At 39.8% G+C, this 133,382-nt stretch overlaps 5 protein-coding genes across 9 annotated transcripts; 1 reads left to right on the top strand and 4 right to left on the bottom strand.

Moving 5' to 3' along the window:
- Nucleotides 1-10,208: 10,208 nt before the first annotated feature.
- On the bottom strand, nt 10,209-19,887 carry HDC (histidine decarboxylase). The gene is made up of 12 exons (XM_063169217.1): nt 19,792-19,887; nt 18,817-18,989; nt 17,706-17,819; nt 16,836-16,958; nt 15,884-16,018; nt 14,842-14,985; nt 14,526-14,592; nt 13,552-13,714; nt 13,357-13,447; nt 12,110-12,208; nt 11,327-11,428; nt 10,209-11,144 (listed from the first exon to the last, which is right to left on the bottom strand). The coding sequence occupies exons 1-12, from the start codon at nt 19,817-19,819 to the stop codon at nt 10,383-10,385; spliced, it is 2,001 nt and encodes a 666-aa protein (XP_063025287.1). The 5' UTR covers nt 19,820-19,887; the 3' UTR covers nt 10,209-10,382.
- Nucleotides 19,888-22,569: 2,682 nt separating this feature from the next.
- Nucleotides 22,570-41,615, bottom strand: GABPB1 (GA binding protein transcription factor subunit beta 1). 4 transcript variants are annotated; one of them, XM_063169776.1, is made up of 9 exons: nt 41,569-41,615; nt 35,764-35,871; nt 34,798-34,965; nt 34,137-34,331; nt 32,932-33,043; nt 32,433-32,546; nt 30,601-30,786; nt 29,184-29,299; nt 22,570-24,359 (listed from the first exon to the last, which is right to left on the bottom strand). In XM_063169776.1, the coding sequence occupies exons 2-9, from the start codon at nt 35,869-35,871 to the stop codon at nt 24,207-24,209; spliced, it is 1,152 nt and encodes a 383-aa protein (XP_063025846.1). In that variant the 5' UTR covers nt 41,569-41,615; the 3' UTR covers nt 22,570-24,206. The 4 variants fall into 4 exon arrangements, with proteins under 4 accessions (XP_063025846.1, XP_063025845.1, XP_063025847.1 ...); XM_063169775.1 differs by lacking the exon at nt 41,569-41,615 and adding an exon at nt 41,331-41,403; XM_063169777.1 differs by lacking the exon at nt 41,569-41,615 and adding an exon at nt 41,207-41,216.
- Nucleotides 41,616-45,155: 3,540 nt separating this feature from the next.
- USP8 (ubiquitin specific peptidase 8) lies at nt 45,156-67,432 on the top strand. 2 transcript variants are annotated; one of them, XM_063169772.1, is made up of 20 exons: nt 45,156-45,258; nt 49,761-49,931; nt 50,587-50,731; nt 51,241-51,326; nt 53,827-53,971; nt 54,590-54,647; nt 55,376-55,520; nt 55,780-55,942; nt 57,080-57,224; nt 57,409-57,602; nt 58,725-59,342; nt 60,563-60,652; nt 61,275-61,355; nt 61,721-61,983; nt 62,584-62,796; nt 63,237-63,447; nt 63,770-64,006; nt 64,501-64,643; nt 65,011-65,143; nt 65,356-67,432. In XM_063169772.1, the coding sequence occupies exons 2-20, from the start codon at nt 49,828-49,830 to the stop codon at nt 65,539-65,541; spliced, it is 3,360 nt and encodes a 1,119-aa protein (XP_063025842.1). In that variant the 5' UTR covers nt 45,156-45,258; nt 49,761-49,827; the 3' UTR covers nt 65,542-67,432. The 2 variants fall into 2 exon arrangements, with proteins under 2 accessions (XP_063025842.1, XP_063025843.1); XM_063169773.1 differs by lacking the exon at nt 60,563-60,652.
- Nucleotides 67,094-71,266, bottom strand: USP50 (ubiquitin specific peptidase 50). The gene is made up of 6 exons (XM_063170143.1): nt 71,079-71,266; nt 70,476-70,671; nt 69,661-69,858; nt 69,044-69,186; nt 67,834-67,966; nt 67,094-67,258 (listed from the first exon to the last, which is right to left on the bottom strand). Exons 1-6 carry the CDS (start codon nt 71,264-71,266, stop codon nt 67,094-67,096), a joined length of 1,023 nt encoding a protein of 340 aa, XP_063026213.1.
- Nucleotides 71,267-74,462: 3,196 nt separating this feature from the next.
- Nucleotides 74,463-125,391, bottom strand: TRPM7 (transient receptor potential cation channel subfamily M member 7). Its single transcript, XM_063169771.1, has 40 exons — nt 125,261-125,391; nt 106,557-106,636; nt 105,095-105,133; nt 104,445-104,641; nt 103,089-103,304; nt 102,432-102,556; nt 101,658-101,829; nt 100,671-100,845; nt 99,785-99,908; nt 99,174-99,246; nt 98,801-98,901; nt 97,825-97,959; nt 97,005-97,058; nt 96,292-96,432; nt 95,679-95,813; nt 94,793-95,073; nt 94,113-94,341; nt 92,727-92,882; nt 92,446-92,589; nt 91,739-91,867; nt 90,787-91,071; nt 89,595-89,769; nt 88,913-89,045; nt 87,923-88,107; nt 87,130-87,262; nt 85,938-86,653; nt 83,858-83,934; nt 82,968-83,027; nt 81,876-81,957; nt 81,433-81,503; nt 80,910-80,947; nt 79,921-79,946; nt 79,555-79,605; nt 79,401-79,466; nt 78,457-78,740; nt 78,062-78,144; nt 77,536-77,741; nt 76,504-76,555; nt 76,304-76,410; nt 74,463-76,003 (listed from the first exon to the last, which is right to left on the bottom strand). The coding sequence occupies exons 1-40, from the start codon at nt 125,261-125,263 to the stop codon at nt 75,873-75,875; spliced, it is 5,670 nt and encodes a 1,889-aa protein (XP_063025841.1). The 5' UTR covers nt 125,264-125,391; the 3' UTR covers nt 74,463-75,872.
- Between the last annotated feature and the right edge of the window lie 7,991 nt (nt 125,392-133,382).

The raw sequence follows: 133,382 nt of genomic DNA, 5'->3' as shown, positions 1-133,382 counted from the left end.
ATGGTAGGCAGCTCTTTATTCCTCTGCTTCTACAACAAGGACTTGATCTAGCAGTGTATATTTAAATAGAGACATAAATCAAGGAGCAAAACACCAGTAATGATTATTCAAATTTAGAGAAAGCCAAGTTCATTCATTCAAATATAAGATATTAATCTGAACATGTGGTTGTCTGAGCAGACAGGGAGCTTTTCATATCAAAAATCTTTTTATAAAGATCACATGGTTAGTTTTATTACACAAAATTGCTGGAATTATTGTAACACCTTGAAAGCTCACCTCGCTAACCAAAAGCTTGCCAATTATTTTTAAATTATGTGCTGATCTAACAAAGATACTTCCTTCCTCTGCAAGCCTCACCTTTGTATGGAATTTTAACTTGAAACAGAAGAAAAAGCTTCACATTTCTATTGCTGAGATTTGGCCTATGAATATTAATTGGCAAGTTGTGGTTTTTAAAGGGGCTCTCTGCATGCTTTTTAATAGTCTATCCATCATTTTTAAATGACATAAGGTGCCTTGAATGGCTTACGTAAAACCACCTCGTTCTGACAACTAAGTAATGCATTTAAAACAGAGTAGGTCCAGCTACTGAAAAGCAACATTCTGGCCCAACAGCATGAGAGAATAAGGTACAGAGTAGTAAAATTCAAGTTTAAAACTACAGAACTAGAAAAAGCAGCAGGAGACACAGCAGAGAGAAGTCACCCTTGGCAATGAAACCAGAGTTACTGCAGTTCAAAGTATAAACTCATCGATTTTTTAGGACAATGTCTTGTCTTACCCTCACCTACCTTATCTCTAACACATCTCTATTAGAGAAACAGAAGTCTCAATGGATTTTATTACTGCTTGGATATGAATTTCCATCTGCCCAGCAATTGAGGTCCTAAATTGTTATTTTGATTTGTAGTGTGGTACAGCAACACATGTGACTTGGGAGATATGATATTAAAGGTTAAGGAACAGCTTACCCTTTCTTACCAGGAAATATTAATTTCTGCTATATTACTGATTTTTAAAAAATTGCTAAATCTAGTGTCAGCTGGCTTAACATTTACATCTACTGAACAGTTTTTATGTTACTTACAGAAACTTAATCTGCTCAAAAATACAAACATAAGAGACTTCAGTTCCTTCCTTCTACTGCCTTGTCAAGGATATTGCTTGCTAAATTCCAACAGACTATCACCCCCAGGAAGAGAATTTGGCCAGCAAGTCTTATCTGTCAGCTATCAGAAACAACACAGAAGAGTCCAGTATGCTTCTTAGAAAGCAAGTTTCAAACTTCCTGAAGTTCAAAAGTCTGAACTGTTCCAAATGGAAAGAATAGATGCACCTCAAAACATTAAAATTACTTTCCCCCCTTCCTTTAAGCTTAAAATTCTTGTAAACTCTGAGCTCTAAAACCAGTAAAAATATTGTTGCACACAATTAAAACATTTTCTCTAATTTGAAATATCTCTAACTTGTGACTTTTTATAGAGCTAAACCAGTGTACTATTGTCAAGTACTTTAAAAGATATTTCTATTCTAATTTAATAATACAAATCTTGCTTTATCATTCTTTACACTCAAAAGATTAAATGTATCCAGCTAAACAAGCTACAGATATAAAATGGCAGGAAATTCTTTCTCCTTAATCCCAGCTTCACTAAACCCTATTTAACGTTTAAACTTCATAATAAAATCTACATAGCTTCTGCCTATTTATATTTTATAGTTATTGAAGGGTCCTGTAGTTTTTCACTAAATGCCAGTTCTGGATACTTCTTGGAAGATTTTCTGCTCCTCCTTGTCAGGACATCCTTCCTGTGTGACATACTAATGTCAAATTGTGCATCAGACTGGACACAACCTGCTACAATGCAGCTTTGAGTACAGAATGAAACACCCCTGTGAGCACAAGAGCTAAGATGAAACCGAGCTCCTATATTTTTGTACAATTCATATGGTAAATGCTAAATCAAAACCAAAACTATTTATTTCCTACATTCGCATTCACTGCAATCACAGATGAGAGTTTATAAGAAATCTCCATTATGTGGATATATTGGTATCTAGTAGCTCTGCCCATTTTTGCTAGGGCATTTAAGGGGTCTTTTTATCCCTATCCAGCTAGCTATTATCATGAAATTCATGGAAATCTAATACTATTGAGACCTATGACCCTTTCCCAAACGTGCCTGAAAGCAGCCAGCAGGTTCAAGTTGCAGGGAGGGAAGGAGAGAACAGACACATATAGATGCACATACAAACCCATGGCCATGTAACCTCCTGTTCTTGGAAGCAATGCCAAAACCTTCCTTGTCTCTGAGAAATCAAACCTCCTTTGGTGAAAGTAGATGACTTTAGTAGATGCTTTCTACAGAAAACTTAGGTAGCAATAGATCAAATTTTTGTAAGTCTGTTGGTGTGAGGCAATTCTTAGTGCATTTTTCTATTTTATGTAAGCAAACATTGTTCTTCCTACCTGTTAAAATTTCTTTAGAAATTAACTGCAAAATGCACTCAAAAACATATATAACACATTTCAACATATATAATTCAAAATAATATATCAATGTTAATATGCATTGCACTGAATTTCAAGCATGTCTGATAACTTAGGAAATAATTTAACTCCTTTTTTGGGATCCAAGTAGCTGGAATACTGAAAGGAAATAGAGGCATGCAGTTATGTAGCCCCACTCAAAGTAAGGCTCAGTAACTGAGCCAAGGAGACAGAACAGGTAGGAGAGGTGCATAAACATGAGGGGCAGGACATCAGCCAGTGAGGAGATAAAAGTTACAATGAAATAGAAAACACAAAGACAGAGCCATGGTGAGATAATTGTTAGACAAAATTTTTGGCTTAAAAGTAGTAAAAAACCAGTTTGGGACTTTGAGCAAATAAAATAGTCCTTGTTGACTGAATCCACCTGATTTCAGGAAGATAAGAGTTTCCACTGTCCTTCTGGCCAATCATAAACTATGTTACATCAAAGAAATGACTGACTTAATAATTAATTTCTTCTCCTCCCTGAGTTTGCAGAAATCTACATTCTGATTAGCTGCACTGTATGTGCATGCAAAGATGAGTTTCAGCATACATATAAATACCTGTTTTAATTTTGGATGTCATGTTTCTATTATAGAAAGGTGACAGAGCTGAATGAAGTTCTATGAAGGCAAAGAATTTGGTGGCCATAATGCCTGACATTTTACACTCTGTCATTTCCAGAGGCAATGCAGTGCTGACTACTGAAAAATGCTGGAGGTTCATGCAGCAAGAAGCACATCACTTGGTGGGATAGATTTCCTTCAGCCCAGCACTTCCATGCATACAGTAACACGATCTGCCAACGTTTTTTATGGTCAGTACTGTGACAATACTTTCTCTCAGGGCTGCCAAGTGAACTTCATGGCTCCAGGACATTTGAAATTTCTTTAATCTCTAATTTATGGTAGTGCAGTGCAGCCTGTTATACGTAAGCATTTAAAATTTGAAAACTGATTCACATCTTTCTTGAAGAATATTTATAGAAATTGTTCATATAGCTTTGCTGTGCCCCTGAAATAACAACTGCATTCAGTTTTCTGCTCACTCACACTAGTTAGAATTGCAGCCATATCATATTATACAAATTCTGGCTCCTTTAACCATTGTGTGAGTGGCAGCTGTAAGCAAGCTGCTCTCATAATTTGAAGGGGTTTGTTCATGTGAAAGAGGCTGAAGAACCCTTGCACTAAACCTGATGGCAGAGCTTGTCTATTCACTTTGCTGCTGCCCAGGCAATGAGGCTGTGAGAGCAAAGCCTCTTCCTCCTCCCCTCTTTCTAGGAAATCACAGCTCTTTGATAAGCACACCCTGTCATTTGATGCTGCTGTTGGCAGCAGCTGGGAACATTGCTCATACTGCACTGCCTTTGAAAAGTTTGCTGAGTATAATCTTGCCTTGATGGTAGGATAGCCACAAATTATGCATATATATTTGATTTGAGTGTCTCCTTCAGAGGATTTAATAAATTCATGGAGAGTTTTATGCTGAATCTGAGTCAAGCTTAAGTAAGTGATTAAAAAAAACCAACACTGGATTTGGACACGTGGATGTCAATTACTCATCCATCATAAAAGAAGAAAAAATGGCAAAGTCAAAATTTGGTGGAAATTAATGCTTTAAAATTCTCAGCTAAGCTTTCTGCTTAATCCTTACCCTTTCATGTCCCCATGGTCACTCCAGTTCTTGACAGGGAATTTCTCAGCAGCCAAGAGAGCAAAGAGCTTGCTGTGACTGGGGTGCCTGTACTAACCCAGCTGACTGAGCTCTGAGCTAACTCTGCTGCTGTAGGTCTGGAATGAGCTTCACTGTGTGTCTGTGAGGAACCAACAGAATTCAAAATCTGCTCATGGGATGGAAGCATTTTCTGAACTTCATGAAAGAGAATTGAGAAAGGCTCTTTTGCGAGGTTCTCTACAAGGAGAGGAGATAATTCCTGAGCTTTGACAGCTCCCTCCTCTGATCCTGGAGAGCACATCTGTTCTGATGAATCCAAACCATGTCTATCCAAGAAAGATGAGGATGGGCTCAGTGCCAAGAATTTAGTTACCATCCAGCACCAGGAATCTCTCACATGTCACTGCAGAATAGTAAAATTTTATTCCTAGAATTTCATAGCGGTTGCTTCTAACACCTCTGCAACAGAAAGATGAGTCTCACTGTGACTCAGCTTCACCTAGAATTTCTTTAGCCAGTCATAAAAGAGCAGAGAGCTGAATCTAAGCTCTCCACTCAATCTAAAGTAGTTGAAGAATTTTAGCTTCAATAGCCTAGAAACCACCACAGTATCAAAGATTCCATCCTCTGAGCAGTGGGCTAAATAACAGGTGATGATATGGAGTAGCTGAGATCCATAGTCAGTAAATGCATACACAGTAATAGCATTGCCATTTTGTGCTACCCTAGTCACACACCTCCCATCTCTCTGGAGTGTAGCAGATTACCTGTCTGTCTCCACTTTTAGCACACAAATCTGGACTGTCTATATGACTTTGTCTAATGAGTCATGACTTGTTTATTCCCAGCCATGTTACACCATTTTATGTCATTAACATAAAGGAACATAAAAGAGCTTGTAACAGAGTGCAGCACAGTAAAGGCATCCTGTAACATCTAAATTTCTAGATTTTAGGAGGAACCTGGGTAATCCACTAGACAAGGCTTCCTTGGAAATTCTGCTCACAGGAGTGGCTCACTCCTTTAGAAGGAGACTTTTTTGAGGTTGGTGATTGCAAAGTATTCCAGTGATGTCAAATCAGCTGCAACTGGACCAGCAAGTCAACTCCCCTGACTGACCTCCTAGAAATCCTGATGCATTACAGATTTGTGAGCATCATTCTCTGAAGTGGGGAAAGATATGGAAAAATACCAATAAACTGCTGATGTAAGCACAGTTTCAGTAGTGCCAGAGCATGTATGTACTGACCTTCATCTCCTGAACCTCTGCCAGGCACCAAGGGGGAAAATGGAATGGCTTGAACTCTGCTGTGAGTGCATTCATTGATTTATCCCTGCACAGACTGCAAACCTGCTTCTTACATTTACAAAAATTACTTTGGTTAATAGATACTTTACACTCCTTCCCAAGTGGGCAGGGAACAGAAAAAGAATTTGAGATGTAGACATGTAGGAAAGGGAGATTAAGCTTATTGTTTCCTTATTCCTTCCTTTGTATTAATCCTAGTATTGGTACTAATATGATTCCTCAATAAGCCAGTTCTACTCAGTGATTCAACTCACCCTAAAAATACAGGTTTTTACTGCCTTAGTGAGCTGAATCCATCACAAAACTGTCAGAAGGGCATCAGAGCTGGAGCAAGGGAGGCAGTGGAACTAGAAGGTCACATAAGGAGGACAGGGAAACAAAATGACCCCTTTTGGCAGCACCAATTAATTAGATCAGGTCAGCCTGTCTCATCTGATTGAAACCTTAGAGAAAAACTGTGGTAAATCTGCAAATAAACCTTTAGTAGAAACTGTAGTAGCTATTAATTTAAAAGGTGTCAGAAGGACATTTGAAACTGAAAAATGAAGCTTGAAGGCTTCAATTTAGCACTTCTGAAAAATACCCAGCTGGGATTTTCCATGGGAATGGTCAGGTGAAACAAACAAAGAAAGAACAAACCCAGCTGACCTGTTACACAGGTTCACTGAAGCCACCAGTCTGAATCCCATCTCTGCCATTCATCAGCAATTAGGAAAGTGTTGCTTTGTGCTGTGATTATTGTCCCTTGAGCTGGCTGGAATGGTGCGCCCTGATTTGAGCAGTGAAGGCTCCTATTACACCATAACAAAACAGAAAGAAGAGGCTCTCTGCACAGAAAATGCTGCAGCCTGGAGCATCCCATGTCAGCCAGCATGAGGAGTGCTGGGCTTTCCCATACTCTCTTTCTAAATACCTTTCTCTTAATTAACTGTACATTGAGCCTGAATCCAAATTTAACACAAACTTCCAGTTACTTGTTGCCCTCTGGTGACATCTCGTGGATCACAGCAAGATGTCTTTGCCTTTTGGCAAAACCTGCCAAAAGCCTTGAGCTGAAAACCTTTGTGAGAAACATGTAGCTGGAGAACAGTGGAAAATGTTTATGTCAAGGAATAGCTTAGAAAAACATTGCACATATTGTGCAAAAGCTGGTAAGCAAACCAAGTATTTATGTGTGAAGATTTACAAGTCTTAAAACTAATTAGCCCTGAATAATAAGGCAGATAATGGTCCTTCAAAATGTCACATTCACAATCAATAAACCCGAGGGTTTCAGCTCTCCAGGCTGGTGATTACAACTCCCTACTGAAGTCACAGAACTAATGCTACATCCCATCTTAGAAAGTCAGAGATGTTACTGAAGAAGAAAAGGTTACACACAAAAACTTCTTCAGAAAGCCCATTGAAGGACCATAGCACAAAACTGCTACACACACTGAGCAGGAAGCTGGAATTAGTTATGGAAGTTCAGCAATGCTTTGGGAATACTGTCTGTGACCCTAGCTAACAGGGCCTACTAATTTCTCCTATTTTTCCCAGGCAATTGCCATCACATATGAAGCTTCAAAAATGTTCTGTAGTGTTTACAGCTGTGCAGCAACTTCTAAAAAATTCCTGTGGCACCAGCTTGAAACAGAAGAAATGTAAAACCCCTCTAATTTATCAAAAATGCTAATGTCTAGTGATAGTCCAAATTTATCCTAGACATAAAGCAGTTGATTTTCTCAGGCTGGCTCCTGGGAGCAGTGTGGGAGCAGGGGAGGCAGCCCTGGCTGGGCCACCCAAATCCCCAGGTTCAGGTTCCAGCTGCAGGGAGCTCTGAGCAGCTCTGAAGCGCAGGGATCTGCTCCCTCCCACCCTGCTCACACACCCAGGGCTGGGGCTGCACCAGAGCTGGCCACAGCTCACCAACAGCAAAGGGAATTTATCCTGCAGGGGAAAGAAAATCTGCAGTGGAAAAGTTTCCTGGCAGATCAATGACCTGAATCTGCTCACCTTGTGCTGGAAGGTATCAGATTTGACATAAGAAGGCAGTAGAAGGCTGAACAAGAGAGAAGGAATTTGTCCCCTTAGTGGCATATAGCAAGATATAAAATGAAAAATAATTATTTTTTAAGAAAGGAAAAGCCATCCTTATCCACAGTAATGGCTGTTTAGAACCAAGAAGGACAGAGCTCTGGCCATTAGGTCCAGTCAGAAGGGTGAAATTCCTGCAGTTTGCTTCAAGATTGTCTGAGTAACTAAGGAAATAACTATGCTGAACTCAATAATACAGTTTTTTATGTCATTAAAGTAACTTATCTCTATGATAAAATATGGATTTCAAAGTTTATTGAAGGGTTATTTATCTCAGTGAAAGTTTATTGGGGGTTATTTACCTCTAGGTTGCCAGGTCATTAGATATTTGCATAGGCTACGCAGTGTGCCACAGGCATCATTAAACAACTTTTCTTGTTGTTTGCTAACTAAATAACAGGGAACATTTGTTACATTTTGCTGAAAATCTAACCATAAAGGAAAGGGGCAAACCCAACAAAAACCTTTCCTAATGAGGTCTGTAATCTCTCACTGCATACTAACATTAACTTTTTTCAAGGAAAACAAAGGAGCTTTTGGCTTGCATAGGGGAGCAATGGCAATCCATTAGCTGACATTCTGTTACACTGGATAGAGAAAACACTTACCTTATGTGAGCCCTTCAGCTTCTCACCAAAAAGGAGCAGTTCTCCAGAAACCTATGGACCTGTGGTTTGGGTAGTGTGAGTTTTGAGGGTTTTGTAACCAAAATATCCTAACCCAAGCCAGGTGATCCCAGGTCAAAGTGTTAATGTGAGTGGTTAAAGAGTGATGCACTTAAGCTATTGTTTGTATGGGGTAATTACTCATAAGTGCTTCATGGATGGTTTGGATCACTGCAATTATATCAGTTCCTCCTTCATTTCAAAAATATTTTTTGCATAAAATGAATGCCACAGCAGTAGAACTGCAGTTAGAATTTAGTAAGGAAAGAGGGATCAGTCAGTCTCTGTAGCACCTTATGATAACCATAAGCCAGGACAGAGCACCAGGTCCACAATCTCCTTGCAATTTATGCACATTATTTATCTTTGCTCAATGCTTCAGATTTCTTTCTTGAATCACTCCTTGAAACAGTGTTTTGCAATTCCAGCATTCCATGTTCATCTTTGACTTCTACCATCTACTGCATTGCCCTCTGCACTGTATTTCCTGAAAGCCATAGAGCCAACATACTTATTCTGCATAAATACACATTCTAGTCTGTTGCTGACAGAAAAGTCTTATCCTTTCAAGGAAGTACTCCAAGTTAAAAAGCCAATATATATTTTGAAAGATTCTTAGTGTCTAATAAAATACCATAAAATTACATAATAAAAGAAACAGGTGGAGGAAAGGACAGGAAGTGGGGAAAAAGCCTTTTCATAATTTTCTAAAATTCTATCACACTTTTGTTACTCACTAGCACATTAGATATGTTTATAAATTACAAGTGTCTGACTCAGGGCAGTACTTCCTATTGCTGAATATAAATTTAAACATCTAAGACTAGGCACAAAGGGACTGCCATCTTCACTGTGTGTTTATTGCTTTATTGTGTAAACAGAAAGATTTAATAGCACTATTAAAAGTGATATGGTTATTGATTTTTAGCAGAAATAATGTGTATAAGAGATTGTCTTAATGAAGCAAAAGTACTGCAACTCCACCTGAATCTTAGCTGATTTTGTATAAGGGCCTAGACACTAACCAGGCTCATTTTTTATATAACCTGGGAATAGTTGTTCTGGATCAGAGGGAAGATCCATCTGTCTGAGTGCACTGCCTTCAAGACAGGGTGACTGTAGGTGTCTGGAAACAGCTACAAGGAAAGCATTGAGCATCCAGCAGTGCTTTCCCAGAATAAATCAATCAACATGTTTCCTGGCTCAACTGTACTATTCCTAAATTTAAAGTTGTCCTTAATAGATTTTTCTCCCCCCCCCCAATTTTTTATATACACAAATCACTGGTCTCTTGTACCAAAATATTTGTTTGCTGTATAAAGACCCTTTATTATATGGCCCCATAGTTCTTCGTTATGAGAGAGAAGGAAATATCATTCCTCCTCTCTTTCCTCCTGCATTTGTGGCTTACAGACCTTAGGTAATGCTGAGAAAGGCCACAGGTGCTTTGCAAGGGCAACTGTTTTGTAACATGGTTGCACAAAGCCTCCCTCAGCTGATTAGAACAGGTGAACTGGAAGGGCTGCTGTGCTTAACTCTGGGGAATTTGCCCTGCTGCAGCAAAATCTCTTAGAGAGGTTATATCCTTCTTTTTGCACTGTTCAAAACTGATGTTGGCATTGACTGCACACACACACAGATCCTCACATCAGTCCAGAGAATGTAAATCAAGGTATCAACACCCCCTCCTACAAAAAAAAAAAAAAAAAAAAAAAAAAAGAAAAAGAAAAAGAAAAAGAAAAAGAAAAAGACACCACAAAACCAAAAACCAGAGATGCAAATGGAGACCTGGATTGTTTATCACCTCCTGGGGCCAGCATACTCTGTTAAAGTGGTTCCAGCCTACCAGCTGGAAACTGTCCATTACCAGCTCTGGTAAGGTAGAAATTGGCATTTTCTTTACCATAGTCTACAAAACAGAAGGTTTCATGTTATAGGCCTATAAGATTTATTTGATATTTTAATCTATAAATACATGAGGTTTTCACCAGTAAAAGCACAGGCATTTTCTCAGTGGTCATTGCCACAGCTTACATTTTGAGCAAAAGAACATGTAGTATTGCATGTGAATAAGCAAACTTTGGTTCTCTTTCTAAGGACCAAGCTCTCTTACTTGTTAAACAAGGGCCTGCAGAGGACAACAAGGCAGCTGAAGGCCACACTGAAAGCTACACTCTGGAAAACTTGGGACACTGTAGAATTTAATTAGTTTTTTGAAGGCACCTTTTTTGAACAACATCATGTCCTCAGGCAGCCTGGAAAGAACTCTGGCATTTGCACGAGGCTCCTTCTTGTCAGTGGCTGCTGCTTTGGGGTTACACTGCTCCAGATTACCAGTCACTGGCACACTGGTGCAGCTAAGGGAACGTGCTGTCTTTTTCTTGCCTTGAACAGATAAATAACTGAATAAAAAAGAGGTTAACTTATGTTTGGTAACATTTTGGACATCTTCTGGAAAACAGTCATCCAGAGAATCCTCTTGACCTTTCACCTGCTGACTAATCACACACTTACTGGGACTTACTGATAATTTCTTAGGCTGTACTACTGTTTTTCTGGGAGGTATTTTGTATTTCCCTCCATCTAAGTAAAGCTGAGGAACATTGTTAATGGCATCAGAAGTAGGCTGAACTATTGTAGTGGGGATTCCTGCCCCATCACCAGAATTGATGCAGTGCAAGCCATAATTCTGGCTGATGATTTGGGCTGCAGTGTGTTGGATGATGCTCCAGTCCTGCAGGATATCTTCCCTGGTTGTGAACTGAGATGTCACAGTAAAGCGAATGATGAACTTGTCATGGATGGTTGCTGGAATGAGGAAGAGCCTGCCAGAACTGCTCAGTTCTTTCAGGAGTTTTTCTGTCAGCCAATTGGGACCCTGTTTTAAATATGAATAATAAAAAAATACTATAGTTAGAATTTCCAGTGACATCCAAACATATCTCAGAATTGCAATCACAAATTCTTAAATGGAAATATATTCACAGTTATTCATGTCTGGGGAGAGGTCAGCTGTGGTCAGTTCATTCCAAAGGGACATGCAAAGGGGCCAATCTTTACCTTTAGGCGAAATACAACCAGCCCAAGATGCCTCTTGGCAGGAATTTCAAAGAGTGGGTCACTTTTAACCAAGGATTCAAAGAATTTGGCTGTTTCTGTACCCTACAATTAAGGGAGGAAAAAAAGTTATCTGTTTGTCACAAACCTGCTGGTAAGATGCTAAACTGGGTAGTTAAAAGGAATTCCTTTCCTTACTAAGGAACACATCACTCAAATGCATGAATAAGAGCAAACAGAAAAATGACATCAAAGCTGAGAATTTTAAAGTCTGTCTCTATTTGCCCAAAGCCTTGACAATGAACATGAGTAACTAGCCTATCCATAGGGATTTTCTATAGGAGGTTTGAAAAGAGAATGTGCCTTCTCATATGAGAGTCCTTTTGCAGCAACCACTGATCCACAATGTGACCCTTCCTATTTACACTCCATCAGAGACTGAAGCCTGTACATTTTCATAGTGGTAGGCTCGGTTATTCATCATAGCCCGCCCCAAACAGCTGCCACTTGACCTCAAAGAAAGCTTCTGCAAATTAGGGCTCAGCAAAGTGCAGAAGGCAGTGATCAAGTCCCTTTCCATTGTCCAGTGCTGTCAAGAAGGGGACAGGAAATGTTTTGTCTGCACAGTCAATCTTTACAGATTATTTTAGAGTAAAACCAGCAGGCATTTAGAATTCACACCAGCGTTGCATGTGAGCGGATTCCTGTTACTCCTCTCTGCATCTCTGAGTGTACTAATCTCACCCACCAAGAACTGAACATAAAACACTCTGGTAACTCACACACCTGTCTGACATGAGCTTGAAGCTTTTTCACCCCAAAGGAACGAAGCACAAACCACAGCTTGAGAGAACGAAATCGACGGCTCAGTGGAATTTGCCAGTGCTGTGAAAACAGAACATCAGTGAGTGCAGAAACAACAGAAAGGTGAGTTCTCCTTCCACTGCTACATCTCCTGCTTCAGACTCAGGTCAGAGACCTCTCTCGAGATGAATAGTGTCATATTACTGAAAATCTGCTAAGCCTAAGAAACAGCCATCAAAGAAACACTGCGTCCCCATATTTTTAAATTATTTGCAAAAATAAGATTTTGGCTATTCCCCTTAATTTATGGCTTAGAATTTTAAATTAATTACAAGCTTATAACAACTTTTTCCATTTAAGAGCATAATCAATTCAAGATGTGGCCATTTACACTTTAGGACTGACTAGTGCTGGCTTCAACTCCTGTAATTTCCTGAACATTTTCCCAAATCAATTATAAACAGCAAGATCTGATACTGAGGTAGGCAGTTCCAAACAAAGTAACACCTATTCCAAGGAAAAGAGTGAGAAAACATGTAAAGGAATATTTTAGGGAAGCTGCACAACCACGTGCAGAATCCAATTTCACCACAAGAGGGACTCAATATCCTTTTTTCCATCCCTCCCCGTCTCCACTCTAGTGAAAAGCACTATTGATTTCAAGAAAACAATTATCTTTTCAGGACTAGGGTGAGATCATAGCAGAAATAATTGGCAGTGAATATTCCTTTGTATTACTGTACTGAAATCTGCTGTAAGATGTATCTGCAGTGAAATGCCTCTTAGCTTTCCTATGAATTCTTTAATCTGAAGAAAAAATGTAATTAATTCTCCTGCTGTTTCAGAGCATGGCTTTTCCATTGCTTACTCCTTTCTCTCTTTTGTTACATACACAGATAAAAGAAATCCAGCCAAAATGGCATCAGTAGGAATTACTTCAGCAACACAATAAACAGAAATGACCCTTTGCATTCGAAAGGCAAGGCTGGATCTGCACCTGTGTAAAAATCTTAAGTACTTCAATCTGAAAGCAATTTTTTAATTAATCCTCATAACCAGAGCTTACTGCAAAGTTTTTCTATTTTCTCTGCATTAGGATCTCAGTATAATTTGGTTTACATAGTAAGACCAGCAATAAGATAAACATACTCCAGAATGTGAGAAGAATTTCACAGTCTGATTGAAAATTTTATAGGCAATACAAAATATCAGCTTAAATAATAACTCACCATGAAGTCAATTGCAGCTCCTGAATTGGCATGTCTGAGGTAGACAGGATTAACACTGAAGGTTTGATGCAACTTGTATTTATCTTTAACCCTATGATTGTAGAAAGAAGTAGATTTAGCAAAGTAAGTGCAGAGAAAAACTTGGCAATTTGCATGTTATCCTTTTGGTGTTGTTTGTGTTTTGACTATACTCACCAAAATCCAGTGCAGTCAAAATGGACCATCATCCACTTAGAAGGATTAAAAGTAAAGGAATCTGCATATTCAATTCCATCCAAAAACAACCGAAATTCAGGACATACAAATGCTGTTCCTGCATATGCAGCATCAACATGAAGCCAGAGTCCCTCAGCATCACCTGTTGGAATTGAGACTGTTGTTATGTAAGGGATATAGGGAATCAAAGTGCATGTTAATCTCTCCTCTCTGCAAACCAGGTGCAGTGTTTTGGAGGAGGCTGACAAGCAATTGACAGTCTAGTTTTATTCTAAAGGTGTAGATCCATAATGCTAAAATATAGGATAATGCTGAAACCACGTGGACTCTGTAACAAAATTCACTATTCTGTATTTCATGTGACTGAGTCTTTTTAACATTTGATTTCTCTCACCCACCCTTTCACTAAGTGAAATTCCCCAGTACCCCTCAGCTGCACAAAGCCAAAATAAAGATATAGTGGTTAGCAAAAAAGGACCCAGAAATAGAAGCCACATTCTGACCCATAAGAGAAAGCTCCTCTGGTCTTCAGCAGCTACAGGTCAGAATTTATGCTGGAATAGACTTTGCAACCATGTCAAAATTACCTGTGATACTGATTGATCCAGAGGATGTCCTACCAGAATCTACCTTCAAAACTCCTTTGCTAGATTAAATATTAATGTCTCCATCCTACAACAGTACCACACAGTCTGTATTTCCTGAATAACCACATTAAAGATTTATCAGTTGGCAAATTTCATCCATCTCAAATAGAATGTATTTTAGCATCCTAATCTAATCTTACAGAAATCACTGCAGTCTTGTACTGACTTCAGCCATCCCTAAGACATGTCTGAAGCACTCTGCTCTCCTTCATTTTGGCATGAAAAATCTAAGAGTATCTTCTAGATACTAGAGTATCCTCTAGATACTTTCATAGAGCAAAATCCGGGGGAAAAAAAGACACTTACAAACTGGACCCAGTTCTGAGAGATTGTCAAAAGCACAGACACCAGTTGTTCCCAAAGTTGCACAAACCTAGAAAAAAAATCTGTTATAATGGATTTGGTTTCTTTAATACATGGATGCAGCACTTCAAAACTGGGCCGTTTATTGCAAGCAGTCAAAACATTTAAACTTTTAATTTAATAAAATAGAAATTCTTGTATACATATGAATCTTCAGCTAATGTATTTCAACACAAAAAGAAATTTTTATATGTAATTTCATGTTGACATTAAGAATATAACACTATGTCAATACCCCCAACCAGAAAGTTGAACATACAAAGACTGGCACTAAGCCTTTCTTTCTGTCTTCTGCAATGGCTTTCTTCAAAGTTGCACCTCTGAGGGAAAAGTTCTCATCCACGGGCAGAAATTTTATCTTCACAAGAGAAATCAAGCCAGCCTTTTCTACAGAGGAATGTGCCTTTAAAATAAGAAAAACAGTAAGAATTCAAGCTCTGAGACTGAACAGCTGTGATAAATTATGGCTTTATTAAAGACAGTGGTGGCAAGAAATACAGAGATAACAACCTTATTGTAATCCCTATTAATACAAGTCTGAAAGCATCTTCTTTGTGAGTAACTGTAAGAAACTGTACCCTGTAATTCCAAAGAATGCTTCATTTACTTGGGTCCTGGTTTCTAAAATATAATAATAGGCATCCTCATCTTGTGTTTGGAGGGACATTTATCAAAACTCAGCTCTTAAAGGAGCCTCTAGCAATGAATCAACCTCAGTTTATTCCCTCCTCCCTGCCATAAGAAGATAAATCCCCTGAAGTGTGTTTACTTCTGGATAGAGCAAAACACCTTAGAAGATACAGTCCTTTTAGTTAGACTAAGAGAGAATGAGCATGATGTCTCTCCTGTGGTAGTTTTCCCAGGGGAATGCAATGCCCAGTTCAGGAGGCCAAGGACAGAAGAAGTTTGCTGGCAAAAGCCAACAGTGGAGCCCACAGCCAGGAGCAGCATTCAGGTAACAGTGCCTTGAGCATGCCTGTCTGTGAGGGGAAGAGGCTGGGAAGAAACACGAGATGAAGCAGCATGAGCTCAGCACATAGTTCCTGGATCAAGGCTTTGTGAAAAACAGGAAGGAAATGCAGAACTCAGTCATGTGAAACAATCTCTTGAGGACTGCCAAGGCCCTAAAAACCTCGCCTCACACTGATTCCATTTCCCCATCTGCAGAAGGCAGCAGCAGGGGAACTGGTCCACACTTGTGAGGCATTCCTGTGTTGCTGCACAGAAATGTGACTTCACATGGCAAAGGCTGAGTAAGACAACAGAAGCAATTTGTCTTCCTTGGAACCATCAGAACCTACTTGATCAGACGCGTAAGCAACGAGGCGAGAATTGAGCGAGGACTCGTCAGTGTCTGGCTCAGAAACCTTCAGCTCCAGAATTTTGTTCTTCCTTGCTGCCAGCAGTGCAACCAAGGTTGATTCACTCACAGTGCTCTGCAAAGACATTGCTCATTTACTGCAACTGCTACTTCATTGCTGTTTTCCCAGGGATCTGCAGAAATCAGTGAAGTGCCCAGTGCCCACCCCCTCTTTCATTGCCACTCCTGATTTCTCTGACGCAGTGGAGAGTCATTAGCTGATGAGCAGCTCTCTGGGCCAGCAACACAAAACAAAGCACTTTAACTGCTGTAGATTTTAATATTCAGCACTGAGTTCTGGGCAGTAAATAAACCACATTTTCCTTTTGTTCTACAAATAAAACATAGTATTTCCCATAAATTACAAACATGATCAAAGATCAAAGCCCCTTATAATAACAAAACAGCACTGATTCCAGGGAACTCTTGCTTACACTTTCTGGAAGGAGGTAACAGTTCAGGCCTTGACCTTGCACCTCTCAGAGACAAAAAGTAGACATGAGAAAAAGGAAAAGAAACTTCTTGTGTGGCTAAGGACTGTGGCAGAAGGATAGTGACAAGGATTCCTTCTCCAATTAAGTAAGAATCATTTTAGTGCAAAATTTGGTGATGTGAAAGATCAGAAACAGATTAAAGAAATGAAATCTGACTCGTTTATCCTTAAAAAGATGACAAGAATACCTGCTGTTTGTCCATTACACAGTACTAAAAGCAACAGCAGTTTCTATTTTATAATCTACCACATTTAATACTAAAATTTGGGAAAATAATGCCAAATTTGGATTCAGAGCCATATAGAAAATTTTGTTGGTTTTGTCTCTAGTAAAACTATCACCCAGAGAGAAATTCACTTGAAAACAGATGTTGATAAGACCGTCTCTAATCTCCCCTACCTGTAATACTCCTCCACCCACACTGTCAGGATGGTGGTGCAGGAATTTATCTGGAAGGCCCAGCATTTTAGCCAACCAATCCATCACATTCATTTCCAGTTCTGTACAGGCTGGGCTGGAGGCCTAGAAAAAATTGAAAAAGGAGAATCAGGCTGTAATTCACCCTGGGCACTGATCCCTTGTCCAACTGAGAGCTAAGAGAGGCAATGAGCTAATCTGATACAGCTGCATGGAGACCACACCAACCAATTTCTTACAGGTTTATGAGCTTCTACTTTCTTACACAGAGACACATATCTAAAAATCTGGGCAACTTTGGCGCTGTGGAAAACACTGGCTTCAGAAACTACTGTGGTGTGCAGAGTCATAAGCAAGTAGTGCTCTGTAGCTGCTGCAGGAGGATACAAAACATGCAGATATTCTGGCCCAGGATACCAAACAATTATTTTCACAAGAGGAAAAATAGGAAATGTGTTCTCTCTCAAAGGAGCAGGAGAACTGGAATGGAGCCCAATCTAGCCTGCAGTCATGGCTGGTGGCTGCTCTATTGCTTACGCTGCTTGTGTAAGAGTTTTGGCACTGAGACCAGATGACAAGGAACAATGCTCAGTGGGATATGCAAAGAATTTGAAAACAGACATTTCTAGTATATTTTCTTCATACAGCTCTTACTACTAGGTAATGCTTGTTCTTATATGTTCTTTTGGGTTGGTTTTTTTTTTTAAGTGACAATTTTCATTTATGCAACAACATACACTTGGTTAAAAAAAATAATTATACTGACTCAGAGAACAAGAAAGAATGACTAAGACCTACTCTTGCAGATTACACACAGGAGAGGAATGTCTAAAATAGCCCTAAAAAATTTACCCATGTGAATCCCAAGCAGTTAATTGCATCAGCCAACATATCTCCAAGGAGTGAAGGCCAGGAAGTTAGAGCTGGAAAGTAGGCATGCATGTGTGGACTTTGCCAGTGGACTACCTAGAACAGAATTATGTAGAAGTTCAGTCTGAAAATGTCACAAAACTTTCCATGAGGTGTAGTGGTTCCTGTCTGTCTAAAATGAGAGAAAAGGATTACAGCAACATAATACATGCAACTATATATCTGCAGCAGAGAGCTGCAGAGATAATATCAACAGGGGAGCAGCATAGCAGATGATAACACTGCATTATTAACAGATAAATTACAAATAACAGCAAAAGCATTTATCTGAATTAAACAGGCAGACAAAGATTCTGAACAGGAAAGAATGTTGTGCCGTGTTTGAAAGACCAGAGGCAGAAAGATTTATCAAAATACTTATCTTTATAAAGGGAATCCTTGCAACAAGCTACACACAGCAATTTTTTTACAACTATATAAACCCTTCTATACACCTGAATGAGCTGGTGTGTAAGACACCAGCATAAGTGCATGTAATCTGATTGCCTCTCCTACATCAGATCAAGTTTCTGCAAGCATCTACAAAAAAATTTGAGAACGGGCTTTGAAAGAGCTTCTTACATAAAACATGCAATTTGGTAATATGAATTCTCTTAGCAGAATCTGCAGTATTTATGTACAAGAGGAAGTAGACTTTTACATTCAAAGCACAGGAAACAAGCTTTGCATGTGCATGAAGCTGGGCAAGAGTTGTTTTACCTTGCTATGCCCAGTTTCCACATCTCTGAAATTAAGATTATATGGTTCAGCAGGTAGAGACATTGTGAAGCTAATGATTTTCTCATAGTGCTGAATTTGTTTCCCTATAAGCAAATATGAGTTATATACAAAGTAGTTTAAAAATACACTCACAATCTAACCCTTAAAATTAGTTAGGAACACAACTGTGGAGATAACATCTACAAGATTAATGCTACATTTTTGGGAACTTTATTTAGAACAATATTCTGCAGAAGCTGTGCATTCCCAGGATTTGGTGCTCACCCCAGGTAGTAATGGCTTTTTCCTGCCATGATTGTATTTTATTTCTTACCCCTGGCATAATAATCTTCTCTATATCTCCAAAGATGTTGTCCCAGCTGTCTGGGTCCATTGGGGCAGAGTCTGGCAGCTGGGCTCTCATGTAACCTGGCTGTACATCAGGAGTCACCCGTCTCTCTCTCACATTGCTCAGGTACTGGCAAATGTAATCCACCATCTCTTTCCCTGCAAGAGGCAAACCAGTGGTTTCAGCTTCAGTCATGGAAACACTAACTAGCAGTACAGGCACTCCACACAATCTGTCCTTAGCATTGGACAGAGATTCTACTTGCTTTCGAATACTGCTCCCAGCTCCTCCCTCCTACACCCTACTTGTCCCATCCAATAATGTTCTAAAACAGCCTCACAGGGTTTTTTCAGTGCCATTATTGAATAGTTCAAACGTACCTTTAAAACACAATCATGGTACAAGTACAGTTTGTTTGGTTACTGAAAGGTTAGATTTTCTTGCCTACAAATTAACTGAAACTGCATTTCACAGGTATTAAATTTTCATGTCCTACACTTCCTTGTGATTACAGCAAACCTGCTTTTGCATCCCCTGAAATCAGCTGCATTGCTCCACACCCTTTCTCCACTTTTTAAGGCAATCTCCCGCAGTCCTGGAACCAAGGTTGGCTCTCCATCTCCAGAACTGTCCAAGTCTGGAGTCTCAGGATGTGAAGCCAGTGAAAAGCTATTGTGCACAACCCCTTACCACAAGTTTATTCAAAATTACAGTTTTGCAGCTTTCCCACAGCATCTTAGATGTAAGACCAAAAAGGCTAAGTTACCCTCAGACACTAAATCCATGAATTTAAACTCAACCCTGGGACACATTTTTGCCTCAGCAGATCCAAGTCTCAAGGCCAAGCGCACACTTAAAGAGGATATAGCCCATCCTTATTTTGGGTATCACTCCCAGCCCCACAACAGCTGATCTCCATGAGCAGATGTTACCTATTTGCAAGAGGCACAGATCACTCACCTCTCTGTCTGTACTCCTCAGGCTCCATGCTGACTCCTTAGGAATGCACCTCTTCAAACCTGGGCCACAACCTTTTGGGAGCTGTGGTCAGTTTGGTCTGGTGCCCTGCCAGCTGCTTCCCCCTTTATAGCTCCCTTTATCTCTCAGACTCACACATTCTGGAAAAGGTTTAACAGGCAGGTCATTGGTGAGTGTTTATCTAACTCCTCCCAGCTGAGGGTTTTTACAATCTCTCATGTTCTCATCTGTGCTCTTTTGATGTGTAAGATAGTGTATCACTAAGAGAAGCTGCCTCTGCACTTTCCCATTTTCAATCAATTTTTCAGAAGTCTCACAGTAATCCATGCCATGAATATAAGGCATATTAACATGAGACTTGTGAGAGAGAAAAAGTTCAAGAGCTTTCAAAACCAAATAAAAGCTAAAAGATGTTATGCCAGCCATTGTGCTAGCAGTAGCCATGAAAACAAGGTACCAGCACAGAACAGATTTGATATGGGAGACAGGAACTTTTCCTAAGAATTGTTTTGAGAACTCTTTTTTCCCCAAAAAGAGGATATACCTACATCCCCACAAGCGTTCAGTCGTTATGCTGTCAGTCCATGCTGCTAAAAGGAAAGGCTTCACAGCTCTTGCCAGTTCCAGAAGTACAACGTGAAGCAGCAGTGATCCTCTGTGGATATCCTGCCCTTCAGATCAGAGCAGAGCGGGTTACACTAAGCACGGTGATGTTCCTCCAAGGGTATCACCCTAGACCACTGACCTGGGAAAAGGCACCTCTTCCCTCACTGTGCTTTCCTTTCTCCTGTATGATATGCATAAGCACTGGGACTTAGTCTTGTCTCTCCAGAATTCCTCCAAGTCCTCCACTTGGATCATTCTCAGTTTGAAAGAACAGCCTTATAGATTGCCTCTCGTTCCAGTTTTAGGACCTGAGAACACATCCTGACCTCTCTGTGGCAGCACAGTCTTTGACACTACTCAATGTTGAATCCTTATCCATCTTCACTTGCTCCACACTGCACCAGGCAGCCCTGGGAAAAGACACGAGGTAGGACTTGTGGACTAAGCGCCAGGAAATTATTTCCCATGCAATAAATTCTTGCCATACCTTAGGCTCCTGCCTGGGGCTGGCACTGCTGGAGACAGGATGCCAGGCTGGACCCTGTGTCTGATACCTCCCAGCAGTTTTGCTGTTGTGTCACAGGAGAGAACTGGCTGCCAGAGCAGCTTTGATTCTCTGCCCCAGGTACTGTAATGCAGCACAACCACTTGCATAGTTCTAGGAAGTTTTTACATTGTTCCCACACACACAGTCTACAGAACAGTGTGGAACCTTTTCTAGCTCCTGCTGCAAATAGATACTTGAGAAGGAACTGTTTTATAGATATGAGAAAGATGCTCTGACACACACATATCAGATTAATGTACTGAAATAAAAACCCCCAAATTTGATAAAAAGGCATTGAGAAAAGTGCAAAAAACTCCTATATGCATATTTGTTTTATCTCATATTGCTCTGGAAACATTAGGAAAAAAGTAACAAGCTGTCAACATGCTTAATAGGAATTTATGAACATCTCTTGGCTGCACTGTAAATGATCCCATAAAGGGGAACAAGCTAAGAAGGGACAGGCATCAAGCACAGGACCAACTCAAAATGAGCCCAAAGTTCTCAAAAATCCTGATTTTAACTCATTACAAGTGATTAATTTCTTTGAAATATGTTTCAAAGAAACAGATGGTAGCTAATTACATTTATATTTTTAATTTGGAACAGCAAATAAAGAACAATATTTTTAACAATGTTTTCAGAGCTAAACTATATAAGAAATATTTCATATACCCTACACTTGAGCTCACAGGTGATGGCTTCATTGGGTTCATCTCTTGTTCTGTGCAGAAGAGAACAAACAGCAGGTCCTGTTCAGAACTAAAATAAAATAGCTGATAATGGATTGCAGGCAAGGTAAATATTGCTGCTGATAAATAAGGTTTTGTTATAGCTACACTGCACTCAGAAGGGTTTTGTTATGGACAATGAGGAATAGAATATTTGCTCACAGGAAACAGAATGAATAGAAAAGGTTCATTTCATTGTTTGCTGCCAACATCTGCTGTCACAACCGTGGGAAACTCTCCACTTGGATGCTGCCACTATCACCACTCAAACAGTGCCACTCTTATCATTATTAAGAAATCACCGAGATTACACTGTTGTTAAATTTGTGGGATGTGAGGACACAAACATTATTTTCATCACAACATAATTCACTGCAGCAATGCCTAAGCAGCACATTTCCCTTGGTTAACTGGTTCCTCAATCTGCTAATGACATAATGGATAGTTCCTGAAATAATCCCTAAAATAGAGCAATTTCCAGTTAACCACTGCACAAGATTTGCTTCAAGTCCTAGTACTAACATAATGATGTCCTTGAAAACAATTCTTCTAAAACTCATCACCATAGATTTCCCATTTCTATCTTTTGATTATTTTTAGTTTGAATTTACCAATCAAAATCGAATTTACCAAACATATAACAATACAAATGTATTTAGAATTTTTCCTAACTGCCAAATCTATAAACCCAAGTCAGATCTTGACCGGTTTGACGAAGTTTTGTATGGTACAATGCAATTCTTTTCCCATTCCTCCCTCCTACCATTTAAAGCCATTTTATACCCAAAACTGTTTTTTCATGTTTTTCCAGATGTCTAACACAGAACAGCTTTGACCTTCTCATTCACACACAAACCAATTGAACTGATTCTACACTTTATATATGTGGAAAAGATATTTAATTGTAAAATAGAAAAAGTAGGCCAGAGTACAGTTTTAAGGGTAATTCTTCCGTGTACAGTATAGATAAACCAGACGTTTTGCTTAAGTTTATATAAACAATTCCATAAAAGCAGTGAACATGGAACAACAAAGCAAAGCACAAAGAGTTTTATCTTACAAAAAACGGATCTGCACAGTAGTTCAAAATTTAATGTAACACAGCACTGAACAATCTTAAGGCAGCTCAGTCTAAGCACAGGACTAGAAGCCAGGAACTCCTGAGATCCATTCCCAGGTGACCACAGGTTCACGTGGTGGTAAGTCATTTAACTCCCTCATGTTGCACTTAAACCAGTTATAAAATTGAGACAATAACACTCACTTACCTGCCTCAGGCAGAGCAGTAAGGGTTCTTTAAAAGATTTTACAATGCTCTGAAGATGTAACGTGCCATATAAATTTTAAGCATAATAGATCACTGCACAGACACACACAAACACAGTATCACAGTGAGGAACAATGATGCTGGCTAGGAAGAGCATCAATACAACATAAAAAAAAATTACTCGTCCAATTGCGTAATTAAAATGCGAAAGTCCGTTAAAAAAAATGTATCACTGAAATCATTTCAAGGTTATTGGGGAAGAGAGACCAACAGGGATAGTCTAAAATAGCTACTATTTGTGTTCCAGTGGAGACATTCCTTTCTATTCATTACTGAACTTTAAAATGTTTGTACAGGAAAATCATAAGACACACAAAGTGAAGTTTCGACGCCTCCACTACCAAATTTTGCTTCTTAATATGTAAATTAAGATACTTTTTTGTTCTCCTTAATTACAAATTACATTCTTCCAAGAAATATACCATCCACAATAAAACTGGCTGCTAGCTTACTTCAAATGACCTATAGGCTAAACATTTTTCTCATAATTTTTCTCATCTTTGCTGAAAAATACCTATGCAAGATGTATGTGTAGAAATTATAAAAACATGCAGCATATGTACAAACTGAAAAGTTTAAAAAATATTAGCTTCATATACATGTAAATCTACTTGGATATATCTGAAATTAAATATAAAAATTTCACCACCTAAAATAAAAAAAAAAACCAAAAATGGTTTTCAGAGAATCTGAGACAACTACTTAAAGCTGTACAAAGATTTCCACCTGGAAATGTCTTATTCAGAGAAGTTGAGCTGTTATCATGTAGAAATAACTGTCAATTAATTTTGTCACATAATCAAATTTCAAATTGTCAGCTTAAATCAACATCACCCTTAAAACTGTTCTGTTTTTCAGAAGTTAGATTCATACTAAAATCAAAAATTTCACAAAAACATTGGCTTTTCATGTTTCTGGATCCCTTCAAAAAGATTTATCAACTCATTTTGAAACTGTAAAAAAACCAACTATTTACAGTATTTAATTTTAAATACTTTTCACAATTTCTAAATTCAGAGTTTTTATGTTACAAGAAATCAATCAGAGCTCACGGCTTAAGTCCAGTTATCAACTTGTAGCATCTTCTCTATCATGAAATCCCATGGCTGTACCTATATAGTGTACAGTTCAAGATTGTACTGCAGGTTTTTGAAAGTAACAGGCTTTGCAGTGTGTTCATTTTTTATTAAACAGCTTCTTTATTAGTCTGGAGGCGGTTCATTGCCTCTAACTTCTGCCGATAGGCCTCTGCTTCTTGTTCCTTCTTTAGAAGCTGCTGACGATATTTTTGTGCTTCTCTGTTTGCCTCATCCAGCTGTTTCTGAAGAGTTTCTCTTTCCTATTAGAAACAGAACCAGCAATATTTTGTCAAAGAAGTATCAAATACAAGCTAAAATGGCAAATACTTTTCCTTTACATGCAGATCAAGTGTCAGGGTATCATGGAGAAGCTGTTCAGTTCAGTTCTTACTCGGGCAAACCTGTGTGAATGCTGCTGTGCAAATTAGACCCCAATTATCAAGCAGCCAACTCCCCACACAGGGCTGTGGAGACACCAAACCCCAGTCTACTGAGCTGCAAAGGCACCATGCAAATCTTCACCAAAAAAGAGCTAAATGAAAAAAGCAGAAGTGTGGTGATTAAATACTAACAGAATATATGAACATTTCCCCAATCATTCAATCTAACAGGCTTGTCCCTTGCGGTTGTATATCTAATCAAACAGTAAAAATGACAAGCTGTTACCTATCAGCCATCTGTACTGGAGAGGGTCAGCTGCCCACTGACCAAAGCATAAACTTAACTGTTTCCAAACAGGGATTGATACTCTGCAATCCAGAGGTCTAACCACATCCCCAAGGACACTATCTTTATCAATTAACAGGCAATTAGCCAGATAAGCTTTTTTTCCTTTTAAAAGCAGCTAGTAAAGAAATCCTTAAGTCGCTGCAAAAGTCCTGCATACAAGTTTGCTGAGGGTGGATATAAAATGGCTTCCAAGCAAAATGACAAGGGAAATGCCACATCCTCTGAAGCTGCCTTAGGAACTGAGGAGAACGCATTTCCATCTCCAGTGATGTAGGTACTGACTGTCATTTTGTCTGATTTTCTCTGAGCCCAATTGAAAAAGCAATTTGCTTAGGAAATAGTTTTGTTTTGATCAAATATTCAATCAAATACCATTTCATTGAAGTGCATCATACTTTTATGAGTAAGGTAGTATTGGATTTAAAAAATCATTCTTTCCACTGTAGTTAAGTAAGAACAGTAAGGAACGTTGCCAGAGAAACAAGCCATCTCCCAGAGAAACAACTTATCAAAAAACCGAGGTCCAGTGAAAGCAAGTCCTCTTTTCACCATATTCCCAGCAGTTCAATATCACATTCCCATTTAATACCAATAACAGTTGTCAGAAGTTTCAGCCCCCCACACTCAGATAACAGCATCCCTATTCTTCACTCACATATTCTCATGGTAAGAAAAATAGAAAAATACTCTGCCTCGCTTCTGCTTGCTCCTGTTCTCAGTACTTGTCACAGTCACATGTCAGCTGAATGTGCTTAAATACAATGACAGAGGTGGTCAGATCACTGCTAACAGCAAAACCAACAGGTGAAGGAGATGATATTAACAGGTTATAAAGAGATTAGCTAGACACAGAACAAACTCCAGTAAGTGCAACTTGATTTTCAAACGGGTTTTAAGAGCTGAAGGCAGCAGGCTAGGGTTTGCTTCATTTGGAGTATATGCTGATAAAATGAGAGCTTATCTGATTTTGCCTACTTATTTGAAAAGGAAGTTCAGCTTCCATCTCTGAAAATTTGGATTCTGCTTTTAAGGCAACTTTAAGGATGGTCTGCTCATGTAGCAGCTAACATGGCAGATGCCAAATGAACAGCAGAGCCTACACCTCAGAGGATCTGAAACACACCAATGATCCTCCAGCACCAGCCCAGCCAAAAGTTCTGTCTGTAGTATGAGGGGACCTTATGTAAAACTGCCTCATGAATTAGAGCCTTGGTGAGCAGACCTACAAGACAATCCCAGTGAATTAGTCAAAACAGTTGATCCTTCCACATGTGGAAAGCAGCCTTTCCTTTTTGAAGGCTGGGAGGTACTGAGCTGGACATTATCTATCCCATGAATTGGTCCTATAAAAACCATCAAAAACCTAATACTGTCAAGAAACAAAGCTGCTCTATCTGCTGGCCTGCACAGAAATAGGAACCATTGGTAGTTCACTGGCAAGAAGTCCTGTGGTGCATTACAAACAGCAAGGGGCTATCCCTGCTATGGAATGTGTGCAAACATTTGGGGATGGAATCACTGCTGTGGAGTGTGCACACTGCAAACATTTGGGGGTGGGGAGGTTCTTGACCAACATTTTAAGAGTATTTCCCACAGAAGAGAGAACTAGAGCTGCATACCCAAAAGTAGTACAGCACATTACAGAAAGGGTAAGAAAAAAATGGAAGAAAAAACCCAAACCTCCAAGGCATGGCCAGAAGAAAAAACCAGTATCTACCAGACAGACTAGCAATTCAAAGCACAGGGATTAGTCCAGCAGCTAACAGGTGTAGTTTTTAGACTGTCACAGTCCCAACAAACAGAATGAGTTAAGGAGATGAAGCCAACTATTGTTGGCTGTGTGGCTTGGCAGTGGAAAGAGCCCAATGCTTCTGGAGGAGCCACACATATCTACTGTGGACTCAATGGTCAAAACTGGCTCTCTAACTTTGGCATCTAGAAGTCTTTGACATCTAGAAGTCATCTTTGACATCTAGGGAGGAGGACTGTATCTCATCTACCAATTTAATCAAACCCAGAAAGCGTTCTTGGGACATTCTTCAGAACACAACCAGAAGTGCTCTAAAGATCTCGAGTCCTTTTATATCATCTACCCCAACATAAATCAAATTAGAGGATGCTCAGTGCTCCAAAGAAATCTTCCATTTTACCAGGGAATTTTCTTCATACATGTAACTTTTCATTGACAATAGGAATACCTATAACTAAAATAATCAACCACTCTTTTAAACAACACAAAGACACAGGATATGAATCAATGAATATAATTAGTTTACAATTATGATTATTTTTTAGTCTAATCAAATGATTGTCCTGGTTCTAATGCATGTCACCTTTCAAACATGGAACATGGGAGAAACAGTCAAATTAAAGAATGAAAATAAAGATCAATATATGTTAATGAATTATGCATGAAAATGAAAAACAGAGTATCTGTGTGACAGGGTTTTTTTGCTGCCATCCCATGTTTAAAATATCAAACTGCTTAGGAAAACTGCTGTCAATCTACAAAATGAGCTGAAATGTTTTAACTTAACAGACCCAGAATAGAAAATTTAAAAACACCACTACAGCTTTAGTTGTTCCACAACACTTTCACAGGAAAGTTTGTCACCTCACATGGATGAGAGGATTTTCAATTACAATAGCTTTATAACTACAGTAAACTGTTCACACACTATGAACTTAAAACAGCTGAAAAAAGCCTTCAGCCTTGAATCAACCTTCATAATAAAATAATGAATTAGAGTGAGGCAAAGAAAACAAACATTTTCTGTATTTCCACATTCTAAAATATTTTTTTAAATACTTTAATGAGGGGAAGGGTCCCACTCCAAATTTAAGTATCTACTACTGTCTGTGATGAAGAAATTTTAAGTGAACCAATTTTGTGTGCACTTCTTTAGTAGCAGTATACCCCTGTGAACCACCACAAGGCCTTCACAGAGGCAGAGGTCTGCATGTGCATTTCCAGTTGTACAAGCAGAGACAAGAAAGTCATCAAAGCTTCCACTTAAAAGTAAAAGACCAAGTAACTCATGTAAATCTACTTCTTTCAATATTTGAGAAATATGTTCAACATATATAAATAAAACTGGTAATTCCCTGAAAAAGAATTATTGGTATTTTTATATCAATTATCTCTACTTAAGAACACATCAATTTATCCCTTAACCAATCTGGATTTTTTAAAAATTAATTTAACAGAATTACTAAAAAGCTTAAGGAAATGTAATTTCCTTTATGAATAATTCAGGCAGATTTTTAGAAGTGTGAACAAAAGAAATGCTTTTATTTTAACAGTCATACATTTTAAAAAATGCAGCAAGAAAATTTCAACTGTCAGGATAATCTGTAATGACCACAAAGCTGCAAAGGCCAAAAGTATTTGATGCAACAACTTAGGGACATGGAAAGTAAATGATGAGAGGTGGTAATTATTGTTATTAGACATGGATAACATATAGCACATACTGTACAACAAAAAGTATTCAATTAGGCACAATTTGATAATATGAACAGAAGTTGGAGAATACAACCTTGGATAAATGAAATATCATGGAGTTGACAAAATGAGAACTTACAGTCTAGTCAAAGCAGACAGCAATTTTCATAAACTTTTGACCAAAACTGGTCAGCACAGTTAGAAGTAACCGGAAAAGGAATGAGATGGTTGACCTTTTGTGGCTAGTATAAAAAAAGCTACAATTTTAAACTGAACCATTTGTCATATAAAAAGGAAAGAGCTCTCAACATTCTTAGGTCTTTTGCAGTATAGTTTTTAAAAAAACAGATGGTGCAAAGTTGTGTAATAACAAACTGCTTCAGAATTTAAAAAAAAGGTGGGGGACACCACACAGATAAAAATTAACAAACACAGAATCTTACTGTTTCACACTTCCATCAACAGTTATCTAGATACCATGAATGGAAAGGAAACATTGCTAAAAATGATCTCACAATCAGAAGCATGTGGCTGTAACAGAAGGATGAGGGCACAGCGCTCTCATTCACTCCTAGCGGAAAGAGTCAAGTCACTCGATAACGTATCAGCACCCAGTTTGAAAAATCAGCTAGTGATCTTCCAGAAAAACAAAAAAAATGTTCTCATATACCTAAACAAGTGTCAATTTTACATGCATGACCAGAGATCAAGCCAACAGCCCTCCTATTTTCTTTTTACAACAACTTTGTAAAAGATGAGTTTCAGTTACAGGAGAGACTGAACAAGTTGAACATTTCACACACTTCATTCTGTGGTGACACAGAAATTAACCTCCTGAACAATACAAAAACCATAACCAGATCTCAGTCCTGAACACTGTTCAACACAGATCATGTAATATACTCCTTACTTCTATTTCTGCAGACTCCACACGATTTTCAACAATCTCAATGCACTGTCTCTTCACTGGCGGTTCTTCACTTATTACAGTTTCTTCAGCAATGTCTGTTGCTGGAACTGTTAGCACTGAAAATGTATTTGTACATGTAAATACATTTATTTCCAACAATATTTGCACCACATAAAACTTGTATTTTTTAAGGAATTTTATTAACAGCAAAAATACAAATACTTTTGCTTGTGAAAACACATCTGTATAATAAAGTGCACAATAAGCTCAGTGAAAATCTACTAAAAACTTTAGTTGCTTGTATGCTACTTAAAAACTTTAAAATTCCTCATTATTAAAGCCTACAGTAATTAGCTCTGGAATAACACTGCCATTTTTCTGAGTAAACAGACACGGCAAAGAACTGCATCAGATTCACCAGCCTGTCAACTCTAACTTCTGTAGCAGACCATTTATATAATATTTCTTGAATAAATACGAAATACAAATCTTGCTTTTGTTTTAATACACATTAAGTAATCTAAAAATCCAGTAGTTATTAGCCATGAATAAGAAAATCAGGGTTCTCAGTAAAGTCATATTCCAATTCCTCACACAGCCATCTGACAAATAAATGTAACTGTCACCTCAGTTGCCATCTACAGCCACTCCCTCACAATGACAACAAGCTGTACTAGCTCAGGCAGCCTGTGAACCAAATCATTTGCCTCCTGTGTACAACTCTTCAAGCTTCACACTGGGAGTCCTCATGAAGAAACCAGAGAAGGGATCATTTTTATCTAAATAATGCCAGGGGATCTTTAAAAGAAACCACCCAAAGCATACACATCACAAAAAATGCCTTATCACACTAGCAGCTTCTACAAAGTACATATGGCCCAAAAAAAAAAGAAGTTGTGTCACTCTGGCTTCACTGGTTCTGCCAGTGCTGCTCTAAACTTCAGGCATGTAAGAGCTGACATTTGTCAGGTCAGTGTGCCAGTGTACTGACACTCCATGGAACTTGCAGAGGTTGCTTCATGCATCAGATTTCTAAATCCAAGCCTCACCTCCCTACAGTACTTCCAGCAATGCAACAGTGTAAGAATTAGGAAGGTTTTTGTTTTACTCCATCATCTAGTTTCTGTAACAAGTTTGCAAAAATCAAACTTACTGAAGGCAAAGCAATCTTAAATGTCCCATGTTTCCTCCACAGTTTAGTAACTCTTCTACTCTGTCTCCTAAAGCAAAGGCTCAGCTGACATGTTAACCCACTGAACAGCAGAGGCTTATGTCTGAGCCTTCTCTAATATAAGAATTCATAGATGTACATAAAAGGGTCCAAGCTATTTGCACCTAAAAAGTCATTAATATTACTGTTGTTATTTTTACAGCTAAAACAGTTCCTCAAGCTGGAATCACACAAGTGTGCACTCACCTTGCTGCCCATCTGGCATGGTGACAATGATGGGCTGCCCTATGCCACTGGTTGGAATGGAATGCAGGTTGCCCAGCTGAATGCCATCTGTAACTATGGTAATAACCTGCTGCCCTCCAGAACTGACCACCTGCTGAATGGCCCCATCCACAGATTCTGCAGTCACAACTTCTTCTGTGGCCACAACTAGCAACAGATTAGTAAAGGAATTAAGTCAATTTATGAATGAAATTTTATGACTTCAAATGCATTTTGGTACAGCTAAAGAAACATTAATGCCATGGCTTTCATAACTTGACCCCCCCCATAGTAATACACTTTACTATGTATTATATTTTAAATAGAGTCTTTTATCAGGCCAACATAAAGCACTCACATTTTGACATTTACATGCAACACCATCCTTGCTCAATACAATAATATTGATATACCCCACTCAAAATTGGGGTCAGTGTTAACAGGTCAGCAAGAACAGCAGCTGCTTTTAACAACACAATGAACTTCTGCATTGTACACAAGCTGAACTAAGTTATACTAATAGCAGAATGAAAAAAAATTAACTTGTAATACTACCTTGAACCAATGCCTTGCCACTCTATGTCAGGACTCAGCTTAGATTTCTCTATTAATATAATGGTCTTCAAGACTACAGGACCCCTAGAGAATCTTAAGTTTTGTCTGTACTCCATGAGTACTTCAAACAACTTTATTTCTTATACAAAGTATGAAACAAAACTAAAGGAAAAGTTCTGCAGAGCTGACACTTTTACACCTTCGAAGAAGAAAGACAAAGCTTAAGAAGTAAAATAAACCTTTTATGTATATAATTTTACAGGTAAAAGTGAAAAATTCCAGCTCAACAATTTCAAATTCATGATTCAATAATGAGTATAAAGCAGTGAACTCCCACAGTTCTGTATCACGTCTACAAATCAAGGCAGGACAAGGAAAGCCTGCATTCAGAGCTACAGCACACAGCCCAGCTTGCACTGTATGCTGCAAATGGGGTGCTGTGCTACCATCCAACAAGATGCTGAGACAAAGAGCAAAACCAGTGGTACCACAATCAGGGAAACTCAAGAACACTAGCTCTGTATTTTATTTTCAATTTGTCATGGTAAAAGCAAAGCCTTTGATTTAAATAACAGACATTAGAATGTTCTCTATCTGCAGAGATGAAATTAAAACCCTATAGACTGTGTTGTGATGTTCAAGATGACAGAAGGTAGATAAAACTCTGAAGCTTTCATCTTTTAAGTTAATTACAATGTAACATACACAGAAAAATCACTCTGTAATTGAAATAATGATTGCAGACATTGTCTTCTGAAGATCTTTATGTTTAGAGATTACTGTCCTATAACACTGCTTAAATATTCACAGAGTGTTTATTCAGGAAACCAAAACAGCAACTCCCACATGAATAAGTGGTGGGTTATTGAACTTGATTTGGCTTCCAAGTACAGGCTCAGCAGTAAGAAAGGCCACTGTCACAAAAAAAGTCTCAATTGGAAGGGCCAATACTAGGTGCTGTGGCAAACAGCTCTGATCTTTCAATGTCAAACTCAGTGTTGGGTTTTAGTTCTGGAAGGAAACATGGCTAGAACTTCTTCAAATCTTGAAAGAAAATGGAAGATTTTGTCTAAAAAGAAGCTATTCTATATAAAAAGAAAAAATAGCCCCAAAAATATGGTCATTATTCCTTCCTTGCTCTCCTTCCTTATCTATAGCCATAGAGTCATTATTTACTGCACTACTTCACGAGCTGACAGAAACTTGAAGTTGTGTACATTAAATTTATTAAATTAGTTTAAATGACTTAGCTTTCTAACCTGGTGTTTCTGAAGAATTAGACAGTGGAGCTGATGCTTCTGCCAAAGCTGCCAACGTAGCTAATACTGATGTTGATGAATTTCCAAACTGTACAGCAGACACTCCTGTTTCATCTAGAAGGATGAAAAAAAATTAGCTGATAAATTTAAAACCAGCAAAGTCCCTTTTTCTATTTTTATTGCACTGAAACTTCTAGCAAACACTCCATTTTCAGCAGCATTCTGCTGAACCAAAGTGCTATTCTGAAGTGAGGTTTGTTAAGCAAATAGAATTTCTGATAATTTATGCCATGATCTGTGAAGATGATTGTTTTAGGTATGTACATATTTACAACACACAAAAACCACTGACGAGGAATATGGTAACTCTTCTTACCACTGTTTTTCCTCACACCTTTCCACTAAATGGTGAAAATCAGTGAAAGTATAAAATCCCACAGCTATCCTTTAGGCACCTAAATAGCTGTTCTAGTGGATGGATGTGCAGAAGATACCAGACCTGTTAGGTTGACCACCCCTCCAGGCCCGATGATGAACTGCGGCGTGGCTGCGTGTATCGTCACCGTGTCCGGACTCTCGGGGTTCGTGTTGATCTGGTTCTGCATTGCAATCTGGGACACAAAGGGAACAACATCATCCCCACTGCAGCTACAAAGGAGCTGCTGCCTTGTGTAAGAGCTACACTTCTTGCATGCTTCACACAAACAAGGAGGAGCTCCCTCACTGCACTCGTGCAATGCACACACATTGTGTCCTATCTCCAAGTACATAAGAAACTTTTTTTTTGGTTGAAATCTAAAGACAGAAAATCTGTTAGAGTGAAAGAGTTTAACAACACACCACTACTTCTCCCTACCAGTTAGGTAAACAATGAGGACAAGGCTCTCTTGCAGATAGGCAAGCTCACTTATCTAAAAGAGAAGTCTGAAGAACCAAGACTGCTGGGGCAGATACATGTCATGGAAAGCTACTCTGACAACTCTGCAATTGCCACGAAATGGACGTGGCAGTCTTTGTGTCTTTCTATGAATTATCACTAACTTCTGTTTACTCCACCCTTTCTGCAATCAGGAGGAGGCTAAAGGAACACACCAGAATTTCAGACATTTAAAGACATAGGGAGGCTACAGATTTATATACTGGCCTAATTCATACAGTGGATATTTTTCATTTGCTTTGCATTCTTTCTCAGTAAGATTTATCACTTACTTTGCTTTTAACAACACTGTTGAACAAGGAGCACACATTTCCATGGAATTATCTATTAAAATCAATTCTCCAACAATTCAATCTTAGCTTTTCTAATTCTGGAAAAACTGACATCTCTTTTGTCCTGTCTGAACTCCAACTAGGAAATTAATATCCATATATGAAGCTAACTGAATACTAGGGGATAGTCAGAATATACTGTCAGAGAATGGAGTTTTTACACCTCAACTTTAAGGAGTCCACCTACCTCTGTGTATTACATCACTCATACTTAAGAAAATAAAGAATACTTATCCTTGACTTTGTAGGTGGTAAAAATGGTCTTTGACCAAGTTATGTTTACTAACATTAATCTCATTTCATGTAATGAACTAGACTGGAGTGTGGCATTATCAATATATGGTGTCACAGCTGCTACAGTAAAAGCTGAGTTTATGACATGGGTAATCAAGTACTTTGCTGCAAGTTCCCTTAACATGAGGAATTAAAAGTTACCTGTAATATTTCTGCAATGTCTTCATTTCCGTTGTCTACTGCGATATCTAATGCCGTTTTGCAAAATTTACTCTGAGCATGAACATCTGCTCCATACTTTATCAAGAGTTCCACAACTTCTTGGTGGTGATGTTCAGTAGCCCAGTGAAGTGCAGTCATTTTGAGCATGTCCTTGGCATTGACATCAGCACCATGCTACAAACAAGATCATTGCATAAATTATGTCATTACAAATATCTCAATTAAATAATGCTGGTCACAGAATGAAGTCCTAAATTGTTTTTCTCCATGAGGAATGCCCTGCTATCTTACAATTACATATTTTTTAAAAGTAATCCAATCTATCTACCAAATACATTATTTATCTCAAAAGCATTACAGATTCTCTAAAGTACATATTACGTCTAAAATCTATTACTAAACACAGTATCAAATTAGGGAGTATTCTTATTTTGAAACAGCAGTAAATAATTCACCTGAAATCATGATGATTTTAATGTAAAATAAATTGCAGTTCAATTGGAAAACAAAGTTCTCAATGCACACAGTTTAACTATTCATGTAATTTGAATGCTGGTTTCATGGCTAAAAGCAAATTGCAAATATCTGATCATAAACCATTGCAATAACCCCACTTCAGACCTGTTTCAGCAGTTTGTACCTTAAGTAAGACTTCTACTATGCTGGCATGGCCTTCTGATGCTGCCATATGTAATGGAGTTCTGTCCACTTTGGTTCTGGCATCCCGACTCACACCTGCCCGCAGCAACACCTCTGTGGTGGAGTAATGTCCATACTGTGCTGCTAGATGAAGTGGAGATGTTCCCAGCTGTAATGAACACAAAACAGCTCTAACAGATGGCAAAACAAAGCATTTCTTCTTACTCTGAAGATACCAAACGCAGGTGTCAAGCTGCCATTTCAAAACCATTTTCCCTTGTAGTCTCAAGAAGAGAAGATGTTGAGGATTTTACAGATTATGAATGGCAGATGGAAGTTTGTTGTTGCTTTCTTTTTACTCTGTTTTTACTGCCTTTTTGTAACATTTCAAGGGGTCTAACCCCATTTTTAGTGTTGGTCAACAGGGACCTTTGGAAGTCAATTAAGTCCAACCTCTGCTCAAAACAGAGTTAATTTGGAAGTTAGGTCACTAAGCAGATTAAGGGTCTTAAGAGCTTGTAAACACCCTAGGAATTTTGGGTACCTGACCTCTCTCTACAACCTATTCAAAAATCAGCACACCCAAAAGACAACTCAGTACCCCTACGTCAGGGAACTCTCAGCTGCACATATTAGGTAGTTAGGACTGTTTTCATAATTCAGACCTCTTACTACACTAAGTGCATAAACACTGTAATGAGGAGGATGATTGCTGCTTTTCCTCATTAACCATTCCAAAGTTCATCTTGAAAGTGACCACAATGAGCTCATTCACAGTCTGTTACTAAGATCAATAGGAGTTCATATGAAGAAACAGACATGTTTAATTTTGAATTAGACATTAGATGATGTGAATGCAGAATTCCAAGAAAAACTGTTATATAAATGCTGAATTGTAAGAATAGTATTTCTTTCTTCAGGTGAGAAAAGTAAGATTTACTTTCTCCACTATAAAAGTTGTCATTACCCAGTCTGTGGTGAAAGGTGCTCCATTTGCCATCAAAATGCGAACTTCATCATCTTGACCTGCTCGTGCAGCTTCTAAAAGTTTCTTTCCCAAATCTACTAGTGACATCTAGTGAAGAACATAAAGGAATATAAAGACAAAATAATAACATTAACATTATTTTAAATAAATACAAGTTGCCTTTTTTTTTTAATTATTATTTCTGAACTACTCTGAAAAGTTCAGAAACTGGACTTGGTTTTAGCCATGAGAACAAGCTTTATTGGTTGCAATAAGCACTTTGATTTTAGAATTACTTTTGCCAGCCAAACAGAACTGATATTAGTCTGAAGATTTCAGTATGACAATGATGTAACCACTGCAGCTGTAAAGTTAAACAAAATTTAAACTGAACTGGATGAACATTTCTTATACAGAAGGCGGTTTCAAAGCTCTCACCTGATACTGCAACCTTGTGCAGCTTGGCTCAGCTTTCACACAGTTCTACATCTTGGCTGCTGTGTCATGCACCCAAAGGCATTATATCCACTTATCCAAAATGCCTACATGTATTTAGGGGGTACCACTATGTAAATGCACTGAGATAGGTATAAAACACAGCACCTTTCTGACATCTTGTCCACCACTATTTCTGCTCACCCTAAAATATAATTTCTGTATACAGTCAGATGCAGAGGAAGGGACAACAGCTGTCTCTTTCCCATAAAGCAAAAAAGCAAAAGAGAAAATCTAGGAAAGATCCTAAGAAATGGAGTAAGAAATAATCTGTTATACCTGTTAAAAAGAGACACTAGAAGTAATAATACCAAACATAAGGCAAGAGCTGGCACTTGGCAAGTGCAGCAGTGAAATGAAGCAATAGAGCACTCCCTTTAAATGGCTTTTTTTTCCCCAGTAGGGATTGCAAGTTAAGGAGGAAAAGCACGCTCACAGACAGACATCCTTTTTCTGGTGGTCTAATACCACCACATCAAGGCCCTCAGAAGCAAAGGCAAGCTGGGAGTTACTGAGGTTACAACTTGCTCAGAAAGACAACTATCCATTTTCCATTTATTTTTGGTTTAAACAGCAGTGGAGCAAAGGAACTAATAAAATCCCATTTTGGAATTGCTGAATAATTAAGGCTGAAGGAGACCTGTCAAGATCACATAGTTCAATATCCCAGCCAGAGCTGGCCCAGGGCTCAGTCCTGTTGAGTTCTGAATGTCTCTCTATGGATGAACATCCTACCACTTCAGCCTCATTCCAGTGCCCAACAACCCCATGGAGGAGCTGCCTTCAGTGTATATCCACCTTCCTCCACTAACCAAAAAAGATACTCATGATAACAAGTTACACCTCATGTCTGTTAAACTGAATTGAATTAGTCTGTACATTTAGCAGCCCATGCAGAACCCACTGCCCGCATTTATACACTACTGAAATGAACTGCAAAGCTGTTACCCTGTGCAGCAAAACTCAAGCCACCCCTCAAAAACAAAAATCAATTATGGTGACTTGCAAAATACCAGTCTCAGTCCCAGGAGATGTTAGGGACAAACTTCAGATCAACACCTTTCCAGAGGCTCCCTGAATTACTGTGGAGCACAGTCAATGAAAGCACACCAGTTCTCTTTTCAACACAAGACTAAATAGCTTTATACTACACTTGATAAAAAATGTTCTAATCAAGGAAAAAACCATTTCATTACTGCATATTCCTTCCATTGACCAACACTCTCTTGGTAGACAGAAGTTGTTTGTATTTTAAACAAACACAAAGCATCACACAGGTTGGTATATGCCTCTCAATGTAGAGTTTTTACTTCAGTTAAAAGAGAAATGAATCAAGTTTCAGTTCTCATGGGGTACTTGAAGCGTGCTTGGGCCATCTAGTGGAAAAAAGAAAAAAACTCACAAAATTCCATTGTTCAACTAAAATAATAAAAATCCCATTACCATGTCACTGATGCACTAACAGCAGCAAACAAAGAGGCATTTCCAACAAAACTCATGCACGTTTATTTACTTTTAAGCAACGAATACTAGCACTCACAAAATTTCTGAAGAGTTGTCAACCCAAGGCTGATTTCCACTTGGCAGCCCATCCCAAGGACTGGCACTGTAAGAAACCCCCCCAGTGACAACAACACATCCAACCTCCCCTACACTCACCCACAGTCCTGGACAGAGTGAGAAGGGTCTGCAGAGCCCCAGCCTCCCATCCCACAAAACCCTTCCAGCTGCTCTCTCAAGATGGCTCAGCAACTCTGCAATAGTGCAGTGACACTATCACAAGCAAGATACAACAATACACTTAAAATTGAAATGAGATTGCTATTTCAAAGAGCAGTCTGCTGCTACTCCACAGTGCTAAAATCAACTCTGCTGAACAGTGTTTGAGGGTTCTCTTCACTGTGTCATTTCCATCAAGCTCTGCTAGCATGACAGCTGTGTAACACTTTGCATGAGGACTTTTTTGGAGAATAAAAGCATCACTGGCTCTGAAATAAAGACTTGAGACTGTTGGAGTTACTCTTATGGCAATGTGATAATGTTTTATGTTTTCAGGCTTCTAAGAGCTCCTACACAAATGTGTGGAGAGGGTTTTGTCTACAAGTGAGTAAATAGGGAAGAGCTTCTGCTGGGTTTAGACTTCTCTGATTCAATCAGCTCCTGAACTTCCACATTACTGCAATGTATTCTGCACAGTCTCATTAGCCAGATGCCACAATTAGCTGGTAATTAAAAATAACATCAAATTATTATTGCTATTTTACTTATGTTCAAAGGAAAATTATACTACTTCTTTGCATCCATCTTAGATTCAGGTTTTTATTCCCTCAATAAAGATGACACTGTTACCAGAAGGGTGCAGAATAGCACTCAACAGGAGTTTAGGTGGAACTGTGTGTGAAGGCTCTGTGGGAAGCAAGTGGAGCTAAAACCTGGCAGCTTGGGATGCCTGGCTACCACACCAGAGTCTACAGACAACAGAGCAGCAGAGACTGCAGCCCAAATTAAAATCAAGTTTGGCTCAGCATCTCTCAGGGTGGTGTCCTGCCCCCCAGAGCCCAGACCTGCTCCTGTTCTACCACTGCAGTGCAGAGCATCAGCTGGGCAAGACCAACAGGCCCACACCAGCTGCTGCAGAACATCTGGCAGCACGGAGACCTCCCAGCCCAGTGTCTGTCCCCAGGTGCACCCCTGAAAGGGACTCCCTCCCTCTGGAGGAGCATGGACTGCAGCATCACAGGTACCTGAATCAACACACAGAGTGTCTCTGAGAAGGGTTTGAAATCACCAAGTTCCATTAAAGGCTCATTAAACACTTTTCTCTGCTCAAGTGACAGATGGCAGAATTGCACTGAGAAGATGGCTGGAGACCCATCATCTCTCACATCCATTATATCTGGAAAAATAACACCCTTTGAGAATGTCTTTTTCTCCCCACTGCTGAAGAAAAAAAACAATTTAACTGCTTCCCCAGATCAGACCTTCAAAAATGCTACTACCCTACAGATTTCAACATCTCACACTATTGCTAGAAATTCAGAATGGCCATTTCTAGCTAACCTTATGTGCCTGTCCATACCAAGGTCAATAATATTTTGAAGTTCAGCATAGAGTAGTTAGAATCTCATGAACACTCTGATATCACTTTAATGTACATTATCAATTACCAGTGATTACAGCAACTTACAAACTCAAAAAGTTCCCGTCTGTTTCCTACATGAATCAAACATCTTTTGACAATGATTTCCCAACCAATACTTCAAATATTGATTTAGATATCATAGACTATCCACACTGCTATCATGATAGTGAAAATTACACTAATATGTTAATTGCAGTCAGCTTTAATTCCAGTATTTTCTGCTTTCCTCTGACTGTTGTATTTGTAATTAAATTCTCTCTAGTTTGCTTGAACAGCAACATGACCTTCATGTCAGACATGCATCAGATGAAAAATACCTGATCTCAGAAAAGCAAACATTGTTGAATAGCTTAGTGGCAAAGACAGCCAGGCCTGTCAGTAATGCAGGTCTGCCCTCCTATTAGGCGCACACATTAACTTAAGCACCAATCAGCAATGAACTCAAATAACTCAAATAAAAAAAAGGCTTTTCTACATCTTTTTTTACATAGGAGAGCACAGATTTGGCCATGATCTGTAACATCTAAAGAGTGTTATGCAACAAGGGTGAACCATTGGCACCAAGATTTGGATTGGCACTGCCAACAACCTACAGTTTTCACAAATAAATTTGGCACTAGATACCAAAAAGGTTAATTTGCAGCAGCTGTGATTGATATGAAGCATCCAAGGGCTTGTGGTGCAGCCTTTGAACTGTACCACAGCCTTAGGAGAATGTCTCAGGTTGATTAAGATTGAAAATACCATCAAATCAAAATCATCCAACTCCTAACAAGAACATCCATTTTATCATGAGAAATCTTCCTCGACAGTTTGTCTGGCACACAGCCTTAAAAAAATCCAACTAGAAAACAAAGTGTTTTGAGCAAAAAAAAGTAGGTCATGAAAAAGTCTATTTAGAGTATGCTGATCTGCCACATATACTCTTAACCTTACTTACATGGCACAGTTATGTTCCCTTGCAAATACTTGTATGCATACAAAACTCAGCTAACTGCACAATCTTACTAATAATTCAGAAGTAACGAGTAACTTAAAATAGGCTGAAGAACTACAGAGTATGCATTCACAACTCTGAGCACATTTAATGCTACTATGAAGCATTCGCCGTTAAATCAAAGCCACCTTAGCACGCAGGTCAAAGGAAAATACACAAATGCCTTGAGAACTACCACAGACGACTTCCTACAGGGGATTTCACCGACGTGCCACCAGCGTCCCACCAACGGAAACTACTTCGACTATTTGGGGAAATCAGAACAAAAAAACGACAATCCGCACTAACACATCGTATCCCACTGTTATGCTCCCACGGTACGCTTTATTGAGAGTCCAAAGCGAGAGTTACAGACTCGGGGCGAGAGGCACTGCGGAGGGGAAGCCGCTCCCTTCCCGCCCGAGCCGCCTCTCCCCAGGGCACCTTTGGCGCCAAGCTCGCGCACGCAGCCCCGCCGCCTCAGGAGCCCGGGCCGCGGCCCCGCCGGCCCCCCCGGCCCACGCGGGGCTCGGGACCGTGCCCACGCGGCCCGCACCGCGCTGCCCGCCGGAGAAACCCGCGGGACGAGCCCGGCCCCGCTCTGCCCCGCAGCTCCCGGGTCCCTCGCCGGGCGCGTCGCGCTCGCCCGCGCCCCGCGGGCCGCCCAGGCCGCCGCCGGGGCCCAGCGCGCCGCCCGCGCCCCCCGCGCGGCGGGGTCCCCGGAAGGCCGGCCGGCCGCCCGCTCTCCCCGACAGGAAATCCTGGCTGGGCTGGGCGCTGCGGAGGGAGCCGCGGCGCCGGGTTCCGGGGGAAGTGGAATTATTTTTTACCAGCGAAGAGATCAACTTCCACATCCGGTAACAGGGCCCTATACAAAGGCGCAGACTGACCTGGAAAAGCTTGGCCGGCCCGGGGGGGGTGAGGGAGAGACGGGGCGCGGGGACGGGCCCTTACCGTGCTGCCGGCCCGGCCGCCACCGCCGCCGCCGCACCGACCCGGGGCTCCGCAGGCCGAGAGCCCCACACGAGAGTCCGCGCCGCGCCCGGCGGAGGGACACGGCGGGCGGAGGGGAGTGGCGCGGCTCCGCGCGGCTCTGCCCCGCCGCGGGCGCGCGGGCGGGCGCGAGGCGGCGCGGGGCGCCCCGGGCGGGCCCGGAGGGGCGCCCGGCACTTACCATGGGCGCGGGAATTACCTTATTAACACAGACATCGAGGGAAAAGGGGCGCGCGGAGGGATACGGCCTCACCGCCGCGCAGCGCGCATGCGCGCCGCCGCGGGGAAAGGCGGGGAAGCGCGGGCTGGAGGGGCCCCGCCATGTTCCGTTCCGCTGCCCGCCCGGCGGGGGCAGGGCCGCCCCGCGCTCTCGGCGGGCCCGGGTGGCCTCCCTAGAGGCAGCTTATGGAATAAGGACAGGGGTCGCTGTCCCGGGTTACTCTGTGGCACAGGATGATGGAGCTTGCGTTTCCCGCCTCGTGGCTGCTGGAGCTCTTCTTGTGCTCCCAGGCGAGGGTACAATCTCTGAGCATGGACTTGCCTGCCTTGCCTGTGTGAGGCAGAGCTGTGGAGATAATCACGGAATCAAGTCTGTTGAAGAAGGCCTCAGAGATCATGAGTCCAATGTGTGACCCAACACCACTGTGTCAGCTTAGAGCCACGGCACTGAGTGCCAGGTCCGGTCTTTCCTTCAACACCCCCAGGGACAGTGACTCCATCACATTCCTAGGCAGCCCGTTCCAATGTCTAATCACCCTGTCTGTGGAGAAATTCCTAATGTCCAACCTAAACCTTCCCTGGTGGAACTCCAAACTCTATCCTCCTGTTTTTGTGATGGTTACCTGAGAGAGACCAACTCCCTCCCACATGGCCACAGCCTCCCATATGGGAGTTGTAGAGAGCATAAAGTCACCCCTGGGCCTCCTCCAGACTGAACTCCCAGCTCCCTCAGCTGCTCCTCACTGAATTTGTGTCCCAGGTCCCTTACCAGCTTCATTGCCTTTCTCTGGACCTGCTCCAGCCCCAAAGTGTCCTTAAATTAAGAGTCTAAGAACTGGATTCAGTATTCAAGGTGTGGCCTCACCAGTTGCAAATACAGAGGAAGCTCCACTTTGGGATCACAGAAATAGGACTTGATAGGATGACAGCTCCAAACTAGCCTTTGGTTGTTGCTGCTCTTTCAGAGGGCTCTGGCCCTCACTCCCAGGCTCATACTGAACCTGACAGCTCAGGCCCCAAAACGAAACATTTCTCTCCCAGTTTTGCTTCAGCAATGCAAAATGGCTGTGCTCACATTCTCCCCAAAGCTATTCCAAGTCATACATCTGCTACTGTGAAACATAGATCTCAGAATCATCATCCTTCAGGAAAACATACCAACGACAAAATTCCAGCCTGTTATTTTGGAGATTATAATACCCACTAGATTATTAGAGGAATTCCTGTTATAATGCTGTTTACAGAGCCATTATTATTTGCCTTTGACCTACCTAATGCAGCTTTGTACAAAATACAAATAACATTATTCCAAGCAGTAACCATTTCTTCCTGTCACCTGTGGACTGGTTTTTCTGGGCGTGCTCAGCCAGAAGGCGGCACTAGAGAACAAATCCAAGCACCTCGGGGCTGCCACGGGTCACCCAGGGCATGGAACCCTTGAATCCAACCTTCAGCACACTTCTCTTTCGTTGCTGACAAGTGTCTGTGTCTCTCAACAAGGATTTAGGGTGTCATGTTATGCCTTTCATTTACGCAGTAGCGGTAGACACAGAAAATGTTACAAGGTCCTCACAGGCGTGTGCCAGTAAAACAGGAAGACTGTGGTGTTAGCAGCAGTGCTACAGCAAAGCCAAGCTTTCCATATTAATGACAATCTCTCATGGAGGTGAACAATGCAGTCTGCATTAAGTCCATTAGCACTGTGTATCAGTTCATTATTATGATCCCAAAATAATCATGTCTAGGTTTTTAAGGCATTCACCAAAACTCCATTGTAAGAGAGAGACATTGGATGTCTGATATAGGCAGTCAGAACATTTTTCACATCTGTAAAGCATGGTTTCTATTTTACCCTGCTTTAGAAAATGTAAATGTTTTTTAGCTAAAAATCTAATGCATTCTACTAAAAAGCACACCAATTTCTACTAAAATTACTTTCTTTATTTATTTAATACTGCTACACAAGAACATACGTGCTGATAGGGAAATGTGTTCTAACCTGAGGCAACCACAGCATGTTATAACTTAATCAACATTATTAGCATGTTTTAACAAGCTCTGGAGTGGGGTAAAGCTAATTGCATAGGCAACTCCTCCCCAAACACTTTTCTATATATGGCTGGGGTGTGCCCATACAAGTAAAACCAAAGATTGTATCATGCAATTTTTTCATATAAGACAAACAATAAAAGGGTTCTCTGAGTCCAGTTTGGACAGCAGTGAGTATGAGAGTCAACATGAATTTGTACACATCCCAAGCTCTGGCATCAGTGGACTCACCCCTTCCATCTTGTCATAACTTTTTGGCATCACTCACCCTGGCTAAAACACATAGAGCAGGTCTGAAAAAGGCACTTACAAGAGCATGGTGTTATTGATACTCAGTTCAGCTTAGAGCTATTGGAATCTATTGACTTACTTTGGTATTCACCTTTCTGCACAATAAAGGAGACATATCACTGTTCTCATTGCTCCCAGAACCTTTCAAATGCCTGATCACTCACACACCCTGCAAAGATTAATTGTCTGCGCCTTTCATGTGGCCAGTACCAACCAACGTTACTGTGCTAGGGGCTGTGATACAATTCAACTTCCTGGGCAAGGGATCAGAAGTATTTGGGAAGGCTACATGAAGACAGGCATCTCCATGTTTTCTAAATTTCCCTGTTTAGGCTCCAAGACCTCCCTGTTTTCTAAAGTCACTGATGGAAACTGCTCCAGCTCACAAGACACTTCCATTGGCAAAACTGAGTACCAGGTTGAAATGTAGTTGTTGAATCCCCTCACCCTCCAACAGTTAGGGGACAGGTCAGGATTGTGGCAGCACAGAGCATCTCCTCCATTTGTGTAAGGTCTCCACGGCAGGACCAGCGTCTCCCCTTTTCCCAGCACGACTGTACCAGCACGTCCACACGTACCTGTCATCCCTGAGACACGATGCTTGTAGTAACACAAGGTGCACAGAAAACACTGCCATCAGCAGAAAACTTGGAGTGTCCCCTAGCAATCCAGTTTCCTCTAAACTAAAAATAGGATATTTTTATAAAGCGAGGTGTCTCGCATTCCTACACCAGATTACACAGTGCAGTGACAGTTTAACACCCCATACAAACCCTGGCATGTCCTACAGACTGTGACAGCCCCCAGAGCCCGCTCTTAGTGCCCTGGCCACAGTGACAAATGTCCCGCTCCCGAGACGAGGAGCGAGCTCCGGCGGGCAGCAGCCCGTGGAGGCCGGCGGGGCACGGCGGATAACGGCAGGTAACCCGGAGCGCTCTCCAGGGCCGGCCGTGCTGCTGGGCGAGGTCACCGCGTCTCCCTCCTCTCACACCGCCCCCGGAGCCACCCCAGCTCCGAGGCGGCTCCACGGCGTGTGGGTCTGCGTCCCCCGGCCGCCCCGGCGCTGCTGCTGCCCGCGCAGGGCCCGCAGGACAGCGGCGGGGCCGGCCCGCACCCGCACGGCCCGAGCCGGCCCCGCGGCACGGATAGGGCCGTGACAGTCCCCGCCCCCGCGGGGAGCGGAGGCCGGCAGGAGGGAGGGAAGCGGGGAGGGAGGGACGCCGCCGAGTTCCGCCCTAGCGGCCATGGCCGCGTAGCGTCTCCTCGGCAGCCGCGCTCGGACATGGGCCTGCCCCGGGCCGGCGGGCGGAGGCAGCGAGTCCCCGCGGCGGTGAGTGCGCGGCCGGGGCGGCTCTGGGCCGGCGGGGAGCGAGGCCTGCGGGCAGGGGGAATCCGGCAGTGACGGGAGGGGCGGGCGCCCTTGGAGGATCCCGGGGCCCATCCCCGCCGTGCGGGGGGAGCGGCCCTCGAGGGGCTGCGGAGGGCAGGGAGTCGGTCTGGGCCGAGCGGGTAGGATCGGGCCTGGCCCGGCGGGGAGCCGGCGCTGTGACCTTGGGCAGCCCGCAGCCTCCCAGCCTTACCCGGCCGAGTGAGGAGCGAGCGGGGCCGGCGGAGCCGCGCCGAGCCCGAGAGCGGCCGGAGGAAGATGGCAGGGAAGCGGCGCTTCCCAGAGTGCCGCACTCCTGCGGCCGGCGAGCTGCGGTGTCATGGAGATCGCCACAGCCCGGCCGGGCCGCCGCAGCGCTATTGACCGCCCGCTCGGAAACTTGAAGGAGTTTTCTGCTTCCCTGTCACCTCCCCGGCTTCTTATCACCTCTGCTGTTTGCCTACGCCTTGCAAATGTTCATTTATCTAAATAACAAGTGGAGCTATTTGTGGTTTTACTTAGAATAACTTTCAAACTTCCTGCAGAAAATGCAGTGTATTTAAGAAACTTTATAGTGTGGGATGGTTGTCTGTCAAAGCGTTTTCTCACTGCGTGGACAGAGTCCCTGCGAGGCTTGGCAGTGCGGGCTGGTGCAGGTTCCAGCAGGGTACATGGCCCAGAGAGACCCGTGATGTGTTACTGCCCTGGAAACAGAAGAACAGTGAAAGTTTGGGTACTCTCTGTGAGCATAATGAACTTGCCAGAAGAAGCCCCAATAGTTATAATCATCCTATGCACATTAGGTGACAGGACCAAGGCCTGTAGTATTAACAATACCTGGAAGAGAGCTGGAGGACTCCCAGAACTCAATATGCTGATTGATTGTGTAGTTCAGTCATTGAAAAATTCTCAGTCTCTACACTCAAAATGATAATCTTAAAGAAAACCAATTCTTGTGTACTACGTGCAGACAGTACAGCTTAATTCTGAGAAAACTGAGTAACTTAATGCTCGTGAGAAATCCATTTCTCACTTGCTCAAGTGCTAGAGAGAAAAATAAGTGAATAATACTTTATTACATACCTGAATTGGTGATGCACATTACTTGTGTCTATTTCTCAATGTGTTAGTGTGTTCATTGCTTGCAGTGTAACTGCTTCTGTGCATTGTTCTTCCTGTAGTCATTCCACTTAAAGCTTACTCACATCCTTAGTAAAACTGGCATGATAATTACATGTTGAAAAACCTGTTACCAACAGGTATGTTTCTCTGTCAGGGTAAAACTATCCATTATAAGTATGTCAAATGCCTATAATCATACAAGCATGACTTCACTTATATTTTGGGATATTGGCCTTGTTTTCAGCACTCATAGGTATGAAAAAGGAGCCAGAGATAATACTTCAGCTGGGGGTAGAAAAGATCTCAGGTTTTGGGTTTGATCTTAATTTTTAAGATAAAAGTTGACAAACCTGAAATAGGTTGTTGCTTCTTCCTCATAGGGTCGACTAATAGTGGATTTAGTTGTTACAACTTTTTCAGTCCCTTCTATTCATGGTTTTATGATGCAGTTTTCTCTGATGCTGACTAGTTCCAAACAGCTGGATTTTGCTGGATTCCTCCACTGAGACTAGGCCAGTTAGGAATCTGATATCTGCAAAAAAATTATGTTCAAAAACAGATGGCAATATTTATCAATGAAGGAGCTGATTTGGACTTTGAAACTATAGTCTTCCAAAGCTTGCTCAAAAATTAAGGAAATAAACCATGTTCATTTGAGTATGAGGAAAATGAAGGTAATGAACATCTTAAAACTTAGTAGAAGCTTAAGAAATTTTAAGGGTCCTTACAAGCTAAGACTGAGCAGTTGACAATGGTCAGTCTGTAGTAACTAAAATTCACTTGGGGCATTTTTGATGCATAAACCTGAAAATGTTAGTTACAGATCCAAAATTAAAATTCTGCATAGAAAATGTTTTAGAAACTCAACTGAAATCTCATATCAACTTATCACATATGCTGTGTGTATTTCAATTAAGTATGTGGTTGAGAATTTGATTTTTTAAAAAGTTTAGAAAATGCTATTCCTTATCCGTTCTTTCTCATTTCACTGCAGCATATTATATGAATTGTGATGTTGTGGGAGGTCAAAGGGTAATACTTCATTCATCAGCTACTGTGGTTAGAAGCTCATGTTTTTAAAAAAGTATAGAAATTTCTTATAATCAGAAAATAAAAGTTCAGCAGTGAACTTGCATGGCAGTTTAAAGACCTGCAATTATAACTTAGTGACCATAAGAAAATGTGGAAAGACAATTTTTGTTTCAGGCCAAAGCTCAGAGGTGGCTTTTACTTACTAGTTCTGCATTTGTATAGATGATGTTCCAGAAGATCTGCCCTTTGCAAGGTGTGTCAGCAACACTTGAGAATTTACTGACATCATTAAATGGTTCATCTTGCACATAATCTTGAGCTTTTTTTGCTCATATGCACACAGCACTCTAATGCTGTGTGCATATCTTATTCAGACTGCGTATTTAGTTACAATATTCTGTCAGAACACAACCAAATGCTGCCACTTAAGATTAAGAAAATACTGGTTACATAACAGAGCAAACATTGAAGATATATTTGGAAAGGACTTAAAAGCTTCAAAGGAAAAGTCTATTTACAGTTCCATGGTGAAAAAAAAAAGCCAGGTAAAGACATGCTCTGAAGGTAGAATGAGAGAAGCAATACTAAAATCTTCATAAGAGTGAGCCTCTCTTTATGAGGTTGCAAAAAGTATGTCTTTGTTTTAGGCTAAAAGGCTTTTGTGCTGGAAAGGTCTTCTTTGAGGCAGGGAATGTCTATGTTTTGTTTCTACTGCATGCAGTTCTAATAAATTATCTGCCTTGTTTTCAGCTCCTAAGTATCCCCCTGAAAGTTACAATTAGATGAATGACACATCATATACAAAAGACAAAGTTTTAAGATGAGTTAGGTATGGGATATGTTTTTAATTGTATGTATTAAAGATAGTATTTGAGGACTTCAGTACTTACGTTATAGAATTGTCTGGAAATTAGTCCACTAAGAGAGGATTTTTAACAAACTTTTCAGTTTTAAAAAGCTGATACCTAGTTATCAAGGAAAATAGCAAGTACAGCATCTGTGTTGAAGCAGTAAGTTATTTTGCTGGATATTGTTTAGTCTGACCTTGGCATACCAGACCTTAGACCAAAGGCTTGTGTTAACTCAGTGTTTTGTCTGATAACCAGTTCCCAGCCCAACAAGAGTCGGCCTGGCAATACTCCGTGCAGCAATGCTTCAGGGAGTACAGCAGCTCTGAGCCTTGGGAACGATCCCATTCCCACCTTAGCCTCTCATTCTTGGCTGCACATTCCAGCTGCTGCCCTTGCACAAGCTGTGTCGCCTTTCTGCTTCTTCAGCAGGATGAATTGGCCCAAGAAGAGATTGGAGAAGTACCAGACCAGCATGAGAAAGAGGGAGGGAAATTGGGACTACCTCATTGAGTGGCTAATGATCAATTTGGTCAGGTGAAACTTCCCTCTGAGGTCACTGACAGGTTTTTTTTGGTCACACTTGATGCCGATCACATTGAGAGTGCAAGAGAAATGCTCTACCTTCATCTTGTCAAAAGCCATGTGGCTTTTCTCTACTAGGAAATAACTTCCTTGCTGATAGCATTTGAGTATCTGTCTTCTACTGAGTCCCCCTTCATTCCTTCAGTATTGCTGACATCTATCTGAATGTCTCCCCTCTTCCTTGTGAGGGAGCTCAGTTCCTCCCCTGCCACCCCCAAGGCTAAAATGAAATAGCTCACTGTGTACTAGATGCAAAGAGTTTTGGTTAGACTGTCTGCAGACTTCCTGGACTTCCCTGTCTCAGATAACATGATGTAACAGTCCCTTGTGTCCAACTTCTGCTTAACTCTTTCATGTCTGCCTGGAGAGCACTTCCAAATAAAAATACAGAGTCAATGGCCCCAAGGGGTTGAAGACCTGCTACAGAATGTCCAAGATGTTTCAGTAGACTTTAATGGTAGCAGCCTCCCTGTTCTCAGCTTATCTCTTAGCAAGACTTTAGAAGTCATTTTTCAGGGGGAGTAATGTGTATTTGCAGAGTACAGAGGAGTCAGCTATTTTTTGATAGTATACTTGCTGGCATTTCAGTAGAATAAATTTGCTGGATATGATGATTTTGAACATTCATGAGTCAGCATTTTTTTTTAATTTTCCTGTTAGCATGGATATTGCTGAACATTCTTGATCAATTACATGAAGTGATTTCAAATAATTCTGTCACTTTGAAATATTCATTAATACTATTAATTGTTCAGACACTCTGCTAGCTCACATAAGGTGAGATAAATTAGGTAATAAACCTACATAGGTAACTATAACTACTGTACTAAAAGGAATTGGAATATAATTTGGCTCTTCCTGCCTTTTTTCCTCCTCCAGAAAAATATTGGTAGAGACTTCTAAGAAGCTGTAACATCCTAGAAGGGACATAAGTAACAATATTAACATGCCCGCTGTGGCATCTGTACCTAAGGAGCTCTACCTCTCTACTTCATTGAAAGATCTCAACAAGAAGACAGAAGTAAAACCTGAAAAGACCAGTACAAAAAGGTATATATGTTATAATTGATTTTGAATTAATACTTAAAATATTTGTGGTTCCAGAACAAATTTGTTGAGGATCTAAATTTCCTTCGTTATTTCTGCTAGATACAAAATCTTCAATAGTCTTATATATGGCTCTCAGCTGTCACATTGGATATGCTTACTACCCTCAGAAGCCACTTGGCATACTGCCAAAACATGACTTGGACAGAGCACAATGCCCGTGAAAATCCACATACTTAGAGGAAAGGCTACATAAATGCAGACCTGTAAAAATGACAAAACCTTTAGCAAGTGTCTGAATGCTTTGCCTCTAGCATTTTTAGACAATCGATGATTTAATTTTGTCTTACTATAACTTAATTTTTCCTAGAAAGAAAGTTATTCTTAGAAGGGGAAAGTACCTTTTTCCATATCTCACTATGGTATTTAATAATGGAAGACTTTAAATAAGGCTGGTAAACAGACTAGCAAAGATAAACATTATTTGGAAGAACATGATTGCAATTCATATTTAATGAAAGCTTGATATTAAGGTGGTAAAAGCAAATGCTTAATATATGGGTGAAGTCTGTAAACACTTAAGATGGCATCTTGTAATGAAAAGGTGTTTGAGGACAAGTCAACAATTATGTGCTTTACTCCTCTTCTTTGCTTTCAGTTATGTGCAGAGTGCCCTTAAGATTTTCAAGGCAGCAGAGGAAAGCAGACTGGATGGAGATGAAGAAAAAGCTTACATCCTATACATGAAATATGTGGCTGTTTATAACCTTATTAGAAAGAGACCTGATTTTAAGCAGCAGCAGGTATAAAAGATTTCTGTTTGATCTCTTCTGCATTGGTCAAAGTATGAGAAGTACAGAGGATTACACTAAAACACATTCAAAGGATCACACTGATATTAAGTAAACTGTCTCACTTATGGTGCTATTTTTTTCTTTCTTGATTTTGACAAGTCTGATGTTAATTTTTTTTACAGTTTTCTTTTTTATGTATGAACTATACAAATTGCCAGATCTATGAATACTTTTTCATGGAAAGGTATTCCCATAACTTTTATCAGTCAGACTTCTTTGGTGAAGTTGCCTTGTCTAGTCTTTAGACTAGACAAGTAAGACTTCAGTAAGTCTTAGACTTAGACTTTAGTCTTTCTTACAAACTCATATTTGAATGGAAAATGTTTTGATTCAAACTAGTTCTTTTTTTAGCATTAATATTATAATATCAGCTCTCCATACATTAGTGACTCTTGACATGCATAGAAGTAAGCATTGTTAAACTGCATATTTATATTATGTGATGCTTGTCATTTTAGGATTATTTTCATTCAATTCTGGGACCTACAAATTTAAAAAAAGCTCTTGATGAAGCTGAAATACTGTCAGACAGCCTTAAACTCAGGTATGTAATATAGTTGATGGCTAAGACATTATTCCTTTTACCTCGAGCCTGTATCTGTGCCAAGTGCAGATTTTCGTGCTCTTTAGTAGTAAGCAATTGCACTTGAGCAAACCATAGGTACCTGAAACTCTTGAGAGCTTAAATTTATTCCCAGAAGTCTTTTACTAGAGATAATTTTCACTGCCACACACTCCAATAACTTGTCATTTTGTATACTTTCTGCTAATTCCTTGGTTTGTTGACAGTGCCTCCTGGTTTTGTTAATTGACTGATAAAAAGAAACCACAAGGTCTGAAGTACATACACAGGAGAGATGATCAAGAGCAATTTCTTCCTCAGCCTTTTAACATAATACATTAATGAACATTCCTAATAATCAGATATGCTAAAAAGTTCCCCTAGTCTGGATGTAGTTTCCACTAAGAAATGCCAGGTTTTGATTCTTTAGCCACTTGCAGATATGTGTGTAGAATGCAGAGTTCTGCCAGTATGTAAATGAGCAGATGCTAATGGCCTTTTGTGTACCTGATTATCAGCTGACAAGTTATATCTTTGTGCCATAAGCCATGAAATTGTGTTAGTAAGAAGTTGTAAGGTAGGGTCTATCTTTAGGTGATATTTAGCACAGTAGTTCTTATTTCCAGCTTTCTCTGCTTCTTGCATCCTTAGCAACGTTCTCACTTTTTTAACTCTCTCTTTCTGCAGCTGGGCACATTTCCCTTCACAAGTGTCTTGTCCCAGCCCCTCCTCCCAAGTATTCTTGTGAAAGTGTATTTTATACCTCCAAAGTGCTAAATCTATAAAGTTAGTTTAGGTGAACTGTGAGTGTAGTTACATGTATGTGAAGACTGCACAAAGATCTCATGACGCTGTGTATGAAACAATCTTTAGATTTTCTTTGTTTAGGTGAGTCTTACAATTAAACACAGCTACAAATTCACTCTTAAGAGTAAACATTGATAGAATCAGAGAAACCCAAAATGTATAGACTTGTTAAGTAACTTATGTCTTTTTATGAAAGGAACAGAGTTTTGGAGTTGATGCAGTAACTTCTAACTACTCTGGCAAAATGTGTAAATATTTAAAGGTAACAGAAATGAAACATGACTCCTGTGTAACTACAGAAGTAGTTTCAGGGAAATTATTTGTATAATTTCTTCCCCAGGCGGTAGGCCAGCAAATAGTTTGAATGTTAATTGTTAACTAAAAGTAGAGGTGATGAAACTTGTATAGGGGCAGGAATGCTTGCATGAATGACCTACTACGTGCTTCAGAGGTATAAATAGGAAATTGATGGGTAAATATTTCATACTGACCAAATTAAACTAAAATCTGAAATATGCTTTAGTGTCATTAACTCCAAGTGGGAATAAAATGCTCAGTTCTAACTTATAATGCCTGTGCCAAATCAAGAAACCTGTTTAAAAATGAAATTACAGACTTACTGCCTCCTTCCTCTTAGTGGGCAATTAGTGCAGTAGACTTGGAGGTGGAATTTGAATGATCTAGGTTATTAACATACAGCTGTATTGTCATTGTTATTTTAACCCTCATTATACAACATCTGGTTAAAATGAGCACTTACTAACACAATTCTGAGTTCATGTTTTACTTCTTGCTTCAGTCATCCAAATTGTTAGGTCAAACATTCTCTTTTTGTTTTATGATACTAGTAACCCTTAAACTACTCAGTTATATTAAATATAAGTGAATACTATTGAACAATGATGTGACTGTACAAACCTCCAGTGGGTGATCTGAAAACTGTAGTTTGGAGATCACTGCCTTACAATACCATGATTGTCCTTCCAGTGGTGAAAGGCTGGGAGGGCAATTTTCAAATCTGAGGCTTTATGAAAAGGACAGTTGTATGCAAGACCTCATCCCCCAAAACTCCTGAGTGAACACAGTTCTTGCATTGGCTTCCCTGTAGGCCCAGTGTTTGAAACAAGCACCAGGCACACAGGTGAGCACATCATGGAGTCAGCTTACATTCTGAAGGTGATTACTGTACAAGTAGTTCTGATCCAACTTCCAGAAAACGCAAATTTAGATATCTGAGCTAAATGACTCTTCACTGACTCCATTGCAAAATGAAATAAAATACCTGGGATCACTGTTGTAATATATTGGAGTTTGCCTTAAGTCACCAGTACCTACAGTTGTCTGTGGAAAGTGAAAAACATTCAGAGATACCATAACTAAGCATGACCCCAGGTTTGAAGAAAAAAATAACTTTACAATCAGTGGCTATGTAATAGGACTCAAATCAAGATTTAACAATAAGAAAACCAACCCAAACGTTGGAGAAATAAGACCACATAGTTAGGAAGCAATATGGAGTTTGTTGGAATACAAAAACTGGCAATATTTTAACTTTTTAAAATTCTAAGTAATTCTTTTAAAGATTTTGACTGAAGACTTAGTGATCTTGATAATAATAATCCACGGTTAGCCAAAACCACAATATTGAAAAAAAGGCACTTTTTTCCCCCAATAGATATGAGGAAGCTGAAGTTCGGAAAAAACTTGAAGAGAGGGACAGACAAGAGCTGCAGAAAAAGCAAGAACCAAAAGATGATGGAAAGAGCTCAGCCAAAAACTCCTCAGAAAGTGCTGTGGATTCCAAAGGAAAAAGCCAAAGGGTAAGTGAAGATGTTTACAAACTTTAATTCAATCTGAATGTATAGTTTCAATTTAGTCTCTACTAGTAGCTATTTCCAGTTCAGAATCAAGGTGGGGGTTTTTTGAAGTAATGTACACTCTTCATAACCCTTCTTTGACATTTCTTTGGAATATGTGAAGTCCTAGTAGCCTCCAAGTCTTGTATAAGATAGACTGAGCTTTATGACTAAGTCAAATTCTGTTTTATGCCAGAATTAGCACAAGAAATCCAAGGTAATGGTGACAAACTGATACTAAGGATAACATGTCTCCATTTTAGGGGAAGGTTGACTTTTTAGCAGTAGTGTGGAAACAATTAACACTTAATTCTCAACAAATACTTCAAGAATTTCTTCTGTTAGATGATGGTGTCCTAGGTTGTGTTACCTTTGTAACTGTTTTCTGTCCAGGCAGGGCAGCAACCTCAGTATCTTTTGAGTACATTTGTGAGCACATCTTCAGATGCAGCTCCCTTGTGCTGTGTTTGTTCCTGTGGCTTAACTGTCTGACAAGTTTCCTTCAGGCTCTGTGAGAGTCATTGTCTGTTGGCCACCTCAGTTCTCAGTATTACATGCTAATTTTTTTTTCCCTTTGTACAGATTAATGGTGAGACAAAGCATTCACTGGAAAGAAAAGATCAGTCTGATAGCCTGAGTGGTAAGAGATGCAGTGCTTGCACAAATGTGAAAAAGATTTCTGTATGACTGTGCACTAATCACCTCACAGCTGCAGTCCTTCTCAGGAGTTATTTCACAGTTAAAATATTTTGATTAAATTCTAGTATCCTGCATTTCAGTTATAACAAATCAGTAATTCATTAAACTCTGTATTGAAGCCTTCATTACTTCTCATAAACTTAGAGATCTGTAGTTAGTTTTTCAACTGTTCAGTAATGGAAGATGAACTAGTCCTGAATTGGTCAGGTTAGAAAGAAGAACAGCTCTACTGCTGATAGGCAAGGATGAAATATGACAGCTTACTCAGTTAAATACAAAATTTTTCCATTCTCCTTACAACCTTCTACTTTTTGTTCTTGTAATGAGTATATGAAAATGTTCTCTGGAGTTCTTAAGAGGAATATCTGCAGCATGTAGTTCACAAATGCTTGCCTATGTAGCTTGATTTAAATGAGACCACAGTACGTTAAACTTGTTAATCACTGAAATATTCAGTATTGTCTAATCTAACAGGTCAGGTGCTGATCACTACAGCAGTGGGAGTAAAAGGCCCATGCTGTAATGTCTCACCTCCGTGACTTTGTGGGACTTCTTAGTTCTGTTTCATCTGTTTGCAATCATGATTGCACCAGTCAGATACCATAGCCCTTCATAGCTATCTTCATTTATAATGTGGCTTCTTACATGTAATTGTTTCTCTCTTTTAAGGAGCAGTCACACCTGAGAGACTGTTTGCAATGATGTCGGACAAAAATATTGAATTGCTTATAATGGATGCTCGAAAATCAAAGGATTATCAGGAATCCTGTATTCCAAAATCCATAAGTGTCCCAGAAGAAGCTATCCATCCTGGGTAAGATATGACGTTAAATGAGAGTGAAATATTTAATTTTCTAAAAAAGTACATGCTTTTAAACTTGCACACCTAGTGTTAGAATCCCTGCTGTATATCAGTGGGTGAGATGTATCTGCACAGCTCTGTTCTTGCATGTACTGACTTCAACATAAGGTATATTTATTTTATCCAAGCACATAAACATCTATAGATTATATATTGTTGGACAGAATGTTACTTGTACATGAATCTTTAAATGCATGTTAATTCATTTCAGAGATACTGCTTACCTGATTGAAGCTAGACTCCCAGAGGAGTCTAGGGATGCATGGAAGAGGAGAGGACAGTTCCATTATGTTATACTGCTAGACTGGTTTAGTTCTGCTGAAGACTTAAAGCTGGGAACAACTCTACAGAGCCTGAAAGATGCACTTTTTAAGGTTGGCAAATTTCATCTTTTAATTCATTAATTAATTCATCTTAGTAAATAAGGCCTTGAAGCACTTATATTTAATGACACTTGGTTGAGTTTTCAAGGCCTGCTTGTTTTGATAGCAGAAGTGTAGTTTGAAGTTTCATACTGTACTCTAGTAGATGACAGTATAATTTATTGAACAGGTAAACAGCAGAATGATTCAACTCACTTCCTCAACAAGCAGCTCATCAACTTACAGTTCTTTGGGAAAATACTTTTAGTCCTGTTTCCCAGGAGCAGTCAGCTTCTCTCCCATATTAGCAACAGTAATTCCTTATCCCTGGAAACTGGTTGGCCACCTACATTGCAGTCCTATCAGCCAGGTACTTCCCACATTGGAGGGGCTGCAATGAAGGAGGCTCCAGAAATATTTTCAATAAAGTTCACTTTTCTGCATTTTTGAATATAACTTTTAGGTAAACATTAATTTAAATTTGAGTTTCATCAGTGCAGGAGGCTTATAGACTCCACAGTGAGCAGACGCCCAACATTCGAGTCAAATTCTCTGTGGCTGTGTTGTCCCTCCTCTGTACAGTGGTGGCTCTTATGAAAGACTGCAAATCTTTCTGTTACCTTGACATTCAGCACTGGGGTTCAGAGATAGTTCAGCAATTCTCCTTCTTAATTGCTTTAGAGACTGTTCTCTAGACTGTCTTGTTGATGTACTAGTACTGAACAAGTACTGAGGACAGCAGGAGGAGGGCAGTCTGAACCCTGAACTCTCAAGGGGTTTCAGAAAGTCAATGTTATGCTTTCTAAATCACTAATCCCTCAGCAAACATACCAGATAAGAAACTGAAGCAAATACTGTAATAAAAATACTTTTCTGCATGGAGGATTGTTATGTGAAGTAGCAGCAAGTGGTTCTTTCTCTACTGGAAATACTCACACCCTGTTGTAGGCAGAGCCAGGAACCCAGCTGTGCTGGGCATTCTCCAAACACAGAGAGGATCCCTATTTTTGCAGCCACTAATTCTTGTTTAAAAATATCAAAAAACAATCTCTCAATGTCAAGGCACAGGAATTTAAACAACACTATTAAGCTGTAAAAGTTTACTTTCTATTTTTAAATCAATTAACTTTAAACTTTTTTTCCATGCAGTGGGAAAGCAAAACCATCCTGCAGAATGAACCTTTAATTCTAGAGGGAGGTTATGAAAACTGGCTCCTTTGTTTTCCCCAGTACACAACAAATGCTAAAGTAACTCCACCCCAGCATGGCAGGACTGAAGCAGTGACTGTTTCTTGTAAGTACAAAGGATAACACTCCAGCAAGCATTTGTACTTACTGGATGAGTCTTTCATTCATTCAGGTGTTTTTAGGAAAGTCTTGTTATGGCTAAAAGCTAAATTTTGGATTGGAATGGAGGGTTTATTTTGCTTTTGTTTTGAGAATTCTCTTATGGTTCCCTCCTGTCTCCCCTCCTGCAGTGGATTTTACATATCCATCTCTGGAAGAGCCAGCTCCTGTGCTACCCATTGTTGCTGAAAATGAAGAAATGGGAGATAATTTGGAAGAGAGACTAAAATCACTTAACAGACCAAACATACAAGATGCTGCTGTTCCAAAATCTGACAGTTCCTTTGTAGCTAATCCCATGTCAGTTACAAGAAGTATCCCTGAGGTAAGCTTTTTGACCTGTTCCTTTTTTTCAGTTAGTATATGGTTAATGTGTTAGAGACCCACCACACCCAGAACTCGAAATCCACAAGTAAACATACCCAATACGTTTGTTTAAGCCTTGTACATGAGTATATTGGTACAGAGACTCTTGGTGGTCTGTGAAGCTGTGGTAACTGATCTACAGAATTATATGAAACTAAATACACTCAACAGAATAGCAGAACTTTCATAAAGGTTTTTACATGAGCATGTGAGAAATTCAAGGTCAGCAATTGATCACTAATTCAGAAAGTTTATAAGTAACCTTTCTACTTAAAGCGACATAGGATGAAATACAGAGAGGACAAGCCATGGTTTACCTTAGCTGTTCCACAGGTCTGATTTCCAGCCACTGCATCTTCATTCAAATAATAAAACATTTAGGTGTTTTGTCACTCTGGGCCCAGTAGTGAAAGTATAGGAATTTGTTTCTTCCTTTCATGTGAATAAGACTTTATAAAAACACCTTTGCAGAATTCTTACACTAAAATAGTACTTACCTTAGTAGACATGGCTAAAAGCTCTTCATTTTCTAGATGCAGCCTTTAATATAGATCTCATTTAAGAGACTCTATACTGTAAAATTTAGAGATCTTATTTCTGTTTGTCCCTGAACCCAGATGAGCTTTTATTTCTTCAGAGCACTCACTCCAGCCTCAAAAACAACAACAGTTGAGCATAAGCCATTCTTAAATACCCCTTCCCATCAAGCAGATCTGCCTTAAACATGTGCTTTGTCACATGATTGAGAGGGCCAAGCCCAAATTAGGCTGCCTGATTGCCCCAAAATGTTTACCTTTGAAAGCTCAAAAATAGAGGGTTGTGGTAATCAGTATATAATGCTGTCCTTATGGTTCTTCAGGGCTTGTTTATTAGTTCACACCTGGAATGAATACCTAATTTTACTAACAAGCAGTTTGAATGAGAAGATTTAATAAAATTGAAAGATATCTCTCTCTGGCAGAAGTCAACTTGATATAATCTTTATTCTCTTACAAATCTCACTTAGGAAGAGCTTAGCAAAGAGAGTAGAGGTAGCTGTAGTGAATTGTTCTGCACTCTGTGTTCTGCACCTGTGTTACAGGTGGATCGTTCTAAAAAGCCTTCACTAAAAATCCTCAGTGATAACAGAGCAAAACCTGCAAGTACAATCAGTGACAGCCAGTCTGGTGAGAGTGGAAGAATAGTTCCAGACCGCTCCACAAAGCCTGTGCATGATGGAAGGAGCACTCTGACAGAAGAAGAAAAAAGTCGGGTCCATGCAGAAACTGCTGCTCTGTTAGAGAAAAACAGACGGGAAAAGGAACTGCGGGACAGGCAGCAGCAGGAACAGAGAGAGAGGCTCAGGAGAGAAAAAGAAGAACAAGAACGAAAAGAAAAAGAACAAAAACAAAAGGCAAAAGAGGAACAGAAGGAGAAGGAACACAAAGAAAAGCTACAGCAATCAAAAGAGGACAGAGAGCAGAAGGAGAGGGATGAAGAAATAAAAAGAGAGCAGGAGGAAAAGGAACAAGAAAGAGCACACAGAGAAGCAGTAGAAGCAAAAAAGCAAAATAAAAATGAACCAGAAAACATTGGTGCAAAAAGGATTGAGATTGACAAAATATCCATGGAAGAAAGAGAAAAGGGAACTCGAACACCAGAAACACAGAAACGGGCGCTGGGTGATGCATCTCAGACCTTTGTGACTGTTCCAGGCAAGGTTAGTGAAAAGAAAATCATCATCACATGTTGAAGTAGTTATGCACTTAAATCATTCTGAATAGTCCAGTTTTAATCTAGCAATTTGAAATACGTAATTGGATGTGTACTTAGACCACATTTTACATAAAAGTAGAGGAGAGAGTTAAAACCAAGACACAAATAGATTTTTTTTTCCCCAAGAAAAGCTTGTTTCTTTCTTGTTTGAGGGCAGCATGTAATCCCCACGGGATAACAAAACTTCCCACTCACATGTAGCTAGAAGAGATGATGGTTCATAGACTGCAACCCTCTTTTTCAAAAATAGAAGCCTGGTGGTATTTAATCTCTTGTGCCAGCTTGGTCCTGTATATGGTGTTAAGGACACAATGGTGTCATAAGGAACCCTTTAGTGCCCCCAGCTGTAGAAACACTGACAGAACAGGATTTTGTTACCTGGCACAGGAAGCAAAGCAACATCCTCATCTAGGATTTTTGCTGAAAACAGTCCGGTTCCAAACCTTGGGGGGAAGGGAGGAGAGTCACAATTCTTTCTTTCCTCATTCTTGAAAAAAACTGCAAAATTTCTCAATGCACAAATCAACTGATTATAGAACAGGAGCCACTTGCAAGTTAACAATGGAAAAGATGTCTTTACAACCACTTCTCAAGAAGTTGAATTAGGATATTTTTCTCTGCTTTGGTGATTGCAGTTGTGATTTGATCATATTCTGTTTGTTTAATCCAGATGCACAAAAAAGCAAAAATAAATCTTCCTGTGCAAATTTAGCACAGTCATTCATGAGCTTTTGACTGACAGAGAAACGTCACATAATCCCAAAATGATGGCCTATGATCAACCAAATTCATGTTGGCTTCACAGTTTGCCTTTTCCATGGAGAGGTTTGATAAGTGAGGAGTGAAAGGGAAAAAAGCCTGAAGTTTAACAACAAATTATAAACCCCACAACTTTTAGGGTGGGAAGTAGCATAGGTGGAATTTCAGCATTTTATTTCTGAGCTGTTGAAACTACAGAACAAACTGTAATGCAACATTCAGTTTCAAAAACTATTCCAGTGAATTGCCTAGAGTATGCAGAAGGAATAAAAATCACCTGCTTTAACCACTTTGTTGTGGTACATGCATTTAACAACCAAAAAAGAAAGTGTAATTCTGCTTTATCAGCATTCTTTACTGACATGCCAGATGAAAATTGAAGCCTTCTTTCAAAATCTTTTGCAGCAAATGGGGGTTAAAGGACAACCAGACAGTGAAGCTCAAAAGCCAGGACCCCTTAGAGAGGATTCTGAACAAGATACTGAAAGACTTAAAGTAAATACAAATGTATTGTATGTAGTCAAAATAATTAAGCACAGATGCTTTATGATTATTATGTTAAACTCCATTTCATTTCAGTTTTTAAAGTCACCATCTTAAGACTATGCCATGTTCACAGTGTTCATTTGCATTTTTGCACTTGTCATATTCGAATGAAAAATACTTGAAACTTCCATTAGAAGTCTTGATGTGTTTCTGGTGGCACTAACAAACATTCTCCATGCATTCATCATCTCATGCACACACCTTCAAGTGCTACTTTAAGAGAGAAAAAAGCTCAGCCTTATGAATTTAACAAAAGCATATACTCCTACTGTTTCCTGATTCTTCAGGGAAAAAATTGAGTTTTGTGACTTTCATGAGACTAAATGGTTGGTTTGTTTCTTGTTTTTTTGGAATGTGTCAGCAAATGTTTTGTTCAGGTTCCTGTGTTTTTTGTTTAGATTGAGCAATAGAAAATACTAAATTACCATTACAATACATTTTATTTCTGTCTGTAATCAAGGATTTATTGTACTGTTTGCACTGAATCATGTAGCTCCATAGAGAAGTCACAGGCAGCTCGTTGCTGTGCATAGGGAACTGTACATACCTTACTTTTCTCTTTGTTTATTAGTCCCAGCGGGAGCCATTAATGAGAGCACGAAGTGAGGAAATGGGAAGGATAGTCCCAGGGCTGCCTGCAGGTTGGGTAAAGGTAACTCCTTCTGAAATGAAAATCAAACTGTTCTGTGTTGTTTGTCCTGTATTTCAGTTGTGTCTTACTTCTAAGTTAGATCTTGTTTCATTTTCTTTTACTCCTCTTTAACTTCCACACATTTACTTTCTGAATTTTAATATTATTTGTAATGAAACTAGGACAGTTCATCTGCTGTTCCTGGTTTTTGCTGTTTAATAGGCATTTTGGTGAAAATTCCCCTTCTACTAAATTTAATCCATTGAATGTTGAGGCCAGTCACAACTTAATATCCCAATGTCTGAAAACCTCGTGCTGTTGTTAATAGGTAAGTTAATGATGGATTTTCTCTGGAGTTTGAAACTATTTGGTTTTTTTCCCCCAAGTTCCTGGATGACATCACTGGAACCTATCGTTACTATCACTCTCCAACCAACACTGTTCAGATGTACCCACCAGAAATGGCTCCTGCAGCCACTCCTCCATCCACCCCTCCCACGCGCAAAGCCAAGGCGAAGGTGGCAGCTGAGCGGGAGAGGGAACACTCCAAGCTCAAGCGCTCCTACTCGTCCCCAGATATCACCCAGGCCATCCAGGAGGAAGACAAGAAAAGAATTCCTGTCACTCCTGCAGTCAATCGTGACAATAAGTATGTTTGTTTGATAACTTAGATCACAGCTCAGGCAGTGTGACAGCACAAAGGACTTTCTTTGTGTTTAACCAGCTGAAATTCCTTACTGTTTTCTAAGTGGGTTTGAAAGGATGCATGAGTAATAGACTGAAATTTCATTGCTAGAAGTTCAATGTATAGAGCAGTTCTCTCATAGTTATGTATCAGCAGGAATTTCTGAGGTTACAGTCTATTAATTGGATGACAGTTGCTTCTTAAGTTCTGTTATTTGTGTTATCATACAAATAACATGTCTGTCTTCTGACAGTTTGTGAAATGCAAGTTTTCACATTTTAGACTGTATTAAACAGCTAATTCTTCATCTGTGAATTAAAGAAATAAAGGAAGAAAATATATCAGTCTCACAGCTGATGGTGCCTAAAACTCAGCCTCATTATAAGCCAGTGTATATGGACTACTCACTGTTGCATTGGCTGGTTTTGAGTGCCCTAAATGATGGTGTTTGGTGCCAGGATGATCCAATCCCTGTGGGTGGTGGGGTGAGGTGTGCTGTCTGTTGGTTTATGTGAACAACTTTATCGAGTCTGAAACTCCTAAAAAATAATTTTTTGCTTATAGACCTGCGTGTTACACTAAAGCAGAAATTTCCAGGCTCTCTGCATCGCAGATTCGCAATCTCAATCCCGTGTTTGGGGGATCGGGACCAGCTCTGACAGGACTTCGTAATCTAGGGAACACTTGCTACATGAATTCCATATTGCAGTGTCTGTGCAATGCACCTCACCTGGCTGAGTATTTCAATAGAAACTTGTATCAAGCTGATATTAACAGGTAACAATCTCTCACCTGCCTTTATACTTGCCAATTGAAGAAGATCACTTAGTGAGGCTGTTTGTTTTTTTGTGTAGGAGGCAAATGGTAACTTTTGGACACCTTGACATTTTCAAAATTCATTTGTGTCACTAAACAGGTTTTACTGGACTGTGATAATTAAATTATGGTCACCACATTCATAAAATACATGTGTGCTAGAGTCTTTTAAAACCAAACTGAATATTTAAATAGTTCCCAAAACATACTGTACCTTCCATCTGGAATATGGTACCAAATTACAGGGCTGACATGGATGAAAATTTAACTCAGTCTAATAGCCAGTTTTCCTTAGTCTAAAGAAATATTTTAAAATTGGGATCATGTTTTGAATTAAAAACATTCATATTAAAACCCAGTTATTTGAATGGCTCAGATTTTTTTTGTTTCTTATTTTATAGGTCAAATTTCCTGGGGCATAAAGGTGAAGTGGCTGAAGAGTTTGGTGTAATAATGAAAGCTTTATGGGCAGGACAGTATAAATATATCAGTCCAAAGGACTTCAAAATTACAATTGGGAAAATTAATGACCAATTTGCAGGATATAGCCAACAGGACTCCCAAGAATTGCTTCTCTTTCTAATGGATGGCTTGCATGAGGACCTAAATAAAGTAAGCAGTACACTTAAATTATATATCTGTCAGAAGATCAAGAGAAATTTTTAAAATACTTTCCTATTCCATAAGATTATGGTACTGAAACCTTGTATAGAAAGAAATGTGATTATTCAAAATTAAAGTAGGAATTCTGAAGTAGTAGGTATTAGGTGGTGGAGGGAGTCACAGAAGAAGCCTCACTAGACAAGAACTGGATGGCAGCACTGACATGTTTAAATATTCTTGTGAATAATCAATCATATGCTTGCCTGTGTGAGATTTCTTACTTACGTACATGTTAATATATTGCTGTGGTATTTAAACTTCTGCTATCCAGGCTGACAACAGGAAAAGATACAAGGAAGAAAATAACGATCACCTGGATGACTCAAGTGCAGCAGAAATAGCCTGGCACAAACACAAGCAGCTCAACGAGTCCATCATTGTGGCACTGTTCCAAGGGCAGTTCAAATCCACCGTGCAGTGTCTGACGTGTCACAAGAGGTCCCGAACCTTCGAGGCTTTCATGTATCTGTCATTGCCACTTGCATCCTCCAGCAAATGCACTCTGCAGGTATGGGCAACTGGAGAGAAACTGCTCCTGCAGTGCAAACTGCCACTTGATTGTGATGCTGCTGCTGCTCACCCTCTGCTTGAAGGGGTTGGTCAGCATTCTGCTTAATTTGCATTGACCTGAAACATGAACAGAACCGAATCTGCATTTTTTTTCAATTCTTCTAAAGTTTAAAGAAATAGGTCATCCCTTAAGTTTTAAGTTAGAAACAGGATGGAAATACTGAAGCTGCAATAGCAGCATGTATATTACTTGCTTTGGTAGGTCACAGTGTAAGTATTCTGTGGTTTTAAACAAAATATTGTCTACATTTTGAAGGACACTAATTAATATCTGCAGTAAAACTTGCTTCCACACATAGATTTAAGTCACTTTTCCTCAGTGAAATGTAGGATGCAGATAACCAATGCAGGTTAACAACCAAATGGGAAACAAGCATTTTTGTTATACTTGCAAAAACACTTACCATTCACAGTCTCTGTATTTTGTTTTAGGAATGCCTTAGATTGTTCTCCAAAGAAGAAAAGCTCACTGATAACAATAGATTTTACTGTAGCCATTGCAAAACTCGAAGGGATTCTTTGAAAAAAATAGAAATTTGGAAATTACCACCTGTGCTTCTTGTGCACTTGAAACGGTAAGGAAATGGTGATTGGTGGATATTACTGGGGATTAAATGACCAGGCTTTGATGGAACTGGATTGTTCCATGGCAGTGGCTGAGCATTTTACCTTAGAGAAGGTCACAGATACATTACCAGATGTAATGTTGCAAGAATTTGATTTTCATCTGATGCTTCTTTTATAAGGCTGTAACTCCCAAGGCACTTTCACAAGTGATCTCTTGTTATTTTTGCTAAGAAACACATGAGCAAATGTTAACAGAACTGGGGGCTTTAGTTGAGATCACATCCTGGTTAAAAACAGGGAAAACAAACATGCTTAATACAGTGGAATAGCTTATGAACAGCCTGTAGCTTTTCATGGTGCTTTTTAATTCTCTAGATTTTCCTATGATGGAAGATGGAAACAAAAGCTTCAAACTTCAGTAGATTTTCCACTGGAAACTCTTGACCTCTCTCAGTATGTTATTGGTCCAAAGACTTCCTTGAAGAGATACAATCTGTTCTCGGTATCGGTGAGTAACCAGGCACATTTCAAACTCCAGCTGCACTTTACGCCAGGACTCAGGGTGGCCTGTGTGATTCAGCCAGGCTGCATTGTAGTTACAGATTAAGTTGCATTCTGAAAAAGAACAATTTAGTAAAAATTTCATATTCTAGATTATTTCCCTAAGCAGGGAAGAAATGGCAGCTTTGAAGGCCACTAACCCTTGCCTTACATTCACAGAATCATTACGGTGGGCTGGACGGGGGGCACTACACAGCCTACTGCAAAAACGCTTCAAAACAGCGCTGGTTTAAGTTTGATGACCACGAAGTGTCCGAGATCTCGGCGTCCTCGGTGAAGTCCTCAGCTGCTTACATTCTCTTTTATACTTCCTATGAACAGCGAGCAGTAGACATGGCCACGTAAAGGGATGTGGCTTAAGGAAACTGGTTTTCTTTCTTCAAGAGCAAAGTAGGCCTGGGAATGCACACAAATATGCAGAAGTGCAGCAGACACAGTCACTGGAGTGGGAGGAGCAGGGTGTCTGCCAGCAGGGCTCGCTGGGGCCGTGGCAGTGCTTCACAGTCAGACTGATGGGCAATGCTTGTGGTCATACTGCCATCTGTGGAACCATTTACAAGCATACTTGCATTACTGTTTATTTTAAAAAGAACTATATTTTTAGTCTGCTCCAAGATTAAATTCTAGCTTAGTCATCTAAAATCTATTAACAAGTAGTTTAAAATGTCTTAAAATCCCAAGGCATATCTTGGTTTATTTTTTTCTTTCACTGTTAATGGCCTTTTCACATTTCTAACCTTAAGCTTGACTCTACTGTGAATACTCTAGAACGATGTAAACAGTTAGGAATGTAAGTGTACATATTGATTGCATACTTGCACATCAGAATTATGTATATAATAAAATGTTGTCCTTTTTGTGAGAATCTCTAAAACTCAGAGGATTGCATTTATTTGCCAGCTCTAAGTAATTGCAACACTACTTAATAAAAAAGCAGAGCTGTATTATTTTTTCTGTTAGCTTTTGTCAATATTTGTGCACTTCAGAGTTATTCTAAACAATATTTTCCTTTTTAATTTTTTAATATAAATTTTCATGTACACATGCATTAAAAACCTTAATGAAGAAATTATTTAAAAATATATCCTGTTAAATGTATGTTTGGGTTTGGTTTTTCATTCTCAGCTGTTATTTAATGATCAAGATTGTACATAATAACAATCTGACTCATACTCACACAGTTTAAAGGTTCTCCAGATAAAAATACTGTTTTGCATAGAGCTGATTAGTTTAAAAACTTCTCTTAGTTGCATCTTACATATTTCTCTGCTATGGATTAGGGTTAGTTTTCCTTTTCTGATAAGGTTGGCATTCAAAAGTCTTACATTCTGAGCTTTTACCTGTCTGTGTCTGTCTTGCTGGTGGAATTAAGACCAATACTGATTGTTTTCCAGAAGCTTGCAAGCTGCAAACAAGTTTGAAGTGCTGGAGAAACAAAAATGACATCAGTAGAGCAATGCCTTTTTCTTTCTTCTGTATTAATGGTCACTTCATCCTCTCTTCTGTAGCACAGTCTGGTCTGGTTGTGTGCTTTCACTTTGGTATCCTTCTGTTAGTTCCTGGAAGGCAGCTTAGAACAACCTACTGTACTTAGCCAGCAGAAAAACAAGAATTTCCAAGTAAGTGCATCTGTGTGCTCAACATCCATGTTGTTTTGAGGGGTGCAAGAAGGGTGTCATGGAAAACAACCCTGGCCCTTGTGCACATGGAGCAGATGCACGTTCCTTCATGGCTTAGGGCTGTAACTGTCCTTTCTAGGAGTCACTTCCTGAAAGACCACAACAGCTGATCAGGGTGCACATGCTCTAGTTTATTGATGAAACAGGAGTTGGCTAATGCTGCTGGTGAATTCTAGGTGCTGCCCTACCTAGTGTTCCTTTTCAAGACTAACAGGGTGTCAGTAGCCTTGGGAGATGTAGAAGAGGAGGTAAGCTGTGTCAGCCTGCACTGCAGAGTCTGGGATCTTGGTGACCTGGGCATCATCAAAGCTGTACCAGTGCTGGGTGATTGAGTGCTTGCAGAAGGCCGTGTAGTGGCCATAATCCAGATCTCCAGCATGGTTCTGTAACAAAAAACACAGTCTGTTAAAACCAGACTCCTGTTCTGTCTCCTTACAGGCAAAGCTAGGAACTGGCAATGGTTTCATGTATGCACTTGGAAAAGATGGCACTGAGGGTTCTAGCCCCTTTTGGCCTAGGGCAGGGAATGTTAATTCAAATAAATTCTTTCAACCAGAGTTAATGGATGATGATCATGCTTATTTATTTTGCAGTTATATTTGCAATCCAACTATTAGCCCTAATACAGGACACTATAAGAGGACCCCATTGTTGTGAGCTGTGGCCTTATTTAAAACCAGGATTCATGCTGGATCAGCCTGCAAGTTTACTCTAAAGAGGCATTATGTGCCAGGAGAGCATTCTTTTAAAACTGGGATGTTGGGGAAGAAGGAGAAATAATGTCTCTGTCCTTCAGTTACGTACTGTTACTGGATTATGTCCACGGCTGGTAGAAAAAAGCGTACAACAAAACATGCATTAATTATAAATCATTATACATTCAGTCCAAACCAACACAGGCTTCATCTGCTCCATGAGCCAGGGCATTCCCAATAAAAGCAGGAAGGGCAAAGCTTACCACTACAGCACACAAGCTGTACTCTGTATTGTTGTTACACGATGTGGAGATGTAGGGAGAGAGATCCAGATCGCTGAACGGATAGCAGACAGTGGTTGAGAGTTTCCTTCTGTTCTTGTCCTGCCAGGCAAACCTGAAATGAATTTTTGGACGATTTTAAATGACCCTCAGCTTCTCTTTGTGTTGTGGTCATTGCTTAACTGACTTTCCTAGGAGGAGGGAAAACCAACAACTGACTGCCCAGCATTTGAAAGAAAGATCTCTGGTAATGTTGTGTATTGCAGTAAACTGACAAAAAATGCACCAAACCCTCATGACATGTCCAGCAAGAAAAGCAAAGCTCTTGCTTCCTGATCCTTTAGTCAAAGCCTGAAGTCATATCTGTGCATCACTCTCTCTGTGTCCTAAACATTTTGGACTGGACTGCAGTGCCAGCGTCAGCTCTTCTCTCATGCCAGACTTCATCCCTCTTCCCTCTGTAACGTTGAGTACATCACTGCACTTTTAAACATTCACAGTGTGGCCAAGAGCTGCAGCTGGGGACCACATGTCCTTTGAGAATATTGAGAAAAGCAGATGCTGAATGGACAATAAAAAGAACTTTAGATAACATAATTCTGGGAAGTCAAATCATCCCAGAGTAGTTTTCATTATAGGTGGAAAGTTGTTAAGAAAAAAAATTCTTTAGAATAAATTCAGCATCTGGCTATGTGTGGCTAGTGAAATCTGCTAACCCAGGTGCTCCTTTGCTGAGGCACCACTCTGTTTAGGCCTGATTTAGTAAAGGGATAAACAAAACCAGAGTGTCTCAACTGCAGCAGCAGCAGGCAAACCACTGTCAGTCCTGCTTTTGGAACCCAAGCCACAGGAACTGATTCAGATCATTCAGGGACTGGATGAGCCACTGCACTGGGCTGTAGCAGTCACTGCCTGGTGCAGTTCTCTTCCCTCTGGAGAGGGGAACCCAAGTATAGGGAGAAATTTGGTGGCCTGCAGGACACAGGCAGAGCACCGTACATGAAATTCAGGAATGCAACTTGCATGTTTGACAGCTGTATTTGTGTAAATGCCCTTTTAGCTTTCAGGTATCCAAAGTACTAAAGCCACTTATTTGCAGTGATTTGTTTCCATTCGGGCAAACACAAGTGACTGTCCTTCATGACTCACATTGCCCAGGAGCTGGCCATGTCCTACCTTACTTAGACTATACCTCTTTAGATGAAAAATTATGATCTGTGGTGCCTTGGTTATGGAGGCTGTTACTGTTGCATCTTGGTTGCTTCCACACCAGTGGCAGTAGATTTGGTTGTTCCGAGTCAGTGTGTCTGGCTGAAAAAAGCATTCCAGGCAGTCCTGTCAAAGGAAAAAAATCCAATCATCACTTGATTGAACACATCTCCCTCCACCCATAGAGGTGCTAAGCAATATAAGAGATGAATTTGCTCCCCCTAACTGAAGTGTGATGCAGCAAGGCTGACATTACAAATTCACAAGACAAAGCAGCCAGCATTCACTTCGATTCTCCCCACCAAGGCAGAAATACCTGGATGATTGGAATAAAACCTTCACGGGTGCTATTGAATAATCTTAATATCCTTCATCCCCTGGCAACTCTTGAGCATTGCTCTTGTAACCTTACCAGCCTCCATGGTTCTGAGACCAGTAAAGACATCCCACTTCTCTAGGGACAGATCCAAGACACTCTCTAAGTGCCCAGGAGACCAAAGTAACTAAAGCAAGCCCTACATTTTTCCAATAAAAGTTATTAGTCTAAGCCTCTACTCCCAGCTGAAGCAGAAAGCAGCAGGAAGGTGCTGGCTGTTGTACCTGCAGAGAGCACACTCTGGTGGAGGGGATGGGCAGGGAGAGGACGGTGAAGCTCTCGGGTTTGTCACTGAGGGCTTTGCATGTCAGACACCTGATGGCGTAACTGAGCTGCCCCTCAAATAAGTGTGTTATAATAGATGTGCCACTGCTACTCCTTGTGCTTGCTCCTGCAGCAGAGCTCCATCTTTCTTGGCTTGGCTATACAGAAGGAAAAAGATTGACAAAATGTAGATTAGCAATTGTTTTGTTAAATGCCTTCAACTGGGTTTTAGTAGGTGCTGCCCACTCCCTGGGTTCATCAGTTGTTAGTCTTGCCACAGAACATGGCTCTAAAATGCTGTTACTTTACTTGATGTTTCATACATATAGACTAAGACTGATTCATTTTCTGAGAGAAAAGTAACAAAAATACAACAAGTCAGACATTTGATAGCATTAATTGTTTGAAAAGCTCTTTATCAGTGGCTCTGTAGGGGAGAAAGTCATGGGTGCATGGCAGACGTGAAGTTTTCAGGCAGATGAGAAAGTGGAAGAACATTAACTGTGGAAGGAGAAAGGAGAGGGAGCGGTTAGGACAGTGAAGCTGCACCAGCATTGTCATTTAGATGGGGCTGCAATTTGATGGAGCATTAGACAAGAAGCAAATTAATAATTATGTGTCCATGGGTCTGAAATAAAGGTAGAAAAGGAAAGTTATTGGTGGCCCCATCATAGAGTTTAGAAGAGGATGATGGGCAATTATTACATGGAATGCCAAGTCATGAAATGCAGAGGAAACAGCTGTAGTTCCCAAAACACCACAGCTGGGCTCTCACCTGCTTGAAAGCCTCATGGAGGTCATCCAGCACACAGATGAGGAACTCCTGTGCATCGTGCTGAGTCTTGCTGCTAAAAGCTGGGTGCCGCTTCCCAAAGACAGAGTGAAAAGCCTCAGGAGAAACAAAGTCAAACTCTCCAAGCCACATGTCAGACACCAAACAGCCAAAGGCAGTCGCAGACTCTCCGATCTCCCTTGGAAAAAAGGGGAGAGTTTCAGGTGATGGATGAAAAAAGAGTGCCTGCCTTCAAATGGGAGCACAATACAGAAACTGAGAAAACAGATGCTGGTACAGTACAGCTTTGGCAGCTGTCACTTGGCTTGAGGGACTCTGCAGATCCCAGAAAGTGGTAGGAATCATGATCAAGACAACAGTAACAGATATTACCATCAATATGGGAAGAAAAGTATCATGCAGATGGACCAGCAAGGAAAAGGGCTGGGCTCTCAAAGGAGAAGGAAACCAGCTGGTGGTCAATCTGACTGGAACTGCCTGGGGGAAGCTGGCAGGTGCCTTGGACATTCTCATGGCAACACATATCCTTTGGCAGTAAAATAGTGGCAAGCAGAGAGCCTCAGTACTGAGAGCAAACCGACTCACTGGTGCAGGGCTGTGTTCCACTTCCCTGAGAGGAAATACTGCACGAGCGGGGTGAGGCTGCAGAGGCACTGCAGCACTGCGTTCATGTAGCACGTGTTCTCCAGGTTCTGCAGCCCTGTGAGCCCTGGGTGCAGGCTGCTCATGTCCTCCAGCTGTTCCCTGGGGGAGTACTTCCATTTCCATGCCATCCTTCCACCTACTGTGAGGAAAATCCACACCAGTGGGAATCTAAAATGCTACGGTTTCTTCTTTAAAAATTACATTCACATTTATTTTCACCAGGTTTATAGTGGCAAAAACTCTTCATCTTCCCCACTAAGCTCTTTCCAGTATGGTAAGAGACATCATTATGAGGTGTTATTTAAACACCTGAGGTTTTAAGAGTTATTCCTAAAATTCTATTCGCTCTTTTACTCCATACACAATTACTCAAAAACTACCACCACTTGTGAATAGCCATTTTTAGGGCAAAATGCTTAATAGTGCATATTACATTATATTTCATTTCCTTGGGTACAGTACTCACCTGTTTTCTAAAACCATATGTTGCAGTCCAGATGCTACTAGAAGCAGGTTGTTCTTCAGATTTTTGCTATAAAATGTTACTTAATTCATGTTAGGAAAATTTTAGTATGTTTGTTTTCTGGCTGCATATGTCTGTCCTGGACCAAAGCGTCCCCATCCCCAGTCAGCTGAACACAGACTCTACACCACCCACACCTGCTCACCAATGTTGCTGTTCTTGTTTAGAGGCTGATGTTGTATTCTGAGGCAGGGCAGAGAACTCTAAACCCGCAGCAATCTCCGTAGAAAAAACACGAGCAGTGCCCTGTGTTCAGTCCCATGTTCCATCCTGTCACCCCAGCATCTCCTGCCCCAGCCCCTTGTGATGTCACCTGGTAACACTGGCCAGGGAACACGCCTGGCCAGACCTGCCTCTGTGTCCTTCTGTGCCAGCCAGAACAGAAAACTTTGGGAAGAGAGCTCCATTCCACTGGGCAGGGAACTTTGGCCCAACACCTTTATCCATGTTTGCTCACTTGGATTAGGATTTATTATTGCCATGCTCTGCTGGAAGGGCAGTGATGACCGAGAGTGTTGATCATAAAGGGATAGAACTACCTCAAAACATCATAATGAATTAGCTTCTTGGTGTTATGAGGATTTTCCTGAGGGAAGAAAAAAAATATGGCAGATGGCTGTTAATTAGCTATGTTAATGCAGTTCATCTCTAAATTCCACATGCTGCTGAAGAGCAGCAGTTTTTCCCTCTTTAACAGACAACCTGGAATGTAACAAGTACCCACAGAAGAGGCCCATGAAGTGATGTAAAACACCTCCTAATCATCTTGTAAAACTTCAAGGGATGTCTCCAGCACTCCTGGGACAGCTGTCACTGCTATTGACCCCTCAAAATCTGGTTCAGTTTTGTAAATGGAACTGGATATGTTTATTCCCACATTTTGTGCAATCTGAATCAAGACTTTGACTTACTATTTTGATGTAACACAATCCACAAATCCACATGGGTGCCACCAACTGCAAGCTCTGCGGCTGAGAATTAACTTGCCACCACTCTCACCACAAAGTAAATTATTGCAAGGAAAAGTGTTAATCAAGAAATATTAAATCATCAGAACTTTTTTCAGAGGCCTTGTTACATATTGAAAAGTCCTATTTTCTTCCCAACTGGTCTTTTAGGAACATTTAATATGAACTGATACTACCAAATCTACAGCCGTAGTCTTTTTCCCCCTCTTCAAATTCCTACACTGTTAAGAGTTACGGCATTAAGTGAAATGCAACCACAATAATTTAACATGTAGGAAATCACTGTCAGGCATAAAAACCAAACCCCTCCTTTTCCAAACCACAAGGCTGCTGAGCAGCAGCTAAAAAACCAGTTCCCCAGGAGCTGGTTGTATATATTTTGCCACAATGAATTTAGGATTGGTTTTCTCTGAAATGTTTCACCACCTAAATACTGCAAGAAAGCAGTCAACAAATGACTTTTAATTAATCCACCAAAGTCTAAATGATGTAGCTTATTAATTTCTCTATAGGATAAATACCCTTTTAAATACCCTCCTAGTTGGAAATTCACTAAAGCATTTCAGATTTTGACTAAAAATTAATCAGAGATGGTTTGAATTACATCCCTCTATTTAAAAGCTAGGTTCTAAGAAGATATGCCAAAACTTTTGTTCTTGAATAGTTATCAGAAGTTCCAGTTCCATCACTTTCCTCCTTTTTGGTAAAGAAAATTTATAAGCTAAAGGATCACAACACTTCCCTATTTATAGAACATTTTTAGACTGATGAGCTTTCAGCATCAGCAGAGGAGCCACACTTGATGTTCTCAGACAAACTGAATTCCATGGAATAGTTTTCATATTCCTACTGCCCAACATCAGCAGGATGTGGCACTGTCCAAACAGAGTCAGGCTTGGTTTTCAAACCAACTTGTTTTTGTCCTTTGCCACCACACTTTTCCAATCCCTTCCCTAAAGGGTACTTGACATTTATGATTTTTTTCCCAGCAAGTATGAGGCAGATCACTTCTGGAAGTTACACATTTCTCCCCTCTCAGTCAGTTTAGACAAACACTTCTCATGTAATTCAAGCTGTAAATCACACAGAGTAAGCTACAGCTCATGCCAGGCAGATGTACAGAAATGTGAACAGTGGTAACCACTCCAAATCTTACAGGCATTTCCCAACCACATTTGTCCCTTTTGGTCTTGAAAAAGCTTCAGGCCTGAGTCACTGCAAGACTGAGCAGAAGGAGCACTCCCCATGATCACTCACACCCATCACAAGGTGGTCACATCTGTTTATTTTGCTAAGAAATGAGTCACAAGCAGAACTACTGAGAGCAGTAACACAGCTACAAAATAACTGTGCGTAGTTAAGTGTTTGTCAAGAAACAGTTTCCCAGCTTTTACTTGCAATTTTCTCAATATGTTTTTCTTCTTTCATACACTGAAATTCGGTCACATTTTCAAAACACCAGAGACTCCTCTAGAAATCTCTATCAATTTGCAGAGCCAGTCACGCTTACAGACTCAGTGCTGTTACTTTAGAAAGGTGCAAGTACATTTGGAGTATCTGCCCATTCTCTCCCAGCAACAGGAGGTGATGCAGTCAGAAGAATGAAACATTGTGAAGAGCTATTTTTGACTCATTTACTCATGAATCCCCTCACATGTGTTTGGCAGCTATGACAGTTTTCACTTTTTTACCTCCCTAGTTTCTGGTGTTGGCCCAAGTTGTGATACCTCAAAGGCTAACAGCTACTTTGATCCAGCGTGGCAAATTCTACTTTTCTGCATAAAGAGTTAAATTCACCAAAATAACCCTTCAGACTGAGACGGAGAGCAGAAGTCTGTAAACAAGAATAAATTTATTTTAGATTCTTTAAAGATTTAATGATATACAAAATGTATACAGTATTATATCCTTATAACATTTTACCTTTCCCCATCAAACATAAAACACCATTTAAACAACTATTGTGTTCGTGCCTTAGGTCTGTATCTATAAGATACACTACTGAATAAAAAATTTATAGAGCTATATACTGCCCTTTTAATTAAAAATTACAAATTAGTACCTATGTAACAAAAAAAAAAAAAATCGCAGCATGAAACTTCAGTTGGACAAAAGGTTCTTTTCTTGCTGAATGCTCAACAATATTTGGGACAGTTAAATTACATTTTATTGGCATGAAGGTGCATTGCAATCTCCCGTACTTTACACAATGCTAATCCAACCCTAGTCTCTCTTAAGTAAGTACCACAAATAACATAACATTAAAGATGTTTTCTACACAATTTTAAATACATTTACAAGTTATGTGTACATTCGGCTTTGATACACTGGTTTTAGGAGATCTTTGGAAGGCAGAACTTCTGAAGCAGTCACTACGTACGTACAAGGGAAAGCACTTCCAACTTGTGTTCTTACAAGGCAACTTATTTGGACCAGCACAAACTAATTCTTCTATTAAATATGATTATACCAGTCTATCATGGCTTTGTTACTATTTGACAGTGACTTGATAAAATTGAAATGTGTAAAACAAGAAATTTCATTATGCACAATTCAGGCTCTATTTCACAAAACGAAAGCAACCAAGCCCAGTTGTACAGTCATGAAGCTGAAAGAATCCTGATTCAGGAGACTCTCTCTCTGTTTTGGAACAGATCACGTTCCTACCTTCAACTTCAGTCTATTGGCATCCTATATACACCTCATTTGGCCCTGTCCTCTTCAAAAGGTCAGATTAAAAGACACCTGGTGAGAAAATATTAGTGGAACACTTCCGAAAACACTCTAAGAATACTCTGGCTTTACAGAGGTAGGTGCTTTCTCCTGGTTTTGCTCATTGACAGTAAGACAAATGCCAAAAAGACAAATGCTTTACCTTAAAACATCAACTACCAAAATCCTTTTGGTGGAAGGCATATTTCCCACCACGGGACTACAGGAAGAAAATCTTCCACTAAACCAAAATAAAATAAAAAATAAAACTTTCTGCTTAAAAAGCCCCTTTAAAAACACATCTTAAATACTTGTCATTATTCCACCCTTAGAAGGATCAGCTGCCAAGCTGCTCTGTAGATGGTTATTACAAGGTAAAATCCTTAGATTATGGACCAGCCAAAATTCCACTTATGAGACAGTAATCCTTGTTTTGACAAGTCTTTCTTTTCATTATAGTGAGGGAAAGGTAAGTGACAACTTGGTGAGGTTCCAGGAAGTTTGAGTGAAGCCACTGAGTTGGTCACATCATCAGAGCATCAGACGGATGGAATTGGCCGGATCAGAATCTTTGGTGCAGCTTCCAGGCTGAATTGTCAGTTCAGGGGCATCATCCTGAGGAAATATGATCTTGTCAGGTGTGTAGTCATTCCTCTTCAGATCTGTACAAACAGAACAAAGTCATAATGATTACTATTTCTTGAGCTAGTAGAATCAATGGGGCATAAATGTCTAGCAAAGAATTGGATATGCAAATGCACTTTTGAAGAGGAATTCCAGGATATGCACTATCAAAAAAAGGGATTTTTTAATCATAGGTGCAATCAGAAGCCTAAAGTCAAATTACGTAATTGCTGTTTATGACTTGTTAAACTTTCACAGCATGCCTTGACTGTTTCATGATGTATCACACATCATCTCATGACATCAGTGTCTCAGAAGGAGGGTCCTGCAGCTCTTACCAGGAAGTTTCAGTTTCCTGCAGCAGGAATTACAGTGGTGCTTTGCTCTGAAGTTTTTTATTGCATCCTCTCCCAGATTGGCTGGCCCAAACACCATATCATATGACCTTGGAGACAAAGTGCACATAAACATCACTTGGCATGTGTTCTCTTTCCAGGGAAAGTTTTATGTAATACTTTCAGTCTTTCTTAACCCTTACCTTTTTTCCCCAGCTTTTATCACAGAGGGATCTGTCAAATTTTCACCAACACCTTCAGACAGCACATGAAGAAAAAGTTAAATCTGATACACTTCTGATTACATAAATATATTAATATTAAAAAGCCTTGGAATCCTTAGCTATGACTTCTCAGCTTTTCCAATAATAAAACCAGAAAAAACCCACAACAAACACAACCCAAACTAAACATGATTCTCTACCCTTAGAAAATTGCTCCTAAGCAAGCACTTTGTACTTCTCAGATTTCTTCTATCTATTTTTTGCATTTCCTAGCTTGAGTCTTCACCCATGAGCAAAATCTTCTATACAGTTCTCACTGCCAGAATATCTGGCACAGAATTCAGGATAAAACCAGCTTCCCACATTGGCACTACACAAATGTGCCAAAAATTAGCATTTTTTATGGCACATTTCATTAGGAAAACGTATATATTTATAGTTTCTGTGTTGCTGTAAGATGTAATACTATATTAGAACTAAAAAGCTGGAGCACAGGTCCTGTGAGGAGCAGCTGAGGGAGCTGGGGATGTTTATCCTGGGGAAGAAGAGACTCAGGGGAGACCCCATTACTGTCTAGAACTACCTGAAAGGACACTGTAGCCAGGAGGACAAGAAAATGGCCTGAAGTTGCACTAGGGGAGGTTTAGGTTGGATATGAGGTAAAATATATTCACTGAAAAGGTTGCCAAGCCCTGGAACAGGGGCCCAGGTAGTGGTGCAGTCACCACCCCTGCAGGGATTTGAAAGCTGTCTGGGGTGGGCACAGGGCACAGGGAGTGTGCTGGAGTTGGCAGTGCTGGGTAAAGTTGGACTCAATGCTCTTAGAGGTCCTTTCCAATCTTTATCATAATATGATTAAATAAGGAAATCATAGATGCTAACTAACTAGAAGAAGCAGCACTAAATAATCCTTGTTGTTTATTACAAATACACAAATTCTTAACAAAATGCTATCAAAAGAAAAACCCATAGACCTTGGCCCCAATGCAAGTTTCAAAGTCAAGGCCTTACCTTGCAGATCTAATACCAACAGTTCTCCTCTTGTATACTCATAAGTCCAGTGGCTGAAAGCCAGCATAACCTCCTCCAGCATGTTAGTTGGGATTATTTCATCCCCATTATTGTTATTGTATTTTCTAAACTCTCCAGTCATGCACTCTTCAACTGCAAACCACTGGCCAGCAGAGTGGCAATATAACAGGAAAACTTCCAAGAACCTGGAAAAAATACACTTAATTAATATAGTTCCAAAATAGGGATCTAGCATTACTATTAGATTTTTATTTGATCTACGAACAATTTAAATACTTTTAAACTATTACACAAAGCCATTTAGATTATTCCACTAGATTAAAATCAGTGCAGAAAATATGAGGGGAAAATACTGCCAAGGACAGTTCTGCTTGCCACATTCACAGCAATATTCCAGGATATGTCTACATATCAGTATCTTAATATGTGATGCATCTATTAACATCCTGTAGGCATTGCCCTGAGCCAAAAGCATGCAATGTAATGGCAGCTTAAATACACTCACCTTGGAGAGTATGGGATGGATTTGGGCTTCATCTGGTTGAATGCAAAGGTGAGCTTCTGTGCTGCTCTCTGCTGCTGAATTTCCTGTGAGTCAAACCCACACCTCATTAGCTGCTTAACAGAACAGGGACCAGCAGTGGGAACAGTGTCTATTCCCCCAAGGCAGAGTAACAGATCACTTGCTTTTAAAATTATATCTGTATTTTAAGAATTTGAGCTCTTTGATTAAATAAGCCATCCTGGAGCAGAGTTTTTAACTCTTTTGCTCATACAGAACCCCAGACTAACTTTTTTTCTTATTCTAATAAGTATATACTAGTTTACAGGTGAGACAATAATTCCTGTTTAACATACAATGCCTGCCCATGTTTAATAATTGACAAAGACAGAACTTACTCTCAAGCACAAGTGCAACACAGTGTCCTCCTTATAAATGCTTGACCAAGTGTTCACAACTTCAGGAAGAAAAGACTTGATGATGTAAAGATGTCCTGATTTCAGGATATCATATTCTGACCACGTGCACACAACTTTGAGAGCTCGGCGTAAACCTCCTCCCATCTCCTCTTTACTTAAGAACTCAATTTTAGCACAGAGCCCCAGCTGTGACCAGGAGGACATGCTGTTGTTCAGGATGCTGGGAGAACTCTCTTCAAGGCGATACACAGTGACTGGTTCACCTGCAGACAGCACAAAAGCCATCACTGAGCTGAACTTGCCACGTTTGAAATTAAAAGCACTGAAAACACACCACTTCTTACAACAAGCTGCAGTGTTAAGTCAGTACAAACATCCTGAATTAACAAAAAATTGACCCCTCTGCAGCTTTTTTCACAGAGCTGCAAAATTTGTCCTCCTATTTAGACCTATTAAGGACGCTGTTCAAACAGCACTAAGAACACTGAATAAATGTTTAAAGTTCAAACAAGTGAAGACAACTTAAAGGAATCCTTCCAGAAGAGTTTGTTATAAAACTGTTAGTACAATATTCCCATCACTGTAACACCATTTCTGAGGACAACTATAATTAAATCTACATTTCATAATCAAGTGAGTTGCCCTAGAAAAGGTGTCATACTCACATATATTTCTGAATGCTCTAAGACAGACTTCTTTTAGTTCATTAAGACTTCAGTTTCACACTTGCTGTGACAAACTGTGAACTTTGCCTTGATCCTTCTATATCAGATCCTTCTTGATCCTTCTATATTAGATATATATAATATATATCCTTGATCCTTCTATATTAGAAGGATCCAACCAAATTAGAATCCATATAAGGTTTGCTTTTCTTCCCCAAAAGACCACAGTGAACCAGCAAGAAGAAATACAATTCTTACCTCTTGGAGGCACAGGAGTGAATGGAATGCTCTGTGATAATCTCATCAGGTTATTTCTTTCTACAGCTAGAGGAAAATTACAGCATTTGTTGAAGTTTAAGGATCTTACAAATGTCAATAAAAATACAAGCATTAGTTTGTAAGAGAGACTGACCTGAGTAATAGTAATTGATATCCATGATAGGCTTGAAAGGAGAAGCAATGCCTGAAAAGAGATTAAGGTGAAAAAAAGAAGAAAAAAAGAGCTACTAATTTATGTACTAAAATACCACACTACAGTTTGAAAAGGATCTGCTGTGAAGATAATTAAATATTGCACTTAAGTCTATGGTACCTCAGGGAAAAAAATAGTGCTTTATGCTTGGCTCTTTATTTAAAAAATTTTTTAAATTTTTAAAAATCACAGTATTGTGTGTCTCATAAATCCAAATTACCATCAATTAAATATATTCCCATACAAGACCCAAGCAGTTGGTTATACATAAAAATCTCTCACCTTCAGAGCAGAAAGAAAACTTACCATTCAATGCATCTTCTTCTGATGGCCTGTCAAATGCCAAACACAACAGTCACCTTCAAACTTACTCTGCATTCCCTGATTTTGCCACATCATCCTAGGTCACCTTGTTAACCTCACAGTACCACTTTTATCCTGTTATCCTATTTTTCAAGGGCAGTACAGGTTTCTTAATTACTAAATAGTAATGGAAAGCTGTTAAGTAATCTCATGTTTTTACAGCTACACTTTAAATACCTCCAAGTCATGCACAACATTATGCTAAGTTTGCATCACAAGAGCTCGTTCCCACAGAGGTGCTTTAATTAAAACTTGTTCACAACAGTTTACCCTTCTGTTATCAGATAAATAATAAGGTAATGGCTTTAACAGTTAACTCAGGGGGTAATTGTTAACAATGCATAATTTCAGAGGTGGTTACAGTTGAAAAGGCTGGGTAAAGACCTTTACCAGGAAGGGAGCTGCTCACTATGTGTCAACACATTCTCAAAGCTTGCCCTTTAACGTGTGACACCATTAATCTAAACAGAACCTGCTAAAGCATGGTGAGAGCTCAGCCTGACCCTCCCTGAGCCCCTGCAGCCCAGGGAGCCAACCCAGCCCTGGGCTGCATCCCAAAAGAGGGGCCAGCAGGCTGAGGGGGTGACTCTGCAAGAGACCCAGCTGGGGCTGGGGCCACCCCTGGGACCCCCAAGGAAAGAAGGATCTGCTGGGGAGAGCCCAGAGGGGCCACAAAGGTACTGGGAGGGCTGGAGCCCCTCTGCTCCAGAGATAGGCTGGGAGAGCCCTTCAACCCAAACCATTCTATGACAAGCCTATGATTCCAATGAATACATTTGGTTATTTATTAGAAGAAAGAAAAAAATCAAACTTCATGGGGTTTTTTCTCATTAAATGCAACTAAATACCAATATAGCCAAAGACAACCAAAAAGAAAAACAGATCAACCTACAGAGTGATAAAATTGCTCCATTAGTAGAAAGCTTACTTACATTTGACTGCTATTTGAAGGTCTGCCCTGTAGCCAATCCTTTAAAACAAAGGAGAGGAAAAACAAACAGGGCTTCAGTTTTGTAAGGAAAGCACAGTTGATTCAGTTGGAGGTGGGGTGGTAATGTGTGTAATGTGTTTTAAGCTCTTGGAGTACAGCCTGTTTATTGGAAATAAACCAGGCTGTACTGAACTGCAGTTGAATGGAGAGACCCAAATACAACCAAGAAATGGTAACTACAATTAAAAGAATAAATAAGGGTCTATATTCACTACTGTTTATGGACTATATAAGTAATTCTTTTCCTTAAAAGAAAAGAATTTTGATTTTATTTCTACAAACAGAAAACAGCACAGATTTTCATAGTGAGAACATACACAACTTCTTCCCTTAGTGAAAACAGGTCTCCTGTTGCCTCCTAGAACAAGCAAGTCCACAAATCAGTATTATTCTTTATCTGTTTCTTCTCCTTTATTTGTTCAGCTTCTAGTTTTGCTATAATGTCACAAAAGATTGATACAAACCGTCAGTAAAGCTGCTTTGGAGTCAACTTGCTGCGTGTCTTCACTGGATGCTCTCCTGCTCTTGCTGTACACTGCAAATGAAGGAGATTGGTAACAGGACAAAGAATGGCAGCTGTCACTGTCACCTATTTCCTAACAGTGAACAAACAGCTCAACAAAGCTCTCATGAAACAAGGTAGACCCACAGCTTAGCAGAAGTTTGCAGTCCTAACTAGAGCACTTTGTGTTTTACAGCTCTGGCTGTCCATGGTAAATCCAAGGCAACAGGACTGAGCTGGCACAGCAAGGAGAACCACAAGAAGCAGAAGGTTCAAGTACTACCAAACATGAGAATATTTCAAGATTATTCAACCATTTGTGTTCCCTCTGCATCATCTTAGGATGCCCATTAGCAAGGCAAGTCAGAGACAACATTAGGGGACCTGAGCAGAGCCCAGACTTACACTGCTCTGAGTGGGCTGTCAGAGGGTCAGTGAAGCCACCACAAGAACTGGATTGCTGTAGATCACTGTCAGTCTGAAGACCCTACAAAAAAAAAAAAAAAATTTGTAAAAAAAAATTACCATCAGTCATCATTGCCATTATTGCTTTCAACTACTGCTCTTGGAACACAATCTGGCCAGGATTCAAAATTTCTGGATGTACTTCAAATACCTCACTGCACAGAAATACACAAGTTGAGTGCATTAATTCAGTAAAAATGCTCTTTTCACAGTAGCCACCAGCTGTAATATTTTCAGATATTTCACACATTAAGAATCCTGACCCAGACCGAGAGAGTTCTTTGCAAGGCAATGTTACAATAGCATAGAACTACAGAAATGTCAATTACACTGGATCCCTACAAGTACCATGTTCTGCTCATCTGTTTTGTGCCTTTGTTTGCTATCAATTCTTATAAAATTATATGGCTCTGGCAGAAACTAAATTTCAATTTGCACCCACTTAAAAGAGCAACAAAATGTAGTAAACTCCTGTCATGTAAAAACCTGTGGGTTATGAATACAACTTCCTTATGGACATACTCCTTCATAGCAATTACACATTGTTGGACTATGTAATGAGGTGGTCAACTTTTGACAATAAAATATTTATTTTGCAAAAAAAAGGAGAAAGGTGGTTTCGTGACAAACTAGGACTGTATGTGGAGTGGCACAGAGCTTACTCATCTATTAACTCCAGTGGTGAATAAAATGTAAAAATTCATTGTGCCCTGTGTTTGATTCCTGAAATCATAACAGTTAGGAAGTTGTTGCCACTCTTTTTCACCCTTCCTCTTACAGAATACACCCCACACACATAAACATACACAGGCCTCTGTGTGTGTGTGTGTCCAAAATGTCTCTCTGATGTGTGGTTGTGTGCATAAAAACTATTTCTTTACATCCCTATACACTAGAACACTTTAGATCTCTATCAAGGAGACATCCAGTTTACAGATAATGAGATAAGAACAGAGACCCTTATAAATGGAGAGAATATTTTAGTACCTGTTGAAATAAGATTCCTAATAAATGGGAACTTTCTTTACTTACTTGAAGTCTGGTTGTCTCTATACCCTCCAATATAGCTTTTTTGAAGTCTTCCTGCTGCTCCTATCAAAGAAACAAAGCAAATTTTAAAGAATAACACCAAAAAAACTGTGCCAAAAATACATACAAAAAGCTTTTTGGTCACACATTATACTCATTGAAAGGTTCAGAAGCAGCAACTTAGCAGAATAGAAGCATTTCAAATGGTCATAATGCAATTCTCAGGTGTATTCTCCCCTGAATGCATAACTGCAAATTTGTATGTACTAATTCAACAGCTACCTGGCAAAAACTGTATTGATATACATATATATAGATACACACACTATAATACTTGGAAGGCAGGTTTATGATTAATTACTTTTGCATTTGAGTAATTTTTATTATTCTCTAAGGAAATTTCTTTAAGGAAAGGGAAATGACTCATTTTAGTTTATTAAAAAGCTTTTTCTTCTTGGAAGCATAATGAACAATTTTTGTCACTTTTGAAAATTATATACACTGTCACCATGCTCTGTAAATTAGAACACAAATTAGTCTTAAGGCTGATCTTGAAAGTTATGAGTGAAAAACATTTAGTTGAACACTAATTATGGGATACTTAATTTTATCTCCATTCACAGTTGTAGTCATCTTAGCTTTCATAACCTCAGAGCTTGTTTATTTCACTAGTATCCTATTATGAAGTAACAGTACTTGATGGCAGTTAAGGTTACATGAGTTTTCACTGGATTTTTTTTAAATCATGAAACAGATGCAAAGTGCAGTCTGTAATGATTGTGTAAGTTTTTTGATTCTATTTGGTCTTAGACTTTTTCCAAACATACTGTGACGTTAGAGTTCAAAAGAAAATGATCTCCATTAACACATTTGACAAAGCCTTTCATGCTCACCTCAATATCAGCACTTCTCTCCCTCATTCTGCTGGCTGCCTCTTTGAACCGCTGTAGGTCCATGCTGTCTCTGTGACCTTTGACACAGTGAATTCAAAAAGAGAATTCAAAATCAAAGGCAACCTCCAACGTTCTGACCATGCCAACAGTCTGCATCACCATAGCAAAGGGCCACAAACCACCTAGGGTCTGTGTGCCTGTTTGCACTAGGAAAGACATTACAAACATGCTCAAGTGAAGATCAGAGTAACAACATCAAACTACTGCCTTTCCTGCACTGAGGTGAGGAGCACCACCATACAGAAAGTAAAGCTAATGTTTTAAATTTTTACTCAAGCGTATGCTCCTCACAGGAAAGGAACAAGGCCTGGATTACAGCACTTTCATGTATCCTTGACAAATGAAGGGAAAGTAGACAGTTTCCTGGAGGTAGCTTTTACAATATACCCTTCATCCTCCCAGTTGAAAGCAATACTTTTCAGAATTTTCCCATTCATGTGGCTCTATAATGAACGAAAATCTACTTGGCTTCACAATTGAAACCTGCATGGTATCACAAGTGATGCAAATTGTGGACAGTAAGAATGAAGGGTATGTTCTAAATGCTAGAGATGTCAGAGGACCATATACAAAAAAATCTGGCTCCAGTAAATAAGTATAGTTAGTATTCAAAGTTATTAGTGGTGAAGTACATTTAAAGATTAGATAAGAGTTGTACAATCACTGTCCATAACTTCTGTTTAGCCTTGCTTTCTTTTTTCAACCATGAGGCATTTATACACAAATAGCTAATGTAGGTAACTTATTAGAAATCCAAGTTTCACAGCAGTAGAATAAATTCTTGTCTAGAGATTTAAATTTATACAACCTCAGCAAATCTCTGGAAAACACTGAGACATCCCTAAAGAACTTTAGCAAGACAACACCTCTGCAGACAACCTGACAATTCCAGATTACAATCTTCTACTAAACGCTAAGCATACTTAAGGCATTATGTACTTTACAGGGATCAGTTAGTAAACCCACACCTGTGTTTTGCAATGAATCTGCCACTGTTTTACCATTCAAATAGATAAGTAACTAACCAAAACCATCCACCTTTTTACTGTTAAGCAGAACTTGAGGGGAGGCAAAATGTTGTATTGAATTAAAGGACTTTGGAAGCTTCCAAAATGACAGCCCCAACCCAGGTTAGCCTAGGCAACAGTGGAAGATCCCAGCTGTAACAGTGTTTAGAAATAAAGTATAGGAGGAACCCTCAGCTTGACACAGATACCACAAAGATATTTGTCCAGGACTCCATCAGCCTGAGTAGTGTTCTGTATTACGTCAAGGAATAGACAATATTTTTGATTTATGCAATCAGAAGGCAGGAGCTTTATAATGAGCCACAAAAGGTTTGTCTACAGCGCCCGTACCAAGTTGTAGAGCTGCTAATTGCCCAAAACTGCTAGACTCAAAAACTGGATAATGTTTTTCAGAAAAATATTGTCTATGTGACAGAATTATAGAGAAATTATAATTTCAGTTAAAAAAAACATTCAAGCAACATAGGGAAATTAAGAGATGTTAAATGCAAAAAAAGCAGAGCAAAATGGTAAAGTCACCTGCAACCGGAATACACCCAAAATACCATACAATTCTTGATAAGTCAAACCTTGTGGCTTAGATTTGGTCCACAGTTTATGAAGCAGTCCCATAAGGATGTTAGAACATAAATCTCGGGTTTGCAGTTCCATTGCATGGACATGCTGACTTTTGGAAAGTTCATCTTTAATATTCAATTTTCCATGCGAGCCGCCACGGTTGACTGTTGCCATCAAGTCGCCCGTTGACAAAGAGAACTTCGTTTGGGGCTTGTTCTTCTCTAACTTGGCAGGGGACTGGTGAGCACTTTTGTCAACTCTGCAGCTGTAGTTATCATTAGTGTCACTCTCATCATGAATAAAACCACAATTAACGTATCCTCCATTTTCAACACAAGGTTGGGTGAAAGCAAGGCAAGCAGAGCCAGAAGCAAGAGGATAAGAGCAGCTAATAATGACTTCAGGACATTCAGAATCTACTTTGTTATACTTACCCACAAATGCACCAAATTCTACATTATTATCTCCTTCTGTAGCCTTAGAGAAAACAGTCTCTTCATGCTTTGCTGAAGAATCCAGCTGGCTTTTGCAACTGGGTCGAGATGGAGTGCTAACAAAAAACTTTGTAGTTGGGGATGTTACATGTGGCATGCTGTTAGATGAGTTGCCTAATTTTTTACTTTTACTAGTGGATTTTGAGATCTCTGCAGCCTGTATTCGTTGGCGAAGTTCTGGAGGGGAAACAGCATTTGAAAATAAGGCACTGCCTGAGGAACCTGCCTCTTGGAAGTTTTTTTCTTCTCTTCGGGGAGCCAGAGCCAATTCCTGACCAATTGTCTTATGCTGGACTTCTTTGTCATCACGGATGGAAATGTTACAGAGTAAAGCATTGTTACTCTCAAGGCCTCCTTGTGGAAAAGAACCAAAGACGTTTCCAATGCTGTGCTTTTTCCACACAGATGATCTGAGAGAGCCATCCTCAATGAGGTTTTGTGCCAAATGCTTTGAAATGCTCAGTTCCCGGGTGATTTCATTATGAACCTTGCTGGCTTCTGAAGCTTTCTGGGCAGTCAGTGTTTTCAGAGTATCCACAGTTAGAGCAGACAGATCCTGGAGGTGGCCAATCTGTGAATCTAAAGACTGTAATGACCTTTTAATGTAGTTGACACGATCACCAACTTCCTTTATCTGAATGCACATTTGTTCCACCCTAAGAAAAATCAAATTATGAAGTAGATATGAATTGTATTTTTCTCAATATGCAAAAAAGCCCATGATTATAACCCTTTCTGTCCATTTAATCAGGAGGAAAAATAACTTTGAAATGTCACAATAATACGATAGCATTGGACTGTTTTGTAATACAACATTTGTACATACTTCTGAATCACAGAATGAAAACAGCTATCAATAGAGGGCCTACAGCACTTTCTGAAATCTATCAGTTTCTTAAAACTTAATGGGAAATCAAATAATACAATTGCCTCAGTTTACTGAGTGCTTCTATACATCAAGAAGAATCAATCACATTATCAGTTTCTGCACAGCAATGGAAAGATACCGTATAAAATTTGCATAAACACTTTATGTTCTTGAGCTGCATTTCTCCCCCTTTAAAGTACATTTTTAAAAAAAGTGTAAAAGTTCTAATTCTCTATTCAGAAATTATAATTGTAAATATTCTACCGTTCGAATGTGACTCGAATCCTCTCCTCACTTCCAGAATGAAATTTATCATCCTTTTCATTGAAATACATCTCAACACACAGCTCTTCAAAATCATGAAGTTTCTTCTGATCTTCTTCTGTCAGGTAGAGTTCTAAAGAGAGATCAACATTTAAGATGATGTAGGTAGTGAAGTTGTATAGGTGCTGAAAACTAATAGTCATAACTCTACAAAAGATGTTAACAATAAAACTCTGCAATAAAATAAAAAATAAAATTAAAAAAAAAAAAAAAAAAAAACACAAAAAAACCCCCACAAAAATCCTACCAGATGGCCACCTAAGACCCTTCCTCTCTCATTGCAAACATAAGTTCAAGGTCAAATATTGACAATAAAATAAAATGAAAATAGTAATTCTGAGAGGATCTGTGCGCAATATCATTCCTTACACTCCACCCTTTAATCCCCCTTTGAGGCAGAAGCTAGATTCCTTAGCTGGATTTTATTTTTAAAGTTTCAAAGAAGTTTTGCAGAAAGAAATAAAATATTTTTCAATTATAAATAACAAGAAATCTAATCTATTTGTTTGTGTGATAGGTTAGTTTTAGTGGAGATTTCTAGGGGTTAGCATTAAACTCTTGAGAAAAGCATGACGATTTTCAAAAAAATTACCAATATTGAAAACACATAAAATTAAGACCCACTTTGACTTTCTTCACAATACTCATTATAGTCAAGAACATGGTGCTTTTCTGACAGTTGGCTTTAACCATATCGAAAACATTACTGAATTTTTTGGGTAACTGTTCATACTTGGCCCATCTGAAGCCTTGTCTGTCTTTCTTCTTTTACATATACAGCAGAAGAGGGAAGCCATGTGGCTGAGGATGATCAGTGGTGGAGGCAGAACAGGTTTTTCATGGTAGGCCATAATGAAATGATAGCGCTGATACTTCCACACGATGTTTGAAATTGCCTTGACTTGTAAATACACGTTGCTGAAAGGGAACAGAACAATATTAACACATCAAGGTGTTTTTGGGGTGGTGGGGAGTTGTTGGTGTTTGCTTAGTGGTTGTTGGATTGTTTGGTTTTTAACACTTTGATAACAATCTTGAATTCTGAAGCCAGTTAAGAGACAAAAGCATAAACTTGTTTTTTGCTGCAAAATTATTTTTGTGGAAGTTGGAAACACATTCAAGAGAATACCATGATCCAGAGCAAGGAGAGGGCTAAAGAAATTCTCCCATCAGGTAACAGCTCAGTATCTATACTCAGAAATAAGTTACACTGAGATCAAATTTTAAGTTTGCTGAACAAAAACATTAATTATTTCTAACTAAACCCAGAATTTTATATCACACCATGTTAATTCTGCAGTCTGCCTTCTTCAGTGTTTGTGCCCATATGCTGCTTATGCCCATAAATCAAACACTTGCAGAGACTATAAACTACAATTAAACCCAGCCAACTGGAGAACAATAAATGAATTTAGGAACAACAGTCAATTAAGACAAAGAAACAAGTTTGTTTGTTTTCTGACAAAGAGAAGGTACAAAATGCCTTCAAATTTCCTTGAACTTCTGATTCCCCTGAGCTCACAGATGTGACATAAACCAGTCACATCACACACTTCCCTAACTCAGTCATGGGCTTGCAGTGAGGAAGACACAAAGACCAGCCTTAGAACATGAAAAAACTTCCAGGAAATTGGCTTGCTTTGATCTGGAGTCAGATCTTATTGCAGTGAGATAGACATTTGTCCAATTATTAGCAAAAATTAACTATTATCTACACACTTACTTGAAAAATGCAATCAGGAGATTAACCATGATTATGTACTGTACAAAGAGGTAGACAGCTTGAAGAAACGGGGTCAACCATGTTCCTGGGCCACAGAGATGAGCAACCTTTTCATCAGAATTATTTGCACACACTGTGTTGGGGAAAAAAGACACAGAGAAGACATGTACATCTTTTAGAACTCCCAGCAGGTACAGACACAAAAAGACCCCTAAAGGTCACCTACATTTTGCAACAACCAACTATCATGCAGTGGTTCTGCAGTTTGAAATGTCTCCAGGCATTTAGGAACATGGTAGAAAAATACCAGAGACAATGTTTCTGGCTGATACTATGCTGTAATCATATTATTGGCTTTTTAAAAAAAGCATAGTACATCATCACAGCCAGAATTTTGTCATGATAGCTGTGGGGCAGAATTCCAAAATCTTGCTAGGAATAGCCTTGAGAGAAATTGTAATTATGTAATTTTCATTCTTAGCCAAACAAGTTTTTAAAAAGAAAATGAAGAATCAGGTCACATAGTTATACAGCTGCAATCCACAAAAGGGAAATATTCCATTGAATGGAATCGATACCAACAGTACTGGGACTTTGATAAAATTGGAATTTCATAAGATTTTGATAAGACCTTATCAGAGTAAGTTCTCTCTTTACTTGCTTCATAATTGCAGTCTCTTACCATCAATTTCATAGGCATAGACTTCACCAAAAATCATCCAGTATGGATGAAACACAATATCTCTAGCAAGTGTCCAAGAGGGTGCCTCATCAGGATAGAGTATTGCCTTCCTGGGAACACCAAAACTAAGTAGTACAAGTGCCATAATCACCACAATGTAAAACATGTTGGCCACCTGTTAACACAAAAAAGTCAGTTAATCCAAAAGGCCATAAATATGATCTCAGAACTCTAAAAACTTTTACAGTGACAGGTTACACTTGAGAAATTCTATGTATTATATAAAGAAAAGAGTCCAGGACACAAATATTTCGCTCAGAAAATTTTGTTAAATAATTTTAAAAACCCACATTTTTCCTGTCCTTTTTTATCACGTATTTAGTACCCTTGGCCAAAGGCAACTGAGCATTTTTCCCTTTCAAGTTGAACACTACTAGGTACACAAGGAAATATTCCTTCATAAAGGTACTCAACAGCTGCTCAAAAAACAGATTTCCAAGGGCAGGAACAGAGAACCTATACCTCTTGTAAGAAATCAAAGTGAGAAATGAGCAACTTGATGCTCTTGTTTTTAAGGAATGAGAGGGTGCAATTTGTAAGAACCATTTAATAGAGAGAAGAAACATGAAAGCCCCTTCCACATTCATATATACAGCTCTGAAGCCTTAAAATGGTTTTTAACATTTAGAATAGCTAGTGACAGTAGAGATAGGTTATTTAATTTTAAGTTTAAAAAAATTGAGTATTTTTTGTGTGAGATGACAAGAAGCACTATCTATTCCCAGCTTCCCATAGCACAAAACAATGAAGGTGCTTCAGGAGACTAAACAAGTTAAAACTTTGGCCTAAAGAACACAAAGGCTACAGATTTCAGACCTAAATGGGAAGCTGAATCAAGACAGGTTTCATCATATTCACTTAAGTCTCTGACATCTGAGAACAAAACAGACCAGAGAAGGAACATTTGCCATTTTTTACATTTATGTAACAGGGATAGCTCCATAAAGGAAGCCTTCTAATCAGTGCTTCTTTTGAAACCCTTTAAGGTATATTCCAGCTGGCTAATTCTGCAGATCAAGTTGTTATCCTAGTACAGAAGGAAAAGAAACTTCTAACTAAATAAAACTATTGAGAGAAGTTGTAAATGGATTCAGTTGGGGGAAAAAAAAACAGTAACAAACATAGTACTTACCATTTTCCCAATCATCATAACATAAGGGCCAGCCTGTTGATTTACAGCTAGAAAATCCAGTAATCGCACATACCAAAAAATGATATTGAGACAGTATGTTATTCTTCCAGCAACAAAGATGTAATTTTCTCTGTAAGTGTTTTCTCCAAAATTCCCCTTGGCTCCAAATCTTAGCGCAAACCCGATGAAGAAAGTGACAATGGCAACTGTGTCACTGATATTGAAGTAATCACTGAACCACACTTTGATCTTCTGATTAATCTTCCCTGCCTCTGACATAAAAATCTGTAAAAAATGGAGGTCAGGAGAGCTCATATTTACTGCACAGGGACCAACAGTAAAATATGTGAATCACCAGCATTTTTATACTTGCAGAAATAAAATAGCTATTCAAATGGAGAACTCTTAAACGGTGAGCAATCAAAACCAGTGTTTAACTGTGTCAGCTTCACAACAAGGAAAGGAGGGCTTTGCTCTGCCTTAACAATTTATTAAGGAATTTTGGATTTAGTGGGTTTTGGTGATGTTTTTACTTCTCTTGAGGCAGTTACTGTGACAAAAATGAACCCTATCAGCCTTCAATTGAGCCTGAGGTACCAGGTTAAGGGACTAACTTCATCTCTCCCATTTAAAAATGATTACAGAACTTCCATACAGTCTCTTGCCGACCAGGAACATTGTAGTTGTGATGGCTCTCCTGTGTCACTAAAGCTTTGTTTTTTTTTGTTTTGATATCTTAGTCATAGCACAGTGGTATAGCCTGCCTGACAAATAAATACACATTTTACAAGGCCTCCATCTAACAGTTTATACCAAGCTTTAAGATAAAGCTGTACTCTGGTACTCTGATGCTTGAAGTTTCTTCAGTTTTCTTGTTTACAGAATCATAGTTTAGAGCATACTCTTTTAACTGACAAAAAAAGGCCAAAATCCCAGATTATTACAGCCATACCTCACGAATTTTCTCAATTGCTGATGTGAAAATGTAAGCAATAACAATCCACTCCTGAACAGATGGTAATTCTTCCATTTTTACAAGAACCACAAATGTGTAGAGCATGAGGAATCCTAAGTATGCCAACTAAAAAATGAAATAAAACATATACATATAATTACTGAAGGATCCTTTCAAGATGTACATTGAATCTTTTGATATGGTATACAATAAAAGCTTCAAGTTGAATTACAAGACTATACCCTTTTTAACAGAAAAGTTATTATTTATAAGGGGATACAAACATTTTCATCCTAGAAAAGGAAAAATAGCTGTAACAAGCTATTTATTGTTAGCAAAGCTTTGCTCTTATTACAACTATTTTCCTTTAGAACAAATTCTAGCATTTCTATTACAGTGACTGAAATGAAGCTGTGCATGCACTTGAGACTAATACATGGTTATAGAGCTCCTGCTAGCAACTGATGAAAAGAATTACTCAGAACAGAATTAAAAAACCCCAAACCACAGGGCACAGCATGTGCTTATGCAGTTTCATAAAATGAAGTATTTCTCATTTCCAGCTCAGCAAGGTAAGGGGTTTTCTGTCTGCTTTCTGGATAGTGCTTAACATTGACTGAATCAGAGATACATGTTGGGAAAATAACCCAAAAATCTGTGCTACATTTCCAAATAAAATACACATTGTACAGAAAAAAACTCACCGTATTAAACCAAAACTTCACAATTGGAGCATGATAAAATGCATAAAACTTCTGTGTAATTGGGAGTCTTTTAGGTTTTGCTGGAGTCTCCATGTCATGCTTTTCATAAGTACTGTCCAAGATCCTCACTTCTTTAAAAACCTCCTAAAATAAAAAAAACCTGTTAACTTCCCACACAAAAATACATGCTTTCTGGCACTAAATTTCACTTCTTTGACTTAAAAATGTAATTATTTAAGCAAGGAATATTGTTTTTATTATCTCCCTCTGCCCCACATTACCATAGGTATTTCATCTGCTGCAGTCTGGAAGTTGTTCTCACTGTCATCCATTGCCATTTGATGTGCATCTTGAGACTGAGGAATGTGTGACATTTCAGCCTTGGTCTTATATTCCAACAGCAGTATAGCAGGAGGGAGTAGAATACTCAGTATCACCTGGAAAAGATGAAGACTAAGTGTAAATAGTTCACAACTCCATTAAAGCATCAGAACACACCAACACACAGAATAGCCTTTGGAAATGTATTATCTAAATTTCACTTGCTTGCTATTGAGGGGAAAATATAGAAAATAATTAGTTATTACTTGTATATACACCTAAGGGCTTAGGATCACATATACAGAGTGTTTCTTGACTTGAAGACATAGGAAATGGGAAAAACTAACAAATTCCAAAATTCAAAGCTACTAGAAAGAATGTGCTCCAAGCCTGAAGATAGAGATGTTCTGTTCACACTCTGTTATTTAATCCACTCCCAGAAGCTTTGGAACAGTGTATTGTTAAAGTGTATTTTAAAAGCCTGTACCAGATTGTGGTTTGTGGGGGGAGAGGGGAGTGGTGTATGTTTTGTTTGGAGTTTTTTTTTCAATTTATGGTAAAAAAATGAGCTAAGGTACAGATGAAGAGAGTAAGTGAAAGCTATTTACCGTCATTAGCCTGTTACAAAGCAAGCAAGAAAATAGTTAATCAGTTATCAAAGAGGATTTTAGTAGGTCACAAGTTAAATGATGCTTGTAGGTATTTTGTAGGAAAGTTTTCTTTAATTTTATTTCTCGCAACATTTAAGTTTTGGTACCTAATTTCTCAAGGAAATATTTTGGTTCAACTGATCTATATCAGTTACCTCTGTCTAGATCATAATTGATCTATATCACACAAAGGGCACCACTGGAAAACCTGTCCCAAATTTGCCTACCCTTGTTTCATTCTGTGCCCTGCTTTTTTGCTCAGTTCCTCCAAAATAGGATATTCACAAAGCTTTTTTACATCAAGTCTTATGTGCTCCCTGTAAAAAGCCAAAATGCATGAAACTACAGTCTTACAACAGGTTTTCCATCTGTTAAGGATTGTTACTACTATGTTTTTAGTAGTGGATTAGTATTCACATGATCTCTTTAAGCCTCTGATTAAAGGCTACTTGCCTGGTTTTTGCCTTCTATATTTCTGTACCTTATTTAAAAAGATAATAGAGTGTCAAAAGAAGCAAGTTTACAACAAATATTCCAGTTTTGATTATGTTACAGGAGACTGGTTTACAGGATTTATTAATAAAAGCTAAAGCTGTGAAAGCTTTACACTAACAGCATTTAAACACACACTTTTCTTCCCTTTAAACATAAAGTCCACTGACCATTTTTACATGAATAAACTGCAACAGTGCTTACTTTGTACCACGAATTCTTCCTCATGTTCAGCCTCCCCATCCACATATCCGACAGCAGCATCTGTGTGCAAGTGTGTGCGACGAACGGACGGAGCCTCGAGGACACGGCCAGCTTCAGACAAGTGGAGTTGCTCCAGTTCTTAAGTTCGTAAGTCAGTAATTTCATGGCCATAGTTTCATCTTGTCGGAAGGACTGCTCTAACAGCTCAACTGCCAGCTGACCAAACTCGCTAAAATGAAGAAAAAAACCAACAAAAGAAAAGATAGTATCTATAGAAATGGCCATGAGTGAATTTTCTGGCACAAATTCCCAACTTGCATAACTGGAAGGGACTATTATTTGTCCCTTCTGTACAGATATGTTGTAATTTGTAACCACAATACATCTGTGACTTCTGTTAAAAACATATGCAAGCTAAAACAGCTATTAAAACATGCACAGAAACTACACAGAAGAAAATGGCACACTCAGTTTCCTCCTAATTTGACTATAAATCAAGACTTTTAACAAACAGCCTTCAAGAAAGAGCAATATCTAATATAAAGCTTCTTAAACCTTTTTGCAAAACAGAATTGTCTTCAAGTGTGCTAACAGGATAATTTGTGTTTTGTTCATAAGTAGCCCACTACTTTTATCGCAGAGGTCAAGAAAATATTTTGAACAATAGCAATGTAACTTACTTGGAATACTGTTTCAGCTCTTCTGAAGTATCATCAACAAGGTCACTTTGTTTGGCCTCGTAGGCCATGGACCGATAGACTTTGCAGGCCACCAAGGCTTTGGCCATGGACTCCTCACCGTGCTGCCAGAAGAACAGAGCCATCTTCTGCCTCTTCATCAGCACTGCCCACAGCAACAGCTCGTTCAGAGGATAAGCAAAACGTCTCGTTTCAGGGTCATCTATGTCAACTATTTCATCTTTGGTTCTTTTCTTTTTTCCCTCTTCTGCACCAGTGTCAATCTGTAAAATAAAATCACAAAGTCACATTTTAAGTCGCTATACTTGGTCATTATGTAAATTGAAATAAAATGCTGAGTGACCAAATAACAGATTATAAATAATTATAAAAAGAAAAAAGAAAATTTTTGAGAACTTGAAAAGCAGCAGCAACTTTTGTTCGCAAACTTCAGTTGAGTACAATTCATTTTAATAACTGTGAGACTGAATTAATTTGAATTCTAGATCAAAGAAAAGCTGTAATATACCTACATACAAATAAAAAAATTCATGGTAACTGCTTGTAGTAGTAACACATGGCCAAATCTTGCCCTATCTACCAAGCTGTGTGAGTCCCACCTAGAACTCTGTCGAAGAGAAACTTTTTGGTTCCTAACATATCAAAGCTCATCCACAAGACTCCTATACAGAAAGAGAAACACCTTTTACAGAACCCTGTAAAAAAGCTGCAGTTTAGAAACAGTACAAAAGCAAGGTTGAAATTCCAGCTTTACCAAAGTCAATGCAATTGCTGCTACTCATACCCCAGTGGAACCTGGGTTTCCAGCAGGCTCCCCACCCTCAGCTCCTTGAAATAAAGCCCACTGTGCTCCCCTCACAGCCCTCACCTTTGGTTTGTACGGCTGCGCTGTTTTGATGAAATGATTGTGGCGCATTTTTTCTTTCTTGTCTGCCCTATTACCAAAAGACTCATGGCTTTTACACATCTGAGGAGTGGTACTTGAAGGATTTCGCCCAGATCTCTGCAACAAGGAGAAGGGGTTTGGTTATTGAAACATGGATGAACACAAACAGCACAACCAGAATTCTCACTGAATATTTAACATGGTTTGTTGTTTGTTTTCATTGCTTTTAAGAAGTCACTAAATGGGCAGTTACACTTGTTGGTTAGTGTAGCTTGCACAAGAAGCTAAAATATCTGCATCCCAAGCCCTGGTGAATCTGCATGTGTAGTGTCCTTTCTTCCCCTACGAGCAGGAAAAGAGGAAATCACAGAGAAGGAATTATGATATACTAGAATAAGGTTGAGGAGAACAAAACCTGTTGTTTGCCCTCAATCCCAGGACAGTTCTCAGCTGCCCTCATAGTCATTACTATTGCATTTAAAATTACCAGTCCATTGACAAGAAGAACAAACCAACATGGATTCAATCACTGTACAAAACACAGAGATTTGGGGTTTCCAGCTGGGAACAGATGGCTGTTCCCCAGTGCACGTACCCGGCTGTTCCCGCTGAGGCTGTTGTATATCGCTCTGAAGCGCTTCCTTGTGTACGTGCATCTGTAGGTTCCTCCCATCAGATACTCAATAACCAGTCCCACATCAATCAGGTTGATTTTATACCCTGGAGGAAGATTTCCCTAGGAATACAGAAGGTATTTTTACTTTTTCAATGTAAAATAGTAAACTTGCTTAGAGTGTTTCTACATGTTTTATCACAGCTCTAAATAATAATTTTTAAACAAATAAGCCTTTCATGATTAAAAAACCCTCCAACATAAAACCCAAAAAGCATCTAGATGACTCAACAGTTATTATTTTTAAAGAAAGTCCAGGTTATATCTCTTCTTCATGAACTCCCCTAACAGAACAGATACTTATTCCATTGGTGGGGGAGGCACTGGGGGTTTTTGTCTATTGTTTTAACAGCCAAAATTTCTCCATGCTGGAAGCATCAGCTTTCAATCCCCCCAAGAAGGAAAACAATCAAAAGAAAAATGAAAGACAACACTCTGGGTTTAACATCTTTTAGGCAGCAGGGCACCAAGCATAGAACAGGAATATTGAAAACTACCAAAATGTCTGCAGAGGTAGGTTAATACTTAAAATAAAACTCAATGAATAAGCTGCAGCTGAAATTGACAGTCAAACACAGGAAATTATTAACAAAAAATAACTGCTAGTTTGACAGATTTTTACACGGAGAGCATACCTGCTTGACGTCCCGAACAAGATGAAATAGTGTTGGGTTGGTTGGGCCTTGTTTCTTTATAACAAAAGAGAGGGAAAATTTGGAATGAGACATTAGCATGCAAGAGCAGCCCCATAAGAGGTTAATTTTAAAAACTCATTTAGAATATAAAAACATAACAAAATATAAATAAATGTAATAAATAAACTTCTCAAGGAGGCTTCTCTACAGAGCTTCATTAGCTAAAGAACTATTTTTTCTTTTTTTTTTTTGTCAAAGCAGATACTAAAACTGTTAACACAAGCCTAAGCCATATTTGTGTACTAATCACATCAGCTAATTTTTGTGGAAGGTTCTTTGTTCTGTCTTGGGATACTGTTATCAAAATTACCTTGGAATTCTTAAATCAACACCTACAGCAACAAAGTTTTTCTAAGTAATAATTATAACTATGCAGGTTGGCAAATTAAACTCTTCCTAGAACTCTTATGATGTTAGCTGCTACAGACAGAATCCATCCAATGAAGCCCTTTAGAGCTCAGATTCTGGGCACCAGTTTCACCCATGTCACTTTCTCTTGTTCTCTTCCCCACTGTGCTTTGCACACTTTGTGAATCCACAGAGCTGCAATTTTCCCTTTAGTGTCCATCCCCACCATCACACACAGATGAACACCCTGCTGACAGACAATTCTGGCGCAGACAGACAATTCTGGTGCTGCTGGGGCTGTGCCTACCAACGCCCCACAACCTCCAGACTGCTGCACACGAGCCAGGACACAACAGGCTGAGCGACCAAAATATTGCTCCAAAAACAGCTTAAAAAGCAGTGATTTACTTACTGTGTTATAAAGTTCTTCCAGCCTGGGAATTGTAAGAAATTTGTGCATGCTTACTCCATTTTCAATCAGAAGTTTCACAAATGCAACTCTGTCCATCACAAGGGCATCCAGCATAGCCTGCTCCAGGGAGCCAACCTACAACAAAGAAGCAAAAAGGTGGAGCCTAGAGAGAGCCAGCAAAAAAGTGAACTTAGACACTGTATCAACCTCCTTCATTTGGAGGGCTGGAAAAACCTCACATGTCTGTACAGATGTAACCCTCTGTTCAGAATATCCCCTGAACTTCACACAATTACAGATGGGAGAATACCCTGAAGACTTGAACTGTTCTCTAGGTACTGCCTGCTGAGACAGTGGGACTAAGGAGATATTTGGTTTAACGTAATTGAAGTGTTCTCATAGGCTGATATTGGATAAAAGAAAAAAAGACAAAATTTCTAAAGCTCAATTTGGTTCAAAGATGTCAGAACCATCATGGCAATTGACAAGCCTTACACAGGCCGAATGCACACTCAGTAAGCTCATGTTTTATTTTTACACAGGGAGAAAAGGCAAGAGCCACCAGGTAGTTCTTAAACTCATTTTCAAACTACAAAACCCAGACATTTTGTCCCTCCCTCAAAAGACACTGCTGTGCTGCCAAGAGTGCATTTTACCAGATGCTTCTTAAGAACTTTTTAGGGTCGTGCAACTGTAATGAAGGAAGAGCATCTGACTAATATGAATTCAGCTTCCACCTTTTGTGTTTTCTCTGCCAGTTATTCAGAACAGTTAGCACATTTCTATAATTTTTGACTATTTTCAAATACAGCAAAACAGCTTTAAGGCTATGCAGTACACCCAAATTACTGTCTCAAAATAAATGCATCAGTATTCCAAAGTCTCTCTCTACAAAAGTCAAGATTAATCTTTTACAGTAAACTGTGCTTCTCTCTATTAGGAATTATCATTCTGCTTAATCCAGACCATTACATACCAGCCATTGTTGCCCATAAACAAAAACATGATTTTTGGCTATGTCAACTCTGTCCCATGCCAGTGTAAGAACAAGCTGGTCAAATGCAGATGCATTCGTGCCTTAAGAAATGAACACAATGAAGAAAATTTAAAATTAATTATAAGACAAGATAATAAACATTCTTGCTTCCTAAAAAGGCCAAATCAAGCAATCCACCACAGAATTATGCTGTTTATATCATCATTTATGTCATGTTATAGCATGATACAATGAGAACACAGATATTTTTTTAAAAACTGATGATTCCTATTGATATTTTATAAATCCATCACATAAACAGACATCAATAATAGCTGGTTGTTCCAAATAATTTTAAAAAATTAAGTCTCACCTTTTAACAATGCTGTAAGTATTGCAACATCAATGTCCTGATGTTCATCTGACCCAATATGAAATACTGTAATCTGTCCAAAATGGGAAAAAATATTAAAATTTATTTTCAGGCAAAAGTTATTAGCTTCAGTCTTTTAAATCTCTTTCAATTCCCGACATAAAAGACACCTCAACTTCAATGCAACTTGAAGCCTATGTTCAACTTAAACTTTCAGTGTACATTCTGTTTTGTTTTCTTAAGTGGGAATCTTCAATTAATTTGAACTTCTTTTCCTCCCACGTTTACAATTCACTGCTCTCTATAACACAGTATCCTGTTTACCTCTCCAGTCCATTACAGATCATGAGATTAACCTGCCATTAACATGGTTAGCTGAATAAGGCATTTTTTTATCTCAGAACAGCACAATGTGATGTCCAAATGAGACACCAGTCCCTGAACTCAGGCTACACATTACCTCTATAAAGTGGTTTTTCTTTAAGCATGCAGTGATACTATACATTTATTAGTAGTCAGAACTAAAAGATCCAATAAAAGAAGAAAATCATATCATATATCCACAAATGCATGCACATTGCATAGAAAAGTTTATGGCAAGATCTACTTACAAGTTCTTTTTTTTTCATGCACTCCAGCAGTGTCTGAAACAAATGAACTGCTTCACTTTGACCAAAGTTAAATGTCTTTTTGATGGTTGAAATGATTTCAGGCTCAGCACCCTCAGGAACATTCCTGAGATTGAAACAAACACACAGGAAAGCAATTGTTTTAGATGAACAGTAATAACAACAATGCATTTAATTAGTTTCAACATGTCCATTCAAAGTGCTGCTATCTATAAGCTTATTACTTTGCTGTGGCAAAACCTTGGGTAACCTTTAGAAAGAACTACAAGCTACTTAACCTACAATTCTATACTACCGCCTCCTAAAAGTAACTCAACTCTCTCTCCCTTTTCTTCCTATATTGAGTTCTGAGGTATTCTCAACCAGAAGATTTTGGCACAAAATAATAAGCAGTCACTCATCTGAGTAAGACACATTTGTGATCTCAGGCTGGACAAAGCTGTGTGGTTTACAGCTACATTAGATCCCTGCCTCCCCAGGTTCAGAGGCAGCCCCTGCAACAAGGACCCAGTGTGTTTAAGGGCCTCATGCAAGCCTGACAACTAACAAGAAATCACCAAATCACCAAGTACTGTGGAGCCCAAGCACGTCCTTTTTATTATTTGAAGCTACGCTCGAAACAGGCATGTGTTTTCTGCACTAAACAGAAAACGCTTTTGTACAGATTCAGGAAGAAATGGTCTCAAAACTCATCTGTGGATGACACATATAGGTGCCATGGATCTGTACATCTTGTCATTCATCTGTGTACGACAAGAAGTGTCTGGACACAATCCTGTGCCACGTGCTCTGGGATGACCCACTGTGGGGTCCTTTCACACCCGACCTGTTCGGTGCTTCTGTCCAGTCTGGCACTGCTGGCACTTACCCCCCCTCCTCTGTCTGCTTGTGAACATAGGCCAGGATGTCTGCAGCCCTGCCAGTCCCTTCACACACCACCACGGGCACGGGAGGGCTCTCCTGAAGGAAGTCTAGAACTGTCAGGATGACGTTGGGGCCACCTTCAAACACAAGGGCCACCACAGGCACACCTTGGCCAATTCCTGGAAAATGGCAAAGATAAAATCCAGACAATGCTGTAAGTGTATAGGGAACACTAAGGCCAGTTTTACATATTTAATAAATTAGGTTTGTCCTATTGAATTAGCATTAAAATACTGTCTGCCAGACGTTAGCTGTTGGTAACGCACAGTTTCAAGCACTTTATGTTCTGGGCTGGGACACAAGCACTGCCAAGCTGGTCAATACAACAGGATACAATCTACAAAACAGAAGAGATTCCTCACAGAAACATTCATGAACTAATGCAGAAAACCGAAGAATTTTTCTTTTTGAAGCTCCTCTTCCAATTTCCCCCCATAATTTCCAAAGGTAACAACACATACACAGTTTGAACACAGGTACATGGGAACCCTCTACTGATGGGAAATATTCCAAGAGCATTCCTGTAAGGGTCAAAGTACATGTGTTGCTCCACAACTGGGAAAACACCATACTGCAAACTCTGAAACTGCCAGCGTCAAAACCATTAATTAATCAGACCAATCAGGACTTGGTGACAACACCATTAATTAATCAGACCAATCAGCATTTGGTGACAAGACCTGAAGTGACTTATATTTGTTTTTACAAAGTAAATAGACAACTTCATTCATAAAGGATTCCTGTGTGGGCCCAGAGAAATCATAAATCTACCAGCAATAACTAGGGTCCAGAGCAGCTGCTGAAATTTGCAATTTAAGATTTGAAGTGTAAACAAAAGTTTAATTTATTTTATTTTCTCATTCAGACGTTTGGTGCAAACACCTTTTTCATTAAGCCATAGTAACAACCCTCAGGCACCAGAATTACTTACTTGCATGGATCCGTTGCAAATTAATAGTTTTTTCCAGTTCTCTTCGCAGTTTAACTTCTGCTCCATACTTTCCAACTGTTCCATCATCCACCAGAATGAAATGGGAATGGAGGTTATTTAGGACGTTTAGTTTACTTAATGGATTTAACAAGGTCTGATATGGAGCAACCACCTAAGTGCAAGCACACAACAAATGTCTTTTACTTGCAAAGATTCACACTTGTTTCTGTGAAACTTAACTAGACATGAGAATTGGTGGCTCAACAAGAAGCACTGACACATATAAGGAAGCACTGACACATATAAGCATGCCTTGGATCAGGATACACCAACAGCTGCAGCTCTGAACTTGGTGCAGGGAAGCAGATAATTGTATCACTAAAGGATGCTGTTCTGAAGGGTGACAAAGATCCTTTGAAAAGGATGTTTTTGGGGAAAATTTGTGACTTCTAAAGACTCCACATCAAAATTTTTCAACTTATTATCTTCTCTAAATGTGAATTCTCTGTAATACTTTGGCATATTTGTTATTTGATTCAATAGTATCAGTGGGGGAGGAAAAAGGATTGTACTTAAGAACAAGCTCCTCCTGTAGCACATTTGCATTTTGCAACTTGTTTACAGTAACGATCTTGCACAAGTCACAGATGTCAGTGTATCTTCATAGCAAAGCAAGTATTCCAATGATGCAAAGCAAGGGAAAAACATGCTTGAGCAGATGTGTCAGAAGTAAATGAGGTAAATCATTATTTCAGTTAGGTAATTCCTCCTTACATCTCTTCCAACAAGGTCGTTTCTGTTTTCAATCACTCCCCACGGAGCAATCCCAATAGTGCAAATCTTTCGAGATGATCTGGAAGCGTGTTCTCTTAGAGCATCACCAACATGTTTTGCAACACCTGTTCGTGCATAAAAAATATTCCAGTGCGTTGAACGGCACATTTTACTAGGAATACAAATATTTATTTAGGTGTTTAACTGTTTTATTTAGATAACCAGGCCTTTAAGGAGCTGGAAACTTAGTGACACACTACCAAAGAAAAGGCACTGTGCTACATCTACTAGGAGGAAACCAAGTCATTCAACAAAACAAATATTAGCCTAGCAAGAACTAAAGAGTTTCCAGTACATTACTGTACCTTTTAATCACATTAAACTCTTCCTTGTTTCAAAAGCAAAACCCAGAAAACAATCAAGCAAACAAAACAAAGCCCAAAACCCAGCCCCTCTATATCTTATTTCTCTTTTCAATACAAAAGAGTAGCCCACTTTCAAATACATATGTTCAAAATGTATTATTTTCATTTCATTTTACAAACTCATTCAAATTTCTTTGTTTTAGGATGTAGCAATGCATCCATACATTAAATCTTTAGGCTCTTATAAAACTGCAATCCAGTTAATTGTGCACAAGCTTTGCTAGTTCCTTACCTGTGTTCACTCCTCCAGTTATAATCCAGGCCCCTGTGGTCACTGCAGCTTTGATAAGACCTTTGCCAAGCAACTGTTTGATGCGTGGGTGAAGTTCAAATTTCTGCATGCCCCCATGGACAGATATAACAAGCTTTGGCAACTCCATCTGCCATTCCTTGAGCATAAGTTGCAGAATAGCTTCAGGCTTAGTGTCATATGACAATCGCACATACTGCAGGCACAAGAACAGAGTTAAAAGGTTCAGATGTGTAAAAAGAGGAACCAGGATGCATTTCAGGATATATTATCCTACTCCTGGCTATGGAAACTGTAATTCACTTTCTCAAAACACAGCAGATGCAATAAATGCACAAGCTTCCTTTATATCCTCAGTAGTCCAGATGTGACAGTTTTGAAAGCAAGTCTTGGAAAGGAAACAAATACAAAAAGATCATGGTATTCCATCCTACTGGCAAAGTGACCTAGGAAATGACTCTATGAAAGCACTGGATGATCTCTAAATTAGATGAAATTCAGAAGCATCTATAGAAGCTCTGCCATCTGCTGGGAGAGGCTTTTGTGTCCCCTGCAAAGAGTTGCAAACCAATTGCTTGGTTTTCCTTCCCTGTTCCTGGTGGGAAGGAAACCTACATTTTTCAACAGAAAACTTCAAACCTGGCAACTTTTGAACACTATGTTTAACAGCCTAAGATTAAGTAGATGGTTGATCAGCTACAATGCTGACACATCTTCAGTATGAGCTACTGAATAGAGGAGGGGACTGCGGGCAGAAACAGAACCCTTCCTGAATGAAGTTCTAAATTACAAAACAACACTACTCCATTAAACTGGTTTCAGCAACCCCACTTGCACTCTGCAGAAGGAAGCAGAAATGAGAGTGGGCAGCCTGGTGTTTCTGTGCTCCTAGAAAAGAGCTCTCAGCAATTTTAAGCTACACCAAGTACAAAGGAACCCATACACTGCTATTAAGAACATGAAAGAACTGTGCCAAGGGCCCTTCTCTCACAGAGATGATCTGACCTGGAGCACTGGACTGTCCTTGGGGCTTCTGCCAGCTGCAGAAAGAACACAGCTCCTCACTCAAGCACTTTGGTTTGACCACAGAAGTCACACTGTACAAGCACTCCCTGTAGCCGGTAACTGCATAAGCTTTAAATAATTTCTACCACAACTAAAAATCTTTTACAAATAGAAATTAGAAAGAATTCAAACCACAACAAAAATGCTAGAATAGAAAAGGGCACTGGTTCGTCACAATAGACGTATTAATATTTTCAGCCTTCAACTTCAGAAGTTGAATTAAGCATGATGAGAGTAAGAAAAGAAGAAACAACAAAACATCATACATGCCCTTAGCCCTGTAAGAATGAGAGCCACCTTGAAAGTTGATGACACCATAAGCATCAGTAGAGGTCTGTTCTGTGTGTTTTTCCACGGACCACTCTTCTATGTCCTGGTTGTAGTTTTCACCCAGCTTCACATCGGAGTATTTCATGGCCAGGCTGGCAGTGAAACAAGCGTGTTGTCTGACCAGGCGGCCACAGCAGCACCTGCAGCCACACCGGGGACAAAGCTCGGTAAATACTGCCATTGCAGGAGAAAAGAACTGCCTTTATTGACAACAGCAACAGAACGGATTCAGAAAGCAAAGATTCTACACATTACATAAACCTCTTTTCCAGAGTGAGCCTTGTTGTCATAAATATTTACAACAATAGTCAATTACAATACATATTATTATGCAAAATACTGAAGCTCACTAAGGCAGCGAGCTGCAGGCCAGGAGAAATTACTTCTTTGAAGCCAAGTAATTTATATAACATTTATAAATCTGTGACCTACTTATTGCAGACAGTTCTTTAAATATTAGTTATATTTATTTTACATCTAACCTTTCACCAACTTGTCACTCATAATATTGATCAAAACTTTTGAAAACCCTACTATGAAAGCATTTAATGAGAAAATATTCATAAATATTGTAATTACAAAGACCTTTTTACCTGACAAGTTGCTGACAAATCTGACATCCTGGAAGGCATCTGTAAGAAATATTTAAAGATATGACTAAAACTTCTCACATAATTCACACAATGAGCAATTCACCAACAACCATAGGCCATTCTTAGAAACTGAAGGACAAATTGTGGTGGGAAAGTTGTAAAGTCCATTGTAAGCTACAAATAGCTTAAACTGAAAGGGCAAGTGTTGAAGACCATTCTGTTCCTTGTTAAATGCTCTGGAAATTCTAACAGCTTCCTAATTACTTTGTTTGCATTTGCAAATTTTCCATGTGCTGCAATTGTGGCTATAAATTGTAAAAGCTTCTCGTGTCCCATGATTTCAAGGAATGTGGTGAATTATTTACAATAATTTGAAAATTCTACAGCACTTAGTTCCTTTTCTGTTTATAAAGAAAGTACTTAAATGAAAAATAGCAACCTGCCCCAGTATAACAAAAGAGATTTACAAGTGTTTTTAATGGAAAAGAGTGAAATAGAAGTTTTCTCAATCTCAGAAAAAAAGGGTTCTCAGCTGCTGCCACATATGTGAAGTTTAAGAAAAAAATTGTGATTTTAAATCCATAATTACAACAGTAAATATTACAGGGGGACAAAACTGCCTAAAAATACCAACTTTAAGTCTATTTCCATTTTGTCTTTATTTTATCTGTGACATAAATGTCATGACTATGCATGTCAAACTCAATCCTTGTAGGAACTCTTAAATTATACCTGTAACACTTGATGAAAGTCAGCTAGATGTGCACTAGAGTTAGCACTAACTTGCTTGATTTCACACCTCTAAGTTAAGGTAAAAACAGCATGTGAGATTTGCTAAATATTCTCAGCCTCAGCCTCCCCTCTAGAAATACATTACCCCATTTTTCAGCCTAGTTTTTTCTCCTTTAAGAACTTAAGGATGAAATATTATTACACATCATATGAAATCTGAACAGTTCCCATTTATCTGTTTTCCCTAGAAGCAAGTATTTTTTCAGCCTTTATTATTTTTTTTGTAATTTTCTCCCCACCCCAATTCTTGGTTTTCTTTATTCTTCTATGAATTCTTCACCCTTTTTTTCTACACTGTCAGGTTGATTTTCACACTTCACCCTACACTTACAATGGAGTTTTTTAAATTCCAGTAGAGGACATCTCTATGAGACTCTCTGACTTCAGAAATTTTTTTCACACCCCCCTCACTATAAACAGATCACAGACATCAGTAGGAGGAGTGGTAAGAAGCAGCAAAGGGAACAGGAGAACATTTTTTTGGAGATTTCTGCAATCCCAAAGTCCTTTCAGAAAAAGAAAATCCAATTCACAGAGCAACAATGTCCAGTCACAAAAGCACAAACCCAAGACAGTATTTCATACAAAAATCCAGTCCAACACTCCAGAAAATACTGACTTTTTGAATATTAAAGAGCAGCAATGAGTTCTTGCATCATTTCTCATTTACCTGTGGGGGTCTTTTGAACTCGGTATAATGTACACACACTCCCTCTTCGTGAAAGTATTTTCTATCCAGGATTTCTGGGACTGAAAAACAAAGAATTTAACAGTATTATAAAATACAAATCACATACCTTTGCAATGAATAAAGCTTTTTAAGGAAACAAGAGCTAGAATATGAGGGGTTTGCTCTCTCAAAAAACTAACAAAACCATGTATGACCTTAAAAAAGCATCTCACACAACTCTCCAAAAGTTGAGATAACCAGAATCATTATAATTTATACATAAATAATCTAAAATTAGAAGTAATATTTTTTAAAGCTAACATAAATAGCAAGATTTTAATACATAAATAAATATATACCCAAAAAAATTCATAAACAATTTTAAGACACACTGTTACTCTATCTTGCTAAGAAGAAAAAAATCAGGTACAATTTAAAAAAATTACCCGCCTAAACAGAGATAATACTAATTTTATCTATTTCTCTCTTTAAAATTTTCATCTTGAAATTGTGGGTAAGAAAAGCTTTCTAACAACACAGGCAATCTTTTCAACTAGCAATAAATAGGTCATAACCTTTGTTCTTCATCAAAATACTTTTCATTCTAGTAAATAAAATTAATTGGGATCTCTGAACTGTGTTGTAAGGCTAAACTTGAAACATGAAATGAAGGATGTTCGCTACTTCAAATGCTTACTATTCTAATCACTGGACACAATTTCTTTCAGTTGCTTTAAACAACCACATGAACATTATCTCACATAATAATCTTAAGTTAGCTGCTAAACAACATCATAATGTGTAACATCTATGTCATGTTTCAGCAATACATTGGGAAAGACAGACAGGACTTTTAGAAATTAAAAACATGAAAAAATCTTGGAATGCTAATTTGCATCTTATGCAACATTACATTAAATCCTTACTGAGATGACATAAAAATTACTTCATTGCTAACAGCAATGCTCTACATTTACATTTTACCTTTAGAAAACTTTTATAAATTTCACAGTTTTATTTTACAAGAAAGGGGAAAGACTGATGGATATTATTCACAGGTATCTAATCAGAGGTCTGCAGAAGTGATGAAGAAATTAAGATTTTTTTTTTTTAGATTATAAAAGAAGCTTAAGCAAAGATGGATGAATTTCTCACTCACTGTAACTTCAACATCAGTTTAAGATTGCAACAGTAAAACATTATCAGTTTAAGATAATAACAGAGCATTACTCTAAAACTGCAGTAGTTTAAGCTTAACTCTGCAGGTCCTGCAGAATATAAAATGATACAGAAGGGTAATTTAATACTTAGATGTTTCAGCCAGCTGGCTAAAACCACACCTTGAAGCAAGAGATCACAGGCATAACATGCTAGATGTTAAAATCCAAAGAACATAAACCACAAGCAATTGCGTCAATTGCTCCACGCAATATTGTTTTATTATTGAGTGGTGATCAAAGCTGGGGACAAGGACCTCTGGCTCACAATGTGCAACACCACTTTTCATAATAATAACAATAATAAACACTTCCCAAAACAGAAAAAAGAAAAAGCCCCCAAAATAAAACCATTCATCAATTTTTCTCTTAAAGAACGTAGCTTACCAAGGATTTCTCTCAATTTTTCAACAGTGCAAATACTGTCACATCACTACTATTTTATCAGTCACCCCAAGTCAGTTATTTATGTAGAAGAAGCTCTGTATTGGTATTAAAATGTACTTGAAACTTCTTGGTAAAACTAGACTCCCTCTAGAAGCATGGCTGTATGCTGATTAATCTTTATTGCAGAAGATTTTATACAGAATTTGCTAATTCCAGAGTCTTGTTTTCTTTTGAGAGAGGAAAAGAAAAAAAGAAAAAAAAAAAAAGAAAATACAAACAAAGAAGAGAAGAGAACTGAGTGAAAGACAATTCCCATAAATGGGTAAAAATCACATTAAAAATGCAGGAAGTATTGCCTTTCATGTAAATAAGAACAATTATTACATAATCTTCCTGTGATGACCAGAAAAAGGAAGATGCTATGAGGACACTGTTGAGTATAAATTAGTTGCAGCAGTTTCCTCTAAGAAATACTCCTCATGAGCTAAAGATTAAGTTAAAATAGGAGATCCAGTCTGAAGTCAAAAATCAATATGCAAGTTATCAGACTGTCTAAAAAAGATTGCCTACTCTTATTAAAGCTTTTTCATCATCTGAACAGGATACACAACCCCACCCCCAAACTGTTTCCAGTAAGAGGCAGCTCCTGCTGCTCCAAGTGCTCTGTTTTCCCAGTGTATTTTTAGAAGATGCACTTTACACCATGGCTCTGGGTAACATGGGTCAGCAGCCTTTCAGCAAAAGGCACAAGCAGCATCAACATAGAAAGATCTACTTTTCAACTATTTACTTTCTTTCTTTTCAAAATTGTGCAAGAAAAAAGCTTAGCTTCCCATATTCTTCCCTGTGCATTCTCAATATCTCAAGCTAAATAAAACACTATTTTAAATAAATACGTTCTCTTCCAACAGTTTCAGCAGTAGTGAAATAATTCTAATTGCTATCTGAAACAACTTACACAAGTACTTGCTGAACTATAAACTCAAGAGAACATGCCCAACTACTTCCAACTTCTGGAAGTATCTAAATGCCAAGATAATCCCATGGCCTTTTGTAAAAGGTGGAAGTTTTACCATTGCCATTTTATTATTAACTATGTTTGACATAGCAATAGCATTAGCACTCCAAAGCCCCAATAACAGAGATTATTTAAATGTACCTGCTCAAGATTCATGTTATCTTTACTGAAATTCACACTGGACAACTTTAGCAAGTCTCTTTGTAGAATGAAATTTTTACCACAATCAGGTTTTGTATACAGCAGGTGAAAAAGAAAATTTATAAAAAAAGAGAAACCATCCCTGAAGTACAGTATGAGATCAGGTCTCAGAAATAAAAAACAACCCCTACCACTCTCCTCCCTTCAGCTCATGTGTTTCTAAGAGCCTCTCATGTAATATATTAAAATAAAAGGATAATTAAATTCTAGCAATTGATGCACTGGCAACATGGCAAAGCCTTATCAAGCCATTGTGAAATTCTCAAAGTTTATTCAACAAGTTTGGTCTGAATTATTTTCTCTATAGAAAGTAAGTCTGCCTGCTTGTCAAGATCTCAAAATTACTTTCATGATTTTCAAGTAACATAAAAATGGCAGGTATAAATAATACTTGTAGCTGGCAATCCTGGAGTTCTTCATGCACAAAGGGATCCCAGTTTATTTTTTCCTGCTCTTTTGTGATACTGTGTACTCTTGTAAGATAAAAAGTTACAAAATTGTAACAATATTTGTTACAAAACTAAAATTTCACTTTTCCCAACTATATTGCCCTGCAGCCTGCCACAGTGCATACCAGCCCAGCAGTTCTCCTGACAGTTTTTCAATAAAGCTCCCCAGTGAATCAGCAAAGTGACCTGAATTAATAAATAATTTGCTAAACCGTGACCTTTTTGGAGGGCTGGTAAAGGGGATTTTAGTTACTGATAGCATAGACTGAGCTTCAAATTTAGAAATCATATCACTTTCCACACAGTCTCATATTTCATCTTTCAAATCTCTGCTTACACCATATGGCAGTTCAATACACGCAATACTTCCTCAAGGAAAAGATCCGCCAATTTTATTTATCCTTTATTTAAAAACTAATATAAACTCTATAATGTTTCTCCACTACCTCAAATTTTGTAAAATGTTTATTTTCCATCTGGACAGAAGAAAATACAGGAAAGTTTTCAGTTTCAAGCCTGAAAACAAGAAGGCACAATGGAAACTATGTGCAGCAGGAGCAGTCGAGCTAGCGCTGCTGCAGAGCAGTCCTGTCTGCCTAGGTCACTCACAGCCAACCAGATAAATTTCAAAACATTTCTAAGAGACATACTGTACTAACAATGTCCTTTATCTTGTCTATTCAAGGAATTGTCCACTGACATTGTTCCAGCTTGAAGTTACTGCTCCTTATGTAACTATACATACCACAGCACCCTTCGTGACTTACCAGAGGATCTCTTATCTGAGAAACCCACTCCATTATCCAAGCACGTGCTACACCATGGGACTGACCTGTGATCCCTGCCCAGACAACCAGCCCCAGCCAGGCACTGGGCTCCTGCAGCTATAGCTGAAAGGCAGAAATTCCAGACAAACCTCTATCTCTTTGCTTTTATGCTAGATACATTGAATAAAGCCAAACAGCCCTGATAAATACCATATTCAATTAGGTTAATGCGTACCAAGTAGTTTAGGATTCAGAAAGCTTCTTGTGGGAAGAGGAGCCATAAATAAAATGCACCAAATGAAAAGTTTCAAGTATGTTTTAATAATGTTACAGAGCCTCCTCTACATGAATAGCTCACTGAAATGATTTCTAATAAGTGCTTCAAATCTTTAAGGCAGTAAGAACTACACTGCATGTAATGCACCTGGACTTGTTTTTAGGACAAATTAACTGAATTATACTGAAAATGTACACCCCAGGATGAGCTGAGTAGCCAAGCCAATGTGTATGGGGGGCAGAGCTAGCTGAAAGACAGTTACATCTATCTACCAAAGAAAACACTTAAAATTTTGTATTAAAGATACCAGCAGAGCACATCTCAGTTCCTCAAGGAAATATTTATCACTCGAGGAAACTCTTCAAAACTTCAGCTAACTAAGCAAATAAGCAGACAGAAGGGAAAAAAGTTAGATACTTTAATGTCATATATTTGCTACCACTTGTTTTAAACTCTTGGCTCTGTCAAACCCCAGGCATTTAATTTACTGGCTCTCCCTTCAATTTAAAGTTACATACTTCTATAATTTTAGTTTGGGGGTTTTTGCTTTCTTTTTTAAAAGAGAGGGGAGAAAACAAAGCATTTAGTCAGCTAGTATTATGAACTATATTTAAAAGACTTTGACAGAGAATAACAGTGCTGTCTGTCCAGACAAGGCACAACACACACAGAGCACCTACAAAATTTGTTCCTGAATCAGAATCTACAGTATCAGTCAACCTTAATTTTTTGTACTAACTTCTATAGAAAGTATGGATATGTGCAGTATTTAAAAAACAGAGGCTCAGACATTATCCCAATGCCAGAAGATATTTCTGCAGTGCTTTAATGTATCCCTGTGAAGAATGTCACCCTAATGACAAGGACTGTGCTGCAATCTTAATTGTTGTTTAATCCACTACAAATGAAAATTTTTGCAAGGGTATTTTACCTGCTGCATCAGGATTACTTATTAGTCTAAAACCAGCTTCATTTACAAGAAATTGGTTCTTTTTTTTTTCCCCACATGCATTAGGGCATCTCTTGTCCCAGAATGTGCCCAGCTCAGACAGACAGACAGACAGACAGACCCATCATGCACAAAAGGGGTCTCAGCTATGCTGAAGATCCTGTTCTCAGCAGAACAGATCACCAGGCTTCAATGGACTCCTAAGAAAGCAAACAGCTCCCATTTTCTGGATTGAAAAAAAACTTTTCTAGTGAAAATACCACCACAGTCCTGAAAATAGATTGTTTGACAGCAAAAAAAAAAAAAAAATACTGGGTTTACGTTAAATGAAAACTGTTGAAGCAAGCAAGGAAAGAGGGCAGTCAGAGAAAGCCCTCTGTCAATTCTGCACATGGGAAGCAGATCTCAAGTGAGCCAGAGAGCAAAGATAAGAATCTTCCTCTCAATGGCTCCCTCAGTGCTGAAAACAAACCTTCAACAATCCTATTTTTTATTAAACAGTTCAGGAGATTTGCTCTGAACAGATTTCACAGCAATCCAGGTCTGTAACAGAGCAGCTATTGTTTCACCAAGCTCTTCTCTGATGTAATGAAGCCACCACAGAACTCCCTGAGTCCACGTGCAGTTCTGGATGCAAAGGGTAATCAGGATTTGTCAAAAGGGATTTTTACAGCTCTCTCAAACTTGAGGAAAATTATTCCAATCTGCTATTTGGAGAACAGGCTGATTTTGAGAGAATTATTTCACTGTACAATTACAAAGCAGATAATTCAGTTGTTTAGGGATAATATTTTTCTACAGATTCATTTAATTAAGAATACCCTAAATTCATGAACAGCATTTAGCACTATGAATTGGTGCCTTTTAACCCTGATGCACAGAATAGAATCCACAGACCTAATATTTTTGGTATATTTTTACTACATTCAAACTCAACTTTCCCAACAAGATGGGTAAAGTTGGTTATCTTCTAACTGCAATACAGGTCTTTCAGTGGAAAGCTCAGAGTAAATGCATATTTTAAAATCAATAATAAATTTATTTACTTAATAGTTTAAGGTCTGTGCTGTTCTGCAGTTAGACCAGCCATAAAATTACTCCTCTTTTTCAGAAAGTATTAAATTTGAAAATGCATACACCATCCGCACAAGGCATAAAAAAAATATTAATATGCACCTAGAAAATATTTCACCACCGACTCTACAGAATGAGATAGCTCAGGTCACTATGGGATGAACCAGCAGTTGATTTCAGAAGCCAATCACCCACTGGTGTAATTTCACACTGGCTTTTTCTCAGCTGATGTAACAATAAACACCTTCAGGGTTAAGTGCCCAACTATACCAGCTACAGTAATTAGACTTGCCAAAACCAGAGACTCCCTGAGACTGTGGCAGCACAGCAGATGGCAAACTGTTCCTGAACATGCCCTCAGAAAAGCCGAGGGGAAGCAAGGAGAGAAATGAATTTTCATTTTTATTTTCCAACAACTTTCATTGGCAGAATTTGGAATTTTGGTAGGAAAAAGAAGATACAACAGAAGGTAAACCAGTTTTATTGCTGTGAGCTGAAGTAAATTGATTTCTAAATAGTTTACATTCACAGTCTTCTCAGCTAATGAAATACCAAGCTAAAAAATTTCACTCCTGCTAAAGAATCTATAAATTACTTCCTCTGAGTTCACAGACCAATCACATTTTGATGCATTCCATAAAATATTTCAAAGCGTATACTGAAGTTATGACCTAGAAGCAACAAGCTAGTGAGTTTAAAAAGGAGATGAAAATAATTCTTTACTCCCTAAAACTTAACTCCATGGATGAAAGAAAAGGATAGAGTGTGTGGCTGTAACTACAAGAAATATAGCTACAGCTTTTCAGCCAACATTTTCTCTCTTAATATTCACTTTGTGCAAAACAAAATAAAAGCCAAACAAAAAAAGCATGGCAAAGTACATAGGAATGTCTGCAAGCCTGTCATACAGTCCCTGCTTCTTTCTCATAGGGTTCCTCACTTGAAATCCACTTTTAATAATGTTGAATGACCCATATAAACCAACCTCAGATCTCTTGCATTTTCAAACATCGAGCCTCCTTTCCCTTCCTCATCCAGGGATACAATCGACAGCCTGCATGCTCCTCACCTCTGACAGCACCAGAGATTTTGCTGCAGCCTGTGATCATTCTGACCCTACCAGATGCAGACTGCAAGCCTACACACTCTCTTAAATAGGAGCAGCAGGAAGGCAGAGTCAGCATTCCTACTCACCACACACACAGAACGGTGCCAAGTCTTTTTAAGTCGCTCAAAACATCTCTGTGGGTTTGAGGGCTGTGCCTGTCCCTGGTCCTTTCTGCAGGGACAGATGGACACTCTGCGCCGGCTGCTGAACCCCAGATCTACATCAAAGCACTCGTTTGGCTCAAAGCTCACATTTCTGGCAAGTGCTGGGCTTACCTTGCACGTGCCACAGAGGGTGTAGGAACAGACAATCCTATAAACTCTGGATTTATTTTTGCAGGGAATGAGGCTTGGGGCATGGTTTCAGCAGTAAAGCCACTCACACAGTCTGGATGCAGTTGCTGTCCTCCTCCAGTGCCTTCCCCATTGACACAGGGAACACAAGTCACAGGTGCAAGAAAGGAGGCAGTGGTGGCCACCTCGGGAAACAGAGCAGTGGGAAAGGGCTCCTGTGACCAGCCAAATAATTAATCCTGCCCTCAATTTGCTTCTGCTTTGTTCCCTGATGAGAAACCTCAGCTCTGGCAGCCGCTGTTCCTAGACAGCTTTAGAGGCTGCAAACCCCTCACCTCGTGCAAAGGATGTTCTCCAGCCATATCTGAGCTGCAGATTTAAGCAAAGTCCTCCCTTTCCAGTTCATGAAGTGCATGAACATTCAGTATGTGCTGAAGCACATTACAACTACAAAAGCAGACTGGAAGGGTGGATGCTGTTTGTCCTGCTCTACCACTTTCTTAGCTGTTCAATTTACAGATCTGACTTATTTTTCATGTCGTACAAAGCAAGACACTTCTCTATCATCACAGCAAAGATTCTGGTGCCTCCTGACTTAAGTAGGCTATTATTAACTCACTAGAGAAATGGAAACTTGTTATCACTAAGGAATTTTTGACATAGCTGGCCTCAGACAACTCTTTGAACATCTATTAAAGAAATAAAAGGAAGCCTATGCTCACATTAATTATGGCAGATCAATAATATTTCTCTGAACAGCATGAGTGAGAAGGAAGAGCAACAGAACATACTAGTGGGCACATGATATAGGAGATGGAAGCAGACCACTGCTAAGGATTATGAAATTTCACAGAACCTATGTTTAGACACAGTATCTGGGAAAACAACTTTATTGTTAATATCAAAACTATTGAAACTAGGAAAGAGACCCATCTGCAAACCAAAGAGCCAGCTGAAACAGGTCTGGAAGTTTGGATTCTCCCTGCCTGTACACACATGCACACCAATGTGCCAGTATTTGTTAGGCACAGGAAGGGAAGCAAATGTTTTGGTCAGCTCTAAAGTGATCAGAGTTCTTGAACAATTAGAATAAACTGGAGAAAGTAGGATGAGCCGGCATCAAAGCAAGCCAAAACAAGAATTTGCTATAGCTCACCTACTGCTGAATTACAAAGACTTAAGCATTTTTAAATGCAGCTCATAACAAAGAGCTGCTGGATTCAGTTACACTTGCACTCCTGTCAAGACAAAGCAGCAGCTCCCCTCTCTCAGCCTGCAGCTGCCCAGTGCTGACTGCAGCCCCACCTCGGGGCACAAGAACCCTGACAGCATGAGAGAGACACCCATGAACCTAAACACTTGTCAGCAGATAAAGCTCCCCACTGAAACTATTCAAGTGGTTTCTGTTTTCTACGCTAGAAAAGTGCAAAGAAGAAACTTAACTGGGTTTGTTATAAAGAAATGTGAAAGCAGCTAATTACTGTTTGAAATAATACAATGTGTATTTAGGCACTTTTAAAAAATTCCACCCTGTTTTTGAGAGTTGTTTGAGCTTTTGATGCTTTCAGAGGCTCTTCTATGTTAAATACCACAAGTCTAAATAATTACTCAGAAACTAAATATATTATTTTTAGAAATAAAGTACCCTCTCTTTTTTTGTTTGTTTGGTTTGTTGGGTTTTTTTGATTTTGTCTCTTTTTTCCCAGCATAGGGGAAACAACTAATTAAATAATATTGACAGACCACAACACGACTTCACATGGAAAATGTTTTCTATTTATGGCAATTTCCTCCAGCATACTAAAGGCCAGTAAAACTCACTAATGCTGTGTGGTATGTGGCACAAAGGCCTGTCCAAGCTGTTCTGGACTAATACCTGGGACAGGCTCCTCCCTGGCCTGCTGGGAGAAGAGTGAAGACAATCATTCTAGAGAAACAAAAGACACCAGCAGGGAGGTGGAGGTCCCGGCAAAGCCAAGAAACACAGGAGAAATATTGGCTTTCACAGATGCAATTCTTCAAATGATAAAGTGAGGGTGCAGTCAGAGAAGACAAGCTGAGGAAATTCCTGCTCTGCCCTCCCACCCATTCTGCCGCTACTTCTCCCCCACCTGCAGAAATTGATTGAGCTCCCCAAACCAGCAAACTACCCTCAGGGGAAAAAATTTAGGTAGCTTTAATGTCATGATGAACAGATTCAGATGTAAACTGGACAGAAAACTAAAGCACAAGACAGAATCACATAGCCATGATCAGGGTGGGGAGAAGGGAAGTAGGACATCCCCTCTGGTAGCAGAAAGACACTGGGTTGGCAGAGGAGCTGAGCTGATCTAAGCACATTGCCAAAGTACATCAAAATAATCCCCAAAAGCACACAGGCTCTAGGCACACAGGGAGAGACTACAGATCTATCACACAAAAAGATTTATTTTTTTAATGCACACACATCCTGATATTGAGGAAGGAAAGGAAGTTAAGACTGTATTTCTTTATTTCTCAGAGAGGTGTCAATTAAGCAAGAACATGTTGCCTAAGGTCACATTCTGGAGGGGCAGATACCCTGTGTTTAAGAACACCATTCTCATCTGGCATTGAAGATTTGTTCTAATTCATGGTATAATTAACATTCAACTTCTAATACATTAATTACTAAAGATTTTTCTTGTCCTACATGCAAGATCTTTATATTTGTCAGAAAACCCCCAAAAACCCAGTAATGACACTCAAGAGGATAGTCAAAATTACTAACCTTATCTCAGCTGTGCTAATTTTTCTACATCCTCTTTGCAGAGAGAAAAGCGCTGCTCTGAAACCCCCCTGGTCTCCACTGAGCCAGCCTGGGGACTCACTGCCTAATTAGCTCTTGTGAATAATCCTCCCCTCTCTGCACATCTACCTGGATGCTGCAGATTGCCTGTGACCAGAAAACCTCCTCCTACAGCCTAGAACAGGATTCATCTGAAGGCAGAAAAGCTTTCTTCTTGCACATTTTCTGCACCAGGAAGAAAGCACAGCTGCCTGAAGCTGACTGCATTGTGCTGTCCAGCAGAGTGCTGTGATGTTACCAGCACCAAATATTCCTCTGGAGGGCCAGGGAACACGGGGCAAGGCAGAGGATACATGCACACAATGACTGGTTTGTTAGCAGCCCTCAGCACCACAGAAGGTTCACCTGTAACTCAAGCTGGCAGCCCAAACCAGGACAAGGGTGATGAGAGGTTTCTGCCCTCTTTCCCTACATCAGCAACATAAAGGGCCACTTTGTTTCACTAAAGCATTTGAAACAATTACAGGGAATTTAATGGTGAAGAGTCACGGAGTTGCACACGGAGCAGTAAAATTTATACAGAAAACAATGCACACAAACCGTGGGTTTTCTACAGCTGAAAATTAAACAATCATTTTTCTGCATAAGACCTTTATAAAAGAAACCAAGACTAAGACAGATCAATTGCTTAATGAGGCATAGGCATAAATCCTCATCAAGAGCATTTCTGAAGTTGCACAAATGAGAAGGGCGAAGGTTATTCAAGTGGCTATTTCTGTTTTTCAGTGCCTCTGGCTGCAAAGCCAGTTGATGCCAGTTTAAGAGGTAAAAGTCCATCCCAACCTCCACATCTGTGCTTAGTGGCCCTGGCTGAGGCCAGGTGAGGGCTCACAGGGCTGTCCCCAGGGCAAAGCCAGGAACACCTGCAGCAGTAACGGGGTCAGCAAAGAGGAGCCTGTGAAATCAGGGGGACTGAGCCTCCTCCAGCTCTGCAGCCAGAGCCATTCCTCACCAGACACTGCCACGCTCCTGGACAGCTCTCTGGGACACTTGTCAGCTAAGGTATCAGTCATTTATTGCTCTTTCCCTAGTGCAAGGTTACTACCACAAGCAGGAGCTCCTTCAAGATGAATCTCTCCCAAACTCTTCATCCAGAAGATCACCTTCAGCCATATACACTCTTCTAATCTCCTTCATAAACTACAGCTGAAGTTAAAACTTTCTGTTTAACAGGATTCTGCAAACTACAGACAATAATGCAGCCAGGGAACACAGGAGAAACTGGTAAGAGTTCGACATTTAAAACATCATTAACTGCACCTACTCGTGTAGATTAACTGATTTTTATAATTGAAGAGAAAGTTGATTAACAGTTCTGTAATTACACAACTGGTATTTTTAGGCTCTAATCATGTGTCACTTAAGCACATGCATAATTTAACCTATCCAGGTGACTGAAGTTATGCCTAAAGACTTGCATGACCTGCAGCAGCACCAGGGACAGGCTTTGAAAGGAAACAGCTTTTTCAGAGTGGCTCTAGCCACAATCTAGAATACTGCATTACACTCACAACACAAAGCCAATCTACATGCAATTTTAATAATGTTTACAGCACCACGACTGCCTTTGAACCTGTCCACATGGCTGCTGTGCTGAGCCCTGGCACATACATTAGTAGAATGCAGCTTTGGTTTCTCCTAACTCAAAGAAACAGGTTCAGCTTCCTGAGAAAATCAAACAAGAATGGGAACAGCACTAAAAAGCAAATATGCTGCATGCTAAGAACACTGGAAAAAAATCCAGCAATATTCTGTTACACGAGACAAGTTACCAGCAGTAAATCATTTCCCAACAGAAAAAACCTGATGGGAGGGATCAAACTCATCTTGGCACAGCTCAGTCCAGAGACAGACTGGGGCACAGCACATCTGGTAAAAACAAGTGATCCTGAATCTGCTAGCACACTTTCAGAAAAGCAGGTCAAGAAAAGCATCCTCTGTGAACAATGATTTAGATACAGGAGTACTCAAGAATAGCCACCAAGTGCTCACAGTACACAAGGCTAAAAAACAATTTGGTTTATACTTTGAAGAGGCCATAGAAGTTGCTACAGCTCCATCCATGCCTGTGCACAAGGCAGACACCCAGAAAACATCCATGTGCCGTGGGAGATGCACAGAGGAACTGAACACTCCCTAATGCAACAGCACAAACCAAATCCCAGGCACCTGGGAGCAAGCTTCAATCCAGCCTCACAGCTCCTGTCAAGCCTGGGGTGCCACAATCCCATTTTCCTAAGCCTCTGCACATGATCCCAACCTATCTCATACCAGCAGCAGCATTTGTGCAGTCACATGGAAGCTGGTTCAGGGAAATGACCAACAAAATAATCCACAAAAAAAAAAAAAAAGGAAAGGAGGTGATGGGAAGTTTATTCAATTCAGATCCCCAGTGACTGAGCACAAGGAAGCACAAAGGGACAGGTGAAAGGGACACAGCCAGGTTTTATAGGAGTTTTGACTGGATTACAACACACCTTTAAGAAGAGCTTTGGCACATATGGGAACAGCTAGCAAAGGGCCTGAACAGCAACCCTTACCCTGAGGTAATTACCCTGCAACACATCTCAAGCACTCTAGGTCAGTCAGAAAAGATATTGCCAATAAAATGAGTAAGAGTGGGAAGGACTGGGCTGCTAAATAACACTAGCTCTAGGACAGCCCAACTCTAGGAATTTTTAAGCACAAGTGCTTGTGTAATTAAGTTTTCCTAACAAAGCATCTGGGAATCCATTTGCAGAAGGCATAAATGTAGATTTGTCTATTAAACTTAAACTTTTACAGCCAAATTTTTCAAGTCCACATCTCACAAAAACTGCAGCATTACAGAAAAAAAATAGCAGACATTTGGGTAAGAATCATCAGCCAGGGATAGCCTGCAAAATTCAACCCAGCATAAGCCAGGGGACAGGGACTACGAAGTGAAAATTCTGAGCAGAGGTGACAAGAATCAAGTAGATAAGGTAAAGAAAATGAGTAGAGGTAAGTGGGAACAAAGCAGGGCACAAAAGCTGGGATTCAATTACAAAAACCATTGTGCTACCACTGACTGAGCTGTAACAGACACTTTCCCAGGCTTTGAGGATTACAGAGTTATGGTGAAAGGCTGAACACCTAGATTAAACTCATTTACAGTTGTAACTGAGAAAATATTATCAAGCAAGAATGATTTAGTGTAAAATAGCAAAAATATACTTCATTAATCACCCAAAAGGTTGTCAGTAAAAAATCAAACCAAAAAATTAAAATCAGCAAACCAGAACTTAATCGCTATATGCCAATTCTCAAAACTACAACTTCTTTCCTTTTCTTTTTTTACATCTGCTCAGTTTAGCAGTAAACAATTAAAGGCAGAATCCAATAGCACTGGGAATCATGACAAAGAAAAAAAACTAGACCAGGCTGTTACAGATCTTGAAAAAGAGGTGCAATGCCCACCAAATCAAAGAGGAGCTGGTAAATTGCTAGTAAATTCCTATCAGTAAGTGTAGACATTGGTAAGACTCACATACAGGTGCATAGTTTTCAAAAACTATAAACACACAACTACACTCATTGAACCTGTGTATTGGCCTGGTGCATGCTCCTTGCAAAACACATGATTTGCATTTAAACAAAATAAGCACTTGGTGTTGGACTGTATTTGATGAAAATTAGGGCTCTCCACAGACAGGCTGCAGATGAAGTCCCATTAAAGCTTCACAGAGGGTTTACCATAGCTGTTTCTGAAGTTAGATGACCCAAAAACATCAGTTGTCCAAATACATGCAGCAGAGTACTAACTTGATTACTGAATCAGCCTCTACAATTCTGATTTTCCAGCTATAGAAAATCAACAGATATGCCATCACACAAATCTTACTCCATCCTCTTTGAGCTGAGAACAAATGAAACAAAGATGGCTTGACATACATTAACTCAGCAATTGCACATTTGCAATACACACAGTGTTCAAACATTACAGAAATCATGACAACAAAATGCTCAAGCTAGAATGAGTTTGTACAAATCTTCAGGGAAAAAAACTTATACTGCTCTTAATAATATAAAGATTAAATAAACTAACTGTGATGCAACCCTTAGGATTTTTTTTAAGAAACACAGAAATCCCCATAATTAAGATTCAATCCAAGCCTACAATTTCAGTAGAATTTGAACTTTGGTTTAGTTAAGGGGCAAAAACTGCACAACTTATAAACCAAGCTTGAATGTGCTGTTGATTTGGTACCATACCCAAAGTTCTCCTTGGCAATTAACCACATCTATCTTACAGACTAATCCTGCAACATCCTTATACCATATGCTGTCAAACCACCTGCCACAGTTAAATATTCTGCCCTTTCACAAAGCAGTTTTCAGAACTACCAGCACCACTATTAGCAATACAGTTATTTTACTCCCTGTATTCCCCATATGTTCAGGACACTTTTCACCCAATTTTGGGAAGGAAAAAGAAGTCGTATACAGCTTCTCTCTTGTATTTTTATATTTCATAATCCCATCAGAAGTGCACTGGCCTTTCCTTCTTGGAAAGAACACAGGAGTAAGAACTGTCCTCTGCTCACCTAGCAGCAATTACACAACCTGTGTGGTCCCTTCTTCTGTGCATAAATTATAACAGCTGGGGAAAAAAAAAAATCAAACTCAGGTTGTTCTGTGGGTCCAGCACACCTGGCAGTTAAAGGAAGTGGCTCAGTTAAAGAAAGTGGCTCACATTCTACATGCTAAGCAAAATATAGGTGTAAAGGATGAAAGAAACTCACCACTCCTCAAGAAAGCCAGCATTCCTTCCATCAGTGGAACAGCTGTGATGGAGACTGCTCCTGGCGCCCCACCGCTGCTCAGGGCTGTGGTCCCACCCAGTTAAGGTGCAGCTGCTCAGCTGCTTAATGACTGGCTGCTACCAAAAACTCAAATAACCACCTGCACATCCTCCCTGCCCTCCTGCCCATCCTCCCTACCCCCCTGCACAGCAGCAGGGATGCCCAGCTAATCCTGTGCTGAGCCAGGACGGGGAGCAAAGCTGGCCAACACTAAGGTTTTGGGAGTTTACTTTTTCTGTTCTTTTGTTAGATTAGTTTTCTGTTACTTAAAACACAAAAACACCTACAATTTAAGCACAAGAAAAGCCAAGCTTCCCATAATAAAAATAACAGAAAGCAAAGATTAGACAGACCACTTTCAGTACTGGCTGTATCACGATACATGACACCAGCACCTCTATGTTCTCATTATGTGAGGAAAGCAAAGGGATTAAATTTTAAAAAAAGACAATAACAAGACGGCAGAGATTACAATAAAGGAAAGAGGGCTTCAGGCCAGAGAATACAAAGAAAGTGTGCAACAAAAGTTCAAGTTTACCACAGGTCAAGTGGAGTATTTTTTGTAGAACCAATGAAGCACAGACTCACTGGTCAGGGGCCACAGCCATTTGTCAGTATCAGAGGTAAAAAGTGACATAGCTTTAATAATTATGCAAGTATCTTATCCAAATACACACAGAGAAGGACATTAATCAGTAATTTATCTGATGAAAAGTCAGCTGCTGAAATTTCAACCACTGAAGGTAAAATGCACCAAGACGGAATTACTCACAGACACAATGAACATCACCCCAAAACCAAAATCTCAATTCTGAAAAACACACACACTGATTTTACTATCAGTCTGCCCTTAAAAAGGTGAGGGAAATTTCCTGCTTGTTTCAGGAAATAAACAGGGCATGTAAATATCACAGTTTCATGAAATAAACAGGGCATGTAAATATCACAGCCAACGTAGATGTTGCTGAAAGAAACTTGAAATTCCATAAGAAATAAATATCAGCTAAAAAAAAAAGACAAAGACGTTTTTCAGGTTAAATATTTTGGCATGAGAAGTATAATTTCATATTGTTTTGGTATTTCAAAGCCTTACAATATAGAAATCCACTGTGAAGCCTTTCAAGACTGCAAAATTCTATCAAGCATCTCTCTTCACACGCAATTTTTGACAAGTCCTCTTAGAGATTTATTTGCAACATTTCTGGTGTCAAAGAGCAAACCAGTAGAGCCAAACTCTATTGTGCCAGAGTCAGTTACTGAAGTTCAAAACAATAGTATTCTATTTAGAAAAGTTCATCTGTCATGACTGTCCACAAGGATTGAATGGTTAACAGAAATGCACCTCATGAATGAGCCATGAAAGAGAGGCATGAAAAATTTGGGTGTTGGTCCCAAGTTTCCAGGAAAGGGAAGCACAGCAAGTGGTGAAGATAAGGATGAGAAAAAGAGAGGGCTTTAGATGCTGCAGTCTATCACCAGCAGAGCAGAGAAAGCTGGGCTGATGTGGTAAGAGAAAATGGTAATGCAGCACGACTAGTTAGGCAGAGCCTCAAGGGACAAGAAAATAAATGAAAGTTTAAAACACAATGGAGCAACTCTCTCCAAGACAATCCACGTGGGGAGATAGATGATCTGATACAGATAGTGTGAGATAACTGTCAAATGCAAGGTGATGTTTCAAGGTGCCTTTGTATGACAAGTGAACATTACCCTTCCACTGCTGAGCTCAAGCAAGCAAAAAAGTATCAAAGTACAACATCAGGAAACCAAGGTACAAACAGTCCAAACTCAGCCTAAAGAGCTCCACATGCACAAAGATTCCCCCCTCCTGCCTTGAAATAGCAAAGTCAAGAATGGCCTCCTACCAGAAGGTATGAAGGATGATCTAGCAGACATTTATCTCACCCACACAGACACATTTTTTTAAGACTGAACAGCCGGAATTGCCACATTGAACGACTCATTCCTTAGAATAATTCCTGATTTAATGTTGGACACCGTCCAGCAATTATTCAAAGTTGCTAAATAGTCATGGAGCAGCAGGGAAATTTTTAGCAAAATGAGCTTGCATAAAATGTCCTATATTCATCTCAACCAAAACACCTGTTTAACAGAGGTTTCAAAACATTTGGTAAACACACAGCAAATATTAAACCCTGCAAACACACTACATTGCCAGAAAGGCTGCTGAGCCTCAAATTTACAGAACCATGATGGTTTAAATCAATCTGTACATTTCTAGGCTATGTCAGCACCAAAAAAAAACCACCCACCAGAGCTAAATTTTAAAAAATGAAATAAAATAACCCAAATCCTCCACTCCTCAAAACTAACCCAACACCAAACCACTTCAGGGAGAAGAGCAAGTACCACGCAAGTGGCAGATGCCAAGCACTCTTAAGTCAGAATGGAAGGTTGCATTTGCAGCTTCTTCCTAGAAGAGTGCTGGATTTGCAGTTTCTATAAGAACACAACCCACATTTCCACACAGCTCACAGATACACTCAGAAATGGAAGATTCATGGGCACGAATCCCCATGGTTTTTAAGAAAACGCCGTGAAATAAAACACCTTTTATTTAAAATGAAACAACATCTTACTAGAAGTTCAAGCAGACTGTAGAAATCCATATATTTAGACTTGTCGCTTATATTTTCAAAATTACTTGAAAGCACTTGATGCGATAAACCACCCTAAATGTTTTAAATATTACGGAACAAACTTATAGGGACAAACAACCGTTTAACAGCCAGAATATAGAGCTGGATTTTAAATTGTTTTCTTTGCAGACACTCATACATCTCTAAGGATATATGTGCTCCCTTATGCATAACACGTTGTAACTGCAAAAATGAAATAGGTGTAAGGATGAGAAGGGAAGGACTGCTGCAGCCCAGAGAATACACCGTGCGAATTCCGGTTTCAGACCAGACCACCACGGCGAACAGAGGCAGCACTAACGGGGAGCTCTCGGTCTAAGCGCTGCGGTGCCTCCGCTCGGGGCGCGGAGGGTGCGCGGGAGCGGCGGCGGGAGCGGCGGCTGCCCCGGGCACGGCGCGGACGGCGGCGGGAGCCTCGCCCGGCGGCGCGGGGCATTCCCGGCCGGCAGCTCCGGGCCCGCGGGCGGGAGAGCAGCGGGGGCCGGCAGCGCGGAGCCCGAGCGTCCCCTCCGGCCCGGGCAGCGCGGCGGCGGCGGGAGGCGGCCGAGACCCGCAGCAGCCGGCTGGGACAGGTCTGATCCGGCGGCCCCGTCCCTGCCCCCTCCCCGCCGGGCGCGCCCGGCCCCGCCGCCCCGGCACCCCCGCGGCTCTCACCATTCTCCTCAGGGCCGGGCTGGGTCTCGGCGCCGACTCTGGTTCTCCTCCCGCCGGGCAGCTCCTGCTCGTGGTTCGGCGTCGGCGGTGGCGGGGCCTGTCTCCATCTATCGGGGCTGGGCTCGGCGGCAGCGGAGGGCTGGGTGGGGAGCGGCCGGGCGAGGACGACGCTCCGGGGACGAAGGGAGGCGCGGGACGCGGAGGACGGCGCTGGTTCGGCTCCGCACCGGGACTCAGGGCTGGCGGCGGTCTCGGCCCGGCGCCTCTTTCTCATAATTGTGCGACTCGGCCGGCGGAGGAGCCGCGTCGCTGCCGCGTCAGCGCGCACCGCCCCCGGCGGGAGGAGGGGGCTGGCGGGGCGGTGCTGCCCGCCCGGGTCCCCTCGCCGGGGGTGTGAGGGGGGCGCTCGGCCGCTCCATAGCCCCGGTGAGCCCCGAGCGGGGTCCCGAGAGACCCGGAGAAGGCGTCAGCGGCTGCGGGCGGGCAGGCGGCCGTGCTGCCCTGTGCTGCCGGTGAGGTGAAGGCGGAGATGTTAAAAATGGAGCTTCCGAGAGAGAAACCTGGCTGCCTGGGGAGGCGCGGCTCGCAGAGGAGCCCCGCAAAGGCAGCGGCTCCGCTCGCGTGGGGCTGCCGTGCGTGTTCCCGAGGGGACGGAGCCCGCAGCACCGCGCACCAGGCCCGGCTCCATCCCGTGGGCTCTGCGCCCTGCGGGGACCCGGCCTTGCTGCTGTCAGAGCCGCAGGGCAGCGAGCAGCCTCAGCTCACATTAGTTCACGCTTTTCTTGCCAGCCCTGCTCGCACATGGCACTGCCGCCATTAGCTCCGCGTCGGAGGCGTCTTCTAACAGGCCTGAGCCAAACTGGAGGAAATTCCGCTTGGGAAGGAAAAGGAGGATGCTTTTCTTCCACTTCAGTCAACTCACTTTCCCGTTTAGATTAGGAAGTGGCCAGGGGAGGAACCTTGTCTTCTTTGTCCCTGTGTGCAATCTGCAAACTAGGAGAATCCGTTCCACAAATGAAAAGCTTCATACAATAATTTCTGCTATATATGTCATTATACAGCTTTTGCAACAACTTCTGTGCTAGAGCAAACAGCATTTGTAAGGGAAGAATGAGAGATTTGGTTTGGCTTAAATTATTTGTGTCCCTTAAATTAAAAAAATTCAAGAGATCCTGGAAAAATCTCTCATCTTTTTCTGAAATACCATGACCATACAAGAGCAGTAATTATATATAAACTCAATCCAAACATTCAAAGTAATTTAAAACCTTTGGTTTTTCATATCAGGTTTGATCATTTGTCAGCTGTTGTGAGTTATCTCTCTCCCCTTGCTGCAGAATGCCAGCATTAATGTTGGGCTGAGCTGACGTGTGCTCTCACCTGGACCCTGGGCTTGTGCATCACAAGGTAACAGTCCACTCCAATGATCAGACAGGCACGATCAGAAATCAAACCCAGCATTAATTTGCAGCAGCCACTTTAGCCTTTTTTTTTTTTTTCTTTGCCTTTTTTTTTTTTTTTTTTTAACACAACTGTAGCTAACAAGAAACAAAGCATTCTTGCATTAACAGCCATTTAGCAGGGTAAGTCCAGTTGTAAATTCTGGTGTCAGAACACCTTTGCTGCAGACAATAGGTGCAAATTTGGGAAGCCCCAGCAGCTGAGGCATCCAGCTCAAACTAGGGTGTTGCAGGGAGTTCCTCAGCTGCAGGGCAGCTCCTAATACTTGTTTTAAGTTAACTTCAGAAGAATTCCTGCTATCTTACATAGATATGAAAATTAGGCTCTTAGGACTCTCAATTTCCATAGAAATGGAAAATTAGGCTTTTCCAGGAAAAACTGTTCTGAGTACAAGATCACACAACAAAGAGGCTCCATTCACTCTCTTACTGTGTAGAAGTCCCAAGCCTGCTGATCTGCCACTACTTGTTCCTGCCCAGATTCCCGTGTGCTAGTTCTTGGCTTAGGGAGCAGGAACAGAAGGAGCAGTGGAAGACCAGTAGAATTTTATTTTTTTTAAATGGTTCAAGAATCTTCCAAATTAGAGAAAATTGGGGATTTTTGAATTCTTCAGTTGATACCATAAAGCATTTATGAGAAATCACCTCATTCCTTCTCCCTCTCTGCCTCTTTTTCCCTTTCTAATTAATTGATCTAAAGCTCACATCCCACATTAGATGAATGAGTCAGTTCTGTTACTAGATTCTTCACCTCATTTAACAGCAATACTTGGGCTACACTGATTTGATTCTCGTGATCATCATGTTGGCCTCTGAGTTTCGTATTTGTAAATCCAAGAGCTAGAAGAGACAAGGAAATTAGGAAAAAATAGCTGAAGACCAACCTGGGTATTAGTCTTCTCTGGTACAAGCTATTAGTTTAGGAGAATGTGTGTAAGGTGAGGAATTTCCATGCCTTGTTTTCCTGTTGATCCTGCAAAACCGAGATGAACATCAAACTGTTTCAGAGTTCAGCTGCGATAAGCTCAGTTGGAAAGAGCACATTGTTTCAGGAACAGCTTGGGATGAAAATGAAAGGAAAATGAGTCATCAACATCCTCTGTGCCTCGTGCTGTCTGGGGGAGCGTGAGCCTTCGGTGCTGTGGAGGCAAGGACAGGGCAGCAGTGACACACATCCCTGTGACCCGGCAGGGAGGCACAGTCACCTCATATCCTCCTACTACCTTGATCAGCCCGTGCAGAACATGGCATGATTTGACCCTAAACTAGCAGTTCGTCATTCCAAAGGTGAATTCTTGTACATTCAGATGTTAAATCTTGTATTTGCTACTTGACTTCTAAGTTACCTTTCATTCACACTAAAAGTCAACTCAAAATTCCTGTATCTCTTTCCAAATCAACATCTGTCAGCTGTGAATGACAAGGAAATAATGAAGCATTATTTTATACCTTATGGCATTTAAGGGCCATTAACCTGAAGCAAGCTTCTGCTATCTCAGATTGAAAATAACTGGCTTTTTTTAAAACTCCTTTTGTTATGTGGTTCCAGCAGTTCTCGTATCTTACTTTGATATCTCAGATCAAGCTATCAGTACGTCCTTGACACATTTATGGTGTAATCATCACTAGACCTAGTAGAGTTTGTGATGTCAGCTGCAGTAGGTTTAATGTCCCATTAAACCAACTGTAACTGGATTTCAATGTAAGTGGTAAAGGATAAGAAATTTTTCTTGGGAAGCTCTTATCTCAATATTGCAATGCCCAGTAGCCAGGATGCTGCCCTTTGATTGCTCACCCTCACATGGATTAAACACTGACTCATGCTTGGGAAAAAAAACCACAGCATTCCATTTGATGGGAAACTGAATGAGTTACCATTAAATGAAAGTGACCTGGTTTTGATTTTGTTTGTTTGACACTATTAGAAGTTCTACTAGATATGTGCTATAACTCTGTAGTTGTTCAAAATAAGTTCTAGAGTTCAAGCAGTTAAACAAGTTGCAAATGCTAACTGATAAGGAGATCTAGTTAATGTCCCACTCAAAGCCAAACAGATTCTCTGTAGAAAACATTTTTTTTGGTCCCACAGTGAAGTAATCTGTGGCAGAAAAGAGTTATTATTTATTCACTTTTCATATTTTTGAAACAGGGGTGAATTCTCCCAAATGCCTTATTTTTTCTATGGCCACAGGTTTGTCCTTTTCTGATTTACCCAGGTAAATCATTTCTCCAGCTACAGCTGTAGTGGTAACTCAGCAGTTTACATCCAGACTGCTACTCCTAAAAACTGAAGATAACTTTTGGTTTTTTCCCCACATGGAAGTTTAAAATTTGTCAAGTAAGGCAAAAAACATACAATGACACAGATTAATGGGATCTGTAGGTCCCCTCCATTATCTGTGGAGATTTTTTGGGCTGAAGTTGGTGATTTTTGTGACAAATTTGTAACTTCACAGTTTTTAAATGGTTTAGTTATTTCAGTTACTTTGTTGGTTTGTGGTACAACTCAGAGTCACACATCTTCTGAAGAGGTCCTGAAGTTTTAGTAATCTCTTTGCATTATATCAAGGTTCCTTAAAAGCAAAAAGCAGTTAGGCTAAGCAATGTGTTAGCTTTAACAGCTGAGACATATTCCCTCAAAAGAAACAGGCATACAGAAATAGGTCATAAAACCCAAGGTAAATTCAAGATACACCAAGAGAATAATGTACACAAAGTTAATTTTGTATATTTAAGAGTCATTAAACAAATTATCCCCTGTGACTGATTCAGACTCCAATCTCACAGACAATAGATGTCTTTAAATTCAAATAACAAAACTGCTCAGGTGTTAAAGTCTTAAAACATTGGCATCTCTGTACCACACAGCCCCAGAGAGGGGGGCATGGCTTTGGAGAAAAGAGAGCTGATCTGCTGTCACCTGAAGGCCACCAGTGCAGTTCAGCTCCTCTCTGACAACTGCACGTAAGTGTTAACTAAGGGCCAGAGCATAAGGCAAAGTCAGACAGAGGCTTGGGGACACAGATGCAGGGAATGGCACCTGAGGCTTCTCAGCTGTCCGGTGCTTTGCTGGCAATGGCAAATCCCCACTAACCCAGGGAAGGACTGCAGGGTGGCTTTCTGATTTCTGCTTTCTGATGGCTGCACAAAGGGCTCGATGACCAAACACACCAAGCTCGGAGTGCAAAACCAGTAACTCCAGTTCGACTTTGTGCTAGGACTCCTCATATCCAAATTATGCAACAGAGAGTGTGGGTTTTCAGTTTAAAAATCTGCATTAAAGATATTCCATAGTTATAGCAAGGGATATCAAGTTAATGAGGTTATTGAGCACAGGCAATTCAGAATGTTCTTTTACATGCTCCATGAGTGCACAAAAAGAGATACATTACCCAACCCATCATCTAAAGTAGAATGTAAGCAGATCCTGTATTTGGGAATATGATATGTTACTTCCTGCTCAGAAAATAGTGAGAGCTTAACCAACAAAGGCCACAGCCTTGCACAGAACTGCCAAGGGTGTGCCTCCACACATCTCTATTTAGATGTGTAAAATCAGTAGCTGCCAGGAACTGTATGGGTGCATTTACAACATAATGGTGACCCTTTGCAAGATTTTATCACTGCCTGCCTTTAAAAATACAACGAAAATGACTTTATCTCAGTTTCATTCCTTCTGAACCTTCTCCTCCCTTTAGCTTTTTAGAAAAGCTTCCCTGTGAAAATTATTTCTGCTGCAATCTTTGAGCCTGTAAATTCTTGTGTTTTCATTGGCAGTTGAGCAGATGGTCAGGCAGTGAGGTGGCCTTTGCACAGAGATGTTCCAGGTGCAAGACACAGAGGTGCAGCATCTCCTTCCAGGACTGTGCTGCTTGAACCTTGAGCAAGGAAAGCAACAGCAGCTGAAGGTATCTGAATTTTACCAATGCAAAAAGAGAAAGTTCACAGAGCTCTGCTTCTTGATGTTTTGGGTTTTTTTACAATCCAAGAATAGGTAACCCATAGCCAAAACATAAAATTTTATGTGACTCTATATGGGACAGGTCACAATTGTACAATTTGAAATTCTTACGAGATCATGACCATGATAAAAATGTCACTTTGTCCTGCAGAAGCTTGCTCCTCCATTTCTTAGAGATAGAAGTACCAGTGGGCATGCATTTGCTCTTAGTTCCATTGTTACTATAATGTAAATTTACTTAAATTTACTTTACCCAAGTTCACAAATTCCAACAGCCTTTTCTCGCAAAATATAGGGAGAACCAGCATGAACACATTTCAGCCTGATGAAACTGCAAAAACCCTTACTTTTTTTGTTTCCAAATCTAAGCCTGGCAGTTACACCACCATTAATGGAACCCCAGAAAGTCAGTGGGACCATCACATGCAAAAGATCAGCTTGTTTTAAGTTCCTGTTACTGGTGGCTTGAGCTGGTGGGCACGATGGCCGTGTTTGTTTTCACAGAGTCCAAAAGATCAAACCTCCTCATTAATGGTCTCCATACTGGAACAGAGAAACATATTATTGGTCCAAGATTATGTGCAAGGTCACTTCAAATCATGCTGGTACTGCTCCAAATAGAGAAGAGGAAATAAAGGAGGTCATATGTTAATGGGCAAGGAGAGAGCACAGAAACCAGACAGCAGAATACCCACGAGCACACTCCAAAAAAAGCTGAAAGCTCTTTCATCCAAGCACCTTCTTGGTTAAAAGGTCTTTGAGCTGCAAGCAAAAACCTATTCTCAGCTATTTGATGTCCTGAGTATTCAGAGAAACAGGATCTTGCACATTCTTTATCAGTAAGAGGAATTCCAGAGATACCTGAGCTTCCACCATCAACCTTTCTCAAGAACACAAAACCTTGAACTTTGATTGCTCACCACTGACAAAAAGGATAACAGGCTGAGTTGCCCTTCTCCTTTCCTCAAAAACTGTAGAGATAAAGCATTCATCCCGAAAATGTGCTGTATGGGCTACTTGAAAACAAAACTTTAGCTTCTGAAAGCATTAGAAATCCAAAGACAACTTTTAAATATATTTCAATCTGACAGTTTAGTATAAATTATTCCAAATGGAAAAAAAAAAAAAAAAACCAAACCTCAAACTCATGTTGGGGTGATAAAATTTGAGTTTGTCCATGAATTAAAAAAAAATTGCAGATCATTGGAGCTGGAAAACAAGGAAAAAAAAAAAGCAACCACTTTATAACCAGACCAGTAGAGGTGGAATGCTCCTCTGTGGGTTGCCTAGTTCCAGCAGACTGCCAAGGTCTGTGGCCACTTGTATTTTGTCTGTCTCCAAGGATGGAGACTCTACCACCTCTGTGTGCAACCTGTGCCAGTGCTTGACCAAACTCACAGGGGAAAGTTTATTTTTGTGTCTAAATGGAATTGTGTTGTAAAGATTGGACTGATCTAAACTGTCAAGTTTAGAAGAAACTGTCTCTTCTACTTGCAATTTTGAGATTTACAGTTTAGCCAGTGTGTCAGAGGGAGCAGCCTTAATAATGGACTGCATGGGGAACAGACAGTGAAAACCAAGCTTGCTGATTGCAGCTATGTCTGTTCTTCTTAACTTCTACTTTTTAAAATAAGTAAATTCAAAGAACATTTTGGAGTGTTCTCTCCCCATTAAGCACTCCCTTACTGTGACTCAAAGCTACTGGAACCTCCAGTGTACAAGCAAAAGAGACTTTAAATACCTAAGAACATGTTACATCCAAAGCACTGTATGCAGGGCTGTAGGGATGGCTCAAGGATCACATATCAAGTGCACTCAGGTTCAGTGATTTTTTCTCTTTCCTCGCCAACACTCCCAACCCAGCCTGGGTTTCAGTTTGAGGCTTGGCTGTTTCCTGTCCTCATGGCTAAGCACCTTCAGCTGAACGATGCCTCTGCAGCACCAGTTCCTGGCTGACTGCAGGGAACTTGTTTCCATCAAGAACTTGGCAGCTGTGAAGTTTCCAGCTCCCTGTTTCTCAGGTGTACTTCCAGGGAGCCTCAGCACTAACAAATGTACAACAAGCATCTCCTGAGTCACACACCAGGAAAACTGATGTAGCTCAATTCACTTCACTTCCTCCTTCTTCATCCCAGGGGAGAAAACAGAGAAAAGCAATGTACCAAATGCATCACACAGGTACTTACAAGTGGAATCATAACTTTGATACATCGAGAAAAACTGCAACTACAAATCCATGGGGGTGCATTATGGATTTTTAATTTGGTATTATGAAGTGTTAATTGCTTTGCCATGAACATTCATAGTAGGAAAAGGATGAGTTAGAACAAAGCAATTACTCAACTATTTTTTTCCAAGTAACATTTATTAATAACATTTTTAAGGTGATAACTTAAGAGTCATAAGGAAGGGGGCAGTTGTCAGTAAACATACAATGAAAAGGTAGTAAGATTTTTCTATTAAAGTATGACTAACAAGGCTTTTAACAGTGTTTAGCTCAACCAAATTTAATATTAAAAACATTCAGAATTGCTAGAAGTGTTGCAATCAGTTCTACTGAACTTATAAAAACCTCATTTCAGTAGTCAATACTAACCTACTATTTATATAAAATATTAAACTCCATTCATAATTTTTGTAAACAAAGCACCTAAGCATTTGAAAGAAAAAAAAGTTAGTTTACATCCCACTAAATGGCAAC

The sequence above is a fragment of the Melospiza melodia genome, chromosome 15 (assembly GCF_035770615.1).
Source record: "Melospiza melodia melodia isolate bMelMel2 chromosome 15, bMelMel2.pri, whole genome shotgun sequence".
NCBI classification, from domain to species: domain Eukaryota; kingdom Metazoa; phylum Chordata; class Aves; order Passeriformes; family Passerellidae; genus Melospiza; species Melospiza melodia.
This window is presented reverse-complemented; position numbering and strand designations above follow the sequence as displayed.

Coding starts and splice junctions, on each gene's coding strand:
- TRPM7 (XM_063169771.1), bottom strand. Junction 83,935..85,937: donor AGAATTTGGTGCATTTGTGG/GTAAGTATAACA, acceptor ACTGTGTCAAAG/GTCACAGAGACAGCATGGAC. Junction 79,947..80,909: donor CCTTCAAATAGCAGTCAAAT/GTAAGTAAGCTT, acceptor GGCATTTGACAG/GCCATCAGAAGAAGATGCAT.
- GABPB1 (XM_063169776.1), bottom strand. CDS start 35,871: ATGTCACTAGTAGATTTGGGAAAGAAACTTTTAGAAGCTGCACGAGCA. Junction 34,332..34,797: donor TAGTAGAAGTCTTACTTAAG/GTACAAACTGCT, acceptor TCTTGTTTGTAG/CATGGTGCTGATGTCAATGC. Junction 24,360..29,183: donor TGGAGTCTGCAGAAATAGAA/GTAAGGAGTATA, acceptor TGTTTCTAATAG/GAAAGAGAAACTCTTCAGAA.
- HDC (XM_063169217.1), bottom strand. CDS start 19,819: ATGGAGCCTGAGGAGTACAGACAGAGAG. Junction 18,990..19,791: donor TGAGGAGTACAGACAGAGAG/GTGAGTGATCTG, acceptor TGCCTCTTGCAG/GGAAAGAGATGGTGGATTAC. Junction 11,145..11,326: donor TGGTTGTATTTCGCCTAAAG/GTAAAGATTGGC, acceptor TATTTAAAACAG/GGTCCCAATTGGCTGACAGA.
- USP8 (XM_063169772.1), top strand. CDS start 49,828: ATGCCCGCTGTGGCATCTGTACCTAAGGAGCTCTACCTCTCTACTTCA. Junction 55,521..55,779: donor GAAGAAGCTATCCATCCTGG/GTAAGATATGAC, acceptor AATTCATTTCAG/AGATACTGCTTACCTGATTG. Junction 55,943..57,079: donor TGAAAGATGCACTTTTTAAG/GTTGGCAAATTT, acceptor TTTTCCATGCAG/TGGGAAAGCAAAACCATCCT.
- USP50 (XM_063170143.1), bottom strand. CDS start 71,266: ATGGCATGGAAATGGAAGTACTCCCCCAGGGAACAGCTGGAGGACATG. Junction 70,672..71,078: donor TGGAACACAGCCCTGCACCA/GTGAGTCGGTTT, acceptor CTTTTTTCCAAG/GGAGATCGGAGAGTCTGCGA. Junction 67,967..69,043: donor ATAATTTTTCATCTAAAGAG/GTATAGTCTAAG, acceptor AATTCATTTCAG/GTTTGCCTGGCAGGACAAGA.